The 129,712-nt window shown below is 41.9% G+C and overlaps 16 non-coding genes and 4 pseudogenes across 16 annotated transcripts; 11 read left to right on the forward strand and 9 right to left on the reverse strand.

The window, feature by feature from the left end:
- Nucleotides 1-10,524: 10,524 nt before the first annotated feature.
- Nucleotides 10,525-10,596, reverse strand: trnaw-cca (transfer RNA tryptophan (anticodon CCA)). The gene has a single exon. It is a non-coding gene; the product is annotated as a tRNA-Trp (tRNA).
- Nucleotides 10,597-19,031: 8,435 nt separating this feature from the next.
- On the forward strand, nt 19,032-19,105 carry trnan-guu (transfer RNA asparagine (anticodon GUU)). Its single transcript has one exon. It is a non-coding gene; the product is annotated as a tRNA-Asn (tRNA).
- A 1,440-nt stretch (nt 19,106-20,545) lies between these two features.
- On the forward strand, nt 20,546-20,617 carry trnaw-cca (transfer RNA tryptophan (anticodon CCA)). Its single transcript has one exon. It is a non-coding gene; the product is annotated as a tRNA-Trp (tRNA).
- Nucleotides 20,618-32,389: 11,772 nt separating this feature from the next.
- On the forward strand, nt 32,390-32,462 carry trnak-uuu (transfer RNA lysine (anticodon UUU)). The gene has a single exon. It is a non-coding gene; the product is annotated as a tRNA-Lys (tRNA).
- Nucleotides 32,463-34,876: 2,414 nt separating this feature from the next.
- On the forward strand, nt 34,877-34,948 carry trnat-cgu (transfer RNA threonine (anticodon CGU)). The gene has a single exon. It is a non-coding gene; the product is annotated as a tRNA-Thr (tRNA).
- A 13,658-nt stretch (nt 34,949-48,606) lies between these two features.
- On the forward strand, nt 48,607-48,699 carry trnar-ucu (transfer RNA arginine (anticodon UCU)). Its single transcript has 2 exons — nt 48,607-48,643; nt 48,664-48,699. It is a non-coding gene; the product is annotated as a tRNA-Arg (tRNA).
- Nucleotides 48,700-62,789: 14,090 nt separating this feature from the next.
- Nucleotides 62,790-62,862, forward strand: trnaa-cgc (transfer RNA alanine (anticodon CGC)). The gene has a single exon. It is a non-coding gene; the product is annotated as a tRNA-Ala (tRNA).
- An 8,206-nt stretch (nt 62,863-71,068) lies between these two features.
- On the reverse strand, nt 71,069-71,187 carry LOC148671524 (5S ribosomal RNA; annotated as a pseudogene).
- A 537-nt stretch (nt 71,188-71,724) lies between these two features.
- On the reverse strand, nt 71,725-71,843 carry LOC148671525 (5S ribosomal RNA; annotated as a pseudogene).
- Nucleotides 71,844-72,380: 537 nt separating this feature from the next.
- Nucleotides 72,381-72,499, reverse strand: LOC148671526 (5S ribosomal RNA). Its single transcript, XR_015938474.1, has one exon. It is a non-coding gene; the product is annotated as a 5S ribosomal RNA (ribosomal RNA).
- Nucleotides 72,500-83,031: 10,532 nt separating this feature from the next.
- trnaq-uug (transfer RNA glutamine (anticodon UUG)) lies at nt 83,032-83,104 on the reverse strand. The gene has a single exon. It is a non-coding gene; the product is annotated as a tRNA-Gln (tRNA).
- Nucleotides 83,105-86,237: 3,133 nt separating this feature from the next.
- On the reverse strand, nt 86,238-86,319 carry trnal-uag (transfer RNA leucine (anticodon UAG)). The gene has a single exon. It is a non-coding gene; the product is annotated as a tRNA-Leu (tRNA).
- Nucleotides 86,320-97,929: 11,610 nt separating this feature from the next.
- trnay-gua (transfer RNA tyrosine (anticodon GUA)) lies at nt 97,930-98,017 on the reverse strand. Its single transcript is given in 2 exon segments — nt 97,930-97,965; nt 97,981-98,017. It is a non-coding gene; the product is annotated as a tRNA-Tyr (tRNA).
- Nucleotides 98,018-101,580: 3,563 nt separating this feature from the next.
- LOC148671530 (U1 spliceosomal RNA) lies at nt 101,581-101,715 on the forward strand (annotated as a pseudogene).
- A 1,077-nt stretch (nt 101,716-102,792) lies between these two features.
- Nucleotides 102,793-102,956, forward strand: LOC148671531 (U1 spliceosomal RNA). The gene has a single exon (XR_015939096.1). It is a non-coding gene; the product is annotated as a U1 spliceosomal RNA (small nuclear RNA).
- Nucleotides 102,957-106,030: 3,074 nt separating this feature from the next.
- On the forward strand, nt 106,031-106,149 carry LOC148671532 (5S ribosomal RNA). Its single transcript, XR_015938337.1, has one exon. It is a non-coding gene; the product is annotated as a 5S ribosomal RNA (ribosomal RNA).
- Nucleotides 106,150-106,767: 618 nt separating this feature from the next.
- LOC148671533 (U1 spliceosomal RNA) lies at nt 106,768-106,929 on the reverse strand. The gene has a single exon (XR_015938769.1). It is a non-coding gene; the product is annotated as a U1 spliceosomal RNA (small nuclear RNA).
- Nucleotides 106,930-108,006: 1,077 nt separating this feature from the next.
- On the reverse strand, nt 108,007-108,142 carry LOC148671534 (U1 spliceosomal RNA; annotated as a pseudogene).
- An 11,382-nt stretch (nt 108,143-119,524) lies between these two features.
- Nucleotides 119,525-119,596, forward strand: trnaw-cca (transfer RNA tryptophan (anticodon CCA)). Its single transcript has one exon. It is a non-coding gene; the product is annotated as a tRNA-Trp (tRNA).
- Nucleotides 119,597-121,166: 1,570 nt separating this feature from the next.
- On the forward strand, nt 121,167-121,240 carry trnan-guu (transfer RNA asparagine (anticodon GUU)). The gene has a single exon. It is a non-coding gene; the product is annotated as a tRNA-Asn (tRNA).
- The last annotated feature ends 8,472 nt before the right edge of the window (nt 121,241-129,712 follow it).

Here is a 129,712-nt window from a genome sequence, read left to right on the forward strand (position 1 = left end):
GTGGGAACTTGTAAGATTATAAATTGCATGTAGCACATTAGCAACACTACAGTAATGCTAATATAACAATAGTATAAGAAAATCCTGATCCAATTCCTTTCAAATGTTGATACAAAATGTGAATGACTTCAGAAGTTCAGAAGTGGGTATTGGGTCTCCTGATGGAGATCAGAGATGAACTGAGATGTGTGGGAAGGTGTACAGAACCGTTAGACTCCCAGTTCCACATCAAGAGGCTGAGCACAATGGATGAGTTCTGTACACACGAGTGAGTCCTTGCTGCTGGTATGATATTACTGTATATTCTCTCTGGTGTAGAAAATATTCACTAGTATTCTAGGTTACAGATGGGTCATAATTTGACAGCCTACATTTGATTAATAGGATCCATCTCTGGCATACTTTCTTATTTTTAGTTTATAATGTATAATATTACTTATCTTTTAATGCCAAAATAAAGTGTTTTACATAATGTTCTATGTTCTAAAACGTTACTACAATTTAACTTTGAAATATGGTGACTTTGTATTCTAAGACTGAGCAAATACTGCAGAAAAGTGCAGTTAATATGTAAAAATGTGTTAGTTCCATTGAGTAGTCATGGGTAATGTGTATGTCTGATTAGTTGATTGATGAAGATCCAGTAGTAAAAAAACTTCTAATATTATTTCAAATATATTATTTCCAAATAAACCAACTTTGGAGAGTAGGTGGCAGTGATGTCAGAGGGAGTGTGTTCACAGTGTTGTCAAGGTATTGCTTATTGATTTTTAAGATGTTTTTACATTACATTTTTACTTTGATCAAGTTAAAATATGCACAAAATTTAGTTTATAGATACCTATGTGCTAAGCACTGAATTTGCAAGGTGTAAAGCTGCAAAACTGTCTTTTAAAGTATAAGGATTACAGTAGTACATTTGATCCTAAATATTTGAGTAAAAAAACATTGACTGGAAACTCACTTGAAAAACATCTAAGCTCAGTGAGAATTTGTTTTTCAGACAAATGACAAATGAACTGATGATGGAATTCAACTTCGCTGGCATAAACTGGAAAGATCAACGACAAAAGAGGGGCCTGGGAGAGACAAATCTTTATAGAGTAATTAAAGGTACTCTTATTTTATGTTGTACTTTCAAACTTTGGGTACTCTTTAATTAGGACAGACTATTGGTCCATTATTATGATGCAAGCTAAACTTAATACACTGATTAAGCTTTGAGCTTAGTAAACCTTAATGGTTCTTTCTTGAGATTAATCATAATTTATTTGAGTATTAATATTATAAAATTTTCTCCTAGCTGAGGTGCTGAAGTCCCACCCAACAACAACAGAAAATGAAATAAAGGAGCACAAAATGCTTTGTTTGAAGATTGCGTACGCAAGGCAGGGGGCCTGGAAGTCTGGACACTGAAAATGATAAGTTGCTGGTTCTAACTGTTAGGACAATAAGAGAGGGCTTTGCAAATGGTGAACAGTAAAAATTGGTCTTAACTTCACATTGTAATCATATTTTCTTGGAAATATAGAAGTTATACGTTTCAAAATTTACATCTGAATTGAAATGTGTTTTTGACTTAAATATTAGCATGTTCAGGTAATTAGTTTGTGTTTGTCTTTACTATATATATTGCCATGTTACAAGAATTTGTAGCTAAAGTTCACTAGTTGTGTCTTTTTATAATTAGCCTTTGTTGATTACAATATTGTATATCATGTATAATTTGAACTACATATTTTTCAGGTGTTTGATTATTCTGAAAATTAACAAATTCCTAAACTAAGTCATTGGCTTGATTTATGCCTTGATTTAAAATCTCTTTGATGTATAATAGTCCTCTAAAGTTATCTGTATAATAGAACTCCAACCATTTATATATAATGAACATATAATCATAGATGTATAATTGACGTATAACAATATACGTATATTAGAATTTCATTCTAGACAAATTACGGACCACATTTATACGTCTAAGGTATTCGTTTAATAGATTTATATTCTACATCTTTTGCCCTCTGGGCCAATTGCTGTTCATGAGCTCCTAGCTCCACTTGTTCCCAGTGGAACCAGCCTGGAGCAGCAGAACAGAGGTTTTGTTTCATTATATTGTCTGCCATTGTAAAACAAGTTATCCCTTAGGGATAAAAACTCTCTCTCGAGTCATGTGTATCTCCTGTATTTGCCCCATATTCCCAGGGCTCATCTCTCAGCTGAGTGATCAAAAGCTGAACTCCACATTGGGGTACAACAGAGCCTGCTGTGAAATTGGGCAGGGGAGGGCCGGTTGTGCTCCTGAACTAGTCCCCTCCTCTCCTACTCTCGTATTTGAATCACAGTCTATAAACTCCAGCCCTATTGCTTTTTTATTTATTTTGTTTAAAAAACAGCTCTGGTGAGTTATGTATTTAACAATAACATTTCACAAATCTATCCAAAACAATTCTGGTACAATTCTTTCTTTACTCGAAGGTCTTTAGCTTAGTGGGCAAGACCTGGGTTCGAGCCTATACAGTGAGGCACGAACTAGGGTGGGAGTGGCAGGGGTACAAGCCCTAGAAACCAAATCCCTTACAATAAGAGAAGGGCAGACAGTTAAATGGGGATAATTTCGAAGTTGCAAATATGAGATACCATAGCACGGTTTTTTTCACTCCCTGGTGAGACGGGCTTCCATAGTTATGTGTATTCTTGATATATCAGAAGGGGGCACTCTTCTCTTTACCGCACGTAGTCCCGAATACCGTATATGGAGTTTGCGTGAGTGAGGTCAGTAACGAGCTTGATCAGACCCAATCTACTGCTTTCATCCAAAACAGCCCTTTATTTGGGCTTCAAACACTTAACAACATTGACATATTTAGACAATGTCTGCCTGGAATTTCCTCCCCCTTAAACATTTGTTATATCTCTGCAGCAGAACATAGCAGGAGCCTGGTTCAGGTCTTAAATTGAAGCTAGCCCCCTTGGCTTTGAGTGTGAATAGTCAAATTTCTTAATGTGCCCACTCAGCAGACAAACATATGAAAAAAAAAACAGCTGGTGAACATGTTTTTTTGGTCTTCAGAGGTCATATTTTTCAACTATATGCATGTCAAGGGCCTGGGAATGATTTGAAAACCTTGTTCTAGGTAACTACTAGATTGGATAAAAATCTGGGACAAATTGATCAATTAGAAAAAATTCTACATCATGTTTTGTGAAGACTGGACCTGGAATGACATTAATAAATTAATACAAAATCATGAAAATGAGAATAAAAACCATTGCAATTGCTATAAAAACCTTTAGACACTGCTAGAGAGCCTTTATCTGCTGTTATGCAATGAAAACAAAACCTCAGTTAACTTCTGGTGTGGAAAAAAAGGAGCACTGATAAGAAACTGATACTGACACGCTGGGCTGGCCAGGTGTTTTTATTGGGATTCTGCTAGTTCATTAATTTATTGGTTTATTGCATAGTAGTGTCATGTCTGTGGAAACACACTTTATGGTTTTGTTGTGGTGATATTGGAGAATACGTGCATGTGAGAAAATTTGTAGAGCGGTTTCAAACAAACGTTATCTCAAAAATAAAAAGTGTCACCTGGGGAGACAGGAGTACCTCCCCCGGTGACCTCGATACGGACTACCTCCACCTGTTACCCCTCACACTCAATGTTTCAGAAAAAGGGTTTTAATTTAAGCTTTGCCCAGCAGTGTTTGAGCAGAGAAAAGAAACGGAAGCGGTATTCGCGCCGGTCTAGCACAGTAACCAGTAACCACTAACTCAAATAATAATAATAATAATAACAATTATAATACTAATAATAGCGAAAGAACACCGACTTCTTCTTAAAAAAAACTATTAACATAGTGCGTCTCCAACACTGGCTGGAGACTCTGTGTGTCCGGGCTCAGCGGTTATATAGGACAGGACTCGGCGAGCTGCAGGTGAAACTCATTGCTCTGCGCTCCCCGTGCGGAATGCGCGTCTCCTCCCTCCAGACTCGTCACACCGCCTTCATACTCTTCAGCGGGGGAAAAAAAACAACAAACTCACCTTTACTGTCTTCATACATGCCTCTTAAATCCCAGAGTCAGTACTGGGTTTCTCTGTTCGAGGTTACAAGCAGAAACAATAAAAGTGCTGAAAGCAGGAAGTTATTTTTGCTCGTAGGCATAAACGTGTAAAAATACATTTTCTGATTCCTAAAACCTAATAAAATCCACGTACAGTAAGTCTCCCTTTTGTTCCCAACGCACATAACTGAATATAAACCAGTCAAGTTCAGGTATTTTTCTGCTGAATATGAATACACTAGTTCTGGCGCAGCTGTTACAACAAAGATACTTACGAACTATTTTTTTCATACGAGCTACTGCCGTTTTTAAATGGAATATTTTTTCAATTCGCTAAATCACACGAAACACCAACAACACTCATCGTAAGCATCTGACCAATCACATTCCTGAATTTTAAAAGTATTTAGTATTTATTTTAACTTGTTTTTTAAAAAAATATACACCTGTTTTACATATTCTTGCCATTTTTGGCATATTGTAAGTGGATTGTAACTTCAAATTGATAATTCCTGATCTTTATAACTGTATCATTTCTTTTTACCTTGTTTTATTATGTTTTAATTATTTTTGCATTTTATAGAACTTTTTAATATATTGTGAGCATTTTAGCAAAATTTTTAAATAGGACTATCAATGCTCCTGACTTTTAAACCTGTATTTATTCTGACATTATTCTCTCCAACTGCAGATGAGGAGGGATGCATTTGATTTTTAAATTGGTTGATTTTGGGGGAAAATGTACATTAATTTCTTTGTACGTATCAACAGTGGGAAACTTGGCATTTTGGGATGAATTGCAATCTTTGCTGCAAGGCCCTGAGACTGATATAGAAATGATGTGAGATTTAAATGACACGTTTGATAAATCAGACAGGCACAGTACAACATCTAAAATGGCAGAACCCTCTAAAGTACTGAAATATTTTAGGCACATTCATAATCTACAAGATGTTTTGTGGTTACTGTGTCCTGCTACCCTTTCATATTTTTAAGTGTGCATGAATGTGTCCCACTTCTTTTACTAGTTTTTAAGGAAGATTCTGAAATATCTGATTACGAGATCAAGCCAGAAAAAAAATGATGACAATTAGTAGGAAGAAAGATACAATGTATTGACAATGTAATATGCTTTAAAGGATTAAAAGGAAAATAAATACTTTATCTATGCAAACTAATTCAACTGAACTCCTCTAAACACTATAGCCCGAAGAATTGCCGAAGCACAATGTATCACTTTGGGTGACACTAAAGGAAGAGGAACACAACACTCAAAACCACAAACAACTTATTTTCAACAGCAAAAATATGCTTGAAAATATTTGACAAAAAAAAGAAACCTTACACGCATGGAAACCAATATTTATCTGCTAGGGTAGAATGCAGCAGAGAACAGTAGGGCAGAAGGTTAGTGTAACTCTATAGTGCATCACAGAGGCTGGTCTCTTCCCCTCATTATGCAGGCTGACTTGTTCACAGTGAACTGTCCTCCAGCGATCCTCCTCGTCAGCTGCAATCACTGACATCAGACATGATGTTAATACTCTGACAGCACTTTGGCTGATTTAGTTAATGCGTTTTCCTATTAAACAGGAGATCTTGAGTTCAAATCCCAGTGGTGCCTCTCTTCCTGTCTTGTCTTATAGAATGTATCACTATGGATGATCACGTGCGGCTTGATTTTGTTAAATGCAAGTTTTCATTTTCTTTCTAGAACAACTTGCTTTTCATGAAATTCATACAGCTTGCGAAAGATGAAACACAGATCTTGCTTATCAGTGCAAAACAAATATTACAGGCCGGCAAGAATAAAGTCTTTTTTTTTTACCAAAAGCTTGCAAATGGAGAAAAGGGTTGCACGTGAGTCTCTGGGAGCTGTTAATTGAAAGGTTAGTGGTTCGAGCCCATTTCTCATTATTCTACTTAATTGGATTCCTTAGTAAAACCTTAACCCACTTGATATTTGCAGGAAATGCAGTTGTTTTGTGTGTCAAACTACAACAAGTAAACAAGTGAGTACATTAGTCATTATCACTGGGAATGACCAGTCATGGCCAGCATTCAAGGGAATCATATTCAGCCATGGACTTTGACCTTCAAATGGCTGGCGGGAGAATTCATTTATACTCTCGTTGCACCCTTAGTTAAAATATTTAAAATTACAATACAGATTTGTTGGAGAACTTGAAAAGCAAAAAAGACAGTTGGACAGCATGATTATGTTAGGACTGTACATTTGTATTTCAATACTTTTGTATATTTATCTTAATTTTAATATAGATGTAACCATAAATGCTGTTCTATATATATATAAAGATTGTTGTATTTTATAATATTTTAGCGGAGGGCACGAGGGGGTCTATTATACCTTGCGAAACATCCAAGACAACTATAATAGAGGCTCATATTTTTTTTAAAAAGTGCTTTAAAAGAAAACCAAAATTTGTATGATTTCATCCCTTAATACCGACGTTCAGTCGAAGGATTTGAAGAAGCAACACAGATAGGTGAGTACATTGATTTTGGACCCATGTTTGCATCTGAATAATCTTTCCTCCTGGAAAGAATTAAAAACAGGTCTGTTTTGAGTCTCATGATGAGTCTCTTCTGGATCTGAAAAAAACAGTGTAAATTTGTTTCCGATGTATTTTTCAATTTTATCAGATTTTTTCAGGTGAATGCAGTTGATACGTTCAAGTTTTTCTATGATGACAGGACCCACACTTAGGGCTCAGTACTGATAACACTGCTGATATTGATGGAGTAGAAATAAGTGATGTATTGGCAGCTTTATCTGAAACGAGAAGTCCTAGAACACCTACAAAAATGTTAGGATTCAGAGGAAGAAATATTTTTCTACCTCACCCAATCCTATTGCATTAACGAGGCTGAAGTTGGCTGCTTATTCGCCAGCTTCTTATTCGCGTTTTTCGTTCCAGTGCTGCTGCTGTGATGTTATGCCGCCTTTCGCCTGTAGATGGCTCTCTATAGTCATTTTTAAAAATACTAATCCGAGTGGATTACTGCACATATCCTCAGTAAAGGGGAATATGTAAGTAATGATTATCCAAATTGCATTTTTGTATGAAACACATTTCAGAAAATCGAAAACCAATTTTCAAAACTCACAATAACAGAAACTGGCATGTTAGACAACAAGTAAATAAGACAAAGGCAAAACGTGAATTCTCTAAGTCTTAAAATCTTGCATTTTGCAAGAAATGTTATTATAGCAGTTTACAATGGGACATTTAGAACATGGCATATGAGAATATATGGTTAACGGAGGATGAGCAAAGGGTGATGACACTTTCTGCGTATTGCTATGACCCTCCCTCCTGATTATAAAATTGTCTCACAATTCTGCCAATGAGGTGTGAGACACAATGTAACAGACTCTCAAAATCCTGAACTTCAGGAAATGTTGCTGTACCATTTTTAAGATATGACCTTCTGAATATGGCATGAGAGAATTCATAGGGAAAAGCTAATTGCTCTTTCTGTTGTATTGCGATGGCCCCTGTTTAGAAAAAAACATCTCAGAATTCTGACACAAAGGTGTGAGACACAATGTAACAAATTATGAAAATCATGAACTATAAGAAAATTTACTGTACCTTTTTTTAATATGACCCTCTGAACATGGCATGTGAGGATTTATAGTCAACAAAATAGCACCCCTTCTGCTGAATTACTTTTTCCCTCCTTCCTCATTACCAAAACACTGACACTAAGGTAAGAGAGACAAAATCACTCACCACAAACATTTGTAATGACAAAACTTCACTGTTGCATTTCTGCGTTGTGACATTCTGAACATGGCATGTTAAAGTATATAGAAAACCTAGATCAGAACAGGCTAAATGTAATTCATAGTGATTTATATTTTTTTAATTCTTTCTAAATGAAAAAATATGTTTTTCAGTGATTATGACACTTCTGTATTACATAAAATATGCTTCAATGCCAAAATGAATAATAATGGAAAAAATACCCACATTGGACATTCATAGTTGTGATTATAGGAATGTTATATATCAGGTGGGTAGCTGTGTCAGCATGCGTAGGCTGCAAAGGAAAAAGTAAAGGATTATTCCATGCTGAAAAGAGAAGAAAAGAAACATAACGTGTTGGCCGTGGAGCCTTCTTCAGGTGTGAGAAAGACAGGACAGTAAGCAAAGATAATTTCCTTTATCTTTGCTTACTGCAGTTTAAAGACGTTAGGAAGTTTTACGGCTAACAGCTCCACATCAACTTCCTTTTATAACTAACCTCATCAGATCCCTCAACTCCCAACTCTTCCAATTTCTCACTTCAGAGAAGGATAAAAAACTCAATCATCCTCTACAGAGAAAAACCATCAACACCCCTACCACCTCCACCAATCCTAACCTTGTTTTTACTATACCTTCTGACCTTTCCCTTTCACCCCTTTGCATCCTCGGCTAACTTATTTTAAAATTACAATAGACTGTATAGTATTTATGTTTAAAATTAAGGTAAATATGTCAAAATATCAAAATCCAACTGCACAGTGCTATCGTAACAATGCTTGTCAAGTTCTCAAACAAACCTGCATTGTATTTTTAAAATATTTCAGCAGAGGATTCAACTGGAGTATAAATGAAGATTCAACGATAATTTTTTTTGAGTGAATATGGTTTTCTGGGGAGTTGCAATGTTGGGCATTATTGGACATTTCCCGGTGACCCTGACACGTGTTAAACACTCGCATTTCCTGCAAATATTAAAATGGTTATGGTTTCGCCGAGAAATCCAATTGATTTCAGACAACATTTACATTGCAGAAGAATCCCATCGCTGGGTGGATTCGAACCACCAACCTTTCAGTTAACAGACGAACGCGCTAACCGATTGCGCCACAGAGACTGACTGGCGGGTTCTTCTATCGAATCACAAGTTTTCGATTAAAAAATAATAATCTTACCGTTTATTTTGCCAGCCGGTAATATTTCTTCTGCACTGATAACCAAGAATTGAATTTCATTTTTCGCAAGCTGTGTGAATTTCATCAAAAACGGAAAAAAAGTTTTCCAGAAAGAAAATGAACACCTGCATTTAACGAAATTAAGCCCTTTGTGATTGCCCGAAATGATACGTTCTGTACTACAAGATAGGAAGAAAGACACGGCTGGGATTTGAATCTCGGTTCTTTTGGTTAATAGAGAAGCGCTTTATCCAACTAGGCTACGGTGACAGGACAACCATCACCTTTTACAGCCACTTGGACACACCGCTCTGAGACATCTGCGTTCAGTAAGCGCTGAACCTGCGCTCAGAGCAAATTGCCTCTTTTACATAGCAGCCCCGACACTGAGAAACGAAGAGAACTGGCTTTTATCTGGCATTTTCATGTCCAATGCGTTTGACATCTCCCAAGGGCGACAGAGTTCTTTTGCGACACTATTTCTTCTTCTTTTTTATTTCTGTACGCTTTGATAAAAAACGAGAAATCGTGCAAGGGAAAAATGTCTTTTTTTTTCATAGAGAAAACGTGCACCAGGAAATGTTGTGTTGAGAAGAAATGATTTAACATGATACGTGACCTAATTTATCAGAGCAATTGCTCACCCAGCAAGGTCTGGAGAGGTTGGGGAGTCTGGTGGATGTGATAATTATACGGTGTTGTGGAAGAAAACAGTCTTTCTTTGAATTCTCAGTCAATCGGAATTTCAGTGCGAAACATAAACCCCTTGTCTGATTTAAAGAGATTATATTTTAAAACTCATAAAAAATCAGAAAACATGTTTCTCACTTTGAAATTTTAGACGGAGCGGTGCATTACTAGTAGAGGCGCTGAGCACACTATGGGGAAATTCAAGTCATGTGAAATGCCAGCGGTTTAATAAACAACGCGTCTGATTTCGGATCATAAGATTATAGGTTCGACTTCTACCTGGCTCGTGTAAATTTTATTATAGCTCCTCAGTAATAGATGTATATTATGTAATGAACCGCACCTGAAAGCAAACGTTGGGTCTGTTTCCTTTGTTTTCCAGCATGAAATAGCAAATCGTTACAAAAAGCACCTGCTAATGTCCAATAGCGGTTTTTTTTTTCAAATTACATTTTCAGGCTTCAGACACTTTTTAATAAAACAAAAGTGTCCGGAAACTCATTAACTTTCAGGTTTGCTTGAACCTGTATTAAAAAAAAAGTTATCTGAAACTTCTGTGATTCCATTATCTGATGTAGCTGTCTCTAAAGTTGGACGTGATGTTAAGCAGATGTGAACTGTGCCTTTTCTCTTAAAAAAAAAAAAAGTTCTTTTTTTCCTCCTCACTCCAATGCTGGAGACTGTAAGCCTGTGTGAGCTCCACACTGCGTGTCCTGTACTGCTCTATTTTGTTTAGATTATCTATGTGGTGTACAGATAGAACTCAACTGCATGACGTGAATTCCGTGTTCAGGACCAGCAGAACCTGAAAAAGTAACAGCTGACCTCGACGTGATTTGAACACGCAGCCTTCTGATCTGGAGTCAGACGCGCTACCGTTGCGCCACGAAGTCACGGCTGTCCATACCTTTGAATTCCCCAAAGGAGACAAATCAGCTTCACAAAAAAAAAAATCTCCTATGAAGAGCGCAGCTCTTCCAAAGAGAGTCTCTTCTTCCCAGACCACATTTTATTCTTCCTGCGCAGCTCTTGTGCAGGTGTTGTTCTCAATTACAGATCCAGGAACACTGATTGTTTTTTCTATTTTTTTAAATTAAGTACCCCAAGGTGCAACGGTAGCACGTCTGACTCTAAATCCCCAAGTTCATTTTCAAAGTATATCGGAGTCAACTGATACTGATCAGGTTCTGCTGCTACTGAACCCGCAGTCTTCACCTTAAAGTTCAATTCCCCAAGCTTTTTGACCTTATATGTCCATCCCGTCTCGTCAAAATTCGTATTTTCACAGGGTACCCTTCATAAATCGCAGTATAGAATGAAACAACTCCAGTAGATCTCGGCCGCTGTTGGTGATTTTCCTTTAAAAATAAATGAATCTCTGGAAATTTTACGGAGTATCACTTTCACTGAGACCGAGAAGTGTTAAGCTGTACATGCGTCTTTGTGGTTTGGTTGTTAACCAAAAGGGTGGTGGTTTGAGCCCTTCCAGGGACGATATGAGCCTTTTAATGTACACACCCTCCTCACTTCATTTCTCCACGTCCGGTCTTGTACCGCTAACAAATACAGAGCCCGTAGGAGGCAGTAAGCTCGCATATATAGCTCTCTGTGTATATAATGAAGAAGCAGAGGTTAGTTTCTCATCTGCGCGTTACAGAGCCTTACGCAACTCGTAGTGTACCACGGGGCATCAATCATTCCAGGCGGAAATGGACTCCTTTTTGTTTCTCGAGGGATCATATTAAACATTTCATTAGTATCGAGAGGAGGATCACCATGAAACACAAAAACAAACAGTTTCATTCTGTCTTTTTTAGAAAGTAGCGTTTGTGCTGCATTAATTATATTTTCGTGGAAATATAGAAGTTGTAAATGTTAAAATTTATATTTGAATCGAAATGTGGTTTTGAGTTAAATTTTAGCGGGATCATGTGATTAGTTTGTTTGTCATTACTATATATATTGCCATGTTACTAGAATTTGTAACTGAAGTTTACTAGTTGTGTTTTTATGATGATTAGCCATTTGTTGATTACAATATTGTATATAATGTATAATTTGAACTACATATTTTTCAGGTGTGAATAATTGTATATTTTAAGAATACATTTCTAAAACAAATCATTGGCTTTATTTACTAGTTTCTACACCTATAAAATATTTATTTGATGTATAATAGGCCTTTAACTATATATGTATATTAGTCCTCTAAATTTATCCGTATAATATAACTCCAGCCATTTATGTATAATAAACATATAATCATAGATGTCTAATTGACGTATAACGATATATGTATATTTGAATTTCATTCTAGACCAGTTACAGAGCACATTTATACGTCTAAAGTATGCGTTTAATAGCCATATATTCTACATCTTTTGTCCACTGGGATGTGCCGATTTTAATTTAACAAAGCTAGATACACATTTTCTAATGCAGCCTTCATTACAAGACAGTTTGTTTCTCGAAAGCGTGTTATGTAAAAAAGAGAAAAACGAAAATATATAGATGACAATCTTTCAAAGCTGAAGATTTTACTTTTGAAAAATTGACATTTTATGTATGCAGATGCATTCGCTGGTTCTAGAACTTTGCTGTGCTTCCTGAATCATTTTCAGTGTTATAAAGTGGGTGTAGAGGGAGCGATCTCTTTGTAGAGCAGTTGACAGGCTGGAGATGTTCAGACTACTCTCGTTATTTCTCAAATGCTTACATCATTTTTCTTTCACGCTAGGACGCGAGTGTGTACATGGGCTTGGTTTTCGTTTCACTGATTCTCATTGAAGATTTGGGAATTAACGACGAAAGATTCAGTTTGGCAGAAGGTTTGGTTCACAACGATCTTGAAGACACGCCATGTAAGGCAGCGTGTGATGATTTGTACTATAAAAGACGAAGTGCTCAAAGTGACGTCTGCGTTTACCATTTAGACTTTTCCATCTCGGGCACACTTTTAGAAAGCAAAGATAGAGTAGTTGTGTTGAATCACACTTAGACATCTGTTAGCAGAGTGGTGCAGCGGAACCGTGCTGGGCCCTTAATCCAGAAATCGACTGATTGAAACCATCCTCAGCTATGTACATTTTATGCACGATTGATAAGCACACCATCAGTTTAATGAAGTACATTAAAACTGATTTTTCTCTCGTGTGTGTGCAAGCTTCACACTTACAGTATTCTTTAATCTTTACCAATAGCAGATGCCCAAATGTATCTTTGGTTGTTCTGAGATCCTTGATAGTTTCCTCAAATCCTTCAAATGAACATCCATATCAAAGCAATTATGTTTAATTTTATTACAATTAAGGTACATATACAAAATATCAACACACAATTGTATAATGCTCATTTAATAATGATTGTCAAGGATTGTCAAGTTCTCCAACAAATCTGTGTTCTAATTTTAAAATATTTTTGCTAAGGATACAACGGGTGTATAAATGAATTCTCCTGACAGCCAGTTGAAGATAAAATTCCACACGTGAAAATGGTTTTCTTGGACATTGACAGGTACTTAATTGTTTACTTGTAGTTCCACACGAGTAAAATCCATATTTCCTGCAAATTTCAGGAGGGCTTGCGAAGAAATCCCATCAAGTTTTAGCAGAGGTTATGGTTACAGCGGAACAGTCTGAAGCTCGTCCCTTAGTGGGTTTGAACCACCAGCCCTTCATTTAACAGCTGCACAGAGACACACTCCCGTTGCTTTTTGCCATTCACACGTTTGTAATTAAAGAATTATAAAATACTGACATTTTCCTGCCAGCCGGCAGTATATCTTCTGCACTGACCATGAATAACCAATAACTTTATTTCATCTTTCGCAGTCTGTAATCCACAGAAAAGGAAGTGAATACTTGTATTAAGCTAAATTAAGATGACGGAGATGCACTGCCGTTGTTTTTCTCCACTTTTCGTTAAAAGGAGAAAAATCACTGATATTTTCTTGCGGTATTTCTTCTGTCCTGATTAGCAAGACTTATATTTTATCTTTCAGAAGTTGTATGAATTTCTTGAAGTTCAGAAACAACTTGTTCCACAAAGGAAATGAACACTTGGTTCAAAGTAAATCAAGACATATGTATCTCTCACCGCGTGTGCTCTTATCTGTCCATCTCTCTACTTTTCTCTCACTCTGACAGTCTGTGCAGAGTTTCTGAAGGGGATGTAACACCACTTGGCAAAGAGAAAAATTATCAGAGGCAGAATAATAAATCATTATTCTCTTCTCAGTCTGATTCACAGCTCAGAGACAATCGGACAGAAGCTCCATACTTCTTTTTATCCGTCAATCCAGAACCAGAGGACGTTCAGACAATCCTGGAACAGCCTGGACTCAGGTCACATCTCCCCATTTTCTCCTTCCTCACAGCCACTTAGAGACAGAGAAGAGCTCCTGGTTCTCCTCTCTGTGAACTGGGCTCAAGACTCACTGATCTGTCAGCTGTGGACTCTGTTCCAGGTCAGAAGCAAGAAGCTTCTATTAACCCTTTCCAGGACCTCCAGCCCTTCAGTATTACTTTCTTTACTGTATGTCAATCTCCAAACATGTTTTATAAATGTTTTCTAACACACGTGAGTGTGGAATTATCTTTTAATGTAATAAACACAAGTAGTGACACTCTGGTCAGTACACTGTATATTGATTATTAGTAGCCGATGGGCCAATGACCGTGTCTACAGTAGTGACCAGTTGACCAGTCTGTAGCTCTCAGCAGTGGGACTAAGATCACACAGAAGAAGACCTGTCTGTGTGTGATTCCACACCAGCCCAGGGAATCACCAGCTCTCATATGTCTCTCACAGGTGTCTCACAGTCTTATACATTTACAATTAGATGAATTATTGTAACAGTTATACATTTAATTTAAATAATCAGACTACCTATGGAACTGAGAGCAGGCTGGAAATAAAACCAGGATACACATTTTAACCTCCAGGATCAGGTTCCTGATCCTCCTGGCTTCTATACTCTGATGATTCGTTTAAAACATTTAAATGCACTTATTACAGGGACTTGTATTCGTTCTCTACTGCTCCACACAGGTACGCCTTGTAACACATTCATCTGCGAAGTAAACTATTTTTTTTCCTGTTTAATGAATTTCATTCCTTGGTTTGTCACTCTCCTTTTACAATTGTTATGATTTGCTTCTCTTCACAGCCCGGTGTATTCTTTTTTGGGGGGGATGTTATATCTGTAAGAAAAGCCCCCCAGGCTCCGGACAGGAGTCTCCTCCAGCGGAGACGCGCTCTGCTCTGTTAGAAAGAGCGCTGTAATGTCACAGACACCAGCCTGAGCACCTGGATCAGAGAGCAAGACCGCGGGAGGGTGCGCACGGAGGAGAGTTATTGATCATTTATCTATCGAAAACCAATTAATTCAATTGAAAAACCATAGAATAAACGATTAACTTCACCGATTGGTGAGTACTGGTTCTTTTTCTGTTTTTGATCCTGTTTTAAATATCTAGAAAACAGTCAATAAAGACTGTATCGATCAATTACCACAGTGCGTTTAGTGTAAAAAATGTTCAAACCGAAATTAAACAATGATTATTCTTATTATTATTTAGGTAACTGTATCCTAGAGCTAAAAAAATATATTCCAAGTTGATAAATGTATGTACAGTGCCTTGCGAAAGTATTCGGCCCCCTTGAACTTTTCAACCTTTTGCCACATTTCAGGCTTCAAACATAAAGATATACATTTTTTATTTTATGTGAAGAATCACCAACAAGTGGGACACAATTGTGAAGTGGAACGAAATCTATTGGATTTTTTAAACTTTTTTAACTAATAAAAAAATGAAAAGTGGGGCGTGCAAAATTATTCGGCCCCTTTACTTTCAGTGCAGCAAACTCACTCCAGAAGTTCAGCGAGGATCTCTGAATGATCCAATGTTGTCCTAAATGACTGATGGTGATAAATAGAATCCACCTGTGTGTAATCAAGTCTCTGTATAAATGCACCTGCTCTGTGATAGTCTCAAGGTTCTGTTGAAAGCGCAGAGAGCATCATGAAGACCAAGGAACACACCAGGCAGGTCCGTAATACTGTTGTGGAGAAGTTTAAAGCCGGATTTGGATACAAAAAGATTTCCCAAGCTTCAAATATCCCAAGGAGCACTGTGCAAGCGATCATCTTGAAATGGAAGGAGTATCAGACCACTGCAAATCTACCAAGACCTGGCCGTCCCTCTAAACTTTCAGCTCAGACAAGGAGAAGACTGATCAGAGATGCAGCCAAGAGGCCCATGATCACTCTGGATGAACTGCAGAGAACTACAGCTGAGGTGGGAGAGTCTGTCCATAGGACAACAATCAGTCTTACACTGCACAAATCTGGCCTTTATGGAAGAGTGGCAAGAAGAAAGCCATTTCTCAAAGATATCCATAAAAAGTCTCGTCTAAAGTTTGCCACAAGCCACCTGGGAGACACCCCAAACATGTGGAAGAAGGTGCTCTGGTCAGATGAAACCAAAATCGAACTTTTTGGCCACAATGCAAAACGATATGTTTGGCGTAAAAGCAACACAGCTCATCACCCTCAACACACCATCCCCACTGTCAAACATGGTGGTGGCAGCATCATGGTTTGGGCCTGCTTTTCTTCAGCAGGGACAGGGAAGATGGTTAAAATTGAGGGGAAGATGGATGCAGCCAAATACAGGACCATTCTGGATGAAAACCTGTTGGAGTCTGCAAAAGACCTGAAACTGGGACGGAGATTTATCTTCCAACAAGACAATGATCCCAAACATACAGCAAAATCTACAAAGGAATGGTTCACAAATAAACGTATCCAGGTGTTTGAATGGCCAAGTCAAAGTCCAGACCTGAATCCAATCGAGAATCTGTGGAAAGAGCTGAAAACTGCTGTTCACAAACGCTCTCCATCCAACCTCACTGAGCTCGAGCTGTTTTGCAAGGAAGAATGGGCAAGAATTTCAGTCTCTCGATGTGCAAAACTGATAGAGACATACCCCAAGCGACTTGCAGCTGTAATCGCAGCAAAAGGTGGCTCTACAAAGTATTAACGCAAGGGGGCCGAATAATTTTGCACGCCCCACTTTTCATTTTTTTATTAGTTAAAAAAGTTTCAAAAATCCAATAGATTTCGTTCCACTTCACAATTGTGTCCCACTTGTTGGTGATTCTTCACATAAAATAAAAAATTTATATCTTTATGTTTGAAGCCTGAAATGTGGCAAAAGGTTGAAAAGTTCAAGGGGGCCGAATACTTTCGCAAGGCACTGTAAGTAACAGTTTACATGTATTTTTTCCCGTGTTTATAAATCATAAGTATGGTAACCACGGGGACAGGCGCCACGTCACTGTGCGCGTCTAGGTGTATCTCGTTCATCACAAAGAGCGATGTAACGTCATGGGTAGCAACAAATACTAATACTAGTGTATTCATATCAATATTAATGAGAGTACAACTGGTTGTTTTAATGCTAGTGTTCATGTGAGTATTAATGATGATAGCGCTACTGATAGTTTTAGTTTTAATGTTAATATTCATGTAAATATTATTTATAATTATAGTGTTACTGTTAGAGAATTAACAGTAGTATTATTAGTTTTAATACTAGTTATTCTAGCATTACTGTTATTCTCTTTGGGGGAATTAAAAGAACTTGTCACGAGTGACGCAACGGTAGCGCGTCTGACTCCAGATCAGAAGGTTGTGTGTTCAAATCACATCGAGGTCAGCTGGTGTGTTTGCAGGTGCTGCTGGTGCTGAACCTGGAAATTATACCATGCAGTCAGGTTTTCTCTGTACACCACATAGGTAATCTGAATGAAATAACAGTGCAGTACAGAACACCCAGATAGGAGCTTATGCAGCAGGTCATCTTGAACACGACAAGAGAAAAGGTACACTGCACATCTGTGAAACATCACGTCTGGCTTTAGAGACAGTAACATCAGAGAATGGAAGTTTCAGACTGCTTTTTTGTTACAGGTTCAAGCAAACCTGAAAGTTAGGGAGTGTTTGGTCACTTTTGTATGACAAAGTGTCTGAAGCCTGTAATTATAATTTGCCCTTTTTTAATTGTGGTTGAAATCCACTCCCATGTACCAAGACCTTACAGTATATTCATGTTTACTTAAATGACTAACTTTTGGACTATTGGACATTAGTTGGTGTTTTTTTTTTGTAACGATTTGCTATTTCATGCAGGAAAGAAAGGAACCCAGACCCAACGTTTGCTTTCAGGTGCGGTTCATTTACATAACAGACATCTATTTCTGAGGAGCCTGATTTGAATCACAAAACCCCGGTAGAAGTCGAATCGACAATCTTATAAACCGAAATCAGACGCGTTATCCATTAAACCACTAGCCCATCACGTAAATTAATTGCACCATGGTGAGTTCAGTTCCGCTACTAGTAATACCCCACCCCCATCTTAAATTTCTAAGTGAGAAACGTGTTTTCTACATTTTTTTTTAGTTTTAAAAAATCATCACTTTTAAGCAGACAAAGCCTTTATGTGTCGCTCTGAATTTCTAATTGATTTAGAATTCCAAGACAAAAGCGTTTCGTTCCACAACGGCGTGAAATGATCACGTCTTTCACTCTACTTCTCTCTAGTGGTAAAGCAGATCTTGCTTGGTGAGCATTTGCTCCGGTAAATTAGGTCACTTTTCATGTTAACTCACTTCTTCTAAACACAACATTTCCCGGTGCATGTTTTCTCCATGAAAAAAGACATTTTCCCTTACATGATTTCTCGTTTGTTTCATCAAAGTGTACAGAAAGAAGAAAGAAAGGAAAAGTGTCGTTAATGAACTCTGTCCTCCTTGGGAGATGTCAAGCGCATTGGACATGAAAAGTGCCCAATAAAAGCCATTTCTCTTCATTTCTCTTACGGTCAGGACTCCTGTTCCGTGTAAAGGAGGCAGCTTGCTCAGCCAGCAGACTCAGGGCTTACTGAATGCAGATGGCTCAGAGCGGTGTGTCCAAGCGGCTATAAAAGAGGAGAATTCTGCCGGCACCGTAGCTGAGTTGGTTTAAGTACCTGTCTCGTTGACTGGAGATCCTAGCTCCACATCCCAGCTGTGCCTTTCTTCCTGTCTTTTTGTGCAGAAACTACCATCTTGGACAACCGCATAGGGCTTGATTTAGTTTAAAGCATGAATGTATTTCCTTTCTGCAACAACTTGTTTTTCAAGAAATTCATACAGCTTGTGAAAAATGAAATGTAATTCTTTGCTATCAGAGCAGTAGGAATATTGCCAACTGGCAAGAAAATGCAAGCAATGTTTATTTTTTGACCGGAAAGGTGCGAATGGAGAAAAGCTTCTCTCATCAGTCTCTGTGGCGCAATTGGCGAGCGCGTTCGGCTGTTAACTGAAAGGTTGGTGGTTTAAACCCACCCAGGGACGATCTTCTTATTATTGTCAATGTAAACACTGTCTCCGCTAAAGCTGAAACCTTAACCCTCTTTATATTTGCAGAAAATGCGAGTCTTTTGCCCGTGTCCAACAACAACACTTGAGACCGGGGAAGTCCAATAGTGATCAACACCGCAACTCCCCAGAAATCCATATTCACTCTTGGAAAAGTATCTTTGAATGGCTTGCAGGAGATATCATTTATACTCCTGTTGCGTCCTCTGCTAAAAGAGTTTAGAAATACAACGCAGATTTGTTTGAGAATTTGACAAGCACTGTTACAGTACGTTAGCACTGTGAAGTTGGATGTTGATATTTTGATATATTTACCTTAATTGTAACATAAATGTAAACATACATGCTGTACAATCTATGCTGTACAATCAAACACAGGTATATTTTGAGTCTCATGCTGATCGTCCTGTGGATCCAAAAGAAAATTTTAAAGCTGATACATTTTCGATTGGAATTTGCATCTAGCTACAACGTCCCTGGAAAAGAGATTTTATGAGTTGTGTGCAATCGGTATCTTTTACTTAATGTATGGTAGTGGAAATAGTTTTAAAAATGTTTTCTAAAGAAGATTGTATTGCCAGGACCTGCCTTTAGCGCTCAGTAGCGATGACGCTGTTGATATAGATGGAGAAGAAATGTAAGATGAATTGATGATCTAAGCTAAAATAGCCCTAACACGCCTCCTGTAACAGTGTTTGTATTCATAGCAAGAAATATTATTTTTCAAACCCGAACGTTGCTTTTGCATTAAGTGTTATGAAACCATTAGCGGTTTCAGTAGCTTCTGAAGAGCGCACTTTTCCAAACTGAAGCCTATAAGAACATTATTCAAGACACACCATGGCCCAGAATCGTGCATCGGGACAAAGATTAACATCCATTGAAAGTACTCCCAAATAAAAGATTTGACCGAAAAATTAAAAGAGTAGGCAAGTATTAAAACAAAACCATAACTTCTTGACTTCCAATCTCTTTCCTGGTTCAGGCCATGTAAAATGACATATTCAGTGGACTCATGCCGAGGTTGTGAGTTTAAGCCTCACCTGGAGCAGCCTGGTTTTCTGTCTTGACAGGTAAACAGTTTTTTGTGTTAATTGCTAAATGGAGAGAGGATTCTGTGTTAATTGTGCTCCTCCTGGGAGAGGTCAAGATGAGAAGTTCACGAGGCTGGTGGTAAATATCCTGTCCAGGAATATCGGGGCTGTAGGGGGTCAGATCTATAGATGTAGTAAACACATTAGTGGAGACAGTGTGTCTGCTCTCCGTGAGAGAGCCGGGCGGGAGGAATAATCTGTGGTCTGGGATGAAGAGACCCTCGTTGGAAGAGCGGCGCTCCTCACAGGAGAGAATGAAAACAATCTTTTTCAGGGACGCTGATATTTCTCTTTGGGTGAATTAAAAGCACATGTCGCAAGTGACCTCGTGGCGCAACGGTAGCGCGTCTGACTCCAGATCAGAAGGTCGCGTGTTCAAATCATGTCGAGGTCAGCTGATGTGTTTGCAGGTGCTGCTGGTGCTGAACCTGGAATTCACACCATGCAGTTGGGTTTTAGCTGTACACCACCTAGGTAATCTGAACAGTACAGAACACCCAGTCAGGAGCTTATGCAGCATTTCATCTTGAACACGACAAGAGAAAAGGCACACTGCACATCCGCGAAACATCACGTCCGACTTTAGAGACAGTGACATCAGAGAATGGAAGTTTCAAACCGCTTTTCTGTTACAGGTTCAAGCAAACCTGAAAGTTAGGGAGTGTTTGGTCACTTTTGTATGAAAAAGTGTCTGAAGCCTGTAATTATAATTTGCCCTTCTTTTAATTGTGGTTGAAATCCACTCCCATGTACCAAGACCTTACAGTATATTCATGTTTACTTAAATGACTAACTATTGGACTATTGGACATTAGTTGGTGTTTTTTTTTTTGTAATGATTTGCTATTTCATGCAGGAAAGAAAGGAACCCAGACCCAACGTTTGCTTTCAGGTGGGGTTCATTTACATAACAGACATCTATTTCTGAGGAGCCTGATTTGAATCACACAACCCCGGTAGAAGTCGAATCGACAATCTTATAAACCGAAATCAGACGCGTTATCCATTAAACCACTAGCCCGTCACGTAAATTAATTGCACCATGGTGAGTTCAGTGCCGTTACTAGTAATACCCCACCCCCATCTTAAATTTCTAAGTGAGAAACGTGTTTTCTACATTTTTTTTAGTTTTAAAAAATCATCACTTTTAAGCAGACAAAGCCTTTATGTGTCGCTCTGAATTTCTAATTGATTTAGAATTCCAAGACAAAAGCGTCTTTCACTCTACTTCTCTCTAGTAGTAAAGCAGATCTTGCTTGGTGAGCATTTGCTCTGGTAAATTAGGTCACTTTTCATGTTAACTCACTTCTTCTAAACACAACATTTCCCGGTGCATGTTTTCTCCATGAAAAAAGACATTTTCCCTTACATGATTTCTCGTTTTGTTTCATCAAAGTGTACAGAAAGAAGAAAGAAAGGAAAAGTGTCGTTAATGAACTCTGTCCCCCTTGGGAGATGTCAAGTGCATTGGACATGAAAAGTGCCCGATAAAAGCCATTTCTCTTCATTTCTCTTACGGTCAGGGCTCCTGTTCCGTGTAAAGGAGGCAGCTTGCTCAGCCGGCGGACTCAGTGCTTACTAAACGCAGGTGTCTCAGAGCGGTGTGTCCAAGTGGCAGTAAAAGAAGAGAGTTCTGCCGGTGTCGTGGCTTAGATGGTTAAAGCGCCTCTTTAGTAAACAGGAGATCCTGGGTTTAAATCCCAGCGGTGCCTTTCTTCCTGTCTTCTTGCATCGTTTACTGTTATAGACAACATGCTTCTGCATTAAGTTTAATGGAGGTGTTTATTTCGTTTTTGGCACAACTTGTTTTTCAAGAACTCCACACATTGCGAAAGCTAAAATGCTTATCTTTGTTATCAGTGCAAAAGAATTACTGCCAGCTGGCAAGAAAATGACAACGATTTTTTTTTACTTTAGCCAAAAATCTGTGAATGTAGAAAAATACGACATGTGTCAGTTTCTATGGCACACTCAGTCAGGGTGTGCTTCAGTTAAACACAACGTTCGTAGATCAAACGCACCCAGAGACACACTTCGAATTAATCCGATCTAAACATTACCTTCTCTAAATGTGATTGAGTTTCTTTGCACGTCCTTAGCCATCTTGATGTTTGCAGAGATTTTCAACTTTTGACACGAGTCAAACTACAAGTAAATAGTTGAGTACCTAAGTCAATATCAACGGGAATGTGAATATAAATGTAAACATCAATATTTCTGCTGTCTCCTGAGAAACACAAGTATAGAGTCAAAACACAACAAATAATGCTAAAAAAATATTCAGTTAACACCCAGATGTGACAAAACACATTTAAGACGTATATCCCCTTTAAATATGTATTTCCTTAATATCAGTTCTCTTCCCTCCCCAGGATACCTGCAAATTCACTATCGCAAAATAAAGGCTGTGTGTAAGTCTTACATGTGTTCTGTCACATCTGGGTATTAAATTAATAGATGTGTTGTGTTATTTAATATGATTTGACTCCATGCTTGTGTTTCTCAGGAGACAGCAGAAATATTGGGGATTTGCGGCTACAGAAAATAATGTGAACTTTACAGGCAAAAGTAAGGTTACCTTAAAGAAACAAAAAACGTATTGTCAACGTGATTTTTTAAGACATTTGTTCGGAATAGTGTATCTTCTCGTGTCTGTGGCTGTTGTCCTACAATAACGGTGGTGAAATAGCAGGAATGTGCGGAAAGAATCGGAGATTGAACAGAAGACTCATCCAGTCGATAGTAAGGTTGTGTAGGACCGCACACCCTACGATGTCAGTGTTGAGTAGTGTGGTTTAAAAGCTTTTTCACGAACCAGGAAGGAGTACAAACCTACAGTCTTCTGATCCGTAATCAGACACATTATCCATTGTGCCATTGGCGTTTGTATTGCATTCCCATCCAGCACCACATTGAGTTCAGAGCCGCTACTATTCATGTGTTTTGTAGGTGTGTCTAGTTACTACGTCTTTCATTATGTCTGGTTTAAAATAATGTATCGAGGGATATTGACGGTAATATCATACGGATTTTGGTTTTCTTTTGATGGAAAATTGTATTAAAATACAACCCTCTTTCACATTTGTATAATACTTTCCCTTGCATCCTCAGATAAAAATTCTAAATACCAAAAAGTTACAATATATGGAATAGCATTTATTTTAAAATGTATTTTAAAATTTGCATTTATTTAGAGCTTAGTAAAGATAACATTGCTAATATTGATGGAGTAGAAATGTAAGATGAATTGATAGCTTTTTCTGAGCTTAAAAAGTCCTACAACGCCTCCTGTAACAGATAAGGACTCATAGCAAGACAGGACATGCTATTGCATTGCGCATTTTGCAGATACGACCAGTTTCTGGTTCTGGTGAGTGCATTTTTTCCAAACTGAAATTAACAAGAACATTTTCAAGATGCGCCATGTCCCTAAATCGTTCATCAGGACTACTATTAATATCAGGTGAAAGCAGTACAAAGCATAAATTTAACCTAAATATTAAGAGACTATATCTGTCAGCTACTGCTGTTGTCACGACCACCAGGCAGTCAAGACCAAAGCGTAAGCGAGCTAATCAGCCCCAGCAGCGGGTGATTATTAACAAACACCGCCGTACGAGTTAAACCACCTGCGCACACTCACTGTGCGGTGCGCACTGCTATTTAAACCATCTTCACCTGCTTCCCTCTGCTCGGTATTGAGTCTACTCCTTGAGAGCTCTACCTGGCGTTTTTCCCCGTACCTCGTTTATTCTGGATTTTGGATTCCCCTTCTGCCTTTTCGACTTTGCACCTCGCCTCTCGCCTCGGACTGTCTGCTACCGGAGAACTTCCTGGATTACGACTTGCCTTTCGCCTTTTGACTACGACCTTGCCTCTCGTTTTGGTTTGTTCGCCTGCCTCATCTATCACCCGTGCCTGCGTCTGCACAGGATCCGTGTATCTTCCCACCAGGGATTCCTAACAGCTGTAAGCCATGTTCAGCCAATGCTAGAAATATTACTGCTCTACTACAGTAGCTAAAGAAAGCAAGTACAACTTAGAAACAGATCACAAGTCGAAGACATAAACCGACAAGGATGGGATTCGAACCCACGCGTACAAAGCACAACGGATTAGCAGTCCATCACCTTAACCACTCGGCAACCACATCATGAAAGCTGCCCCCCCCCCGGGCATGATTTTGCTCGGCGACCAGGCTCAGCACATCGACCTCAGATGTCTCAGAGCGGTGTGTCCAAGCGGCTGTATAAGAATAGGTAATAGGTTTATTCCATGCTGAAAAAAAGAAGAAAGAGAACACAACGTTTCGGCCGTGGAGCCTTCTTCAGGTGTGAGAGAGACAGGGCAGTATTCAAAGGTAAAGTAGCGGGAGAACAAAGGTTTGAGGGTGGGTACCCACCTGTATAAGAATAGTGTTCTGCCGGTGCTGTGGTAAAGCTGGTTAAAACACCTATTTCATAAAGAGGAGATCCTGGATCCGAATTCCAGCGGTACCTTTTTTTTTCCTGTCTTGTTTTACAGAACATGTAATTTGGGACACTCAAAGAGGTCTTGATTTGGTTTAATGCGTTTATTCATTTCCTTTGAAGAACAACTTGTTTTTTTTAAATCATATAGCTTGCGAAAGATGAAATGCGAGTGAATTTTTTTGTTCACCAAAAGTATGTAAATGAAAAAAATCAAGGTGTAAGCATTTCTGTGGTGCAATCGGTTAGCGTGTTTAGCTATTAACCCCAAGGTGGGTTTTTTGATCCCACCCAGGGACGCACTTCTTCCTATAGTAAACATCATCACCGCAAAAATTTAATTGTTCCGCAAAACCTGAACTATTTTGATATTTGTAGTAGTAAACAATTGAGTACCAGAGTCAACATTACCGGGAATTTCCAATAATTTCCGATATTGGCAACTTGCGAGAAAGTTAGTATTCACCCATGGAATTATATGTTCCAGTGGGTGGCGGGAGAATTCACTTATGCTCCCGTTGCATCTTCAGCTAAAGTAATTTAAAATACAACGCAAAATTGTTTGAGAACTTGACAAGCAAAAACGACAGATCGCCGAAGTTGTATTTTAATATTTTCGTATATTTACTTTAATTTGAATATAAATGTTAACATAAATGCTGTTCAATATAATGTAATTTTGTTGTACTTTTGAAATATTTTAGCTGAGGATGCGAGGGGGGCTATTACACCTTGCCAAACATCTAAATAATTGTAAAAGAGGCTGGCATTTTAATAAAACGGGCGATCAAAAGAAAGCTACAAATAGTACGGTATTATGCTCAATATCCCTCAATATTGAAGGTCAAATGAAGAACTTGAAGAAACTCTCAAAGAATCAACGGCAATAGCAGAGGATGTTGATTTTGAACCAATGTTTTCACCTCAATTATCCAGCAGTCATTGCTTGACAGACTTCCTCAAGATATTCGGTGTTCTATACAGAAAATCGAAAATTAAAGGGCTAATGTGCCAAGAGGGGTGGTCCGAGGCAAAGACTGCGTTAGAGGAAGACTAAGCTCCGCACGATAACACGTGTCTAATACTCGGCCCCTGAAAAGCATCATATTCATTGAACTGCCTACCAGCTGTGACTCTTGCACGAATTTCGCAGTACGTGGGTACGAGCTTATAATTCAGGAATAACAATGGTCAGACGTTTATGGTGGGTTTGTGTTTTGTATTATTTAATGAATGGAAAAAAACATTTTCAAAACTACAGCTCGAATGGAATAATAAAAAAAGTTTATTTGCCTGTTTGTTGTAACAGCTGTGCCATCTACAGATGCAGCCATTCAAAGTGCGCGGTACAGACACGTACTGGAGGTAATTGGCTACGGCGTCACGCATCGTGACACAAGATGACGCGGGGTACCGCGGTATGTGATTGGTTGACTGACAGGGGCACTCGTGGTCCGTTGGTCTGTCGTAGAAAGATTTACAGTAAACGTCTTTACTGTGTCCATTGTAGTATTTAATATTTATATGGAATTTTACCTCTGAAGGGAAATCTTAGTGCCTGAGCATAAAAAGAATAGGAGCATACTGCAACGCGTGTGAAGTCCATAAACGATATTAATTTTGGAACTTAAACATACAGTATATGGCTGGTCTCGGTACTTTAAAGAAAACATACACACCAGTATTCCATTTGTCCCTAAACATTTTAAGCATCGAAGACTTTAACTAACGTGATACCGGAGACAACAAGCATACTTTTAGAATTTGATTAAAAGGGAATATAATATGGAATCGCGTATCTCAAGAAATTAATAACGATATAATTATATTCATGTTGCAAAAAAACTGCAGCGGACATAAAAACTCCCTTGCTTTTAACAGAGCGTTCCATAATTTCTAATTACGAAAATGATTTAAACTGCGACACTTATCATTCACCAAGAGCTCGAAATATCACAAGGATCCTCTAGAGCACAGCAAAGACTGTATCAAAAGAATCACGTATCTCAAGAAATTAATAAGATATAATTATATTTGTGTACTGCGACAGGGCTGTGTAGGGCTGTTTCACCTCTGTCTTCATGTGACTCGATTCAAAAGCCATTTAGCAAAGAGGGGATGAGAAGAGTGACAAACTAGTATACGGTACAGTACTTCAGATCTTTTTTTCTGAACCGGGGAAAATCTGATCATGTTTCTCTATAACAATAATAAAAAAACATTGCCACACCCGGACTGTTAAACCAACGCATTAGCACGTCGAAGCCCATTGAGGAGCCGGGCGCAATAACTGTTTTGTCGTCCCCTGATTTACTTATCGGCATTAATTACAGAAATCGAGTTCCTCCTCTTTGCAGAGGAACTGGTCCTGCTGTCGCCCACAGAACAGAGGCTGGAGCAGCACTGTCAGACCTGGGCGCTGACAGTCAATCTGGACAAGACCAGAGTTATGGTTTTCCAGAAAAAAAGCCAGACCCCCATTAGTCTTCCTGAGATCGTCGGATTATGAACGAATAAAAGCATCTTATTAAAAACGCATTTGCTTTTGTCTGGGTATTTACTTTGTAATCTGTGGTTTACATCTACTGTATTATTTTGAGATGCCACTTTTAAAGGTGATATGTAAAATAAAGTTTTTTATTATTGTTATAGAGAAACATGATCAGATTTTCCCTGGTTCAGAAAAAAGACGATTAAAATCTGTAATCTTTCCAAGAAGTTTCTGCTTTGTGCTAAGACATTAACAAGTACAACCCCCCTCTCTGCGGGAGGGCTGGCTGTGATGAATTAAACCGGTTTCACAGGTATTTTCAAAGTAGGAAGTACAGTAGGACAGCACAAAAAAAACAGACATTGTGTGGTACAGCACGGAGCTCAGTCAATTCAAACAAGTTCAGTTTCAAAAGAACTGCAACGGACATAAAAACTCCCTTGCTTTTAACAGAGTGTTTCATAATTGCCAACTACAAAATTTATTTAAACTGCGACACTTATCATTCAACTAGAGCTCGACTATCACAAGGATCCTCTAGAGCACAGCAAAGACTGTATTAAAAGAATCGCGTATCTCAAGAAATTAATAAGATATAATTATATTTGTGTAATTCGCATAATTATATAATGCCAGCAAACTCTTGTTTTTATGTCCACTATAACTACGCTGGGCAAACGTTCCGAGGTCAAATTCTTCCAGCACGGGGGTACCTTTAAAGCGGAGACGACGGCACCGAAATTTTTTGGCGCGCCTTTTCTTTAAAGCCCTGGCCAAATATGAAGACAGTACGTACAGTTATAATTCAAACGGAATTAAAAACTATACATCCCAGTTACCATGGTGGTGCTTGTGATCATTGCGTTTAACCAACGAAACAGGGCGAAAAATCAGTCACATGACTTTGGGGCAGAGTTTCGAAATCTTAACCTATCAGCAACAAAGCGAAATTTACACGATAGGCTACCTCAAACTGTCAATTACACGACTGTGTATGTCGACATTATGAAAAAAATGTTTCAGGCATTGATGTGAAGGACAAGAGAGCTTTCACTGGCCGATTATCATTATTATCATTATAATCATTATTATTAATAATGATATTAATTTAAGGGTCTAAATATCTAAACATATGTATCTGTATAGCAGGTAGTATCACTGTATTCCACTTTCTTTGGAAAAACAGATTCACAACGCAAAGCTGTATTGCTGTGTAAAAAAACCCGGTTTGTAATGAGCTGCTGAGCTAAGAATAGGAATGTTCCTGCTGGCAGAGGGGGTGGAAAGTGCCTGCGGTCATTTAATTAGTATTGCAATTCGCACTGATTCCCTTGCAAAGATATGGACTTAAGAATATTCGTGCCTGGTCAAAAAATGGCATTAAGCACTTAAAATTAATATGGTTAATAATAGTAAACTGTAACATGCTGTAACAAGATCGGCTAAACTGCGAAGAAAATGCTTTCAGAGAAAATGTTTCAGGTGTGAAGAACATAGATCTCCAATGCAATTTCAACCAAACCTGTTCCCACACACCCTGCCCCCACTACCATTAGAATATACACAAAGCACTCAAATCTTTCGAGCTAATGATCAGGTGACCCGAGAGAGAGCGAGAGAAACACCAAGGGGTGCAGAACCAGGGAACTATTTACATGGAAAACGGGCGATCTCCCCAGACTGTCTGCCCGTTTCACTGTTACCTGGATACCTCTTTATTTAACTCACTAACACTGATTTTTAGTTTAGAAGGATTCAAGTAGGGTTTTAGATGAAAGGCAGCGACCTTAATCTCTGACCAAGGTAAACGTTTCATTTTTTCAAAGAAATGTTTGTTAAAAAATAAAGTCATAGTTCCAAGGGATTCAATCACAGACCATGTGACATGGGAGTCAGGAAACTAACACACAGCGCCACCGGATTTAATAACGCTATAAAAACACTATAAAATAATGTGACTAGGCACAAAACAAGTTTACAGCACAGTACAATAATAAATGCTGACCATGACTTCAGAAGCATAAATTGCCTTACACTCAATTTAAACACAAGCTGTCTTTAGCCCTCTAAGCTGGTTCATACAGAAATGTAGAGATCCAGGCTCAGAACACACAGCTTCATTAGCGAATACATATGCAGGACAACTAGAGAAGACGCTTTACAGAGGATGGATTTTTAGAAACATCCCATCAGTGACATCACTGAAGTCAACTCCTAGGTACTGTAACTGTCGTGTGGATAGTTTCACAAGAATCAGACAAAGGTTTAAGCATCGCTTGTTCTAGATAAAACTGCAAAAAAAAAAAACAACAACCCATAATGTACTTCTTTGCGGCTCTGTTTGCCCAAATCATATATTCACAACGTGAAATCTAAAATCCGCAAAATCCACAATATGGAAACAGAACCTGTGTAATTGTTGATAGATGATGTACTCGTAACATTTTTACAAGACGAACTACAACATTTAAAAAATGACTTGTATGTACTTGATATCTCTAATCAATCCACGGCGACATTGTTAAAAGCAGAGTCCCAGCACAAAACGAAACTAAAACGCATACCGTTTTGCGCTTCTTATTAGTTGCTCAAAAGTAATTTGACCGTATGAAATACATAATATAAACCTAGAAACATATACGTGAGCAGTATTTACGCACTGTAGTATCGGTGTTAAGACATACCTCTCAAATACTGTAAATCAAGTTAAAAATATCTCAAGACCGATTCTGGTCATAATGAAACCATGTTTCGTGAATGTTTTCTTTAAAGTACCGAGACCAGCCATGTACTGTATGTTTATGTTCCAAAATTAATATCGTTTATGGCCTTCACACGCGTTGCAGTATGCTCCTATTCTTTTTATGCTCAGCTACTAAGATTTCCCTTCAGTGGTAAAATTAGATATGAATATTCAATACTTAAACGGCCACAGTTAAGACATTAAATATACATATACATACTGTATACAGTACAGTTTTCATACTGTAATATGTTTACGTTCCTAAATCAATCTCTTTTATGAGCATGTGAAAGGCATGGTGAATCGGGGATTCTCAAAAATTACTGTACTTTGCATGATTGGAAACAAATGCGTGATTGCGAAATGCTGTGGTGTTACTTTTAACAAGACGGTCAATGAAAAAAAGAATGTTGACCAGGGCAATACTTTGAGTTTACACTTACAGCTTGTCCAAGGTCATTCATTATTAATACTATTAGTAATATCTTCTTTAAAGACTTTAATGGCCACAGCTCAAACATGAGAGGTTGAGCTTTATTAGCTCCACCTTGCCGAAATTCCGGATACTATTATTTTGCTTGTCATATTATAGGAGAATTTACGGTAACTCGCGGTATTTACCAGTAGCTTGCGGTAGACTGCGTACAGCGTACCGCAAAATAATGCGGTATCCCCCGCGCATTTTGAATGGCTGCATCTGTAGATGCAAGACATCTGTAAACGAAGATGTAATTACAGTCAAATTGGCAATTAACAGAAAACCACAATTGTATAATATTATTTCTCTATATCGATGATCAGTTGAAGGATTTGAAGAAACAGCAGCCATTTGTCCTCGAAAAAAGAAAAGACAGGCATGTTTTGAGTCTCATAATGGTCATCTTCTCGATCCAAAGAAACATATACCACTGAGCTACATCCCCGATGGAAAAGGTAATGGAACAGACTTGTCCAGATGCTCACTGATCACAATCCACCACTCACAAAGAATGCCTGCAGTTTCCCACTTTCGCGTTTCCTCTACTACAGAGTAAATTCATGGGAATGAAGAAATAAGGAAGGAAAAATAATCGCATTAAAGCTTCAAGAGACTGGGAACAAATTAATCTATTATTTTTGTATCCAGTCACACGTGCGACGGTGGTTAATTCCCAGACGGGGAAGTGCTTTTTTTCTACCTCCTTACTCGACTGTCTTTCAATTCTGTTTTATTTGAAAGCTTTTTGCATCTTTTAAGTGCTCTTGATTAAACTATGCATAGAAAAACAGCACTACTGATGATTTTCATGGACCGATGCACACTTGTTCTGTACAACTCGAGTGATAAAGCCCTGTCTGCAAGTAATGTAGAAGAAAATAAAAGGGTGAAACAATGCCCCAGCCACAGGAATGGTAACAGGAAGGATCGTGTTCTTATTTGATAAGTCCTTTTGAGATGTCTTGTCAATGCACACAGGCGTTAGAGCTGAATAATTTACTTTTAGTGGTGTTTTTAAACAAAGATGGAACATGTTATTTCTATACCAGGAAGAAAGGAGCAGACTTTAACTTTAAGAGGCAAAAACGACACCTTATCAAAGCTAATATTAATTAAAATGACATCACAACAAAAGTGGAGCCTTGAGTGAATAAAATTAGTTTTCATTGGACGTCTGTGTCTCCATAACTTTGTAGGTGAGAGAGAGGATTGTGATAATTTGCAGGTGCTTCTCGGAAGTGCGTTGGTGGTACAGGCGCCTTCCAAATAATTGAGTCGGGTTTGAATCCCAGCCAGTACAAACCCAAATCTTTTAAAGATAATTTGTGGTCCGCTAACACATCTTTTGAAACACTACAACAGGTAACACCCCGTGTGAAACATCATGAACATCTGTTAAAGCCTGAGTTTTACATACTCTAACGTAAATAAACGTTAGTGTCTTCCGGTGTGTGAGCCAATTTCTCCAAAAAAATATTTGTTAGTCTGCCGGGAGGCTGTGCAAGGTGTTATAAAATAGAATATCCAAAAGACAGGCTCCCTAAGCTTAACATCAAGGCAGAAAAAATGCTGTTTTCTCTACAGAAATGCTCTTTACATTTCAGCAATGTTGCAACTCCCTTTATAAACGTATACAACCAAGGCATTGAAAGTTTTTTTTTTAATTATTGTTCCAAAAAATGTTACATTTGTTTTCTTTTTAATGTTGTTGATTAAAAGATTTTATTAAATGTGAAAAAAATCTGAATGTGAAAAAAGGTCAAAATGCTATTGAAAAAAATCAGTAATGTGAGGAAAAATGGATTGTGGGAGCCCCTTAACTACCCATGTCATGCTGTATTTCTCACTCATTCTACTGGGAGTGGTGCCGTCGCTTCATGATAAAGTCTGTCAGTGGTCATTCCAGACGGGTCAGGTATGACTGCTCTTCGGCACAAGAGACACGTGACTTGCGAGGATCCCGACAGTGTCGGCGTCCTTTCAGAGCCCGGATAGCTCAGTCGGTAGAGCATCAGACTTTTAATCTGAGGGCCCAGGGTTCAAGTCCCTGTTCGGGCGGCTGTGCCGTTTTTAATTCTATTGTGAATGTCATTCTAAATAGTCTTTTATCTTTCACTCTTCTAGCTTTACTGTGGTTATTTTAAATGTCCATTACTTGTATTTACAGTAGTGTATTTAGTGTTTCATTTCACAAACCGAAAATGTTCAAGTAGATCTTGTCACTCTACTCCACGTAATCATCTAAATTAAATCACAGTAGAGCACAGAACACGCAGTGAGGAACTCACACAGTGAGTACTCTTGAATACGACAAGAGGAAAGGCACACTGCACATCTGCAGAACATCACGTCCGAGTTTACAGTGACAGCAGAGGTTGGAAGCGACGTAGTGTTTTAATACTCGCTCGCTGAACGATCTCTCAAGAAACCTCGGTGGAGATTTAACGGGTGTCTAATAATCACGTTCAAAAAGATGACGATAAGTTTTTTTTTAACTAGGTAGCCTTAATGGCAACACGGTGTGAGTAGATCTTAAAGCAGCTGCAGACAGAATACCCGTAATGGCAACACACTGCTTTGAGTTCGGCTTTTCTTATTTCTTCTGCAGAACCAGTGGTATCGGAATATACTGATCCGCATAAGAAGCGCTTTCGGTTTCTGATCATTTTTAATGAGCGCTGCTCTAAGTACCACAGGCAAGATGGCTGGTGGTCTAAGGCGTTGCGTTCAGGTCGCAGTTTACCCTGGAGACGTTTGTTAAAATCTCACTAATAATAAAGAGGTCTTTCTCGTTAGAGTAGAAACGATAGAAGCCTTTCTCGCATTTCACGTGTTTAATGTTAACTGTCTCATTGGTTGCCTCAGTGATTGATGGCTCTTCTCCCTCGCAGGGTGACGGCAAACTTCTTCAGAGAGGGAGTCTCCCACGCACGGCTTTTCTTTATCAAGAGCTGAGACAACAGAAACAGACTTCAAACTGACATGAATTACTTCTTGAGCGTTTATGACCGTCTTTAAAAGCTGAGAGCAGGTGAAAAAGTATTTGGAAATGAGGAAATGATTGCTGACAGTAAACAGAGCTGATGCTCAGCTGCAGACAAGCGCTCCTCGTTAGTATAGTGCTGAGTACCCCCGCTTGTTGCGCGGGAGACTGGGGTACGTTTCTGTGACAGGGCACTGGTTTAATTTTTTAACAACCTGAGTTCACTTAAAAAGTGTGTACTGTGTACTACGTTTCGGACTAGTTACTGCGGTAAAATATGGAGATCATCTCCAGCTTTGAGCTCAACTGCAACAAGAAGTCATGCTAAATGTAGTATAGTGAGTAGACATCGCGAGACAACAGAACGAGAGAGTAGAAGGCGGGAATATATGGTGTAAGGGCGTGATCTGTGTAGTTAACAAAATAGTTAAAATAATATAAAAACATCTCTTTATTAAGATACACAACATTTATGGCGACGAGAGATGAGTGCTTGACGGACTCAAAGCGAGCAGAACACTGCAGATTTTAGTTCTCTTGCTGGTAGAAACGAACTTCTGAATTTTCGGACTTTTCGTTTAGCTTGCGCATTGGAAGATATGGCCGCCGCGCCGAGAAGCTTTGCTTATGCCCGGCTTTTTCCACCGCTTCTACTGAACCTCGGAGCTCCGGATTTGTATACGGAATACAAGATATGGATGGAGTCGTACAGATTTTTTTTAAATAGCCGGTGGATCTACAGAAGCTGAGGATGCCGTGAGACGTGCTACATTACTGCACTGTATCGGGGCTTCCGTGCAGCGGATTTTTGCCAACCTCCCTGGAGAAAAAGACTGTAGCTGCCTTAGACGCTTCCTTTACACCGCGGAGAAATGTGGTTTTGGAACGGCATAAATTTAGGCAGAGAACTTAGTCTCAGGACGAATCTGTTGATGCTTTTGTGACTGCACTAAGAGAACTGGCTAAATCTTGTGACTTTGGAGTATTGGAAACTGACATGTTAAGAGATCAACTTGTGGAAAAATGTGCACATAAGAGACTATAAATTGCTGCAGGAGGAAGGGCTGACTTTAAAAAAGAGCTCTTACAGTCGCTAGAATTCATGAAGCAGCTCAAGCAGAATCAAGAATGCTTTCTGACCACAGTGACAAAGTGACACTGAACGGGGCGCTCGCTCAAACTTTACAAACAAAAGCCGAGCAGCAGGACACAGTCATGCTAGAGAAATAGAAGAACAGGGGACGGCTGACATTACATGTTACAGGTGCGGACTAACAACGCACAAAGCAGATGAATGCGGATCGTGAACAGCAAAATGTCTACATTGCAAGAAAACAGGACATTGTGCACATGTCTGCAGAACATCACGTCCAAGTTTAAGGACAAGTATCCTTTTTATTGTTGTTGCTGCCTCCGGTTTACATTTGGCGATGTAAACCAGATTCAGAAAAAAATAATTTGAACAACCTTATTCCCATGCTTACTCGAAGGCGCGGTGGCCAAGTGGTAAGGCGTTGGTCTCGTAAACCAAAGAGCGTGGGTTCAAACCCCACCCGTGCCTGTTTCATTTGTCACCGCTTTCCTTTAGTTTCAAAGTCTTAAAAAAACTCGCAATGTAGGGATCTCAATAGTAAGAGAACATAACTTTCGCCAGTGATTAGTATTCTTGCATATCCTGCCTTGTTTTTTAGTCGACAAAGCTTATCTCTCTTCACACCCATCTTCAAGTTCAAGTCCAAGTTTATTGTCATTATACTCATACACAGGTATATGGTATAACGAAATGCTATTTAGCTAGCTCTCGGACATAAGTAGTACAAAGAAAAAACACAACAACAATACAATTGTATAACAAAAGAAAGACAACAGCCGATGTGCAAAAAACAACAACAGGCAGTGTGCAAAACAACAAAAAGGTAACAGGTTATGTGCAAAAACATGCATCAAAAGAATTAAATAAAGGGATAGAAATGATGGGGAGTGAGCTTTTGACATGTATGGTAGAGATAGATTTTCAATGTGTGTTTGGGTTTTTGGTAAGAAAGAAGGCACTGTGAGGTTCAGATCATAGGTGAGAGGTGAGGTGAGAGTGAGAGAGGCTGGGAGTTTAACAGTTTGATAGTGCGGGGGTAAAAACTGTTTCTGAGTCTGGTAGTCCGGACCCGAATGCTCCGGTACCGTTTTCCATGTCATGCTAAACGCCATAAATTGTGTTCGTCCAGTCGTATCAATCGTTCTAAAGTTACGGAAAATCGGATGCAACTGGTGCAATCAGTACACATTTCTTCAGGATAGTCAAGCGGTTTAAAACAGCAAATTCACAGTTTCGTGTCTTTTAAGCTTTGTGTTTCGATCTCCAAATAGAGGCACGGGTTCAAATCCCACTCCCGACAATCAGGCGTTTTACCCTGACTTTTTTTACCTGCCTTTACACTGTTTCAGTCTTGTTGTGCTCTCTGACAATCACAGTACGAGGAAAATGGAGAAACTGCTTAGCAAAAACATAACGGACAGAAAAAAGCTTCGTAAACACGTGAATGTGATTAGCAGCAGGAAGGTATGCATTCAAATGTTTAAGGCTGATTTAAAAAAGCAGCAGAAGAAAGGTGCAGCACAATGCAGCACAATTTGTGAGAATTCGTGGGTTTTTATGCTGCTTGGACTTCTTTCAAGCCTATGAGGTGACCCCCGTTTTATTTTCATTTTCAAACTTCAGAACCGAATAACAAAAAGGTTTCATGTGTGACAGCATTCCATTGCAAATACCGTTTCCACGATGTATTCAAGCGACGGGAATGAAATATTTTAGTGCTGGCTCAAATGCGAGGAATTTCAGAAAAACCTGGAAAAGCAACGCTTGCAGTAAATGACAAATTTAAAGCGTGTAGTCATCATGAACAGAACAACGCAATGCTCTAGAAAATATGATCTGAAGCCGCAATTACTCTTTTATCGCGGGCAGTTCATTCCGATACGATGTTTCCGCAGAATAAATGAAATGCCGAACTCCAAACATGTTGTTGCCATTATTATTAGTCCTGCTACTGTAGTTTTAAGCTTTAATCAGAGGGTATGTAATGTTGTAAAGGGCCTGGACTACTTTGTTCAGTCCAAATTCCATTATATGAATTTATGCTTTTTTAATATAAGCATTAACAATACAATGCGTGCTCAAAAACCGTTACTTATTAGCTTAAGAAGCGGCAGTGTTTTGACAAAGTGTGGTATTCCAACAGTAAATGCTGAAGTGTTTAATACTTGCTTGTGAGCAGATCTCCCTCGATTTAGACAAACTCTTGTTCGGCCGATGATTTCAGATCAAAATCTGAATCAAGTGGAAAGAAAGCTGAATTACGCTGGGTACTGGGTATCACTGTTACGCCATCAGGTCATGCTAGAAGGATTGGGGGGATCAAATTGACACAGAGGGACCCAATGTGGGGGCTGAACCCACAATTCTGAGATTAAGAGATTCTTGCTCTATGGACTGCGCCTATATAACTCTTGTGCTACAGCAGTAATGTTTCTGGGTGTGGATGAACATGACATAATAGGCTGACAGCAGGAACACGTGGCCCACAGGCAGTGACAGTATCGCTATCACATTTGGCTGCAGTATATTGTGTTGAGAGCAGCAATAACTTTCCTGTAGAGATGGGAGTGCCTTTAATACAGCGCTTTCAATTGGACAGAGTAACAGGAACTGACCTAAAGTTTCAGCTGTGGATCCATCTCCACATAGGGGAAGGAGACAGTAAAATAGCGATGAAGAAACAGAAAGATTTGTGCTCGCTGCAAAGTAGGAAAGAGGTGGTCAGACACATAAAACAGCTTGGTGATAATTTGCAGCGACAGTTTTATGTTATTTAGTACACGGATTTCTCTTCATGTTCCTTAAGATGTGTAATTTGTATGTTGGTTGTATGAGAACAGTTTCTTCTAAAGTCCTGTCAATTGACAGTGGAGAGCTAGCTGGTGCACATCTTCAAGAAGACTCTCTTTAAGGCGATTACAAGTTTCTCGAACAAATCTGTGTCATATTTTTAAAATAGTTTAGCTAATGAGCAACGAGAGTATAAATGAATTCTCCCACCCTCCATTCGAAGATAAAACTCCATGTGCGAGTCTAAGTTTCCTTGAAGCTACTGATGTTCGTCATTATTGGACATTCCCGGTGATATTGACTAAGGAGCTCAATTTTTACTTCTTGTAGTTCAACGTGAGCAAAACATTCGTATCCCCTGCAAATATCGGCAAGGTCAGTGATATTCTCAACAATTTGTGCCATTGCAATTCGTGTAATTTGTGCCATACTTTTTCGAAATGTATTCTGACATGCCAGGATCAGAGGGTCATATTTAAAAAACTGGTGCATTAAAGTTTCTTGTACTTCAGGATTTTGATAGTCTGTAACATTGTCTTTCACACGTCGGTGTCAGAACTGTGAGACATTTTCATAATCGGGGGGAAGGCTGTAGCAATAAGCAGAAAGTGCAATCACCTTTTCCCAGTGTAAGTCCGTGTTGTGGTGAGTTTTTAAAATTGGTTTGCGATTTTCTGAAATATATTCCATACAAAAATATAATTTGGACAGTTGCTATTTATTTGGATATTCCCTTTCAGTGAAGATGTCTGCAGTATTCCAGCCGGATTAGTACTGATCGAAGAGAGCCATCTACAGGCGAAAGGCGACATAACATCACAGCAGCACCATTTAAGGTGGAACGAAAAACACGCATAAGAAGCTGGCGAATAAGAAGCTACTGTAACTTCAGCCTCGTAGCAGAACCTGGGAGGCACACTCAAAATAATCATCTTTCCCAGTACTTCAGAGTCATATTTAGATCGCTTTACTGCAATTTTATTTGATTGATGGGAGATGTGAAGCCATCGAGCCTGTACTGCGCTTTCACATTGAAATTGAAGCCATTTCTCATACTTTCTCTCAGTGTCCAGGCTGCAATTGCGTGTAAAGGAGGCGACTTGAAAATGAAACGTGTAATCACCTTACAGAGTGATTACAGAAGAAACCTATCTACAACGAAGATACAAACTGCACAGTTTAAGGCACATGAAGAGAAATCTGTTTGCTGATTGACTCAAAAAATGTCGATACAAATAATCTGCCAGGTTGATTTACTTGTCCGACCACCTCCCTCCGTCCCCCTTTGCTGTTAGCACAATTCTTTCAGTTTCTTTTCTTGTATTTTCCTTGCTATTTTAGTGTTCCCCATGTATAGATGGATCCACAACCGAAACCGTTTTCACCCTGTTCCTGCATACTTTGCACAGTTCCAGTGGCGCAATCGGTTCGCGTGCGGCACTTATACAGCAGTGCAAAGCAGAGTCATGCCGAGGTTGTGAGTTCAAGCCTCACCTAGAGTAGTGTCTTTAGCTACTGAAAGCAACTGTTAAGTTTAGATACTATCAGGTATCCGATGGAGATAAATTAACATCAAACGAAGAAGTAAAGGTTTACTTCGAGTCACAATCAAATAAGGCTCCACAGCTGAAACATTGTGTTTCCTTCTCTTTTCAGCATGGAATAAACCTTGACTTTTTCCTTTGAAGCCCATGCATGCTGACGCAGCTCCCTACTTAAATTACCATCAGCTGTGTACCTCCAGCTGACCTGTACACAAATATATGAGAGAGGTCTACTGAGACGAGAGGAGCACTGAAGACTTGAAAAAGCTCTCGCATTAGACTCTGTGTTTTTGTTGTTCCCCAGATTTGTTTTTAATGTTCTTTTTCTTTTGAAGTTGTTGCGTTTGGTTTTTTTTTCGTAGTTGTTAGACTACTACAGGGATTTACCTAGGTTCCTGGAAGACTTCTTGTTTTGTGTTTGTTGTGTTTTCAGGTTACAACAATTTTTTTTTTCTATTGATAGGACCCCACGCATTACTATGGGAGTAGTTAACATTAGTTCTTACATTGTACAGTACCTGAAATTACCACATAAACTACTACTCTGTTTCCTTTTTTTTAAAAGGCACAAGTGAAGTTTGTTTTTCCTTGCTGCTGATTGGTAGCTACAATGGGTCAATTGCAATAAACTTATATTCACAATGAATGTTATCATTACACGTATTTATTAATAAAAGTGTTATTTATTAATAATGAAGTTCCATGTATATCTTTATTAGTAGCTGTATTACAAGTAATGCATATACAGTCTTTATTATAGTTAGTTTTCAGTTATCCTGGGGAGGGAAGAGAATGGAGATTAAGGAAATAAAAATTTAAAGGGCTTTTAAGTCTTCAATGTGTTTTGTCATAGCTGTGTGTTGTCATATCTGGGTGTTAATTTAGTATATTTGTTGTATTATTTATTGTGATTTGACACTACACTTGTGTTTCTCAGGAGGAGTAATATTTTTTTTTAGTTTTTTGAGGGTACAGAAAATTGTATTGTACGGCCAAATGTAAGGTTACATTAAGAAACCCTTATTGTTACCTTTTGCAACGTTATTTATTTAAGACCGGTCTTCGGAACAGTGTCCCTTACGTATCTGTGACTGTAGTCCAACAATAACAGTGCTGAAATAGCCGGAATGTGTGGGAAGAAGATGGAGATGGAACAGGAGGCTTATTCAGTCGATAGAAAGGTTGTGTAGGACTGAACACACTACGGTTATGGTATTGGGTTTAAGAGCATTACGATCCTACAGTCTCCTGATCCGTAATCAGATGCGTTATCCAATGCACCACTGGCCCTTGTACCGCATTCCTCAAGTGCACCACTGTGAGCTTGTGCCGCTACAATAATAAATCGCCCCAGTCCAAATTTTCTCAATTAGGTGCACGTTTTCTACGTGTATTTAGTTAATAAGTCTTTCATTTTGTCTGTTTTAAAAATTGCATCTCTTTAAAACAGACAAACGAGTTTATGTCGCACTGAAATTCACACGAGGGAATTCAAATGAAAGAAATCGCAGAAAAGATATCGCGCTTAAAAAGAAATCCAGAGTGGAGACGCTGGTGATAAAAAACAGAGCTTCATATGATGCATGAGATGCTTTACCTCTGAACTAAACTCGGCTCTTTAATCGTGTTAGGAAGAGTGTATAGTCAACAGTGTACATTTTAAAAATCAAAGCAAGACAATGAGACACGAAGTGAATTCGGAACACGAGCCTCTCCTTCATTGTTTAATAAGCTTTTGATAAACATCTAAGTGAAAGACAAATTCACTATTTTCACTTTGTGATTAAAAAACACTTTTATCACATGTTAAGCACTCCTGATGGTGTCGAATAGTTCTCTTTTCTACCCTCATCATTTGAGGATCCCCAGCTAAAATATCTTTTTAAACTACAACAAAATTGCAATATTTTGAATACTATTTAAGTTTACATAGTCACATTCCCGGTGATATTGATATTGCTCAACTATTAACTTCTTGTAGTTTGACTTTAGCCAAAAGTTTGAAATCTCTGCAACTATCAGGATGCTTAAGGACATCCAAAGAAACCCCATCACATTTAGGGGAGACGGTGTTGAGGTCGGATTAATTTGAAATGCGTCTCTGGGGACTTTTGATTTACCAACGTTATGTTTAACTGAAGGATACGCTGACTGACTGTGCCATAGAAACTAACGCACATCACCTTTCTTCTACATTCACAGGTTTTTGGCTAAAGACAAAAAATCTTTTTTCGTTTCTTTGCCAGCTGGCAGTAATTCCTCTGCACTGACAAAACAGATGAGAATTTTATCTTTCGCAATTTGTATTAATTTTTTAAAAAACAAGTTGTTCCAAAAATTAAATGAACACTTCCATTAAATTTAATGTAGAAGCATGTTGCTGTCCATAATGATAAACTGTGTGGCAAGACAGGCACTCAACCCCAGGATCTCCTGTTTAATAAACAGGCACCTTAACCAACTACACCACAGCATTCTCTTAGCCTAGTGTTAATCCCGCATCAGCAGGGTCAGCTTGTCGGCACGCCCATCTCCATTTGGTGGTTTGAGCTGATGTTGCCATGACGTTGCCATTAAATGCGACCGAGAATACTCCAACCGGCGCGCCGCTACGCCTGCCGTCGGAGAACTAAGCCATGGCACTGGCATCAAATATCCCTTTTACAGCCACTTGGACACATCTCAATTGCTCTGAGACACCTGTATTCAGTGTGCGCTGAGCCTGCTCGCTGAGCAAGTGACGAGAAATGGCTTATGTCCAAGGAGCTCAATATGCTTTTTATGTTCAACGGGGTGTCCACTACAGCTAACACTGAAGCGCAGCACAGGCTCTGTGGTTTGACATCTCCCAAGGTAAATGTTGAAATTGTAGGTGGAAGAGGAAAATTACCCTTGAGTATGGGGAAAGAGGCAACTCATGTCCGGAGGGGGCTGAAGTGTGTATGGAGGTGGCCTAGTGGTTAAGGCAATCTCTTCTTAATACATGATACTCTGCACAAGTAGGTTTGAACCCCATTCTCCTCGAGGAAGGGCTTTGACACATTTTGACCTTTTTAAACTTGGTGTGCTTTCGTTTTGTTTCTTCGCTCCTGTACTACAGCAGTAATATTTCTATAGGTGTATGATCATGGTAGGCTGACAGCAGGAACACGTGGCCCACAAGCAGTGACAATATCAGATGTGTCTGCAGTGTGTTGGTTTGTAAGCAACGATAAAATAACTTGACATGGAAGCAGGTGTGCCTGCATTAATATAGCTCCATCGAGAGGAAAAAGTAACACAAGAACCGACATAAATTCAACAGCACGTTTCTGCAGCTGAAAACGGAACCTACTCCACGTGATGATTGAGCTCACAACCTCGGTATAACTCCACTATAAAAGCACTACAACCTGACCAATTGCGCTACTGGAGTAGCACAGCACAGTAGCACATTTTCCTCAGTGCACTCAAACAGTGCTTCTTCCCTAGCCTACCAGCTTCAAGACTTTTTTAAATTGATCAAAGATTCATTGGAAAAGGTTTGTCGATGGGTCAGGTGGGAATCACACCCAGATTCACTGCTTGCAAGGCAGCTATGTTCATCATTATACCCAGGACTGGCGCCAGGGGAATGATCTGTAGGGGGGGGGGGTCTGAAATCCTGAGGGGGGTAGTGATATTTCGGTTTAAACGGAGCCATTGCAACCATCCAAGTGAATTCTCGCAAGCATGCCACTGATTAGTATTTCATGTTAGAAGATAACGACAAGCAATCTGGTATTTAGTGATGAAGAACAGTTCCATGTTCATCAGAACTCACGTGATTATTTTTGCCTGGAGCATCAACCATATGTGTTCATTTTTTGCAACAACATCAATGGTAACGAGGTTCTGAATCATTAAGAAATCATTGTAAAACCAACAGAAAGTACAACCTTCTATAACTACAGTCCTAGTTATATAACGATTGTAAGTATAAGGATAAACTACTGCAAGGCATTGGTCCACCTGAGCAAATAAGGTCATAATAATGTTGACACCCCAAAACATAGACACTATGTAACGTGCTGTTCCTGGACAGATAGCCCTCCTGCACATCAAACAGTCTGATGTAGTAACTGTGAATTCGGGGTTAGTGTAGTTATCTGACCATTGACAAAGTACAACTATTTTTTACGGCTCAAGTTAAGTAAGTGAAAGTGTTCAAAAACTTTTTATCCAAACCTTTTATCCAAAACTGAGGGGGGTGGGACTGTTCAGTTGAGGGGGCGATTTTGGCATGCCAGTAACATTTTGACAAAACGTCCAAGAGTTACGAAAACACTTACTTTGTGTATAAAGTACATTGTGTACACACTGTAAGTTCAGAACGCGAGAAATACTGCTCAATATGGGATCCTGTCCAGGAATATCAGGGCTGTAAGGGGGTCAGATCTATAGATGTAGTAAACACAGTGTGTCTGCTCTCTGTGTGAGAGCCGGACAGGAAAAATAATCTGTGGTCTGGGAAGAAGAGACCCTCGTTGGAAGAGCGGCGCTTCTCACAGGAGAGAATGAAAAAAAATATTTTTCTCCTTGGGGGAATTAAAAGCACTTATGGGGAGTGGTGTGATGGTAGTGCATCTGATACCACATCAAAAGGTTGTGTGTTCAAATCATGTTGAGATCGGATGATGTATGTTCAGGTTCAGCTGGTGCCGAACCCAGGAATTAGACCATGCAGTTTGGTTTTATCTGTACACCACATAGATAATCTAAATGAAATAACAGAGCAGTACAGGACACGCATTCAGGAAATTACACAGCAAGTCATTTTGAACATGACAAGAGAAAAGGCACACCGCACATCCGTGAAACATCACATCCGACTTTAGAGACAGTTACATCACAGAATGGAAGTTTCAGGCCCCTTTTTCATTACAGGTTCAAACTAACCTGAAAGTTACAGAGTTTTAGGTCACTTTTGTATTAAAAAGTGTCTGAAGCCTATAAATATAATTTGCCCTTTTTTAAATTGTGGATGAAATCCAATCCCATGTACCAAGACCTTACAGTATATTCATGTTAATTAAAATGACTAATGCTATTGGACATTAGCTGGTGCTTTTTGTAACGATTTGCTATTTCATGCTGGAAAGAAGGAAACCCAACCAACGTTTGCTTTCAGGTGCGGTTCATTCACATAATGGACATCTATTTCTGAGTAGCCTGATTTAAAAACACACGAACCCAGTAGAAGTCGAACCTACAATCTCATGATGCAAAATCAGACGCGTTATCCATGAAACCACTGGCCAATCATGTAACTGAATTGCACCATGGTGAGTTCAGTACTGCAACTAGTAATTACTAGTAATAGTAATAATCCCATCCTAAATTTCTAAGTGAGAAACGTGTTTTCTACATTTTTATCAGTTTTAAAATATCATCTCTTTAATACAGACAAAGGGTTTGTGTGTCACTTTGAAATTCTGATTGATTTAGAATTCAAAGAAAAAGATGTTTTCTTCAACAACGCAGTGAAATTATGACATCTTTCACTCTACTTCTCTCTTGTAGTAAAGCAGACCTTGCAGTGTGAGCATTTACTCTAGTAAATTAGGTCATATATCATGTTAAATCACTTCTTCAAAACAAAACATTTCCTGGTGCACGTTTTCTCCATGAAAAAAATACATTTTTCCCTTACATGATTTCTTTTTTTTTTTCCATCAGAGTACAGAAAGAAGAAAAAAGGGAAAAGCAGTGTCGCAAAAAAACTCCATCGCCCTTGGGAGATGCCAAGCTCATCGGATATGAAAAGTGCCCACTAAAAGCAATTTCTTTTCATTTATCTTAGCGTCGGGGCTGCTATTGTGTGTAGAGGAGGCAACTTGCTCAGCCAGCAGACTCACCGCTTACTGAATACAGATATGTTTTGAGTGTCATGCTGATCGTCTTATAAATGCAAAAGAAACTTTTAAAGCTGATAAAGTTTTCCATTGTAATTTGCATGTAGCTACAACGAGAGATTTTATCAGTTGCACGTTATCAGTATTTTTTACTTTTTGTTTAGTACTGGAAATATATTTTTTTAAAATTTTTCTAAAGAAGATCTCAAGAAGTATTGCCAGGACCTACCTTTAGCACTCAATAGCGATATTAATGGAGTAGAAATGTAAGGTAAATTGGTGATCTGAGCCAAAATAGTCCTTACACGCCTCCTGGAACAGTGTTCGTATTCATAGCAAGTTATATTCTTTTTCAACCCCAAACGTTGCTATTGCATTAAGCTTTGTGTGACCATTAGAGGTTTCGATAGCTTCTGGAGAGCACACTTTTCCAAACTGAAACCTATAAGAACATTATTCAAGACGCACCATGTCCCCGAATCATTCATCGGGACTAGGATTAATATCAATGGAAAGTACTTCAAAATAAAAGATTTAACTGAAATATTAAAAGAGTAGGAAAGCATTTAAAGTAGAAAAAAATCAGTTCAGATGATATTTAATTTTTTGAGAAATGGGCACATACATCAGCTCAGTGAGCAGTGCGAGGTGCTCTTCTGGAGATGATGTTAAATTAGTTAAAATCATGTGATAGTTAAAAAAGCTTAATACTTAGTTAAACAGCCAGCACAAATGGTTGCGTTTGTGATTATGTCACTTCTCTACTACAGCAGCGTCGGTAAAAGACCCTCTGAAAGCAGTAAAGCTCTGCACAACTGAATTCGTTGCTATTTGGAGAAATCCACAAACTCGTGTTTTTCATGTGCTTTAAAAGACAGCCATACTCACCGACAAAATAAAGACACTGCTGCTGATTTTTTCCGAAGCACAGTTGACCTTTCTGAGCCAATTGATGAAGCTCACCCAATGAATACTATAGCAGAAGGTGGAGGAAAGTGCAACTTTGTAACTATCGCAACCACAGGAACAACTGCAAGAAGTAGAATCAATTTCCCATCGAATGGTGTTGTTGTCTGAGGTACGCGATGTGAACGTGTGCAGAGAATCCCACAATCTCTTCAAAACTTGGACAAAGTATTTCTGATGGAGAGCTGTGCGCAAAGATTGAATAAGCTTTGCTCCTGCCGATGATTCTGCGTGAAAAAGCACAGCATTCAAGTTTCACAGACAAATGCACCATGCCTACTGTAGCGGCAAGGCTTATTAATAAGAAAGAATTAAGTGTTCTGAGCCTTCCCAAATGAGGCCCCATTTCTCTGTTCATCTCTGTGGTGCAGCCACAGAGAAACTATTCATGCAGGCTGATTTAAGGTTCCTGATAAGGACAGCTCCCAAAGGGGGATGCACTTAGCTAAGCCTGGCTATCATGATCAATGGTCATCCATTGGTGCCTATCTGTCTAGGGAGTGCCAGTTGGACATCTGGACTGCATTCCTAAGTGTCAGGAGTAAGTGACTCATATATCACCTTGATCAACCAATCAGGGGCTGGTAGGGCCGAGTAACCCACGTGGGACTCTGATGCCCATGGAACTTTCAGCCAATCAACAAGCTCCTCCAAGTTCCTCCAGGTAAAAACAGGCAACACAGAGATTTAGGGAGATTCAGTGAGATTCAGTAAGATTCTGGAGAGGATTCTGTGGACTGTTCTTAAGGGAATTCAAAGGAGAATTCCAGGGCAGGACGGCCCAGGAGCAGAAGGCTCCCAAGGGCAGGACATTCTCGCAGCGTGCCTCCTGACCATCCTGAGACTCAGCCCGGACAACCACGGAACGGCCAGTGTGTCCGAGTGCCAGAACTTTCCTTTGTTCTAAGAGTCTAGAGTGGAGGTTGCCAGAGAGTAACCAGCAGCAGGCCTCGTGAACAGGTCGGAACTGTGGACAGCTGAATCACTATTCAGAACTAGCTCTTCATCAGGAACGAACCGGTCCTCTTCCTGACTTGCTGGGACCCACAGTCATCTTTTCTCCTGTGCACAAACTTTGCTAGTTAAAGCCAACAGTGAGCATCAGCAGTGCACCGTCACAAGCCGCACAGCACAGCCTGGCAGCGAGCCAGAGAGCGCGGATTGGACAGCAACAGCCTGCAACTGTTTCTTTGTGCCCGCAGGAGATCTGAATCCCCAGAAATTGGATGAGTATTCAACTTCACTGCATTACAGCTCGAGAATTCAATTGTTATCCAAACCAGTTGATATCAATTTAATTCCTAAGAGTTATGTACTTGTTTTGAGTATCTAATGTAGAAGTTGTAACCAAGTTCACTTTACGAAACGGTCTTAATGAATGATATACTGAACGTATGTCCTCTTGATATGTGTAACACTTTGTAACTGATTGAATATATATCTTTTGTATTCTGATAACCCTCTCGATAAGATCTGTTAGGTTTACATGCATATTCTATGTATTAATAAATGTATACTCGTGTATTAGCACCTGTGTGTGTGCGTTGTTTGAGTTATGTCGCATGGTTGGACTCTAAAGCCATCAAAAGAATCAACTTTGTGATTTACTGCTACAATTAATAATTGTCTCAGTAAATGCCCAAACCCTACAGAACTGGTGCCTTCAGAGAGCCACTACAGTTACATATTTGGCGTCCCTGAACGGCCGGTTTTTCTTACACTACAGAACCAATTTTAAAAACAATTGCGGCACACTACGATTCACACTGACTCAAAAGTGATCACGGCAGATGTTGTTCCCTGCATAATGCTGAAGCGACCAAAGAGCATTGCTGTTGGGAACACAAAATGAGGCTTTTTTATGCCTTGATGTTAAGCTGACAAAGACTATCTTGAAACACCTATTTCAGTCTCTCGACAGACTGCCAAGCAAAGCTTTTACCCATTGACGTCGCAATAGAAGGAAGGTCTTAACCCACCAACACTTAGCAGCGGCAAGATTCAAACCTAACCCATTGAAGAAAATGGAGCACAAACCCAGCACTTAGACCACCCAGCCACACTCCTTACACCTTACTCTTTTGGAGAAAGTCGGGTGGGTTCAGCTCTTGTTGTGCGACGCGTGGAAATGACTGCATCTTCGTTTTCCGAGATGTTTCCTATCACATCTTTGTCAGCTCTGAATATAGTGCTTCTTTGGAGCAGGCTTCAGACCTTTTATTTTATTTATAAAGGAGGGCCATTCAGAAACATGTAATTCCTGTTTTAGAAATGCTTTGGGCGGTGTGTTTTATATAATGCACAAACAGTATTCTGATTGTATACTGTAGACCTGTGTAGCAATCGTACTGGACGTGACTGGGATTCTGAAATGTTTCTTGAAAAGGTATTTAGGGTTGCTTGAATCTATTATAAAAAAGTGACCCGAAACTTCCAACCTTCCAATCACTGATGTCGCTCTCCCTAAACCTGTTACTGATGTTTTGCTGATGTGCAATGTGCCTTTACTCCTGTATTAAAAACGACCTCTGTTGTTGGGCGGAGTTGAAGGAGAACTAACTGCACAGAAAAAGTACGTAACGATAAAATATTTCTGCGCGTGAAACACATCAATCGTTCAGCATTTCTAAAATGTTTAATTGAATTGACAAAGAAATCCTCTCCTTAAACTTCGAAAAGGATTATCTGTTGAGCCAGCAGGCGTAACACTGCAGTTGCCCGTTTCTCACAGGTGTTTGAAGTTGTGGATAACATTTAGCAGGTTTGGCACCATGGCTTAGCTGGTTAAGCCGCCTCACTAAAAACCAGGAGACCCTGGGTGTGAATCCCAGTGGTATCTATTCGTAGACAACAGGCCACTCATTGTCAATATTTATGGAGCTTAATTTAAAGACAACGGGAGAAGCATGAGTTACAGCTTTCTGTAGCTGTTTTATAGAGCGATGTATTGGTTGGCTCTGTGGCGCAATGGAGAGCGCATTGGACTTCTAGGCTTTGATAGAATGAAGTCATTCAAAGATTGTGGGTTCGAGTCCCACCAGAGTCATGTATCATTTTGATTCAACCTTTCAAAATCCTCTAGGGATTAGTGTTGATCAAGTCAAATAAAGGACTTCTTAAGAGTCCACAGTTGAAAATGAACGAGCAGCCACAAGAAAGAAATTAGCACTGGACTGTGATCACATTACTCCTGTCCTGGACTCCTTGCACTGGCTTCTTGTCAACTTCAAAATCCTCATGCTCACCTATAAGGCTCTCCATGGCTTGACACCACAGTACCTGTCTGGGTTATCGCCCTACTCCCCACCTCACAACCTTGCTCTTCTAATTCTGGTCTCCTATCTGTCCCCCAGTCCATCTACACTCTATGGGTGACAGGGCCTTCTCCTGTTTTGCACCAAAGCTCTGGATCTTTATTCCCAAGGATATCAGAGAGTCACCTTCTCTAAACTCCTTCAAATCCAGACTCAAAACCCTCTTCTTTAGAAGAGCCTTTAATGAACTATTCTTTACCCCTCTGTTCCTACTGTATTTAATACCACCATCTATTGTCTCCTCTAACTGTGTATTCTCATCCTGCTTATCTTGTGTATTTTTTAACTTTATTGGTTTCATTCTGTAAAGCACTTTGAAAAGCCACCTTTAAAGGCACTATATAATGTATAGATTATTATTATTAATAATAATAATGAACAGCGCATTTAACACTGAGCACATGCGGTCCAAAAGGATTGCAAAGGTTGGGAATTAGCCTTTCACTCGTGTTGTTGAAGACCGTATCCTGGCTTTGTTGCAGGAAATGTCTGGATGCCATCACCGGATCAAGGAGAGGATCAGGGTTTTGGGAAGTCTTTTTGATGCCTGACACTGTGTGTTTCCTGGTTGTAACGGGTGTCATTCTGGACCTAAACAACAGAGAACACCGTTGAAAAAGCTGAACTGCCTAGCGGACACTTTGTCGCCTTCTTCTGACCTGTATTTAATGCGATTCTCTGAAAACTTGGCACGTTATATCTGTGCTACCTTTATGGAGGGCACACTCATAAGAATCATAGATTCGATCACAAGCATCTAAAAATGAGCCTGAGAAAATGACATCACGCTATGAGGCTGAATGGCACAAATTCTCCTGTTACTTCTGCAGCAAATGTGTGTTTTTTGCTTCTTAACACTGAGATAGTTGGAGATATTTGGCAGCAGTGGGATTCCAACTCACACCCCCAAAGAGACTAGAGCTTTAATCCACCTCTAAATTAAAAACTAGGTGACTTGTAATGGCTGGTAGGAGAGGAAAGGTATAAATGCTTCTTTTTTGGACAAAGTCTTTATCTTTTTTTTCACCAGTTGTTTTGATCAAATTATTGTAACGCAGTACCATATTAAGGTATAATATGTACATGAACGTCATGTCTGAGTCGATGATGGCAGCTGAGTATCGCTGGAGGACAGTTCATCATGAGTGGGTAAGCCTGCATAATGAGGGAGAAGAGATCGGCCTCTCTGACGGAGTGTCCAGTGACACTAACCTTCTGTCCTACTGTTCTCTGCTAATGTAGATGGTGAATGTTTATTTAGGTGAATGTAAGGTTTCATTCTTGTAAAATATTTCCGAGCACTTTTTTTGTTGCTGAAAATTAATCCTGTGCATTTGAATGAATTCCGATATTGTCACCTAATTCCATACATTGTTTCATCAAACTAGAACATTTAGAGGAGGTCAATTGCATTTATGAATTGCATAGTGATAGTATTTCTTTCCATTTAAATACTTCAGTCAAAAATGTAGAGAAGGTGCTCCTGTTTTCACCATTATAAGAACTGTGATGCACCAGTAATATTTACTCTCATAAAAGTATTGTAATTGTATTGTTCTGTTCTGTAACAATCTTGAGTGACACAAACCTTCTGTTTTACTGCACTACACTTCTCCAGAGGCCAGTTCAGCACACAAGGATCCTCAGTCAAACAAACACTGCAGTCGCTTGATAAACGCTATTTCTCATCCTTTCTCTTAGTGTCGGTGCTACTATTGTATGCAAAGGAGGCGACTTGACAATGAAATCTTAAAGAGAGTCTTCATGAAGGTGTGTGTCGGCAAGCTCTCCACCTGGCAATTGACTGGGCTTGTGAAGAAATCAATCTCATTCAACAACCATACAAATTGCACAGCTTAAGGCACATGAAGCGAAATCTGTGAGCTGATTGACACAAAACAATGTCACTTCACATTATCTGCAAAGTTGTTTTGCTTGTCTGACCACCTCTTCCTACTTTACAGTGAGCACATATATTTCAGTTTCTTTCCCCCATGTGGAGATGTATCCACTGCCAAAACTGCTGTCTGATTATTTAAATTATCTGTAAAACTGTTACATGACTTCATCTAATTGTAAATTTATAAGACGGTCTGTGAGACATTTGTGAGAGTAGCTGAATCCCAGGGCTGGTTTGGAATCACACAGACAGGTCTTCTGTGTGATCTGAGTCCCACTGCTCAGAGCTACAGACTGGTCAAATGGTCACTATTGTAGACACGACCATCGGACCATCGGCTACAAATAATCAATATACCGATCATAGTGTCACTACTGGTGTTTATTACATAAATACTGTATATAAATAATAAGATAATTCCACACTCATAAAACATTTATAAACATTTTGGGAGGCTGACATACGGTAAAGAAAGTAATACTGAAGGGCTGGAAGTCCTGGAAAGCGTTAATAGATCCTTCTTGCTTCCGACCTGGAACAGAGCCCACAACTGCCAGATCAGTGACCCCTGAGCCCAGTTCACAGAGAGGAGAACCAGGAGCTCTTCTATGTCTCTAAGAGGGCTGGGAGGAAAGATAAAAGGGGGAAATGTCTGATATTGTTCATGTAGCAGCACTGATTGTCTGAATATCTTCTGGTTCTGGATTGTGAGGATAGAGAGCAGTACGGAGTTGAGATCCTGTCTGAGTGTGAGTCTGAGCTGTGAATCTGACTGAGAAGAGAATAATGATTTTTTATTCTGCCTGAGAATTTTCCTGAGAATTTTTTTCTTTTCCAAGTGGTGTTACATCCCCTTCAGATACTCTGCACAGACTGCCAGAGAGAAGAGGAGAGAGAGATGGACAGATAAGAGCACACACAGCAAGAGACACCGACATCTTGGTTTACTTTGAAGCAAGTGTTAATTTCTTTTCTGGAACAAGTTGTTTCTGAACTTCAAGAAATTCATACAACTTCTGAAAGATAAAATACAAATCTTGCTTCTCAGGACAGAAGAAATGCTTCCAAAAAATGCCAGTGATTTTTTTCTCCTTTTAACGAAAAGTGGAGAAAAACAACAGCAGTGCAACTCCGTCGGCTTGATTTAGCTTAATACAAGTATTCACTTCCTTTTCTGTAGATTACAGCCTGCGAAAGATGAAATGAAGTTCTTGGTTACTCTTGGTCAGTGCAGAAGAAATACTGCCAGCTGGCAGGAAAATGACAGTATTTTATTTTCTTTAACTACAAACATGTGAGTTGTGAAAAGCAACGGGAATGTGTCCCTGTGCAGCTGTTAAACAAAGGGCTGGTGGGTCAAACGTACTCAGGGACATGCTTCAGATTGTGATGATGTAAACAAAATCTCCGCTAAAAATTGAAGGGATTTCTTCGCAAACCCTCTTGAATGTGGCAGGAAATCTTCGTGTTTTACTCGTGTGCAACTACAACAAGTAAACAAATAAGTACCTAAGTCAATGTCCAAGAAAACCATCTTCACGTGTGGAATTTTTCTTTAACTGGCTGTTGGGAGAATTCATTTATACACCAGTTGTATCCTTAGCAAAAATATTTTAAAATTAGAACACAGATTTGTTGGAGAACTTGACAATCCTTGACAATCATTATTAAATGAGCATTATACAAATGTGTGTTGATATTTTTAATATGTACCTTAATTGTAATATATATATATACATAATTGCTTTGATATGGATGTTCATTTGAAGGAATTGAGGAAACTATGAAGGATCGCAGAACAACCAAAGATACATTTGGGCATCTGCTATTGGTAAAGATGAAAGAGTACCTTAAGTGTGAAGCTTTCATACACACGAGAGAAAAAAACAGTTTTAATGCACTTCATTAAACTGATGGTATGCTTATCAATCGTGCATAAAGTGTACATAGCAGAGGATGGTTTCGATCCATCGACCTCTGGGTTATGGGCCCAGCACGCTTCCGCTCCGCCACTCTGCTGACAGCTGTTATAATGTGATTCAACACAACTGCTCTATCTTTGCTTTCTAAAAGTGCGCCCGAGATGAAAAGTCTAAACGGTAAACGCAGACGTCACTTTGAGCACTTGGTCTTTTATAGCACAAATCATCACCCGCTGCTCTACATGGGCGTGTCTTCAATATCGTTGAGAACCAAACCTTCTGCTTTCCGAGGCAACTGATTCTTTCGTCGTTAATTCCCAAATCTTCAATGAGAATCAGTGAAACGAAAATCAAACACATGTACACACTCGCGTCCTAACCTGAAAGAAAAATCTACACCCACTTTATAATACTGAAAATGATTCAGGAAGTACAGCAAAGTTCTAAAACCAGCGAATGCATCTGCATACAGTACATAAAATGTCAATTTTTCAAAAGTAAAATCTTCAGCTTTGAAAGATTACCATCCATATATTTTCGTTTTTCTCTTTTTTTACATAACACGCTTTCGAGAAACAAACTGTCTTTTAATTAAGGTTTCATTAGAAAATGTGTATCTTGGTTTGCCAAGTTAAAATCGGCACATCCCAGTGGGCAAAAGATGTAGAATATACGACTATTAAACGCATACCAGACGTGTAACTGTGCTCCGTAACTGGTCTAGAATGAAATTTTAATATACGTATATCGTTATACGTCAATTAGACATCTATGATTATATGTTTATTATACATAAATGGTTGTAGTTCTATTATACGGATAAATTTAGAAGACTACTATACATATATAGTTAAAGGTCTATTATACATCAAAGAAAGATTTTTATAGGTGTAGAAACTAGTAAATAAAGCCAATGATTTATTTTAGAAATTTATTCTTAAAATATACAATTATTCACACCTGAAAAATATGTAGTTCAAATTATACATTATATACAATATTGTAATCAACAAATGTCTAACCATCATAAAAAAACACAACTAGTAAACTTCAGTTACAAATTCTAGTAACATGGCAATATATATATATAGTAATGACAAACACAAACTAATTACATGAACACGCTAATATTTAACTCAAAACCACATTTCGAAACTTCTTTATTTCCACGAAAATATTATTAATGTAGCACAAATGCTACTTTCTAATAAAGACAGAAAGAAACTGTTTGTTTTGTGTCTCATGGTGATCCTCCTCTCGATACTAATGAAATGTTTAATATGATCCCTCGAGAAAAAAAAGGAGTCAATTTCCGCCTGGAATGATTGATGCCCCATCAAACATTTTGTAATATCCCTGGAAGTTTATACAGTAGAATCCTGGTTCGTGGCTTAAATTCAAGGTAAACAAGACTAAGGAAACGAGTTGGAAACTTGATGTCGAAGTGGGATTTAAATCACCCGGAACATTTCACTCCATTGGACAGTATGTGCCAGAGAGCCTACCGCCATCCCTTCGATAGTTCAGTTGGTCGAGCGGAGGACTGTAGTGGAATTAGCAGGGAGTCCTTAGGTCGCTGGTTTGATTCCAGCTCGAAGGAAGGTGCTTTTTGTGTACTTTAATCAAAGAGTTAAAAAAGCGAATCTGTTTCATTCAGACATTTATCAAAAGTTCAATAAACGACGAAGTAGAGGTTCCTGTTCCGAATTCAGCCCACGTCTGATTGTCTTGTTTTGGCCAAGATCCGATCTTTGAATTAAGGGACTACTCTGTCTGCTTTGTAATTCAAAAATACATACAAATGTCAAGTTTTTTGTAGATATAAAGGTGTTCTCTGTTTTCAAAGGATAGGTACTTAATTGGCATAATGATTTGGTATTGATTTTGTATCGTTGTATTATGAAGTTTGTGCTTTCTGTGTTTTTATCGTATTGTGAACTTATTTTTTAAACAAATGCTTACAAAGGCAAACACGGCACACATCTGTTTATACCAGTGGTGAATTGTACATTTGTACAAGCTACTGTGCACTTCTGGGAGTATAACAGGTTCGATATAAAGTGGCAAAAATATAAAAGGGGAAAATACCCCAGACTGCGTGTAAAGCCCTCGTTGTGACTGTTTTAGATTAAAATGGCGTACTGTGCACGAAATGTTGCAGAAACACAATCTGATATTTTAATAATTATTATTTTAATAATTTGATCAAATTGAGGCCCCGGATCCAAATCTTCAGTTCTGATTTTTTTAAGTGATATCTTTCCTTCCTGTCGTGGAAGTCACACGATGTGAGCAATTGTTTTTTTTACGTTGCGATCCAAAGATCCTCAGGCGCACTGTAACCAAACCAGGATGGATTCTGCTCGGAGCCGGACTGAGCTCATTCTCACTCCCTGTGCTAAAAACAGAATTAGCTCTTCCCCGAACATCGTCTACAGCTGCTGGATGGTGCTCTGCGTCTTACTGCTCCGGCAATTACTTTGACGAAAGACAGATCACTTGTGCGCTTTTAACCTTCTCGCAGCTACAGCTATAGCCCTGAAAAAAGCAATAGCTTTTCAGTTTTTATATTAATCTATTTTGAATCAAAGTTTGATATTTTTTTATTTTTTATTGCATTTTACATTACAATAATAATAATAATTATTATTATTATTATTATTACTGCGCACACTTATATAGCGCTGTTCTGGATACTCCACTCAATGCGCTTTACAGGTAATGGGGACTCCCCTCCACCACCACCATTCTCCTGAATGATCACAGAGGGCCTCGGTTTTACGTCTCAGCCGAAGGACGGCACCTGTTTACCGTTTAGGGTCCCCTTCATTGTACTGGGGTATTAGGACCCGCATGGACCGCAGGGTGTGCGCCCAGCGACAAAAAAACAGACGTGTGTCGGGCTCGGCTGCGAGCAGGACAATGACATCACAGGGACAAAGCAAAGGGAATCAAAACGGTTCTATAAAAGACCTGTGTAAGCTGTTGGTTTGCAGTCTGGACTCTAAATCCTCCGATCCGATTTTAAATCTCTCTAATACCTGAGCTGCGGCTTCTTCCGAGTATTTATTCGTATACTTATTATGTGTAAGTATATAGATGAAACCTTTCATATATTGTTCAGTTTAAATCAAAATGCTTTACTAATACAAGAGAGAAGTATAGTATGAAGGATGTGACAAATCTATGATTTCTTGGAACAAAACGGTTTTTATTTGCATTCGAAATGAAGCGGAATTTTAGCGCGACACACAAACCCTTTGTCTTTTTTAGAGTTTTTAGAGTGAACAGACATAAATGTAGAAAACGTGTTTTTTTAGCACTACAATAGCAGGGTCAGTGGCATAATGAATAACGCGTCAGGCCTCGCGTCAGAAAATTATAAGTTGGACTGCCGTCTGGCTTGTTGCGTTTATACCACTTACGTTCTTTTATATAAATGAACTCCACCTGAAAGCTATAGAAAACACTTTGGGTAAGTTGTCTGCAGCCTCATGCGAATTTCGACAACTTACCCAAAACACTGTACTGTCTGGAGATCAGCTCCAGCTCTGAACTCAATTGCAATGAAAAACCATGCGTAACAAAACTGGAGAACAGCTGAACTTGTGTTCAGTTCGGTGATGAGGGATCAGAACTGTCCTTGTTGTAATTAGCACGAACTGCACAGGCTCTGAATCCGACCATGTCAATTAGTCTGATCAATGTAGGACACGTTAATGTAGAGTTATTAAAAGGTTTATTAGTTAGTTAGTTCAGGTTTACCCACCTGAACTAATGTAGAATTATTACTTGGTCTGTCTCTTGTTTGTATATAAATGAATGTCTCTGACAACTTAATGTTAGTTTTACGATGTAGGTCAGGCGTTGACATATGCACGAGTATACTAAATGTCTCACTCCTGATTCAACTCATGTTCTATAGGAGATTGGCGATTCCTCCTGTTTCTCATACAACCATATCAGAACAGAAGCCCGTGTCACCCAGCTCTGATTCAAGATCGACTTGCATCTTTATCCCTTTTTTGTTCGTGATCATTATTTTCTTTAGTTATGATCAATATTGAACTTTTTCTAAATGAAATGACAATAATCAAACATGCAGGCAGATTTTTGAAAAGTATTCGGAATTGACAGGGTGCCCCTTTGGAACAATCGTCAGAAATTGTGAGAAAATGAAAGTTATGTAAGCTCTCACACAAAGCATTGAAGATTGGAATCTGAGTGTAAAAAAGCTACCCGTCTCCCAATGATAGGCAGGGATACACACCATGACTCGAATAGACTCAGCGAACTTTAACATCTATGATATTACGAGTGCTTTGTACGTGTCGAATTTCAAGAAGGAACTACTACAACAGTTGTGGACATAATTCAATACCACCGGCAAAGTCCAATTCCGGCAACATCTGAGAAAATAATGTTCACTCATGGAATTTGGTCTTTGAATGGCTGGCGGGAAAATTCATTTTTACTCCTGTTGCACCCTCAGCTGAAACATGTTAAAATAACAACGCAGATTTGTTGGAGAACCTGACAAGAATTATTGGGTTAGCACTGTATGTATTCTTGTATATTTACTTTAATTTTAATATAAATGTAAACATGCATGCTGTATAAGCTATTGTAATTTTAAAATATGTTAGCTGAGGATGCGAAGGGGGCTATTATACCTTGTGAAACACGCAAGGAACTGTAAAAAAGGCTGTTATTTGAATAAAATTGGCGATCACAAGAAAACCACAATTTATGTGGTATTATCATCAATATCCTTCAAAATCTACGTTCAAATGAAGGATTTGAAGAAACTATGAAAAAAGCAACAGTAATAGCAGAGGATTTTGATTTTTGCTCTTCAAGTCAGCAGATCACCGTAGAGTTGCACCCCTACAAACAGCACAAAGGATGAATCCCACCACCTTCATTATTGCTGTGTTTGTGCCAGTGAAAGTAGCGTTTGTGTTATTGAAAGCATCTTGGAAGATGAAGGTGCAGTCACTTCCACATGTCATGATATCATTAGATCTGACGACAAGAGCTGAAGCCCCCCCTAGTCCAAGCCGGCAATGTGAGGAAGATGGGTATGGAGGAAGGTAGCGTGGCTGAGTGGTCTAAGGTACTGGATTTAGGCTCCAGTCTCTCTGGGGGCGTGGGTTTGAATTCCACTGCTGCCAAATGTTAATGTTTTAAGACCTGCAATACAATCAGTAAAAGCGCTTTTTGTTAGGCTGCGGGAGGTGTTTAGAGATAGACTTTCTAAAAGACAGGCTTAACATCAAGGCAGAAAAAATATTTTGTTTTCTCAACAGAAATTCTCTATGGCACGTTCAGCTTTATGTAGGGAACAACGTCTGCCGAGATCACTTTTGAGGCAGTGCACATGATAGTGTACCGGCAAGTACATTTAATATTGGCTGTGGTGGTGAGCTGCTTTTGTCTGTGAAACTTTTAATTCTTCACGCCGAATCGTTGGCAGGGGTAAAGCTTATTAAATCTTTGAACATAGCGCTCCATCAGAAATACTTTGTTCGTGATCAAAAGAGATCAGAGGATTAACTTCATGGATTCACATAGCATACCTTACAGGAAAGATTTAAAAGGGGAATTGATTGTGCTTCCTGATGTTGTTCCTGTCGTTTCTTTGGATACAAAGGTGAATGTTCTTTGACGTTCTGCTAGACTATCCACTGGGTGGGCTTTATCAATCAGCTCGGAGAGGTCATCAGTGCTCTGTCTCTGGAAAATAATCAGCACTGTCGTTTTTCCCTGTGCTGTCTTTTAAAACATATAAGATCACGAGTTTACAGATTTCTCCAAATAACAACTATACATTTTAACCCAGCGGTTAGCATTCCTTCAATCCAATAGTTTTACTCCGGGTAAAAAGCAGCAAAATATATAGAGAGATTATATTCAAATATTTCAACGTTCTTATTGGATTACCTGTATGGAGATATCGCTCAGAATTCCTAATATGATTTTGAGTTCAGTTTTGCTTTACTACTTTCAGAGTCTTTTATTGACCTTGCTGAAGCAGAGAAGTGACATAATCACAAATGCGACTTACCTGTGCTGCTGTTTTTGGTTAATAATGATTATTGCGAGGAAAAAAAAACAGCTCCTTGCATTAAGAGCAAGAGCAACCAACACGCTCGCTTGTTGAGTTGGGTTTTTTTTCCGTGGTGCTCTTCCTCAGATGTAAAGTTATTTGGCGAGCAAGGACCTCTGAGAAGGAGCCTGAATCCATCAAGAACTCAGAAATTCTAATATCGCACTACTGTCTTGTGTACAGAGATCTGCTTCTTCCTTTTTGAGTGTTTTGGTGTTTAAGAGCACGCTTCCTACCTCGAATGTTAGTTTCAGGAGATGTGCTACCGGATAACAGATTATCTTGAAAAGTTTTGGGGATGCACTGGCCGGGATTAAAACCCGGCTCAATTATTTGGAAGTCACCTGTACTACCAACACACTTCTAAGAAGCACCCGCACATTTTCGCAATCCTCTCTCTCACCTACAAAGTTATGAAGACACAGACGACCAATGAAAACTAATTTGATTCACTCAAGGCTTCACTCTTCTGTTGTGATGTTGTTTTAATTAGTGTTAGCTGTGATGAGGTGTTGTTTCTGTCTCTTAAAGTTTAAGAGTCTGCTCCTTTCTTCCTGGTATAGAAAAAAACATGTTCCATCTTTGTTTACAAACACCACTGTAAATTATTTGTCCATCTCTAAAGCCTGTGTGTATTGACAAGGCAATTCAAAAGCACATATTAAATAAGAACACGATCCTTCTTGTTACCATTCCCGTGGTTGGAGCGTTGTTTCGCCCTTTAACGTTCTTCTACAATATTTACAGACAGGGCTTTATCACTGGAGTTGTGTGCATCGGTCCATGAACATCAACTGTACTGCTGTTTTTCTATGCGTAATTTAATCGCAAGCACTTAAAAGATGCAAAAAGATTTCAAAGAAAACATAATTGAAAGACAGTCGAGTAAGGAGGTAGAAAAACGCTCTCCCCCGTTGAAGAATCAACCACCGTCGCTGTGACTGGATATAAAAATAAATTATTCATTTCAATTATTCATGAAGGGTGGATTGTGGTCAGTGAACATATGCACATCTTTAAGTCAGTTCCACCATCTGTGCCATAAGGGATGTAGTTCAGTGGTAAAGTGCATGCTTTTCATGTATGAAGTTCTGAGTTCAATCCCTGGCATCACCAGATGTCTTATATTATTGTGCTCACATCGCAATCTTCTGTTGAGTGAGAACTCTTTGCTCGTGTTCATAGAGAGCCAGGTTTACACAATTAAATTCAGTCACACACGAAGTGCTACAGTGTTGCTCTGCTGTTTTAAATGTACCTCCAAAGCATTTTGTTCTGTTAACTACCAAATGATTTGAACTAATTTTACATCATATTCAGGAAATCCAGAGAAGGTCATCAGACTTTTAGTGGCTGTTGAAGAAAACACCTGTTGAATCTCACCAGGGATTTCTTGAGAGATCATTCAGCAAGCGAGTTAACAGGGGTTAACGTAGAGAGTGGCGGAGGTGGGATGTCAGGGCTTGACGTCACTGCTTTATGCAAAGAATGGAGGGGTGGTCGTCAGGGCTATATGACTGTGCTTCACGCAGAGAGTGGTGGGGGTGTGATGTCAGGGCCATACGACCGTGCTTTACACAGAGAGTGGCGGAGGTGGGATGTCAGGGCCTGACAACACAGCTTAACGCAGAGAGTGGATGGGTGGGTGTCAGGGCCATACAACACTTCTTTACGTAGAGAGTGGAGGGATTGGTGTCAGGGCCATATGACACTGCTTTACACAGAGAGTGGCGGGGGTGGGATGTCAGGGCCTGACAACACAGCTTAACGCAGAGAGTGGAGGGGTGGGTGTCAGGGCCATATGACACTTCTTTACGTAGAGAATGGCGGGGGTGGGATGTCAGGGCTTGACGACACTGCTTTATTCAAAGAGTGGAGGGGTGGGTGTCAGGGCTATATGACAGTGCTTTCCGCAGAGAGTGGTGGGGGTGGGATGTCAGGGCCATATGACACTGCTTTACACAGAGAGTGGCGGGGTCGGGATGTCAGGGCCATATGACACTGCTTTACACAGAGAATGGAGGAGGTGGGATGTCAGGGCCTGACAACACAGCTTAACGCAGAGAGTGGAGGGGTGGGCGTCAGGGCCATACGACACTTCTTTATGCAGAGAGTGGTGGGGGTGGGATGTCAGGGCCTGACGATACTGCTTTTCGCAGAGAGCGGTGGAGGTGGGATGTCATGGTTATACGACAGTGCTTTCCATTGAGAGTGGTGGGGGTGGGATGTCATGGCCATAAGACACTGCTTTATGCAGAGAGTTGAGGGATTGATGTCAGGGCCATACGACAGTGCTCCACTCAGGCCTCTGCTTGAATTTGTACTCCTCCTCTCTCCCTACCTCTACCTCTATGATATTTGCACTTTCTGGAGAGGCGATTTTCTCCACTTCAGTAGCCCGATTGCGAATATTCTTTTGTCCATATCTTCGCAACGGAAGCACAGAACGCCTTCAAACCAAATGCATTTTAAAGACCACGACATGTGGATATTTCCACAGCCTCTACATCAAAGTATCAGTGAGCTAATGATCTTTTTTTAAACCTCCGGTTTTTCATCGATGCGTAATTACGCACTAACTGGAACCCGGGGGACCGCTGTATACACAAGTTCACAACGCGACAAATACTGTTCAATACGGCTTCATGCGAAAAACTCGTATATGACCATAGGCAAAAGAATAGCGCAGTCTCCAATTACTCAGACTGTAAGCAGGGGAATAAAGCTTTGTCTGAATTCTGAAACCCTTCCTTTATGTCCTGTTTTCATTCAGGTAAGAGTCAACTATATTCACAATACTACTGACAGCAGGAATATTAAAATATTCTTTACTCAGCAGCTAATTAAAAACAGCTCCCATGATGTTCAAACCGATTTTTTACACAGAACACTGACACAGCTTTGCATTCTGAATCTCTTTTTCTCGTGCTTTTATTTAATGTGGCACAATGCACTGGGATAGGGGTATTCTGTTCACAAACCAATAGCATTTAAACCACAGCACCCACAATGCTGCAAGTAAGTGTTTTGCACACTAAGCAGAGAGCGATGTCTTCCTCGTTAGTATAGTGGCGAGTATCCCCACCTGTTACGCGGGAGACCGGGGTACATCAGGACGGCCACAACGCAAAGTACTGACCTCTATACGATCACGGCAAGTTACCGATACACACGTGGCAGGGCGGAAAAGGCTGTGCTCTCTTCGTGTGACATAATTCGGAAAAGTCCTGACGTTGCATTTCAACTGAGCCCCAGTATACATCGACCCTTCGACACTCTGAGTGACAACTCTCTTGCGTGTTTTCTCATATTTATGTAGTTTGCTTGCATGATGCCCGGAACAGCGGGGTTGTGTGCTCCCATATGGTCTAGCGGTTAGGATTCCTGGTTTTCTCCCAGGCACCCCGGGTTGAAAACTCCATACTCCCGGTATGGGAATGTGTCAGTTTTGCCTCCTGCTTTCCAAAAGATCAGCACCGTGTACGAAGGAGCCGCATTAAAACCACTCGAACGTGCAAAACGCACGAGAAGAGGAGGCGCTTGTTTCCAACAGAAGACTTCTCGCGTGTGAGACGAGCTGATCATCGCTGCAGGAGGTGGGAGGGTTACTCTGGTAGACAGGGCTGACCTTCGGCAATAGGATTTATACTCTCCAAGATGATATTTGCACTTTCTGGAGAGGCGGTTTTCTCCACTTCAGTAGCCCGATTTCGTCGATTGCGTGGAAAGGGCTGTAGAATGTGGCGCCGCCTTTCCTGCTCCATCCATGACAGGCGTGCTGGTCTCTGGAGAGAGAGCACGGTCCATCAGCGCACTCCAATAAAGGCACTGGAAGCAGCTGAAACGCATTGGCGAAGCTCAGCACTGGGCCGCTGGGCACGTCTTACCACCGTTTCTGTAGTGTAGTGGTTATCATGTTCGCCTCGCATGCGAAAGGCCCTCGGTTCGAAACCGGGCGGAAACAGACCGGCTTCTTTTGTCGCATACAAATGGGTTGAACAACTTTTAACTAGCAAATGGAAGAGGGCTGAAGTAAGAGACAAGATGTAAATAGGGTTAACTTAAGTCAGTTCTGCCTGAAAATTAGACTTCTAAGCAACAGGGGTTTATGGCAGGAAAGGGGGTTAACTGATAAGGATTCCAGATGCGAGGGGGCATAATCTTAAACTGACCATTTGGCCAGGGTCTCTTAACTGGCCAAATACCACGACCCCCCCCTTACCATAACACCGAATGACGTCTGAAGCAGCAAGGAAGGACTATATAACCTAAAAGTTTGTACCGGCACATCGAACAATACTTCGGTTTTGTTGTTTCTTGTGGGAAACAAGACTTCGGCTTTATTGTTCCTTGTGTCCGTCGTGGCAGTGAACAGGTCCTGGTTACAGGATCTCTAAAAAAGGAAATAGACTGAAATCAGATCCGACCCGCCATGCTGCCACGGTGACGGTGCACTGCCCAGTGAAAGTGGCAGCCTGTCCCTGGACTGTGGGTGGAAACTGGAGCACCTGGAGGAAACCCCCACAGACCCGGGAGAGAACATGCAAACTCCACACAGACAGCACCCACACCCCAGGTCCAGCACTGTGAAGCATGCCCGACAATGCGGAAGGGCTTTTACAAATGAGTGTGTAACTCACACTGGTGCCCAGGATGGCCTGCTATCGGAACGCAACCTAATTTTCTTAATGCAGTTTGTTCGAAGCGGTTTGCAGGAGCTGGAGGTGAGGACTGAGCTGGGGTCCAGTGTGCGAGAGTGACTACTGATGTCGTGTGTGTGTGTGTGTGTGTGTGTGTGTGTGTGTGTGTGTGTGTGTCTGGATCATTGTGAGCGCCGTCAGGTTTGTGTATTTGTTTAAACAAGAGGACGTGTCTGTGCGGGTCTGACTCTGTGTGAGGGTGCAGCTCTAACTGTGCGCGCGCGGGCGTGTCTATCTCTCTACACTGCATGAGGGGCTAAATCTGCCTCTGAGAAACTGACTTTTCAGAAGAAAAATCTATGAAAAGGCACGGCCTGGCCCTCTTCTCTTGCTCCCGACGTATAACACACTGGGGGATGAAGCTGGTGTCTTCAGCTGTAACCCTAGCTATTTATGCAAACAGCTCTTTTATGAAAAGCAGCTCTAGGCCTAGACAAGAGGAACAGATAAAACAAATCTTAGATTTATGGCTTATTCAAAGCAGACTGAGCGCTGCTATACTGTATGTAGGAGCCAGAGATGAAGAATGAGCTATTTAAGGAAATCAGGAGTGTGAGAGAGGGAGTGTGTGTTTTTCCTCCCAATAGAGAAGGCTTGTGGTTCTTTCTGCTTTTCTGCACAGGCTGCCAACGTAAGTACGTGTTGGGTTCTTGGTTTGAATGCTCGAGTTGTCAGGCTGGCGTTTTTTGTTCCTATTGGAGCCCATAATTGTGAACAAGGCGCTTGAGGACGTCTCTGTGCGGGTGTGCGTTTGTAATGACGTGTGTGCGCATCTCTGTAGCGGATGTTTCAGTAAAAAAACGCATTTAAAACATTCAACCTTTTCATGTTCCTAATATTCTTTCATTCTTCACAATAATAACTAAGGTTGCTGCTGGAAGAGGTGTTAGTGGGGCCAGCAGGGGGAACTCTCACCCTGTGGTCCATGTGGGTCCTAATGCCCCAGTATAGTGACGGGGACACTGGAAAAACTGTAAACAGGTGCCGTCCTTAAGATGAGACGTAAAACCGAGGTCCTGACTCTCTGTGGTCATTAAAAATCCCGGGGTGTTTCTCGAAAAGAGTAGGGGTTTTACCCCAGTGTCCTGGCCAAATTTCCCATTGACCCTTACCAATCATGGCCTCCTAATAACCCCCATTTATGAATTGGCTTCATTACTCTGCTCTCCTCCCCACTCATAGCTGGTGTGTGGGGAGCGTTCTGGTGCACTATGGCTGCCGTCCCATCATCCAGGTGGATGCTGCACATTGGTGGTGGTGGAGGGGAGTCCCCATGTCCTGCAAAGCGCTTTGAGTGGAGTGTCCAGAAAAGCACTATATAAGTGTAAGCAATTATTATTCATTATAATGTAATAAGTCCATTATTTCTCACCCCTCCATTGCAAGGCATACACAACACAAACACCAGGAACAATTATCTCAGAAGTGAATTGCAAATGTATTGAGTTGTGATGCAACTGTAACTTGAACCTAACATGACTGTGGCGTGCATTTTTGAAATTGCATTTTCACAGCTGAAATACAAAATGAAGCTGATCGCAGTCCAAACTCAAGGCATTGTTGTAAAACTAAATATTCAACATGTTTCTACCTGTCCCTTTTCAGCTCACTCAGAAGTCCACAGCCTGCAGCCTGGTGCCTCTCTGTCTCCCCCCTCCACACTGCTGGTCCAGTGGAGGTGCTGTTTGATCCTGCACGATCTGTCCAGAATCGTATAGTCTTACTGAGCAGCGCAGGGCTCCCTGGCCCCAGGTACGAACAGTGAGTGTCAGTGCAGAACAGCTCTCTGACACTCCGCTCCCTCACTCCAGCTGATCAGGGCAACTACACAGTGAGGGACCTTAATGGAAGCAGTATCAGCACTGTGATCGTCACTGTGGGTGGTGAGCAGGTCTACAGTAGGATCACTAGAGGGCTCTATATTCTTGACAGAGTGTGTTCTTATATCATCCTCTGTCCTGATTGTCTTTCAGCTCACAGAGACAATGTCACCCTGCAGCCTGAAGCCTCTCTGTCTGTCCCTGTGTTCACTGGAGAGCCAGTGGAGGTGCTGTTTGATCCTGCAGGAGGTGGAAACTGGACCTCAGTGTGTTCTGTCCAGAACAGCACAGCCAGCTGTGTCCCCCAGTACAGTTTTTTTTTTTTGATGATTAGCCATATGTTGATTACAATATTGTACATAATGTATAATTTGAACTCGATATTTTTCAGGAGTGAATGATTGTATATTTTCAGAATAAATTTCGAAACCAAATTATTGTCCCTGCCTCTCTGTCTCTCTCTCTTTCAGCCCCGTCTGTCAGTCTGTCTGTCCTTCTCTCTCCTTCCTCTCTCTCTCTCCTTCCGCTCTCTCTCTCGGTTTGTTTGTCCCTCAATCTCAATCTTTCTCTTTGCCTGCTGTCTTTCTGTGCCTTCATCTTTGTGTCTCTCTCTCCTTCCTTTCTGTCTGTCTCTCTGTCTGTCCTGCGTTGTCCCAGCTGGGCCTGTCTCCCCGGCTCTCTGCCTTCAACTCTGTTCGCCGATGTCCCACCAGCCCGTCTCTCTCTCAGCCTGTCTCTTGACTTGCAGGAGGAAGAGGAGGTGGAGACAGCTCCTCCGGCAGGAGAGAGGAAGAAGGTCAGTGCTGGTCCCACCCTGCCTCCTGTCCTGTCTGTGGTGGAGTTTCGCCATCTTGTCTGTCTTGTCAGCCCTGTCTGTCAGTGTCTCTCTCCTCCTCCTCTCTGTGCTGTGGTGTCCAGTCAGTGTGTCTCTCTCCTCCTCCTCTCTGTCCTGTGGTGTCCAGGCAGTGTGTCTCTCTCCTCCTCCTCTTCTCTGTCCTATGGTGTACAGTGGGTCAGTATTAGTGGGCTACACCCAGGCTCACTCACTGCGAGTGTGATCTCAGCAGAGTCTCTGTACTCTTGGGACACTTGACTCACCTGTCTCTCTCTTTCTCTCCCTGTGCTGTCCCTCTCCTGCCCCCTCTCTCCCTCCTCGGACTCCAGCTGGAGGAGGTCCAATCACCACCTCCTGTGAGACAGAAGAAAAAGAAGGTGGGTAATGCTCTGATCCTCTCTTTACTCCTGTCCAGTGTCCAGTCAGTGTGTGTGTATGAACCCCTCTCTCTCTCAGTGCAGTGTTCATGTACTGGAGTGTCCAGTCAGTGTGTGTATGAACCCCTCTCTCTCTCAGTGCAGTGTTCATGTCCTGGAGTGTCCAGTCCGACTCTTAACGTGACTCTCCTGTCTCTGCTTCAGAAGTGCTGGTGCGTCTTTTTAAAGTCCCTGAGCTGCATGTCGGTGGAGACAGATGATAAGGACGAGCCGATGGAGGCGGCGGAGACCGTGTGTCAGGAGAGGAAGAGAGAGGGAGAGGAGGAGCAGGCTGCCGGGAAGGACAAGAAGAAGAAGAGGAGGTGCAGGTGAGCAGACAGGGGGACGCCGCCCGGTCGTGTCTGTGATTCAAGGAGGAGTCTTCTCTTGCTGTTTGATGTCATGGTGATGTCTGTGTCTGTGTCCCTCACACCTGCAATAACAATATTCTTTCCAGGTTCCTTTCCTGGTTCTGTGCCAGCTAAGATCGGAGTCGCCTTCCCCACCAAGGACTGGACTGGACTGGACTGGACTGGAGCTGAGGGACACCAGACTGGACTGGACTGAAGCCAAGGGACCCCAGACTGTGCTGGACCGAAGCTGAGGGACCCCAGACTGCACTGGACCGGAGCTGAGAGACACCAGACTGGACTGGACTGGAGCTGAGGGACCCCAGACTGTGCTGGACCGAAGCTGAGGGACCCCAGTCTGTGCTGGACCGAAGCTGAGGGACCCCAGTCTGTGCTGGGCCAAAGCTGAGGGACCCCAGTCTGTGCTGGACCGAAGCTGAGGGACTCCAGACTGTGCTGGACCAAAGCTGAGGGGCCCCAGACTGGCCTGGACTGGAGCTGAGGGGCCCCAGGCTGTGCTGGACCGAAGCTGAGGGACCCCAGACTGGACTGGACCAAAGCTAAGGGACCCCAGACTGTGCTGGACTGAAGCTGAGGGACCCCAGTCTGGGCTGCACTGGAGCTGAGGGACACCAGACTGGACTGGACTGGAGCCAAGGGACCCCAGACTGTGCTGGACCGAAGCTGAGGGACCCCAGACTGCACTGGACCGGAGCTGAGGAACCCCAGACTGTGCTGGACCGAAGCTGAGGGACCCCAGTCTGTGCTGGACCGAAGCTGAGGGACCCCAGTCTGTGCTGGGCCAAAGCTGAGGGACCCCAGTCTGTGCTGGACCGAAGCTGAGGGACTCCAGACTGTGCTGGACCAAAGCTGAGGGGTCCCAGACTGGACTGGACTGGAGCTGAGGGGCCCCAGGCTGTGCTGGACCGAAGCTGAGGGACCCCAGACTGGACTGGACCAAAGCTAAGGGACCCCAGTCTGTGCTGGACCGAAGCTGAGGGACCCCAGTCTGGACTGCACTGGAGCTGAGGGACCCCAGTCTGGAATGAAGCTGAGGGACCCCAGTCTGTGCTGGGCCGAAGCTGAGGGACACCAGTCTGGACTGAAGCTGAGGGACCCCAGACTGTGCTGGACCGAAGCTGAGGGACCCCAGTCTGTGCTGGACCGAAGCTGAGGGACCCCAGACTGGACTGGACTGCACTGGAGCTGAGGGGCCCCATACTGGACTGGACCAGAGCTGAGGGGCCCCAGACTGGACTGGACCGGAGCTGAGGGACCCCAGACTGGACTGGACCGGAGCTGAGGGACCCCAGATCCCAGTCTGGACTGAAGCTGAGGGACCCCAGTCTGGACTGAAGCTGAGGGACCCCAGACTGGACTGTGGAAAACTTTCACATTATCTCCACCTGAGTCCTCAGATCGTCTGCATGACCTTGTATTATTAAGTATTATTTTAAGGTCCTGTGATGATCGTAAGATGGGGGGGGGGGGGGGGTGTCCCTTGACATTAATCTGTATTGTAATTTTTGTTCTTTTGTTAAGCATCATTAAAATGTTTTTTAAAAAAAGCTTTTGGTTTTTTCCCTCCCCCCCCCGAAACGAACGAACAGGGTCTGTCTTTCTCTTTCATCCCTGAGAGTTTGTGGTTGATGGATTGAGGCCGAGAGCCCTCGTTGTCGGCGTGCCACCAGTTAGCGGGGCTAAAGCAGGGGGGGGCATCGTGTCCAATACTCCTTGAAACGAGACAGATTTCAAGCCACCTCCGTCTGAAGAGAAGGAAGTTGACCACGAACTCCAGGGTGTCCTAGGAAGCTCTTTAGCCATCGTTTGCCCAGCAGCCATCTCACCCTGCAGCTCCCAGCTAGCAGCCCCCTCCCCACTGGAGCCCAGCAGGTAGAAGCCTGGTCAGTACCTGGAGGGGAGACTCCTGGGAAAAACTGAGGTTGCTGCTGGGAGAGGTGTGAGTGGGGCCAGCAGGGGGAACTCTCACCCTGTGGTCCATGTGGGTCCTAATGCCCCAGTATAGTGACGGGGGACACTGGACTGTAAACAGGCGCCGTCCTTCGGATAAGACGTCAAACCGAGGTCCTGACTCTCTGTGCTCATTAACAATCCCGGGGTGTTTCTGGAGAGGAGTAGGGGTGTTACCCCAGTGTCCTGGCCTGATTCCCCCCCTGGTCTTGACCCATCATGGCCTCCTTATCACCCCCCCTCTCTGAACTGGCTCCATCCCTCTGCTCTCCTCCCCACTGAGAGCTGCTGTGTGCTGAGCGGACTGGAGCATCATCCAGGTAGGGGCTGCACACTGGGGGGGCTGGAGGGGATCCCCCTGACCTGGGAAGAGCTCTGAGTGGAGAGTCCAGACTTATTAATTATTATTATTATTCGTGCTGCACTGGGCTTCAGTCCTGGTAGTGAGAGGGGGATCTGTGATCAGTACAGATACTTATGATTGTATAATAATACACGATAGAAATGGAAAACAGGGTAGCGCTGTAGTCTCTTCGAAACGTTTTGAACTGCCAGAAGAAGTTTTCACAACCCGGACTCGTGAAGGTACAGCTCTTCTCCCTTCGTCTGGAGCAAGGTGAGAGGTTATCCCCTCGGGGCGCAGTATCCCCGATGCACTCCCCCACCACCACCCAAAACGACACACACTTCTGTGACGATTGGGAGACCCCGGTTCGATCAGCCCCTGCGGTGTAGGAAACGACCAGCTGGAGAGAACACGCAGACTCCACACAGAAGGGTCACCTCGGCATTTATTCCAACAGCAAAACACCAGAGAGAAACGGGTCTCCGAAAGATGAGCGCACACCGGGAAAAACACGACGGGGTCATTACAAATGGGAATAGGAGCTCTTTTTTTCTTTTCCGGACGTCAGTTGTATCGTGTCCTGGTGATTTCTCCCGTTTCGAACGGAGTTCAATGTCACGTTTCTACTTTATTAGAGAGAGGCACTGAACTTTGGGGAACGTGACATCCACCCAGTATTACTAGTAGGTTGATAAATATAAATGTTCTTTTTCCCCCCGTATGATACCTCGCGAAATATAACGATGGCCAACTCCTTAAGTCGAAATTTAAACCCTTCTCACGCTACAAGACAGTCCATCAACATCGCCGCGGCCCGAAGCGCGACCTTCGGTATGACGTTGGCGGAAGGGGGTAGGGTAAGTACGTCACAGCCGGGGGAAGCCCCTATCACGTGAGAGGGGTGCGGCGGGCGACGAGCCCCCGGGGGCGAAGAGAAGTTGATTTGCGTGGGGTGTGGAAACACGACACGACCGGGCAAACGAGCCGTTTTTTTTTTTGTTTTGTTTTTTCAGAACATCAGAACAACCGCAGAGATGACCATCGATCCACTCCGGACGTTTCCTTTTTTGTCCTTTTTGGCCTCCAAAATAAAAAAAAAACTGGGATCCATCGTGGCGTTGCCAAATTAAAACGTCAACCACTTTTCGGGCTTTCGTGCTGTCCATGATGAAACCGTCATGGTTGTGTAAGCATACGTTACGTCACAGACCGGCGGCGCTCGGACGTGAGGAGTGTCGTTACGTTTTTGAAACGGGCACGTCAGACAAGATCTCTGACAAGATCTCTGAAAAACCCAAACCTGTAAGATTCAATTTCAATTCAGTTTTTTTTATATAGCGCCTTTCACAACAAGAATGCCCCAAGGCCCCGAACAAAGGAGTTGTTCCACACCCCCGCCACCCTCTGTGTACAGTAGAGCCCCCTGTACTGACTGGAGGAGCTCACCCAGCTGTGTCTGGAGAGAAGCCGGGGTATCGGCTTCAACCACAGGGCTGGGCGGCTTGTCTCCACAGCCGAAGCGCTGTGTCTCTTTTCAGCTGGCGATAAACCTTTCCTCGATCCTTTGCGGACTTGTAAAACTGTTCCTGATCAGAATAAAAAACGCTCACGCTAATACACAAGCACCCGTGTCTCGCCAAAGCTGACAAATAAACAGACGGACAAGCCGCACTGCACGTGTGAACAGGGGCATGAGCGAGCGAGCAGGGATAGGGCGCCTCCTGCGCTTAAAAGCTGACAGCACCTGGTATTCCCAGGCGGTCTCCCATCCAAGTACTAACCAGGCCCATCTCTGTTTAACTTCCGAGATCAAACGAGATCAGGCGTGCTCAAGGGGGTGTGGCCGTAAGCGAGAGCAAGGCTCGCTGGCACCCTTCTTATTGAGAGGACAGCTCCGTCACCTCTTTTACGACGCTGCTTTTTTTCCCTTGCGTTTTTCTCTTCTTTCCACGTTCTCTCTCTTCACTGCCTTCGTCCCCGCTCTATTTCACTTCAGCCTTTCACTCTTGCTTCCTTCCAGTGAGGACGGAGCTGCGGGAGAAAGGGCGCTATAGAGGATCGCTGTGGAGAGCTGCTGCTGTGCTTTGACATCTGAGCTCTGTGGAAAACGATCTCAATACAATTCTGAAAAACGCGACTCTCCGAACGCCAGCCGAACAAGTCTCCACAGCCGAAGCGCTGTGTCTCTTTTCAGCTGGCGATAAACCTTTCCTCGATCCTTTGCGGACGTGTAAAACTGTTCCTGATCAGAATAAAAAACGCTCACGCTAATACACAAGCACCCGTGTCTCGCCAAAGCTGACAAATAAACAGACGGACAAGCCGCACTGCACGTGTGAACAGGGGAATGAGCGAGCGAGCGGGGATAGGGCGCCTCCTGCGCTTAAAAGCTTACAGCACCTGGTATTCCCAGGCGGTCTCCCATCCAAGTACTAACTAGGCCCATCCCTGTTTAGCTTCTGAGATCAGACAAGATCAGGCGTGCTCAAGGGGGTGTGGCCGTAAGCGAGAGCAAGGCTCGCTGGCACCCTTCTTATTGAGAGGACAGCTCCGTCACCTCTTTTACGACGCTGCTTTTTTTCCCTTGCGTTTTTCTCTTCTTCCCACGTTCTCTCTCTTCACTGCCTTCGTCCCCGCTCTATTTCACTTCAGCCTTTCACTCTTGCTTCCTTCCAATGAGGACGGAGCTGCGGGAGAAAGGGCGCTATAGAGGATCGCTGTGGAGAGCTGCTGCTGTGCTTTGACATCTGAGCTCTGTGGAAAACGATCTCAATACAATTCTGAAAAACGCGACTCTCCGAACGCCAGCCGAACAAGTCTCCACAGCCGAAGCGCTGTGTCTCTATTCAGCTGGCGATAAACCTTTCCTCGATCCTTTGCGGACTTGTAAAACTGTTCCTGATCAGAATAAAAAACGCTCACGCTAATACACAAGCACCCGTGTCTCGCCAAAGCTGACAAATAAACAGACGGACAAGCCGCACTGCACGTGTGAACAGGGGAATGAGCGAGCGAGCGGGGATAGGGCGCCTCCTGCGCTTAAAAGCTTACAGCACCTGGTATTCCCAGGCGGTCTCCCATCCAAGTACTAACCAGGCCCATCCCTGTTTAACTTCCGAGATCAGACAAGATCAGGCGTGCTCAAGGGGGTGTGGCCGTAAGCGAGAGCAAGGCTCGCTGGCACCCTTCTTATTGAGAGGACAGCTCCGTCACCTCTTTTACGACGCTGCTTTGGTTCCCTACCGGGGTAAAGTTAGCTCGAAGTTCGAAAACGATTTTGGCACGCCTGTAGCGCTTTCACGAAACCTCTTAGAGTTGCGAGAATGCTTGTTTTGTGTATAAAATACATTGTGGATGCTTTCTCAGCCTTTACTTTTTCGTTTTTATGACATTTTTTTGACCAAGAACGAATATTCTTTTGTCCATATCTTCGCAATGGAAGCACAGAACGCCGTCAAACCAAATGCATTTTAAAGACCACGACTTGTGGATATTTCCACACTCTTTACATCAAACTATCAGTGAGCTAATTATCTTTTTTTAAACCTCCGGTTTTTCATCGATGCGTAATTACGCACGAACTGGAACCCGGGGGACCGCTGTGTGCACACGTTCACAACACGAGAAATACTGTTCAATACGGCTTCGTGCGAAAAACCCGTATATGACCATAGGAAGCAGAACAGCGCAGTCTCCCATTACCCAGACTGTAAGCACGGGAATAAAGCTTTGTTTGATTTCTGAAACCCTTCCTTTACGCCCTGTTTTCATTCAGGTAAGGGTCAACTATATTGAAAATACTACTGACAGCAGGAAGATTAAAATATTCTTTACTCAGCAGCTTATTAAAAACAGCTCCCATGATGTTCAAACCGATTTTTTACACAGAACACTGACACAGCTTTGCATTCTGAATCTCTTTTTCTCATGCTTTTATTTAATATGGCACAATGCACTGGGATAGGGGTATTCTGTTCACAAACCAATAGCATTTAAACCACAGCACCCACAATGCTGCAAGTGTTTTGCACACTAAGCAGGTCCTCTGACTTTTCCCAGCTTTGTTTTGGGTTGTGGAACCTTTCTTTATATTTTTTAGGATTTTCTGAAGATAACACTACAGGTAATACACTGGGACAGGTGGGTCATCTTCATGGCTCAATAGCATTTCAAATACAGCACCCACACTGCTGTACCCAAGTGTTTTACACACCAGAGAGGCCCCCGAACCTCGTACAACCTTGCTGTGGCTGTGGCCCCTTTCTTAAATTTTTTTATGATTTTCTGAAGATAACACTACAGGTAATACACTGGGACAGGTGGGTCGTCTTCATGGCTCAATAGCATTTCAAATACAGCACCCACTCTGCTGAAACCAAGTGTTTTACACACCAGGCAGGCCCCCAAACCTCATACAACCTTACTGTGGCTGTGGCCCCTTTCTTTATTTTGTAATGATTTTCTGAAGATAGCACTACAGGTAATACACTGGGACAGGTGGGTCGTCTTCATGGCTCAATAGCATTTCAAATACAGCACCCACACTGCTGTACCCAAGTGTTTTACACACCAGAGAGGCCCCCGAACCTCGTACAACCTTGCTGTGGCTGTGGCCCCTTTCTTAAATTTTTTTATGATTTTCTGAAGATAACACTACAGGTAATACACTGGGATAGGTGGGTCGTCTTCATGGCTCAATAGCATTTCAAATACAGCACCCACACTGCTGAAACCAAGTGTTTTACACACCAGACAGGCCCCCTAACTTTATATAACCTTTCTGTGGTTGTGGCCCCTTTCTTTATTTTTTTAATAAGAATTTTAGTTTTTCAATATGGCACCATTAGATAGGCGGTACATGGGGATTGGGGGGTGCTATTCATGAGTCAATAGCTCTTCAAGCACAACAGCCACAGTGCTGCAACCAGGTGTTTTACACCAGACATTTCCCCTAACCTTATACAACCTCGCTTTGAGTTGTGGAACATTTATTTATTTTTTAATTGTTTTTTTGACTGTAATCAAGTGTTGTGCTCACTAGGCAGGCCTCCTGACCTTTCACAGTCATGCTTTGTTGTGTGCAACTTTAATTATCTTTTTAGGATTTTTTGAACATGGCAACTTCCACCGAGACGGGTGGGGGGTGTGGGGGTGCTCTTCAATAGCTTTTTCATCTATACACACAAACGGATGTAACCAAGACACTCAGAACCTGTCACGCAGGGGCTGACTGCTGAGGATAGGGATCCAATGCGGTGCCCTTGGTAGGGTTGGCGCGAGACGCAGGCGTAGTCGGAGTAAACAGGCAGGGGCCCGAGTCCGGGAAGGCGTAGAAGTTGCGTCGGTAGGCAGAGGCGTAAATGAAGAGACAGGCTGGGGTCAGGATCCGAGAAAGCGTAAAACAGGCGAAGGTACAAAATCGAGTGGCTAAAGCAGTTGTCGGAAAAGTGGGGTCGAGGTCCAGGGGAGAAGTCATAGTAAGGCTCGAGGGAATGCGGGAGCGCTTGCCTGCGTGAGGGAGATTCATGACAGAACCAACAGAATCAACCTGAACTCATAGAAAAACAAGAATGCCCCCGAGACACCTGAATCCCCCTCCTGGACCACTCTGGTATCAACACCCCCAAACCCATCCATACCAGCTAACAAGATTCAGAATCGGTGCAACCCTCCAACCTGGACCAAGAGCAGGATGGGACAAGAACCTGCACCACACTACGTACACAGGTTTGTATTTTTGGCTGAAGATGAAAATGTCTAACATAGATTGTTTTGGTTCTAGCAAACAATAAAAATAGTTGTTAAAATCCAAACACACATAATGAGATCACTCTCTGTCAGTAACATTCTGGGTCTGGGCTCCTCTGTATTTGGGCTAAAGAGAGTTCAACAACATTTATTAAATGCACTGACATCATAATCTGACAAGATCCATTGTTTAGGGGAGACTTGACCACCCACTGTCCCCCTGGTATCGTGAAGCTCATTGTCCTTTAGCTTTCCAAAACCAGAATCACTTGGGACTCCGGGGGGATCGGTGTATGCAAAATATGAATTCCTTATGCAAGAAATTGTATATGGTCAATATAGCGATCATATCTTATCAGCAGATGGTAATCTCCAAGGAACAAGTAACAGGTTTATTCCACGCTGAAAAATGATCAAATGATTGATGAACCCAAGTGATTTGAAAGAAATGTTAAACAACTCAAAGCGAGGTTGTATAAGGTTAGGGGAGCTGTCTGGTGTGTAAAACACCTGGTTGCAGCACTGTGGCTGTTGTGCTTGAAGAGCTATTGACTCGTGAAGAGCACGATGTACTATCCCCATGTACCGCCTGTCTAATGGTGCCATATTGAAAAACTCATAAAAAAATGGGCCACAACCACAGCAAGGTTGTATAAGGTTCTGGGGGCTGTCTGGTGTGTAAAACACCTGGTTTCAGCAGTGTGGCTGTTGTATTTGAAATGCTATTGAGCCATGAAGACGACCCACCCGTCCCAGTGTATTACCTGTAGTGTTATCTTCAGAAAATCATAACAAAATAAAGAAAGGGGCCACAGCCACAGCAAGGTTATATAAAGTTAGGGGGCCTGTCTGGTGTGTAAAACACTTGGTTTCAGCAGTGTGGGTGCTGTATTTGAAATGCTATTGAGCCATGAAGACGACCCACCTGTCCCAGTGTATTACCTGTAGTGTTATCTTCAGAAAATCATTACAAAATAAAGAAAGGGGCCACAGCCACAGTAAGGTTGTATGAGGTTTGGGGGCCTGTCTGGTGTGTAAAACACTTGGTTTCAGCAGAGTGGGTGCTGTATTTGAAATGCTATTGAGCCATGAAGACGACCCACCCGTCCCAGTGTATTACCTGTAGTGTTATCTTCAGAAAATCATTACAAAATAAAGAAAGGGGCCACAGCCACAGTAAGGTTGTATGAGGTTCGGGGGCCTGTCTGGTGTGTAAAACACTTGGTTTCAGCAGTGTGGGTGCTGTATTTGAAATGCTATTGAGCCATGAAGACAACCCACCCATCCCACCTGTAGTGTTATCTTCAGAAAATCATAAAAAAATAAAGGTTCCATAACCCAAAACAAAGCTGGGAATAGTCAGATGACCTGCTTAGTGTGCAAAACACTTACCTGCAGCATTGTGGGTGCTGTGGTTTAAATGCTATTGGTTTGTGAACAGAATACCACTATCCCAGTGCATTGTGCCACATTAAATAAAAGCAAGAGAAAAAGAGATTCAGAACACAAAGCTGTGTCAGTGTTCTGTGTAAAAAAATCGGTTTGAACATCATGGGAGCTGTTTTTAATAAGCTGCTGAGTAAAGAATATTTTAATCTTCCTGCTGTCAGTAGTATTTTCAATATAGTTGACCCTTACCTGAATGAAAACAGGACGTAAAGGAAGGGTTTCAGAAATCAAACAAAGCTTTATTCCCGTGCTTACAGTCTGGGTAATTGGAGACCGCGCTGTTCTGCTTCCTATGGTCATATACGGGTTTTTCGCATGAAGCCGTATTGAACAGTATTTCTCGCTTTGTGAACGTGTGCACACAACGGTCCCCCGGGTTCCAGTTCGTGCGTAATTACGCATCGATGAAAAACCGGAGGTTTAAAAAAAGATAATTAGCTCACCGATAGATTGATGTAAAGGCTGTGGAAATATCCACAAGTCGTGGTCTTTAAAATGCTTTTGGTTTGAAGGCGTTCTGTGCTTCCATTGCGGAGATATGGACAAAAGAATATTCGTGCTTGGTCAAAAAAATGTCATAAAAACGAAAAAGTAAAGGCTGAGAAATCATCCACAATGTATTTTATACACAAAGCAAGTGTTTTTGTAACTCTAAGAGATTTCGTGAAAGCGCTACAGGCGTGCCAAAATCACTTTCGAACTTCAAGCTAACTTTACCCCGGTTTCCACGATGTATTCAGCGACGGGAATGAAATATTTTAGTGCTGGCTCAAATGCGAGGAATTTCAGAAAAACCCGGAAAAGCAACGCTTGCAGTAAATGACAAATTTAAAGCGTGTAGTCAGCATGAACAGAACAACGCAATGCTCTGTAAAAACGATCTGAAGTCGCAATTACTCTTTTATCTCGGGCTGTTCATTCCGATACGATGTTTCCGCAGAATAAATGAAATGCCGAACTCCAAACATGTTGTTGCCATTATTGTTACTCATGCTGCTGTAGTTTTAAGCTTTAATCAGTGGGTATGTAATGTTGTAAAGGGGCTGGACTACTTTGTTCAGTCCAAATTCCATTATGTGAATGTATGCTTTTTTATATAAGCATTAACAATACAATGCGTGCTCAAAAACCGTTACTTATTACCCAGTGGGCAAAAGACGTATAATATACGTCTATTAAACGCACACCTTAGACGTCTAAATGTGGTCTGCAATTCGTCTAAAGTTATACGTCAATTATACGTCTATGTTTAGACGTTCATTATACATAAATGGTTGGAGTTCTATTATACGGATAAATTTAGAGGACTATTATACATATATGGTTGGAGTTCCGGATAACTTTAGAGGTCTATTATACGTATATGGTTAGAGGTCTATTATACGGATAACTTTAGAGGTCTATTATACGTATATGGGTAGAGGTCTATTATACATCAAAGATAGGTTTTATAGGTGTAGAAACAAGTAAACCAAGCCAATGATTAGGTTTAGAAATGTATTCTGAAAATACACATTCACACCTGAAACATATGTATTTCAAATTATACATTGTATACAATCAATCAACAATCAACATATGGGCAATCATCATAAAAAACACAACTAGTCTTAAACTTCAGCTACAAATTCTGGTAACATGGCAATATACAGTACAGTATAGTAATGACAAACACAAACTAATTACATTAACACACTAACTCAAAACCACATTTTGATTCAAATCTACATTTTAAAATGTACAATTTCTATGAAGGACAGAGTGGCCGGGCAGTGGCATCAGGCTGCTGTCCACATTGTAAAAAATATTACAATGGAAGTTAAGACGATTTTTGTCCACTATTTGCAAACCCTGTCTAATTGTCCTAACAGTTAGAACCAAAAACCTATTATTTTCAGTGTCCAGATCTCCTGGCCCCCTGCCTTGCATATGCATTCTTCAAGTAACACATTGCGTGCTCCTTTATTTCTTTTTCTGTTGATGTAGGGTGGGACTTAAGCACCACAGCTAGGATAAAATTATATAATATTACTTCCCAAATAAATGATGATTAATATCTTCTTTAGTATAATCTAAAAAATGAACGGTTTACTAAGCTCAAAGCTGAAATAAATGTATAAAATCTGGCTTGCATCATAGCAGTTGAACAATAAAGTCTGTCCTAATTAAAGAGTACCCAAAGTTTGAAAGTACAACATAGAATAAGAATAGAGAAACGGCAAAACGATTTTGTGTCATCTTCCCCATTCACACTATTTTATATGCCATTTTTTGCTTATTCACGTACTATTTTAATCAAAATAATATTAAGAAAGATTTGTATGTATTCAGATAGTATTATAATTGTTCATACTTACTCGTCAAAACAGGATTGCTGAGATATTTGCGGATATACTTCTACATTTGAAAAACGTGTCCAAAATGGTGACCAACGAATACTAGCAATGCATTGTGGTATATAAACGGAAAATATGCTGGGTTCGATATTTTCTCAACGTATTCGTTTATTAATGTTGTCGATATGGTTGAAATTTAACATTGGTAATACATTGCGGCTATGTGCCCCCTGCTATGTGCTGATGTGTAATTTTAACGCATGCAGTTAGTAAGGATCGTACTGTTTTATGGTATTATATATAATGACATTATGGAATAGGATGGGGACAGGCCTGGCATCACGGGGGGAGGGAGGAGTGTCGCCCCTTCAGTTTTGGGCAAAAAGATTTACCTAACTTAATTTGCGCCCTAAAAAAAAGTTGTACTTTGTCAATGGTCAGACAACACTAAATGACACAAACAGTCACTCAGTCTGTTTGATTGGCAGGAGGGCTATCCGTCCAGGAACTGCACATATCAGTGTCGTTATTGAGTGTCAACATTACGATCCTGTTTGCTCAGGTGGACCGATTCCTTGCAGTAGTTTATCATTATACTTAAAATCGTTATATAACTAGGACTAGTTATAGCAGTCTGTGCTTTCTGTTGGTTTTACAACATGTTTTTCTTAACGATTCAGAACGTCCATGTAGCTGCAAAAATGAATGCTTATGGTACTTTTCGCTCCAGGCAATACAAACCGTGAGAGTGACGAAAAATGTGAAACTGAACTTCATCGCAAATACCAGATTGCTAGTCATATCTTCTATCATGAAGCACTAATCAATAGCATAGCTGCGAGATTTCATTTGGGTAGCTGCACCGTACAGCTCCGTTTCAACCGAAATATCACCCCCCCTCAGAATTTCAGACGCCCCCCTACAGATTTTTCCCCGGGCACCGCGCACTGATGGGGGACGGGGTGTCCAGGAAATGGTATCAACTTTTGTCAAGAAAATAAAAATAGAAACTCTATAGGCACTCAAACATTTTACTGTTTTTTTTCAGGCAAGTGGCAAGACCCCCTCAGCAAAACCCTTGTATGCCAAGCTGTGGGCATTGATTCGTCGAATATACGTATATTTACAGCGAAAATACGGCTATACGTATATATACGTTGCCTCGATGTATAATCAACGTCGAATTGCAACCGTAAAATCGACGACATGAATAAACGCATATATAACGTCGAAAACACATCTAACACAGTGCCTGAGGCTTTTTACTGTATGTATCGTGTGTGCCGCAACTAGGAGTATACGGCACTCTGCACAGTGTACGAAGTAAATTATTTTCGCAGTAATTAATTTATTATATTTACTATATTTATTATACACGTGTAAATTAATTACTGCGAAAATAATTTACACAGCTGATGGGAAATTAAGTAGTGACCTGCATCAGCTGCAAAGGAAAAAGTATAGGTTTATTCCATGCTGAAAAGAGAAGGAAACACAACGTGGACCCTTCTTCGGGTGTGACGTGGAATAAACCTTTACCTGTTCCTTTGATGTTAATTTAGACCGGATCTCCAACAAATACCTAACAGGCTATACATATATTCGACGAATCAATGCCCACTGGGTAAATCAAAGACACAGTGTTCAGCATATTCACATCAGGCACTCGGACAAAGATAAACCCAGAGAAAATCTTCTCACATTTTAATCTGTAACTGCAGAATTCAACAAATTAATTATTTCAACTTCACTTACAATTTTTAAACAATTTACAAAGCCCACAGTGGACAACATTTGGCTCCGGCATACAACAGTTGCTTGGAATATCATTGTAATATTTAATTTGCTTTCCCGTCACACCCTTTTTATTCATAATGAAGTTTATCAATACACGTTTATTTAAAACATGTCATTTATTATTGATACAGTTTCATTCTGTCTTTATTAGGAGCTGTATCACAGTTAATGCATGTAAAGCCTTCAGGATGCGATTGTGAGAGTTCAGTTATCCCAGGGAGTGAAGAGAACTGAAATTTAGTAAATCCATATTTTAATAGAGTGTAAATCTTCAAAGTGTTCTGTCACTTCAGAAGTAAATTATAGTAGCAGGGATTGAACCCACATAGATATTTGCCCATTGGGCCTTAAGTCCAACACCTTAACTACTCAGCCATCCTGCTCAACAGTTTCAGCTGCTCGATTGCTCAGCCATCCTGGTTTCACCTTTCCAGCTCTGTGTTACACAGTTCATTGAATATATTAATTGAATATATTTGTTATATTTTTGAATGGAGTGGGACTGTACACTGGTGGTTCCCAGGGGAAAACAGGGTTATTGAGCCATTGGGTATTCTGAGAATAAATTGGGTGGGTGAATGTAACCGTGCGGTAAAGTAAAACAGTCCTCTTAGATGAAGCCCTACAGATGCAGCCCCTGAAAGTCTATAAGACTTACATTTATAGTACTGCTGACACAAATGGAGCCTCTACATCAGACCGAAATAGCGATGTGTTTGCTTAATTGTGCGTAGGATCTCCTCATGAATCTGTCTCATTCATCAGTGGAAATAGAAGCCATTACAATACGATACATGTTCACCTTCAACCCTGCAGCTGTCGGACGTGCTTGTTTTGGGACTATTTGCAATGAGTACCAAATTAAGATTTAGGTGTCCTAACTGGTATCTTTTAATCTGTGAGGGACATTGGGTTATATACAAACGGGACAGAGACACAGTAATAATCCTATATTAACGTATCCTGCATTTTAATTTACTGATCAGATAAATTTAAATGTTCTGATTCAGAGCCCCTGCAGTTTGTACTAATTATAACCATAACAATACCCCTGAGTCCTGAGCGCCACACTGAGCACACGTTAAGCTGGGCTCTGACTTTGTTCAGCACGACTGTTTGTTGCAGTTGAGCTCAGAGCTGGAGATGATCTCCATATTCTACTGCACTAACTAGTCCGAAACTTAGTACACAGTACACACTTTCTAAATGAAGTCAGGTTGTTAAAAAATTTAACCAGCGCCCTGTCACAGAAACGTACCCGAGTCTCTCGAGCGACAAGCGGGGTTACTCACCACTGTACTAACGAGGAGTGCTTGTTCACAGCTGAGCGTGAGCTCTGTTTACTGTCAGCAGACATTTCCTCTTTTCCAAAGACGTTTTCGACTTCTCTCAGTTTTTTAAAGACGGTCATAAACGCTCATGAAGTAATTCATGTCAGTTTGAAGTCTGTCTCTGTTGCCTCGGCTCTTGATGAAGAAAAGCCGTGCGTGGGAGACTCCCTCTCTCAAGAACTTTGTCGTCACCCTGCAAGAGCGAAGAGCCATCAATCACTGAGGCAACCACTGAGACAATTAACATTAAACACGTGAAATGCGAGATGTTGTGATTTTTTTCCCACTTAAGGCTTCTATCGTTTCTACTCTAACGAGAAAAAGAGTACTCATTAGAAGTACGATTTGAACAAACGTCTCCAGAGGAAACTCCGACCTGAACGCCTTAGACCACCAGCCATCTTGCCTGTGGTTCTTATAATTAATTATATATTTTATTTCTTTCTCCTCGTTGATCATGAAATCATGTAATTAGAGAAATGTCTTTTTTAATGAGGAAAACCAGCACAAGCAAATATAAAGTTTAGAGCAGCGCGCAATAAAAACGATCAGAAACCGAAAGTGCTTATTTTGCGTATCAGTATATTCCGATACCGCTGGTTCTGCAGAAGAAATAAGAAAAGCCGGACTCCTAACACTGTGTTGCCATTAAGGCTACTTAGTTAAAATAAAAATGTATCGTCACCTTTCTGAACGTGATTATTAGACACCTGTTGAGAGATCGTTCAGCGAGCAAGTAATATCCAATCTCTGCTGTCACTGTAAACTCGGACGTGATGTTCCGCAGATGTACAGTGTGCCTTTCCTCTTGTTGTATTCAAGAGTACTCACTGTGTGAGCTCCTCACTGCGTTTCCTTTTCTTTTCCTGTGATTATCTACGTGGAGTGCGATGACAAAATAGTCTTGAACATTTTCGGTTTGTGAAAGGAAACACTAAAGAAAATACAAGTGATGATCGACAGTACAGCTAGAAGAGTGGAAGATAAAATACGATTTATAATGAAATTCATAATACACTTAAGGAAAACACAAACGCCCAAACAAGGGCTTGAACCCTGGACCCTCAGAGTCAAAGTCTGATGTTTTACCAACTGAGCTATCCAGGCCCATGTAGTCATACAGTACCTGACTCGTCTGGAATGTCTACTGACAGACTTATCCAGAAGCGACGGCACCACTCCCAGAAGAATGAGTGAGAAATACAGCATGACATGGGGAGGTAAGGGGCTCCCACAATCCATCTTTCCTCACATTACTGATTTTTTTTCAATAGCATTTTGACCTTTTTTCACATTCAGATTTTTTCGCATTTAATAAGATCTTTTAATCAACAACATTAAGAACGAAAACAAATGGAACATTTTTTGGAACAACAATTAAAAAAAACTTTCAATGCCTTCGTTGTATATGTCTGCACACCCTTTATAAAGGGAGTTGTAACTATGCTGAAATTTAAAGAGCATTTCTGTAGAGAAAAAACATTTTTTTATGCCTTGATGTTAAGCTCAGGGAGCCTGCCTTTTAGAAATTCTATCTCTAAACACCTTGGGCAGCCTCCCGAGAGACTAACAAATATTGTTTTGAGAAATTGGCTCACACACCGGAAGGCACTAACGTTTCTCTTCGTTAAAGTATGTCAGTAACTGTTTAACCCAAAATGTTTGCAATTGTGAATTTCTTAAAATTCAATAAATAGTCTATCAGCAGCAAGAAATTATTATGAAAGTAAGTTTTTTTTATATCATAAACTGTAAGACACGAAGAGAGTTTACAGGTCGTATCCTTCGCTTTGTCTTTTAAATTAAGCGTTCGGGATTCAAATCTGTGTTCGGACTGTTGTGTTTCTTGAATTTCTTGTAATCATCAAACGTCGTTGTTTGGTCCATCAGTTTTTTTCTCGGTTGTACAATGGAATTCGCGCAGTTTTCAGCTCAATGTGGAGTCCAGAGGGAGGACTCGCTCACTGAATGATCTCTCAAGAAATCCCGGGTGAGATTCAAAAGGTGTCTTTTTCAACAGCCACGACACATCTGAAGACCTCTGGATTTCCTGAATATGACATAAAATTAGTTCAAATCATTTGGTAGTTAACAGAACTAAATGCTTTAGAGGTACATTTAAAACAGCAGAGCAACACCGTAGCACTTCGAGTGTGCCTGAGTTTAATTGTGTGAACTTGGCTCTCTATGAACATGAGCAAAGAGTTCACATTCAACAGAAGATTGCAATGTGAGCACAGAAATATAAAGCACCTGGAGATGCCGGGACCTCATACATGCGAAGCATGCGCTCTACCACTGAGGTATCACTTTTGTGTTTCCTCTACTACAGAGTAAATTCATAGGAATGAAGAAATAAGGAAGGAAAAATAACCACATCGAAGCTTCCAGAGATTGGTTAAAATTAATCCGTTATTTTTATATCCAGTCACACGGGCGACGATGATTGATTTATCGACTGGGAGTGCTTTTTTACCTCCTCACTCGACTACCTTGATTAAACTACGCATAGAACAACAGCAGTACAGATGATTTTCATGGACCGACTTGTTTTGTACAACTCGAGTGATAAAGTCCTGTCTGCAAATATTGTAGAAGAACAAAAAAGGGCAAAACAACGCTCCAACCACAGGAATGGTAACAGGAAGGATCATGTTATTTAATATGTCCTTTGGAGATGCCTTGTCAACGCACACAGGCGTTAGAGCTGGACAAATAATTGATAGTGGTGTTTGTAAACAATCATGAAACATGTTATTTCTAAACCAGGAAGAAAGGAGCAGACTTAAACTTTAAGAGACAGAAACAACAACTTTTCGCAGCTAACATTAATTAAAATGACATCACAATAAAAGAACGGAGCCTTGAGTGAATCAAATTAGTTTTCATTGGACGTCTGTCTCTTCATAACTTTGTAGGTGAGAGAGAGGATTGCGGAAATGTGCCAGTGTTTCTCAGAAGTGTGTTGGTGGTATAGGTGCCTTCTAAATTATTGAGCCGGGTTTGAATCCCGGTAAGTGCATCCCCAAATCTTTTCAAGAAAATCTGTGATCCGGTAACATGTCTTTTGAAACTAGCATTCAAGGTAGGATACGTGTTCTTAAATACCAAAAAACTCTATAAGGAAAAAGCAGATCTCTGTACACAAGACGGCAGTGCGATCTTAGAATTCCTGTGTTGTTGACGGATTCAGACTCCTTCTCAGAGGTCTTTGCTCACCAAATAACTTTGCAGCTGAGGAAGAGCACCCCGGAAAATACCAAACACAACCAGCGAGCGTGTTGGTTGCTCTTGCTCTTAATGCAAGGAGCTGTTTTTTTTAATCATTACTAACCACAAACAGCAGCACAGGTAGGTCGCATTTGTGATTATGTCACTTCTTTGCTTCAGCAAGGTCAATAAAAGACTCTGAAAGTAGTAAAGCAAAACTGAACTCAAAATCATATTAGGAATTCTGAGCGATATATCCATACAGGTAATCCAATAAGAATGTTGAAATATTTGAATATCATCTCTCTATATATTTCGCTGCTTTTTACCAGGAGTAAAACTATTGGATTGAAGGAATGTTAACCGCTGGGTTAAAATGTATAGTTGTTATTTGGAGAAATCTGTAAACTCGTGATCTTATATGTTTTAAAAGACAGCACAGGAAAAAACAACAGTGCTGATTATTTTCCGGAGGCGGAGCACTGACGACCTATCCGAGCTGATTGATAAAGCCCACCCAGTGGATACTCTAGCAGAACGTCAAAGAACATTCACCTCTGTATCCAAAGAAACCACAGGAACAACATCAGGAAGCACAATTAATTCCCCTTTTAATTTTTTCCTGTAAGGTATGCTATGTGAATTCATGAAGTTAATCCTCTGATCTCTTTTGAGCACGAACAAAGTATTTCTGATGGAGCGCTCTGTTCAAAGATAAGCTATTACCCCTGCCAAAGATTCGGCGTGAAGAATTTAAAGTTTCACAGACAAAAGCAGCTCACCACCACAGCCAATATTAAATTTACTTGCCGGTACACTATCATGTGCACTGCCTCAAAAGTGATCTCGGCAGATGTTGTTCCCTACATAAAGCTGAACGTGCCAAAGAGAATTTCTGTTGAGAAAACAAAATATTTTTTCTGCCTTGATGTTAAGCCTGTCTTTTAGAAAGTCTATCTCTAAACACCTCCCGCAGCCTAACAAAAAGCGCTTTTACTGATCGTATTGCAGGTCTTAAAACACTAACATTTGGCAGCAGTGGGATTCGAACCCACGCCCCCAGAGAGACTGGAGCCTAAATCCAGCGCCTTAGACCGCTCGGCCACGCTACCTTCCTCCATACCCACCTTCCTCACATTCCTGGCTATGAAAATGCCGGGGGCTTCAGCTCTTGTCGTCGGATCTAATGATATCATGACATGTGGAAGTGACTGCACCTTCATCTTCTGAGATGCTTTCAATAGCACAAATGCTACTTTCACCGGCACAAACATAACAATAACTAAAGAGGTGGGTGTCATCCTTTGTGCTGTTTGTAGGGGTGCAACTCTACGTCGATCTACTGACTTGAAGAGCAAAAATCAAAATCCTCTGCTATTACTGTTGCTTTTTTCATAGTTTCTTCAAATCCTTCATTTGAACGTCAATTTTGAAGGATATTGATGATAATACCACATAAATTGTGGTTTTCTTGTGATCGCCAATTTTATTCAAATACCAGCCTTTTTTACAGTTCCTTGCATGTTTCACAAGGTATAATAGCCCCCCTCGCATCCTCAGCTAACATATTTTAAAATTACAATAGATTATACAGCATGCATGTTTACATTTATATTAAAATTAAAGTAAATATACCAGAATACATACAGTGCTAACCCAATAATTCTTGTCAGGTTCTCCAACAAATCTGCGTTGTTATTTTAACATGTTTCAGCTGAGGGTGCAACAGGAGTATAAATGAATTTTCCCGCCAGCCGTTCAAAGACCAAATTCCATGAGTGAACATTATTTTCTCAGAAGTTGCTGGCATTGGACTTTGCCGGTGGTAATGAATTATGTCAACAACTGTTGTAGTAGTTCCTTCTTGAAATTCGACACGTCCAAAGCACTCGTAATATCATAGGTGTTAAAGTTCGCTGAGTCTATTCGAGTCATGGTGTGTATCCCTGCCTATCATTGGGAGACGGGTAGCTTTTTTACACACAGATTCCAATCTTCAATGCTTTGTTTGAGAGCTTACATAACTTTCATATTCTCACATTTTCTGACGACTGTTCCAAAGGGGCACCCTATCAATTCCGAATACTTTTCAAAAATCTGCCTGCATGTTTGATTATTGTCATTTCATTTCGAAAAAGTTCAATATTGATCATAACTAAAGAAAATAATGATCACGAACAAAAAAGGGATAAAGATGCGAGTCGATCTTGAATCACAGCTGGGTGACACGGTCTTCTGTTCTGAAGACGAGAAACAGGAGGAATCGCCAATCTCCTATAGAACATAAGTTGAATCAGGACTGAGACATTTCGTATACTCGTGCATATGTCAACGCCTGACCTACATAGTAAAACTAACATTAAGTTGTCAGAGACATTCATTTATATACAAACAAGAGACAGACCAAGTAATAATTCTACATTAGTTCAGGTGGGTAAACCTGAACTAACTAACTAATAAACCTATTAATAATTCTACATTAACGTGTCCTACACTGATCAGACTAATTGACACGGTCTGATTCAGAGCCTGTGCAGTTCGTGCTAATTACAACAAGGACAGTTCTGAACCCTCATCACCGAACTGAGCACAAGTTCAGCTGTTCTCCAGTTTTGTTACGCATGGTTTTTCATTGCAATTGAGTTCAGAGCTGGAGCTGAACTCCAGACAGTACAGTGTTTTGGGTAAGTTGTCGAAATTCGCATGAGGCTGCAGACAACTTACCCAAAGTGTGTTCTATAGCTTTCAGGTGCAGTTCATTTATATAAAAGAATGTAAGTGGTATAAACGAAACAAGCCAGACGGCAGTCCAACCTACAGTATAATTTTCTGATGGAAAAACTCAAAACTCATATGAAAAAAAATAAAGAAAGGGGCCACAACCACAGAAAGGTTGTATAAGGTTAGAGGGCCTGTCTGGTGTGTAAAACACTTGGTTTCAGCAGTGTGGGTGCTGTATTTGAAATGCTATTGAGCCATGAAGATGACCCACCCGTCCCAGTGTATTACCCGTAGTGTTATCTTCAGAAAATCATAAAAAAATAAAGAAAGGGGCCACAGCCACAGCAAGGTTGTACGAGGTTCGGGGGCCTGCCTGGTGTGTAAAACACTTGGGTACAGCAGTGTGGGTGCTGTATTTGAAATGCTATTGAGCCATGAAGAAGACCCACCTATCCCAGTGTATTACCTGTTATCTTCAGAAAATCCTAAAAAATATAAAGAAAGGTTCCACAACCCAAAACAAAGCTGGGAAAAGTCAGAGGACCTGCTTAGTGTGCAAAACACTTGCAGCATTGTGGGTGCTGTGGTTTAAATGCTATTGGTTTGTGAACAGAATACCCCTATCCCAGTGCATAAAAGCACGAGAAAAAGAGATTCAGAACACAAAGCTGTGTCAGTGTTCTGTGTAAAACGTCGGTTTGAACATCATGGGAGCTGTTTTTAATAAGCTGCTGAGAAAAGAATATTTTAATCTTCCTGCTGTCAGTAGTATTGTGAATATAGTTGACCCTTACGTGAATGAAAACAGGATGTAAAGGAAGGGTTTCAGAAATCAAACAAAGCTTTATTCCCGTGCTTACAGTCTGGGTAATGGGAGACTGCGTTGTTCTGCTTCCTATGGTCATATACGGGTTTTTCGCACGAAGCCGTATTGAACAGTATTTCTCGCGTTGTGAACGTGTGCACACAGCGGTCCCCCGGGTTCCAGTTCGTGCGTAATTACGCATCGATGAAAAACCGGAGGTTTAAAAAAAGATAATTAGCTCACCGATAGTTTGATGTAAAGGCTGTGGAAATATCCAAAAGTCGTGGTCTTTATAATGCTTTTGGTTTGACGGCGTTCTGTGCTTCCATTGCGGAGATATGGACAAAAGAATATTTGTGCTTGGTCAAATAAATGTCATAAAAACGAAAAAGTAAAGGCTGAGAAATCATCCACAATGTATTTTATACACAAAGCAAGTGTTTTTGTAACTCTAAGAGATTTCGTGAAAGCGCTACAGGCGTGCCAAAATCGTTTTCGAACTTCAAGCTAACTTTACCCCGGTAAACCGAGGTCCTGTGATCATTCAGGAGAATGGTGGTGGTGGAGGGGAGTCCTCATTACCTGTAAAGCGCATTGAGTGGAGTATCCAGGACAGCGCTATATAAGTGTAAGCAATAATGATGATGATGATGATTATTATTATTATTATTATAATGTAAAATGCAATAAAAAAATCTAACTTTGATTCAAAATAGATTAATGTAAAAACTGATAAAGCTAATGCTTTTTTCAGAGATATATCTACTTATTTTAAAAAAAGCGAAGTCTGTCGCGATTGTGAGAGTTAGAGAATGTGTTCCAGCGGGTGCCTTCATATCATGAGCATCAGTCTCGCCCGTAGCTGCGAGAAGGTTAAAAGCGCACAAGTGATCTGTAGACGATGTTCGGGGAAGAGCTAATTCTGTTTTCAGCACAGGGAGTGAGAATGAGCTCAGCCCGGCTCCCAGCAGAATCCATTCTGGTTTGGTTACTGTTAGACTGTGCGTCTGAGGCTCTTTGGATCGCAACGTAAAAAAACAATTGCTCACATCGTGTGACTTCCACGACAGGAAGGAAAGATATCACTTTAAAAAATCAGAACTGAAGATTTGGATCCTGGGCCTCAACTTAAAAATAAACAGAGTTTAACGACAGGAAATTGATTCTAGTTGTCAGATCACGTATACGCATACCTAGCTTTGTGCAACAACCTGAAACTTTCAGGTACCATAAATAATATTATTGCTAAACATATGCCATTCTAATCTGCAAGCGACCAGAATATAGAATACGAATTTTTGTATAAAAATGCATTAAGTCCTGTTCTACACCTGCATGCTTTGGAAGCGCTGGCCTACCTGTATCAAAATATCAGATTGTGTTTCTGCAACATTTCGTGCATAGTACGCCATTTTATCTAAAACAGTCACAACGAGGGCTTTACATGCAGTCTGGGGTATGTAGTGGAAATCTAATGAGTTAATTGATTCTTAAAAATGTAGAGAGCTTTACAAAAAATATATTGGTGCTTTTAGATAATATTTCAAGGATATAACTGCTATGCTACAGTACGTGCAGAATTTTAGAAAACAGTTCGTCAACAAAGTACACTGTTTAGGTTAGTTTAGAAGACAATGTACCAAAATAATATATGCTGTCTGGGTCATTAGAATTAGCTGAAAGTAACTGATAAGCTTTGAGTAACAAATCTAGTTTTTCTTCTCTTGCTGTATGATGTAATCTGTTTTCTCTTAGAGAAAGGGGAAGTTTTAGAAGGGACCAAGTGCTGAACTTTTTTACAGCGCAACGTCTTATAAAAACCCTGTACTGCTTGTAACAAATTGAGTCTCTGGTTGCACTTGGCGAAGTGGCAGCAGGGCTCCCAATATTGCAATATTGAAATAAAGACCTTACTCAGGTGAGAACTCTCTCTTGTGGCTTCCTTGATAGTTATATTTCCATGACAGTTTGGGGGCTCGTCCGGGATCACAAACCTGAACGCGAACGGCTGCTGAAACTCCATCCGGACCCGGACAATTTTAGCAAATTGGACGAACCTCATAGGATAAACTGTTTATCCTTCCAGAGACGCGTCTGGAGAATTGGCAGCTGTCTGACGTCAGTAAGTGATCCTTAAAAATTAATAGTTTGAGAAGCGAGCCACAGGGGTGTTCTCACGCGGGTTTGATGAGTCTGGGACTCATATAAAGAACTTATCTTAACACAGACGTGTGGTTTTTGCTCTGCGGAGTAGTTGATGTGATAAGGTTCTAAGTAAGGCACCGATCAGTAAAAATGGGAAATTAAAATTCAAAGACGAAAATGGGACCGAGCAGTCCAGCAAAAGTACATGTACGACAAATTCGGAGAAACAATTATAGCCTGGGTTAGGGAAAAAAATTATGTTCCTGAACTGTAAAGCTAGGGTAATAGGTGTAAGGGAACTTGCACATAATTTATATATGATAATTAGGGGCCCATAACTATGAAGGATCTTTGTAAGTGAATCAGAATGGACAGAGGAATGTTGAATTAGGAAAAAGAAGTTTCCTGAAGAAGGGGAAACTTAGAAGAGAAGGAGAAGAAAGGAAAGAAATTGAATTGGAAAACTTATGTAATGGAAAGAGGAATCACAGAAATAATGGGAAGCTTCAAATAAGACTAGTCTTGAAACTAAAGAACAGCAAGCTGCAGCTAAAGTCATGGCCATGCATACTAAAAAGAAAAAGTCTCCACCGAAATTAGAAAGCGGTCCGGAGCCACTTGTTTGTGAAATACCAATGTGCACTTTTCCAGGTCCAGAAGGAACTCCAGCATATGTACAGTACATTGACATTGGTCTCCTAGTGAATTATTTGCATTAATTAAGTCTTTTCCTTAATTGCCTGATGATCGTAAAGAATTTAGAAGAAAGGCAAGCGCCTTGTTCTTGATTGTCTTAAGCCCAATTACAGTGACATAACCTTGTTGCTAGATCATATTGTTCCTAAAGGTTTACAACGTCCTCTAAAAAGGAGGAGGCAGATTGGCGGATACGTGACCCAAATGATGAAGAAGTATCCATCTAAATTAAACCACACGGACATGGAGAGGAAAAGTTAGGCGGCCGCTTCTAAAAAGAGGTAAGGACTCCTCTTTTCTAAAAAGTCCCTTGTCCTCTCCATGTTGCTGTGGTGGGTTCAGGGTTTTCCTGAAGCTGAAGCGAGTACAACAGAAAAATGAGTTAATGGTGTATGTGTTTTAGATGCCTGTTTTGTGAAGGTGGGGTAGAAAAGGAGGGATTGCTGAAGGAATAGCATCTCGCCCTGCCCGTGCAAAAAAATCCAGGTGTTGCATCCTGGTACACGACTGCAGTACGGCTGAAGGTAGTAACTAGAACTGAACTCGCAGAAGAGCCGAAAATGGTAACTCGATTCAACTGTGTGTTTAAAGCCAGGATTTGGAACCTGGTCCGTGTTCCCGTATTGTGATAGTTCGTCAGTTTGTCTCGACTGGGGGATTCCGCCGGGCGCGTGGGAGACGGGAAAATGGTTTGGTGTGAAGGGAAAAAAAGTTTGATTAATCCAAAGTGAAACTTAAAAGAAATATTGACTGTCAGACGGAATTTAGGCTGAACAGGAATGTAGAAAAGTGTATGAACCTTTGGATAAAAATATTTAGAGGAATATTTGAGAATTCAACAGAATATCATAGATAAGACGGAAAAATCCCTGATGGAAAAGCTAAAAGCAATGGCTGAACGAAACGAAGTTGTATATGTAGAAAAAGAAAAAGCAAAAGAAGAAATAGAACGCCTTAAGAGAGAATCTGGGAGAAGGGTGGGAATTAGTGTGGAGATTTTTGAAAGAGCATTACCCACCGAAAACTGATTAGAGAAAAGTAACAGCATGTCAGCAGAAGGAAGTGAGGATGTTTTCAGATTTTACAGAAAGGTTTATAGCTTTATGGATAGTATACTCGGGGTTAGCCGATGAAAAGGAAATGAATGAAGATACTTCCACAGTAATAAAACAAATTTACTTGAATGGGTTAAAACCTGATGTTGCCAACTATAGTGCAACTATGCTTTCCTGATATTACGAACAGAGACAGATGTGATTTAATAACTCGCGAAGCATGCATGCAGAAGTGCGAGCGCTGCAAATGGGTGGTAAAAAGACTCCCAAGGAGGAGAAAAGGGAGCCGCCAGTTTGTCGAAATTATTGTGCGACTTTAATGTTATACCGAGATATAAAACCTCAAAGACAAAACTACTAATAAGCTGGTGTGCAGTTACTAAAAAATGTGTTTTTTGGAGAAATTGGAAGAAAGAGGCTTGATTTCACAATTAAAGAACTTGTCAGAAGCTGAAACGAGAGCCGTGTGTGAACTAACAGTTTTAATCTAGTAAACCCCTCTGTAGCCTTCCTAAATTTATCTCAGGATTTAAATAAAAGTGAAATAATCTTACAGTGTGCAGTAACTGTGGGGCACAGGAGCACAGCTGTCCTGTTTTTAGACTAAAACAGCATAAAGATGTGATATAACGTTTTCTAACGGGTAACAGGAGGCTACAGGAGAAGGAGTGCAAGGGTTGTGTTTAAAGCAAATATAAGCTGTCACAGTCTGCTTGGGTAAAGATGTACAGTTTCAACTACTGATGTGGGTGGGGGACACCCCAGACCTATTGGGCTAGGATGCTCTGCAGCATTTATAAGGAATTACTGCATGAAATAGCATTTATGTAAACTAACTCAATAGAGTTATGTGATATTGTGGTTGTTTTACCTAATGAGGGAATCCATAAGGCCGGGCTACTCCAAGTATTGGATCTTGAGAGGAAAAAAAAGGAGTATAAAACCAATTACATGATACAGCCAGGGTGAATGCCTTCTCAGAACGAGCTTGTCTAGTGACGTATTGGTTTAAGGGGGGTAGTGCAGTCTAAAGACAAAATTGCCTTGACCCCTGCAGCAGAAACCGTTTTTGATGTTTTGAAACAAGCTTTCTTGCAGGCACTGGCCCTGGACTGGATTCCCTCAGACGGATCATCTGTATGTAATCTGTATGTAAGTGAAAGAAATGGGTCGTGAGCTATTGTGCTGGTGCAGGAGGCATGGAGATAGGCATCGTCTGGTGGGTTATTATTATTCAGGACCCCTTGATGCGGTGGCCAAGGGGCCGTGTTTATGTGTTGTGCAGGCTACCTGCCTGGCTGTATAAACTGTGAATAATCTGGTGTAGAACTAGCAGACCGAATGAAAAGATTTAATTGAAACTTGTAAATATGCTAAATGGAAAATTGTAGCAATTTATATAGACTGTATATATACATTTGGTGTATGCCACAATTTTGGATGGCAGTGAAGGAATAGGGATTTCCCCAACATGGCAGGGACTCCAGTTAAGAATGCTGGGTTTGTCTCTGAACTGTTAGAAGCTGTGGTAAACTGTAAATCACATAATAAAGAAACGTTTCCAGTAACTCGAGGGAACAACTTTGCAGATGTAGCTGTCAGGTGAGCAGTACTTGTAGAACAGGAGTCTGAGACCCCTGTGAGACCTCTGTTGGTGAAAAGGGGACAGCTACAGGATATTCAGGCTGAGGCCTCTAAAGCAGAGAAAAGGACATGGTTAGAAAAGAGTGTGGTGCTGCCAGCACACTGGACGCTCTGCATGCCCTCACAGCCTAATGCCCTTTGTAGCTCGACAAATGCACTCTGTCGGACACCTGGGTGGGGACCGTGTTTGAAGCAGTAGCCACTTATGTGGTATCTCAATGTGATGCTTATCAAAGGAACTCAACTACAGTTCAGGTGCAGGTGCTACAGCTCAAAAGGCCTGCTCCTGAGAAACCTTTCATGCAGTAGCAAATGTTTACAATTTACATTTGTAAAGGGAAACCTTGGCTCGTATAATCTGTTTTCCCAGTGGGTTGCTGTCACTGCCTCTGTGTCTACCAAACACTTGATGATGGAGATAAGCCCTCGGTGGGCACTGCCCTACCGCTTATATAGGGACAGGCTGTGGCTGGATTATTCGGGGTGAGATGGACTGAGATCACCCTCAGTCTGCTGGAACAGTGGAATGAAGGAACAGAACTCTAAAAGATCGACATCAGACTGAAGGAACGCCATGGAATGCGGCTGGATCAAACAGAACTGTGTAATAGAGCCTGTTTGATATCATCACAAGCCAATCAACAAAACTTCCTGGAGGGATGAATTTGGCTAATGGATTGTTTAATTTGCTAATTCTCTATTGTAGTATTGTAGGTTGTTAATTGAAGTGGTGCATGGGGCTGGTGAACAGGTGCTGGACACTTGGAGACCTCCAGTAGAGGGAAGACACGACCTGATACCTGGCGAGTGGGTGTGGTGAGGAAGATATACCCTGCCAGATGTTACAACCCTGCTGGGAAGGACCATATCAAGTGCAACTGACTACCGACTCTGCCATCTGAGTGACAGGACGAGATCGCTGGATATACGCATTGCGCCGACACCGAACCACTGCACCAGAGACTGAGTGAACATTATTATATTGTCACTGTTTCTGTGTTTGTTGAGCTTCCTGAGGGGGGGCGACAGTGTACCTGTTAAGTGTAAGGAGCTTTACTTTGGTAAAATGGGGATATTGAATCAATACTTTATCAGTCAGCCACAAATAATAATCAGAGCTCATGTTGGGATTGTATTGCTATAAAAGATGCTCATGGGAGTAATCCCCTTTGATAGAGGTGATTATTTAGGTTTATTGGCATGGGTAAATAGCCCTGCTTTTAGTATGAGTGTAACTCAGATATATTAAAATGGAAATAACTGTATGCTCCTCGCTATAATCACAGTTTTAGGCCATTCTCTATTAGGGTGATAGACAGCTGTTTAGGTGAGCAAAGACTAAACAGTACTTGTATTCTAGACAATTATTAGCAAATGAATGACTTAGCAAAGCACATCTATGATGAAGAAAAATATATATCATAATTATAATCCAGATGATTGGGGCATTGGTGCATGGCTACAGTCTGTGCTAGGAACCTGGAGAGGGTCTCTGGTTCAATACATATTTGTGTGTCTGGTATTATTCGTTATGATCATACTGTTAATATCCTGCTTGAAAAACATGTGGACTAAAGCTGCTGCTTCTGTGCTAATTGTACGCCCTGAAGGGATCATGAAGGTCAAAAAATGATTTCATGGGAAAGGTTCTCTTATCTTGTGGCAGAACCTGATGGGTAGAACAATATAGTTTTAAGGGGGGTTACCCTTGGGAGTGATTCCCATAGATGCACATTATTATTATGGTTTGTTTGTTTATAATAAGATGTTTTGCAGGAACGGACCAAAGAGAAATTTTACAACTTCAGCTAGAATTGTTCTGCAAAACGGCACAGCTGAGGCAGTGGAACAATGTGTAGATTTTTCTAAGAGTTATTACCCAGCTGTTGACCAATCTTGTAAAAAAACCCTAAGAAAAATGCTGGGCTCCAGCCCACAGGGATTTACCTGTGCTGTAAGAACTAATGCAAAATAAGGAGACTGGATTCTGGTGAAAGACAGGAAAAAGAGGTGGTGTTCGCTCAGGTGGAGGGGGCCGTGCCAGGTGCCCTGAATTCATGCTTCCCACTGTAAAAAGGTCACAAACTAACTGAGCAAAGAGCAGGAGTGATGTCTCCACAGGGATAGATGGGGATCACATGCTTGGGACTGATGTGCACAGCCTTTTTCCTTTTTATGTGGAAGCCTGTCACCACCCAGAAAGAGGAAGAATCTAAACGCGAAGCCTCTTTGTATACAAACTGGCTGAATGAAACTGATAATGAGGGGGATATGAGTAATTTGTGGTACAAATTTATAAATCATACTGTAAAGTTAAAGAAATTTAATGCATCTTGTTATGTATGTGCTTTAATGCCTCATTCTACAGCCTCACCCATTTCTCTCCTGGTTAGAATCACTGTTTGGGCCAGGGGGAATGTTTTTCTTTAAGTTACTAACACCGATTATAGTAGCTGTGATACTTGTCTTTCTGTTTTTGTGTTGCTGTACAAAATATATTATTCCAGTGCTTTGAAATATGGTAATGAATATGTTTGCGCATCAGTATGTTCTGGTAAGAACGCAAGAATCTGAAGTATGGGAGCCTCCTGGGAGACCATATGAAGAATCTAACTTTTAATCATTTTCAAGAATAAAAAGGAGGGAATTGCAGTGGAAATCTAATGAGTTAATTGATTCTTAAAAATGTAGAGAGCTTTACAAAAAAATATATTGGTGCTTTTAGATAATATTTCAAGGATATAACTGCTATGCTACAGTACGTGCAGAATTTTAGAAAACAGTTCGTCAACAAAGTACACTGTTTAGGTTAGTTTAGAAGACAATGTACCAAAATAATATATGCTGTCTGGGTCATTAGAATTAGCTGAAAGTAACTGATAAGCTTTGAATAACAAATCTAGTTTTTCTTCTCTCGCTCTATGATGTAATCTGTTTTCTCTTAGAGAAAGGGGAAGTTTTAGAAGGGACCAAGTGCTGAACTTTTTTACAGCGCAACGTCTTATAAAAACCCTGTACTGCTTGTAACAAATTGAGTCTCTGGTTGCACTTGGCGAAGTGGCAGCAGGGCTCCCAATATTGCAATATTGAAATAAAGACCTTACTCAGGTGAGAACTCTCTCTTGTGGCTTCCTTGATAGTTATATTTCCATGACAGGTATTTTCCCCTTTTATATTTTTGCCACTTTATATCGAACCTGTTATACTCCCAGAAGTGCACAGTAGCTTGTACTTAATAAAAATTTGCAATTCACCGCTGGTATAAATAGATGTGTGCCGTGTTTGCCTTTGTAAGCATTTGTTTAAAAAATAAGTTCACAATACGATAAAAACACAGAAAGCACAAACTTTATAATACAACGATACAAAATCAATACCAAATCATTATGCCAATTAAGTAACTATCCTTTGAAAACAGAGAACACCTTTATATCTACAAAAAACTTGACATTTGTATGTATTTTTGAATTACAAAGCAGACAGTGTAGTCCCTTAATTCAAAGATCAGATCTTGGCCAAAACATATGTCAACGTCAGACGTGGGCTGAATTCGGAACAGGAGCCTTTGCTTCGTCGATTATTGAGCTTTTGATCAATGTCTGAATAAAACAGATTCGCTTTTTTAACTCTTTGATTAAATTACACGAAAAGCACCTTCCTTCAAACCGGAATCAAACCAGCGACCTAAGGATTCCCTATTGACTCCACTACAGTCCTTCGCTCTACCAACTGAGCTATCGAAGGGATGCTGTAGCATTGCTCTCTGGCACATACTGCCCAATGAAGTAAAATGTGAAATGGGTGATTTAAATCCCACTTCGACATCAAGTTTCCAACTCGTTTCCTTAGTCTCATTTACCTTGAATTTAAGCCACGAACCAGGATTCTACTGTATAAACTTCCAAGGATATTACAAAATGTTTGATGGGGCATCAATCATTCCAGGCGGAAATTGATTCCTTTTTTTTCTCGAGGGATCATATTAAACATTTCATTAGTCTCGAGAGGAGGATCACCATGAGACACTAAACAAACAATTTCTTTATGTCTTTATTAGAAAGTAGCGTTTGTGCTACATTAATAATATTTTCGTGGAAATAAAGAAGTTGTAAATTTTAAAAATTTATATTTGAATCGAAATGTGGTTTTGAGTTAAATATTAGCGTGTTCATGTAATTAGTTTGTGTTTGTCATTAATATGTATATATTGCCATGTTACTATAATTTTGTAACTGAAGTTTACTAGTTGTGTTTTTTATAATGATTAGACATTTGAATACAATATTGTATATAATGTATAATTTGAACTACATATTGTTAAGGTGTGAATAATTGTATATTTCAAGTCCTCCCTCACCTCCTCCGGTACTCGTGCCTTCAGCTCCTCCAGAAAAGCATCGCCTGCCTCCACCTCCGTCTGCTTTTCTGAAAAGAGCTCCGTGTAGAAAGCGGTGGCCGCTTCTACCTTGTCGCTCTCGTCCAGCACTTCCTCTCCATCTCCCCGTCTCAGGCCGTGGATCACCCTCTTTTTCTGGGCTCCTCGGACCTGATTGTGTTTGCGGAGCCTTTCCTTCAGGTCCCGTGCCCGGGCTGAATTGAAGGCTCTTCCCCCGTTAGCCGAGCTGTACTCCTCCTCTAGTTGTCTCTGGAGTCGTGCAGCTTCCTTCCTCTCCCTGGCCGCCTTCCATCTGCAGTACGTCTGCACCAGGGTTCAGGTCCTGTCTTTCACCGACTCCCACCATTCCACCATGGAGCTGTAGCCGTCTCTCAGATCGACCCAGCTCGCGTAGTCTTTACGGAACAGTGCCCTGAAGTCGTCTTCCTCCAGTATCTCCCGGTTCAGCTTCCAGTACCCACGACCGAATGCCGGCAGGTTGGTGTTAGCCACCCCCGTCAAGCGCGCGTGGCTGGAATACCACTCCGGGGACACCGTCGCCGACTCCAGGGAGCAGGTTGTGTGCAGAAAGATGTAGTCCAGGCGGCTGCACACTCCCCCGGAGTTTTTCCATGTCGTTCCGGCATCGTTAGGGCGGCACCTTCTGAAACCGTCTACCAGGGAGAACTGCTTGAGTAGCGACTCCAGCTCTGCTGAGCTAGCGTCGCTCCCCTTCTCCCGGTCGACGTTGAAGTCCCCGCCAAGCACCACCTGTCTGTTGGTTGTGCAGCAGCTGGCCAGGTCTGCAAACACTTCCTTCAGGATAGAGGGTTCTGTTGGAGCATAGACGTTAATTGCTCTCAACTTCTGCCCCCTCCAGTCGATGTCTGCGACCAGGATCCGGCCCTGCACCACCGAGAAGGAGGAAACCAGCGTCATCTCTGGGTTTCCGAGGAGGATTCCCACTCTGGAAGAGTGGACCCCTCCTACGCTCCAGCATGATTCTCCCTTCGTCCATTCCCTGCTGAATGTCAGCTTGTCACTTTCATCCTTCAGGTGGACCTCCTGTAAGAAACAAACTGAGAAAGACTTTGAGGCCAGATCATGAAAGACTCCCCGTCTTTTCAACGGTAATTAGCCCTCTCACGTTAGTTGTTAGAAAGGTAAGTTTCACAATCATGATTAAACAAGTGAAAGTTGAACCTCCTCTCTTTGTGCTTACAGTGGAAAACTTGGGAGTCTACATCTGAGCACTGTTTAGCTTAGATGTAACTCCTCTCGTTCGGGTCCTGGGGGGGATATGCTGGGCTCCCTCCAGGTCTCGCTGGGGACTGAAAGGTAAACATGCTGGACAGGTCCAGCCCTACCATCAGTCCCGGCTCCAGAGCGGCTTCAAAGTAATCCTCGTCTTCCTTGAGGATACTCTCCACCACCACTTCGGGAAGGCTTTTTTCTTCCGTTTCTCCAGGAGTTTCGGGGACCTCCAGTTGCTCCTGGGCCTTGGGGGAGGGGGGCTCCATTTCCTAGGCTGCCTCTTCGTGTTGTTCATGGGCCTCGGGGGAGGGGGTTCCGACTTCCTGGGCTGCCTCTTCCTGTTGTCCCTGGGCCTCGGGGGAGGGGGTTACCTCTTCCTGGGCTACCTCCTCCTGTTGTCCGTGGGACTCGGGGGAGGGGTTTCTGTTTCCTGGGCTGTCACTTCCTGTCGTCTTTGGGCCTCGGGGGGGGAGGGTTTCCATTTCCTGGGGTGCCTCCTCCGGTTGTTCCTGGGCCTCGGGGGAAGAAAGTTCCTTCTTGGTTCTCCCCTTACCACTCTTTTCTTTTGTCCTTCCGAAGGTGGATCCGCCCTGAATCTCTTCTCCCGCTTTCTCTTTCCCTTCTTGCTGGGAGTTATTAGGGCCCTTTCTCCGGTCAGCCATTTTGTCCGTCGTCCTGGCAGCCATCTTGTGGCACTCGTGCGGCTGGGGGTGTGGCCTCGGCAGTTTCGGTTCTCTGCTGGGAAGGTGCGGGTTCTTTGTTCTCACCTGTCTCCCTTTGTCTTGAGACCGGTTTCTGCCGGCCGACTTCCACCACCTGCGCAAACGAAGGTTTGCTTACCATGCATTGTTGAAGGAGGTGTCCCTCGGCGCCGCATCCGTTGCACTTTTTGGCTGCCCGGCAGGTTTTTGCCAGGTGCCCCTCTTTGTTACAGTTGTGACATCTGACGATGTCACACGTGTTCTCCTTGTGGCATCCTGGGGTAGTAAAGGTACCCCTGTCGGATCCAATGTTGAAGCGGGCCGGGGGGTGCTGGAAACTGTCGACGCCCTCTGGGTCCTCTTTCAGGAGGACTCGGTACTGGCGTTTGCCGTACCAGACGCCGCATGGACTATGACCCATCTCCTGTGGTCCTGCTTTTTTACTAAGGCCTTCTGGGCACAGTTTGAAGATTGGTTGCAAGCTCTCTCGCTCCAATTTACCCTGACTGCTGCATTCGTCATATTCGACATTTCTCCTGTCAAACTTCCTCCTGACGTGTTTGACAGGATCTGGGCCGTGGGGAACACTGGGAAAGACGCCATGTGGAGAGCGAGGAACATGGGGCTGTTCAAAGGCATCGAGGTCCCAGTCAAGGCAGTAGGTAGCCTGGCCCTGTTCATCACCCGAGAGAAATATCACCTCAGAGATCTGTGGAGAGAAGAAAGGGAGGAAGCAGAATATCTGTGGGAAATAGAGAGCATAGGTCAATATCTCAAGAAACTGTGAAAAAAATTATCATGTTTAAGAATGTGATTTGCACCAGAAAAAAAGAAAATTGTTGCTATGTAACTGGTACCGTGTCAAAATGTAATGAGATGTGATCATATATACTGTTTTAAGTATGTATATTAATGTAAACCTTTCTAATTTGTGATGTCCTGTATTTTTTTGTGAAAAGAAAATAAAGTTCTTAAAAATAGAAAATCGGTTCACCCAGAGCGAGGCTCGGCCATTGCACTCCGGCTGTGCTGACCCCTGTGAATTCCCCAAATGTGGGATTCTCGACTGCATAATTTCTGGTAGTGGGGGACTGCGTTCGCGCTCTCCCCTCATGTGCTTGGTCCAATATCAGATACGGAAGAGTTACGACACCACGAGCTGCCATAGGATCCCAGTTCGAAAGGAGTCGATGCCACTGCTGGTTCCCAGTTTCTTTTAGTTAGAGGTCCGGAGAAGCATTTCAAGCTGGTTACACTACTCCTTCCGGACATTCATTCCCTTTTCAAAGTCAGTCGTTTTGCTGTAGTCTGCATTATTTATACAAGCGAAGGATTACTCGGCTCCCAGCACTTGAAAAGACCGACAAATGACTCGTTCCCGCCGGAGCTGAATGTACCTGCATTTGTCGTGTCGTCTACTTCCCCCGCCCCGCTGTGTTTGCTGTATTGTCTTTGAAGCCGGCCCCCGAGACGAGACGGGCTGTTCCTGTGCCCCAATTAACACTTTACAGGTGCCATTCCCCGGCATTGTGGCCATTGTCGGTGGTCACACGCGATAAGGTGGAGGAGAGCGGGGCATGCCCAGCGCCAGACATTCAAGGAGGGGGCTGTGCGAGGTGAGGTGAGGTGCGACACGCCGGAGCCCCGACGCTGCTAATGCGGAGCACTTGTTGAACTGGCATTGAAAGGACGTGTGCGCACGGAGCGAGCCTTCCCTGCAGCGGAGTGTGGAAACTTTCTCCCCGCGCTGCAGGAGTTGTGTGCGCTCCAGCGGTGCCGAGAGAACAGCACAGAAGGCAGCAGGCTCTGGAGAGCGGGTAAGAGACGGAGCCTTGTGGGCAGGCGAGCAGGCCCGTTTTTTGGAAATTGCTGAAAAGGCTCCGGTGTTTGTTCGGTGTGTGGCAGGTGCACGACGCGAGCTTGCGTAGCGATCTGCCGGTCTGGTGTTATACAAATGAGGCCGAATTCCATCCCGGGACATGCTGCGAATGCGCATTGGCGACTGCAGATGTGTAGGAAACGCTGCGCTCGTTTTCTCGTTTTGCCCACCCTTTTGAGTGTTAGTGTGGCGTGTGAGTTTGCGAAAGAGTGGGCCCAGCAGGAGGCGGTGGTGTGCGGAGCGAGGAGCTGGCCTAGGCTGCGCGCTTTGTGCTGTGGGTGCAGGCCGCTTGCAGGGGCTTGTACATTTCATACTTACCTGGCAGGGGAGATACCTTGATCAAGAAGGAGGTTCACCCAGAGCGAGGCTCGGCCATTGCACTCCGGCTGTGCTGACCCCTGCGAATTCCCCAAATGTGGGAATCTCGACTGCATAATTTCTGGTAGTGGGGGACTGCGTTCGCGCTCTCCCCTGATGTGCTTGGTCCAATATTGGATACGGAAGAGTTACGATACCACGAGCTGCGATAGGATCCCAGTTCGAAAGGAGTCGATGCCACTGCTGGTTCCCGGTTTCTTTTAGTTAGAGGTCCGGAGAAGCATTTCAAGCTGGTTACACTACTCCTTCCGGACATTCATTCACTTTTCAGTCAGTCGTTTTGCTGTAGTCTGAATTATTTAGGCTGATTATCGAGGTTAGCCTTTATTTGGTCATGGGGGCCTTGGTAGTGTATGCTAATTCTCAAGACAGTTTCACCCGTTTTCTGATTGCTAGGTTCTGTACCAGTCTAGACATGTCAAACAGTGAATGGCTGTACCTCTATTGTATCCGTGCTCAATGAATGAAATCAGTAATAAATGAATATATGTATAGTTATACAAAAAACAAGTGGTTTATCGACTCATCTTCATTTGCAGATTTAGAGGCGGCTTCGATATTCGTTTTACAAACATTTTTTTGAGACCCCTGCTGGCCGAGAGAGCAAAAGCTTGCAGCACCTGGTATTCCCAGGCAGTCTCCCGTCCAAGTACTAACCAGGCCCAACGCTGCTAAATGTCCCTGTTTGCCACAGGTCTTGCAGCATTTCACAGTGCAGGACGATGCCAGGTGTCCCACAGCACCACAGCGCCGACACACCTTTGGTTGTCCCACAAAAAAAAACATAGCCATTGCAGGCGCCCAGCCGGATTGTAGAGGGCAGGTGCCTTAAGCCTCCATTTACATTGTCCGGTAGCAAGCGAACCTCGAATTTCCTTGCTCCTGTTTTTATACCGTCAACATCTCTAACATCTCTAACCTCAGTTCCATGGTGGACGGTGAACCGTTTTCCTCTCTCTCTGTGTCAGAGGCTGCAAGTTGATCTTCTCAAGGGCAGGAACTTTCCCTCTTTTTGCCTCAAACACATCCACACATTGTTCAAACAGAGAATAGGTAGCAAAAACAACCTCAAATGCTTTCTGACCTGGGAGAGTGAAGATGAAATCCAAGTGCCGAGGTTCAAAGCCAAGTTCCTTCTGCAACACTTTCCTGCTGAACTGCATACGATCCATGAAGAGATCATCCAAAAGCTCAAAACGCACAGCATTCTTGCAGGATCCAAAAGTTGCCATTTCGTGATCTGAAAAACAAACACTGCTTCCACAAAACAAGAAAACAACCCAACTACTCCACCTACAGGCTGATCAAGGTATCTCCCCTGCCAGGTAAGTATGAGCTGTACATGCCCCTGCAAGCGGCCTGCACCCACAGCACAAAGCGCGCAGGCTAGGCCAGCTCCTCGCCCCGCACACCGCCGACCCCTGCTGGGCCAACTATTTCGCACACTCACACGCCACACTAACACTCAAAAGGGTGGGCACAACGAGAAAACGAGCGCGCCGTTTCCTACACATCTGCAGTCGCCAATGTGCATTCGCAGCATGTCCCGGGACGCAATTTGGCCTCATTTGCATAACACCAGACCGGCAGATCGCTACGCAAGCTCGCGTCGTGCGCCTGCCACACACCAAACAAACACCGGAGCCTTTTCATCAATTTCCAAAAAACGGGCCTGCTTGCCTGCCCACAAGGCTCCGTCTCTTACCCGCTCTCCAGAGCCTGCTGCCTTCTGTGCTGTTCTCTCGGCACCGCTGCAGCGCACACAACTCCTGCAGCGCGGGGAGAAAGTTTCCACACTCCGCTGCAGGGAAGGCTCGCTCCGTGCGCACACGTCCTTTCAATGCCAGTTCAACAAGTGCTCCGCATTAGCAGCGTCGGGGCTCCGGCGTGTCGCACCTCACCTCACCTCGCACAGCCCCCTCCTTGAATGTCTGGCGCTGGGCATGCCCCGCTCTCCTCCACCTTATCTTATCGCGTGTGACCACCGACAATGGCCACAATGCCGGGGAATGGCACCTGTAAAGTGTTAATTGGGGCACAGGAACAGCCCGTCTCGTCTCGGGGGCCGGCTTCAAAGACAATACAGCAAACACAGCGGGGCGGGGGAAGTAGACGACACGACACATGCAGGTACATTCAGCTCCGACGGGAACGAGTCATTTGTCGGTCTTTTCAAGTGCTGGGAGCCGAGTAATCCTTCGCTTGTATCGTTTCTCCCCGGTGACTAGATCTCACCCTGCGACTCTCGACTGGGCTCACCCACGGCAGCCCAGCAGGTGTGAGCCTAGCCGGCACCCGGATGGGAGATTCCCCCCGGAAAAGCTCAGGTTGCTGCTGCTCCTGCAAGAGGTCTGACTGGGACCAGTAGGGAGCGCTCACCCTGCGGTCTGTGTGGCTTTCTTATGCCCCAGCATCCTGATGGCGACACTCTGCTGCACAAACAGGCGCCGTCCTTCGGGGGAGGCGTAAAACCGAGGTCCCGACCCTCCTTGGCCATTAAGAAATCCCAGGGTGTCTCTCAAAAAGAGACGCCGGGGGTGTCACTCTGGTGTTAGTGTTCCCCTTTACCAATCAGTCGGGGTCTCCTCCTAATCCCCGTCTCATATGTAACAAGCAATGACGAGGCCCCCCTGTCCCGCGATATTGTACTCCTGGCCGCTGGCTGGCGCTGTGAGATTTAGTACTCGCGCAAGAGACCGGGGGCAGAGCGCGAACGCGGTCCCCCGCCCCCCACAAAGTGTGCGCTCCAGGTTCCCTCTCGGGGCTCTGCAACACAGCGGAAAGGCAGCGAGAAGGAGCCTCTTGCTCTGACGCCGCAAGGCCACAAGAGGGCGGAGGCGCCGCGCGCCCGGCCGACGTGTTGGACTGGTGCGCTTTATGTGCTGAAATAAACACGCGACAGCCCAGAAATGTTTTGAGTGCTGTGCACTGGAGGTTTTTGTCTTGTGAAGACTTGCCTTGTGCTCCTCCGAGCAGTTTGTTTGTTCTCCTCCAGTGCGGGACAAGCCAACACAAGGGAGCACATTCGCCAACATCCAGGTACGCAATGCGATTTGGAAAGAAGCTCCTTTCCAAAGAGTTGCACACGAACGATCCTTCAGTCCCGCTCGGGGGGCACGGAGCCCCAGCCACACACAGCTTCAAGTAGCGAGTCAGGCGCCATGGCTTTCGCTTGTGGCCACACAACCCTGAATGTGCCCGATCTGGTCTGATCTCGGAAGCTAAGCAGGGTTGGGCCTGGTTAGTACTTGGATGGGAGACCGCCTGGGAATACCAGGTGCTGCAAGCTTTGTTCTCCTGGCCAGCAGGGGTCGCCATTGGTGCCATAGGCTTTGGTAGGAAAACCTGGAGGATGGAAAGGTGATCTATAACCTCATTTCTAGAGATGTTTTGTTGCTATGGCATGTGTGTGACCCATATAAAAAAAAACGTTTGTAAAACGAATATCGAAGCCGCCTCTAAATCTGCAAATGAAGATGAGTCGATAAACCACTTGTTTTTTGTATAACTATACATATATTCATTTATTACTGATTTCATTCATTGAGCACGGATACAATAGAGGTACAGCCATTCACTGTTTGACATGTCTGCACTGGTACAGAACCTAGCAATCAGAAAACGGGTGAAACTGTCTTGAGAATTAGCATACAGTACCGAGGTCCCCAAGACCAAATAAAGGCTAACCTCGATAATCAGCCTAAATAATTCAGACTACAGCAAAACGACTGACTGAAAAGGGAATGAATGTCCGGAAGGAGTAGTGTAACCAGCTTGAAATGCTTCTCCGGACCTCTAACTAAAAGAAACCGGGAACCAGCAGTGGCATCGACTCCTTTCGAACTGGGATCCTATCGCAGCTCGTGGTGTCGTAACTCTTCCGTGTCTGATATTGGACCAAGCACATCAGAGGAGAGCGCGAACGCAGTCCCCCACTACCAGAAATTATGCAGTCGAGATTCCCACATTTAGGGAATTCGCAGGGGTCAGCACAGGGAGTGCAATGGGCGAGCCTCGCTCTGGGTGAAGCTCCTTCTTGATCAAGGTATCTCCCCTGCCAGGTAAGTATGAGCTGTACAAGACCCTGCAAGCGGCCCGCACCCACAGCACAAAGCGCGCAGCCTAGGCCAGCTCCTCGCCCCGCACACCACCGCCTCCTGCTGGGCCCACTCTTTCGCACACTCACACGCCACACTAACACTCAAAAGGGTGGGCAAAACGAGAAAACGAGCGCACCGTTTCCTACACATCTGCAGTCGCCAATGCGCATTCGCAGCATGTCCCGGGACGCAATTCGGCCTCATTTGCATAACACCAGACTAGCAGATCGCTACGCAAGCTCGCGTCGAGCACCTGCCACACACCGAACAAAGACCAGAGCCTTTTCAGCAATTTCCAAAAAACGGGCCTGCTCGCCTGCCCACAAGGCTCCATCTCTTACCCGCTCTCCAGAGCCTGCTGTCTTCTGTGCTGTTCTCTCGGCACCGCTGCAGCGCACACAACTCCTGCAGCGCGGGGAGAAGGTTTCCACGCTCCGCCTCAGGGATGGCTTGCTCCGTGCGCACACGTCCTTTCAATGCCAGTTCAACAAGTACTCCGCATTAGCAGCGTCGGGGCTCCGGCGTGTCGCACCTCACCTCACCTCGCACAGCCCCCTCCTTGAATGTCTGGCGCTGGGCATGCCCCGCTCTCCTCCACCTTATCGCGTGTGACCACCGACAATGGCCACAATGCCGGGGAATGGCACCTGTAAAGTGTTAATTGGGGCACAGGAACAGCCCGTCTCGTCTCGGGGGCCGGCTTCAAAGACAATACAGCAAACACAGTGGGGCGGGGGAAGTAGACGACACGACACATGCAGGTACATTCAGCTCCGGCGGGAACGAGTCATTTGTCGGTCTTTTCAAGTGCTGGGAGCCGAGTAATTCTTCACTTGTATACATAATGCAGACTACAGCAAAACGACTGACTTTGAAAAGGGAATGAATGTCCGGAAGGAGTAGTGTAACCAGCTTGAAATGCTTCTACGGACCTCTAACGGAAAGAAACCGGGAACCAGCAGTGGCATCGACTCCTTTCGAACTGGGATCCTATGGCAGCTCGTGGTGTCGTAACTTTTCCTTATCCGATATTGGACCAAGCACATCAGGGGAGAGCACGAACGCAGTCCCCCACTACCAGAAATTATGCAGTCGACATTTCCACATTTGGGGAATTCGCAGGGGTCAGCACAGCCGGAGTGCAATGGCCGAGCCTCACCCTGGGTGAACCGATTTAACTTATAAAGAACTTTATTTTCTTTTCACAAAAAAAAATACAGGACATCACAAATTAGGGGTCTGCCTATTATTCTGGGGTGCAACGAAATCTTCCAGTTTTTGGACGCTGACATCTCGGAGGGGAATATGGCCAATTGGGTGAGATCTTAGAAAACTTTTAACTGTCCCATAAATTGCAGGGCATGTGTCAGAGAGTGGGACATCCAGCTTGGGTCTGACACCCCACACTCTGAACAGCTCCCTACCTACCTAGAGCCTGGCAAAATAAGTCCAGGTACGCGCTTCAGGTGCTGTTGCAAAGCCTCTCAGCACAAAGGCCAGGAAAATGCACAGCAGCTTCGTACAATATGAGGGACAGACTTCCCCCCTGAGAGTAGCGGCCTGTACATTATTTCCCTTCTGAGTCTTTCCTGCTTCCCACCCCATAGAAAATGAAACATCCATCTTCTCAGCACCGCCGCAACATGGTGTGGGATTGGGAAGGTAGAAGCCAGAAAATTCAAGATAGGCAAGAGCTTGGCTTTGATGACCAACACTTCCCTGTCATTGTGAGGTCTCGGTCCTTCCATTGCATCAGTTTTTTGTTCCCATCTCTTCTCCAAAATACACCCTCAGGACCTTAATTCTCTTCTCTTGCAGCCTGAGATCATGCCCTTCTTTTGGCTCCCTCCAGTTCTGATAAAAAATCTCACTCTTAGATTTGTTAATTTTTGCAGAGGAAGCCAAAGGGAAACGATCACAGCACTGCAGAGCTCTGGTAATTGAGACATTGTCAGAGAGGAGCAGGGTGACGTCATCCATTTATAGAGATGTCTTTACCTCTCCCTCCCCCCCACTTCCAGGCACTGGTATCCCATTAAAGGCCTGATCCTGGCGCAAGGCACAGGCTAAGGGCTCCATAGCCAAAACAAATAAAAAGGGGGATAATGGGCAGCCCTGCCTCACCCCTGAACAGACTTCAAAGGGGCGTGATCTACTGCCATTAACCATTACTCTGCTGTTGCTACCTGTGTACAGCAGGTTAATTCACTTTCTCATGATGGGGCCAAACTTCATGTGCTCAAGTACCGATGTTAAGTACTGCTGGTTTAGGCGGTCAAAGGCCTTTTCTAGGTCTACACCTAAAATGCACAGAGGGAGGGAGCGGTCCTCTGAGTACAGACAGACATCCCTCAACAAAGGCCAGGTTGTCACTCATCAGGCGTCCTGCTATCCCACAAGTCTGTTCTTTCCCTACCAGTGAGGTCACTACATTTTGTAAGCACAGGAAAAGGGCTTTGGACAGGATCTTAGTGTCCACGCCTAACAGGCTGAGGGGTCTCCAGTTCTTTATGTCATTCTTTGCTCCTTTCTTAAACAAGAGAGAGATAGTGCCTTCTCTTAAGGAGTCAGGCAACAATTCTGTCTTATAGCTTTCCTCGAAAAGGAGCATTAGCGGATCCTGAAGCAGATCCCAAAAGGTGCAATAAAATTCCTTAGGGAGCCCGTCAGCACCCGGAGTTTTCCCTTTCTGTAAGCTCTCCATAGCCTCTCAGCTCTTCTACTGTCAAATCTCTCTCAAGTACTTCCCTATCTTCTTCACTCAAAACGTTTTCTAGCTTTGAGGTAAAAAAATGAATTTCTTCATCCTTTACCTCTGTACAGTCTTGAGTAGAAGGCCTCGATGCAGGAGAGGATAGCACTCGGCTCTGTTCTCTCTCTTCCCTCCTCATCAACCAAACTTTCCATGACAGACTTGGAGCCTACCACTTTCCTGAAAAAGAAGCGAGTACACTTCTCATTTTCTTCCAAGAACTGCACTCAGCTTCTTAACAGCACTCCTCGACTACTTTCTTGGGCTATGCTCCGGATGTCCTTTTTTAAAAGGGTGATACCTCGAGCACATTGAAGCCACTGTGCAGCATCGTGTAGAGACTCTGCAGCTGCCTCTGTTTCCTGGCTAGCACTCCTCTCCGTCTGGCAGCAGCCTTCCTTCCCTCAGCCATGAAAGAGGCCCTTGTCCTCACCTTCACCTCCTCCCACCACTCTCCTACTGACCCATACAGACTCTGCAAGGACAGCCACTGTGATAGTTTCTCCTTGTAGCGGGACACTACCCCGTCATTCTCTAGCAGCTTTGTGTTGAGTTTCCAGAGGCCTGGGCCAAAGACAGTCCCGCCCTGGAGTTCCACTCTACACCCTAAAGCTTGGTGATCTGAGAAGAAGACAGGCTGAAGAGTGACCCCAACAACTTTCACTCTCTCTGAGACAAAGCAATAGTCAATTCTGGAGCTGCTATTCCTTCCTGACCATGTATATCCTGCTGTTGTGGGATATATACATCTATATGTGTCTGAGAGTTTAAAGTCTTGAACTAAGTTTTGCAGGGCCAGTGAGCTGGAATCCAATTTTTTCGGCCTTTTGGCTAAGATCAAGCAACGTTCTCTCTCTCTGCTCTCTCCTCTCCCCTCCCCCTTTCTCTTGCTTCTCCTCCTTGGCCTCTTGGCTGGGAGTAGGTACTCGTGGCCTGCCCGCAGTGCTTGCTTTCTTCCTCGAGACTCAGAAGCGCTATCCGCTCCCTCTCTCTGCTTCCTTGGCCTCTTGGCAGAAGAGGAAGGACAAAAGAAAAGAGTGGTAAGGGAGAACCGTTTCCTCGTCCTAGAGGAAACGGAACTTTCTTCCCCCGAGGCCCAGGAACAACCGGAGGAGGCAGCCCAGGAAATGGAAACCCTCCTCCCGAGGCCCAAAGACGACAGGAAGTGACAGCCCAGGAAACAGAACCCCCCTCCCCCGAGTCCAACGGACAACAGGAGGAGGCAGCCCAGGAAGTCGGAACCCCCTCCCCCGAGGCCCATGAACAACACGAAGAGGCAGCCCAGGAAGTGGAGCCCCCCTCCCCCAAGGCCCAGGAGCAACTGGAGGTCCCCGAAACTCCTAGAGAAAGGGAAGAAAAAAGCCTTCCCGAAGCGGTGGTGGAGAGTATCCTCAAGGAAGACGAGGACTACTTTGAAGCTGCCCTGGAGCCGGGACTGATGGTAGAGCTGGACCTGTCCAGCATGTTTACCTTTCAGTCCCCAGCGAGACCTGGAGGGAGCCCAGCATATTCCCCCCAGGACCCGAACGAGAGGAGTTACATCTAGGCTAAACAGTGCCCAGATGTAGACTCCCAAGTTTTCCACTGTAAGCACAAAGAGAGGAGGTTCAACTATCACTTGTTTAATCATGATTGTGAAACTTACCATTCTAACAACTAACGTGAGAGGGCTAATAGACCCGTTGAAAAGACAGGGAGTCTTTCATGATCTGGCCTCAAAGTCTTTCTCAGTTTGTTTCTTACAGGAGGTCCACCTGAAGGATGAAAGTGACAAGCTGACATTCAGCAGGGAATGGACGAAGGGAGAATCATGCTGGAGCGTAGGAGGGGTCCACTCATCTGGAGTGGGAATTCTCCTCGGAGACCCAGAGATGAAGCTGGTTTCCTCCTTCTTGGTGGTGCAGGGCCGGATCCTGGTCGCAGACATCGACTGGAGGGGGCAGAAGTTGAGAGCAATTAACGTCTATGCTCTGACAGAACCCTCTATCCTGAAGGAAGTGTTTGCTGACCTGGCCAGCTGCTGCACCACCAACAGACAGGTGGTGCTTGGCGGGGACTTCAACGTCGACCGGGAGAAGGGGAGCGATGCTAGCTCGGCAGAGCTGGAGTCGCTACTCAAGCAGTTCTCCCTGGTAGACGGTTTCAGACGGTGCCGCCCTAACGACGCCAGAACAACATGGAAAAACTCCCGGGGAGTGTGCAGCCGCCTGGACTACATCTTTCTGCACACGACCTGCTCCCTGGAGTCGGCGACGGTGTCCCCGGAGTGGTATTCCAGCCACGAGCGCTTGACGGTGGTGGCTAACACCAACCTGCCGGCATTCGGTCGTGGGTACTGGAAGCTGAACCGGGAGATACTGGAGGAAGACGACTTCAAGGCACTGTTCCGTAAAGACTACGCGAGCTGGGTCGATCTGAGAGACGGCTACAGCTCCCTGGTGGAATGGTGGGAGTCGGTGACAGACAGGACCTGAACCCTGGCGCAGACGTACTGCAGACGGAAGGCGGCCAGGGAGAGGAAGGAAGCTGCACGACTCCAGAGACAACTAGAGGAGGAGTACAGCTCGGCTAACGGGGGAGGAGCCTTCAATTCAGCCCGGGCACGGGACCTGAAGGAAAGGCTCCGCAAACACAATCAGGTCAGAGGAGCCCAGAAAAAGAGGGTGATCCACGGCCTGAGACGGGGAGATGGAGAGGAAGTGCTGGACGAGAGCGACAAGGTAGAAGCGGCCACCGCTTTCTACACGGAGCTCTTTTCAGAAAAGCAGACGGAGGTGGAGTCAGGCGATGCTCAGAATACTGGGGGTTTCCTTCCAGAGCCAGGACAATGAGACCAATAACTGGACCAAGAGGATCGCCAAGATGAATGGGAAGCTGGGTCTGTGGAAAACGCGGTCGCTGTCCTACACAGGGAAAGTGATGGTGTTGAAAGCAGACATCCTGCCGGCTTTGGTTTACCTGGCGGTGGTGTACCCGCTGCCGGCCAGACTCAGACGAGCGCTGCAAGGGATGATCTTCTGCTTCGTCTGGGGAGGCAATTACGAGTACATCACGAGAAACCGGATGTGTCAGCCGGTCGAGGAAGGGGTTCGAGATGTCCCACATTTCACCCTGAAACTCAACTGCATCTTCTACTGCAACCTCTGTCGGGCGCTGCAGGAGCCCATTGGCCACAAGTACCAGTACTTTGTCAGGCTGTGGCTCTCCGTCCCGATGAGGCACTTGGTCCAGTGGTCAAACACTGGGCCCAAGGCAGAGAGGCGACCGAAGTTCTACACCCACGCTGTCAAGTGGAGCAGGAGGTACAAGGCCACGAGACAGCCAGAGCTCTGCACCAACCACAGAGCCCTGTACAAAGAGGTGAGGGGGCATTTGGTCGCTGACGAAAGGCTGCAGGTTCCCAGACAAGTCTGGGAAAGGACACAGCCCAAAGAACTTGACAACCAACTGAAGGACCTCAACTGGATGGCTGTGCACAAGAGACTGGCTACCAGAGAGTTCAGGCTTCAAACATAAAGATATAAATTTTTTATTTTATGTGAAGAATCACCAACAAGTGGGACACAATTGTGAAGTGGAACGAAATCTATTGGATTTTTGAAACTTTTTTAACTAATAAAAAAATGAAAAGTGGGGCGTGCAAAATTATTCGGCCCCCTTGCGTTAATACTTTGTAGAGCCACCTTTTGCTGCGATTACAGCTGCAAGTCGCTTGGGGTATGTCTCTATCAGTTTTGCACATCGAGAGACTGAAATTCTTGCCCATTCTTCCTTGCAAAACAGCTCGAGCTCAGTGAGGTTGGATGGAGAGCGTTTGTGAACAGCAGTTTTCAGCTCTTTCCACAGATTCTCCATTGGATTCAGGTCTGGACTTTGACTTGGCCATTCAAACACCTGGATACGTTTATTTGTGAACCATTCCTTTGTAGATTTTGCTGTATGTTTGGGATCATTGTCTTGTTGGAAGATAAATCTCCGTCCCAGTTTCAGGTCTTTTGCAGACTCCAACAGGTTTTCATCCAGAATGGTCCTGTATTTGGCTGCATCCATCTTCCCCTCAATTTTAACCATCTTCCCTGTCCCTGCTGAAGAAAAGCAGGCCCAAACCATGATGCTGCCACCACCATGTTTGACAGTGGGGATGGTGTGTTGAGGGTGATGAGCTGTGTTGCTTTTACGCCAAACATATCGTTTTGCATTGTGGCCAAAAAGTTCGATTTTGGTTTCATCTGACCAGAGCACCTTCTTCCACATGTTTGGGGTGTCTCCCAGGTGGCTTGTGGCAAACTTTAGACGAGACTTTTTATGGATATCTTTGAGAAATGGCTTTCTTCTTGCCACTCTTCCATAAAGGCCAGATTTGTGCAGTGTAAGACTGATTGTTGTCCTATGGACAGACTCTCCCACCTCAGCTGTAGTTCTCTGCAGTTCATCCAGAGTGATCATGGGCCTCTTGGCTGCATCTCTGATCAGTCTTCTCCTTGTCTGAGCTGAAAGTTTAGAGGGACGGCCAGGTCTTGGTAGATTTGCAGTGGTCTGATACTCCTTCCATTTCAAGATGATCGCTTGCACAGTGCTCCTTGGGATATTTGAAGCTTGGGAAATCTTTTTGTATCCAAATCCGGCTTTAAACTTCTCCACAACAGTATTACGGACCTGCCTGGTGTGTTCCTTGGTCTTCATGATGCTCTCTGCGCTTTCAACAGAACCTTGAGACTATCACAGAGCAGGTGCATTTATACAGAGACTTGATTACACACAGGTGGATTCTATTTATCACCATCAGTCATTTAGGACAACATTGGATCATTCAGAGATCCTCGCTGAACTTCTGGAGTGAGTTTGCTGCACTGAAAGTAAAGGGGCCGAATAATTTTGCACGCCCCACTTTTCATTTTTTTATTAGTTAAAAAAGTTTCGAAAATCCAATAGATTTCGTTCCACTTCACAATTGTGTCCCACTTGTTGGTGATTCTTCACATAAAATAAAAAAATTATATCTTTATGTTTGAAGCCTGAAATGTGGCAAAAGGTTGAAAAGTTCAAGGGGGCCGAATACTTTCGCAAGGCACTGTACATACATTTATCAACTTGGAATATATTTTTTTAGCTCTAGGATACAGTTACCTAAATAATAATAAGAATAATCATTGTTTAATTTCGGTTTGAACATTTTTTACACTAAACGCACTGTGGTAATTGATCGATACAGTCTTTATTGACTGTTTTCTAGATATTTAAAACAGGATCAAAAACAGAAAAAGAACCAGTACTCACCAATCGGTGAAGTTAATCGTTTATTCTACGGTTTTTCAATTGAATTAATTGGTTTTCGATAGATAAATGATCAATAACTCTCCTCCGTGCGCACCCTCCCGCGGTCTTGCTCTCTGATCCAGGTGCTCAGGCTGGTGTCTGTGACATTACAGCGCTCTTTCTAACAGAGCAGAGCGCGTCTCCGCTGGAGGAGACTCCTGTCCGGAGCCTGGGGGGCTTTTCTTACAGATATAACATCCCCCCCAAAAAAGAATACACCGGGCTGTGAAGAGAAGCAAATCATAACAGTTGTAAAAGGAGAGTGACAAACCAAGGAATGAAATTCATTAAACAGGAAAAAAAATAGTTTACTTCGCAGATGAATGTGTTACAAGGCGTACCTGTGTGGAGCAGTAGAGAACGAGTACAAGTCCCTGTAATAAGTGCATTTAAATGTTTTAAACGAATCATCAGAGTATAGAAGCCAGGAGGATCAGGAACCTGATCCTGGAGGTTAAAATGTGTATCCTGGTTTTATTTCCAGCCTGCTCTCAGTTCCATAGGTAGTCTGATTATTTAAATTAAATGTATAACTGTTACAATAATTCATCTAATTGTAAATTTATAAGACTGTGAGACACCTGTGAGAGACATATGAGAGCTGGTGATTCCCTGGGCTGGTGTGGAATCACACACAGACAGGTCTTCTTCTGTGTGATCTGAGTCCCACTGCTGAGAGCTACAGACTGGTCAACTGGTCACTACTGTAGACACGGTCATTGGCCCATCGGCTACTAATAATCAATATACAGTGTACTGACCAGAGTGTCACTACTTGTGTTTATTACATTAAAAGATAATTCCACACTCACGTGTGTTAGAAAACATTTATAAAACATGTTTGGAGATTGACATACAGTAAAGAAAGTAATACTGAAGGGCTGGAGGTCCTGGAAAGGGTTAATAGAAGCTTCTTGCTTCTGACCTGGAACAGAGTCCACAGCTGACAGATCAGTGAGTCTTGAGCCCAGTTCACAGAGAGGAGAACCAGGAGCTCTTCTCTGTCTCTAAGTGGCTGTGAGGAAGGAGAAAATGGGGAGATGTGACCTGAGTCCAGGCTGTTCCAGGATTGTCTGAACGTCCTCTGGTTCTGGATTGACGGATAAAAAGAAGTATGGAGCTTCTGTCCGATTGTCTCTGAGCTGTGAATCAGACTGAGAAGAGAATAATGATTTATTATTCTGCCTCTGATCATTTTTCTCTTTGCCAAGTGGTGTTACATCCCCTTCAGAAACTCTGCACAGACTGTCAGAGTGAGAGAAAAGTAGAGAGATGGACAGATAAGAGCACACGCAGCGAGAGATACATACGTCTTGATTTACTTTGAACCAAGTGTTCATTTCCTTTGTGGAACAAGTTGTTTCTGAACTTCAAGAAATTCATACAACTTCTGAAAGATAAAATATAAGTCTTGCTAATCAGGACAGAAGAAATACCGCAAGAAAATATCAGTGATTTTTCTCCTTTTAACGAAAAGTGGAGAAAAACAACGGCAGTGCATCTCCGTCATCTTAATTTAGCTTAATACAAGTATTCACTTCCTTTTCTGTGGATTACAGACTGCGAAAGATGAAATAAAGTTATTGGTTATTCATGGTCAGTGCAGAAGATATACTGCCGGCTGGCAGGAAAATGTCAGTATTTTATAATTCTTTAATTACAAACGTGTGAATGGCAAAAAGCAACGGGAGTGTGTCTCTATGCAGCTATTAAATGAAGGGCTGGTGGTTCAAACCCACTAAGGGACGAGCTTCAGACTGTTCCGCTGTAACCATAACCTCTGCTAAAACTTGATGGGATTTCTTCGCAAGCCCTCCTGAAATTTGCAGGAAATATGGATTTTACTCGTGTGGAACTACAAGTAAACAATTAAGTACCTGTCAATGTCCAAGAAAACCATTTTCACGTGTGGAATTTTATCTTCAACTGGCTGTCAGGAGAATTCATTTATACACCCGTTGTATCCTTAGCAAAAATATTTTAAAATTAGAACACAGATTTGTTGGAGAACTTGACAATCCTTGACAATCATTATTAAATGAGCATTATACAATTGTGTGTTGATATTTTGTATATGTACCTTAATTGTAATAAAATTAAACATAATTGCTTTGATATGGATGTTCATTTGAAGGATTTGAGGAAACTATCAAGGATCTCAGAACAACCAAAGATACATTTGGGCATCTGCTATTGGTAAAGATTAAAGAGTACTGTAAGTGTGAAGCTTGCACACACACGAGAGAAAAATCAGTTTTAATGTACTTCATTAAACTGATGGTGTGCTTATCAATCGTGCATAAAATGTACATAGCTGAGGATGGTTTCAATCAGTCAATTTCTGGATTAAGGGCCCAGCACGGTTCCGCTGCACCACTCTGCTAACAGATGTCTAAGTGTGATTCAACACAACTACTCTATCTTTGCTTTCTAAAAGTGTGCCCGAGATGGAAAAGTCTAAATGGTAAACGCAGACGTCACTTTGAGCACTTGGTCTTTTATAGTACAAATCATCACACGCTGCCTTACATGGCGTGTCTTCAAGATCGTTGTGAACCAAACCTTCTGCCAAACTGAATTTTTCGTCGTTAATTCCCAAATCTTCAATGTGAATCAGTGAAACGAAAACCAAGCCCATGTACACACTCGCGTCCTAGCGTGAAAGAAAAATGATGTAAGCATTTGAGAAATAACGAGAGTAGTCTGAACATCTCCAGCCTGTCAACTGCTCTACAAAGAGATCGCTCCCTCTACACCCACTTTATAACGCTGAAAATGATTCAGGAAGCACAGCAAAGTTCTAGAACCAGCGAATGCATCTGCATACATAAAATGTCAATTTTTCAAAAGTAAAATCTTCAGCTTTGAAAGATTGTCATCTATATATTTTCATTTTTCTCTTTTTTACATAACACGCTTTCGAGAAACAAACTGTCTTGTAATGAAGGCTGCATTAGAAAATGTGTATCTAGCTTTGTTAAATTAAAATCGGCACATCCCAGTGGACAAAAGATGTAGAATATATGGCTATTAAACGCATACTTTAGACGTATAAATGTGCTCTGTACCTGGTCTAGAATGAAATTCAAATATACATATATCGTTATACGTCAATTAGACATCTATGATTATATGTTTATTATACATAAATGGCTGGAGTTATATTATACGGATAAATTTAGAGGACTAATATACATATATAGTTAAAGGCCTATTATACATCAAATAAATATTTTATAGGTGTAGAAACTAGTAAATAAAGCCAATGATTTGTTTTAGAAATGTATTCTTAAAATATACAATTATTCACACCTGAAAAATATGTAGTTCAAATTATACATTATATACAATATTGTAATCAACAAATGGCTAATCATCATAAAAACACAACTAGTAAACTTCAGTTACAAATTCTAGTAACATGGCAATATATATAGTAATGACAAACAAACTAATCACATGATCCCGCTAAAATTTAACTCAAAACCACATTTCGATTCAAATATAAATTTTAACATTTACAACTTCTATATTTCCACGAAAATATAATTAATGCAGCACAAACGCTACTTTCTAAAAAAGACAGAATGAAACTGTTTGTTTTTGTGTTTCATGGTGATCCTCCTCTCGATACTAATGAAATGTTTAATATGATCCCTCGAGAAACAAAAAGGAGTCCATTTCCGCCTGGAATGATTGATGCCCCGTGGTACACTACGAGTTGCGTAAGGCTCTGTAACGCGCAGATGAGAAACTAACCTCTGCTTCTTCATTGTATACACAGAGAGCTATATATGCGAGCTTACTGCCTCCTACGGGCTCTGTATTTGTTAGCGGTACAAGACCGGACGTGGAGAAATGAAGTGAGGAGGGTGTGTACATTAAAAGGCTCATATCGTCCCTGGAAGGGCTCAAACCACCACCCTTTTGGTTAACAACCAAACCACAAAGACGCATGTACAGCTTAACACTTCTCGGTCTCAGTGAAAGTGATACTCCGTAAAATTTCCAGAGATTCATTTATTTTTAAAGGAAAATCACCAACAGCGGCCGAGATCTACTGGAGTTTTTTCATTCTATACTGCGATTTATGAAGGGTACCCTGTGAAAATACGAGTTTTGACGAGACGGGATGGACATATAAGGTCAAAAAGCTTGGGGAATTTAACTTTAAGGTGAAGACTGCGGGTTCAGTAGCAGCAGAACCTGATCAGTATCAGTTGACTCCGATATACTTTGAAAATGAACTTGGGGATTTAGAGTCAGACGTGCTACCGTTGCACCTTGGGGTACTTAATTTAAAAAAATAGAAAAAACAATCAGTGTTCCTGGATCTGTAATTGAGAACAACACCTGCACAAGAGCTGCGCAGGAAGAATAAAATGTGGTCTGGGAAGAAGAGACTCTCTTTGGAAGAGCTGCGCTCTTCATAGGAGATTTTTTTTTTGTGAAGCTGATTTGTCTCCTTTGGGGAATTCAAAGGTATGGACAGTCGTGACTTCGTGGCGCAACGGTAGCGCGTCTGACTCCAGATCAGAAGGCTGCGTGTTCAAATCACGTCGAGGTCAGCTGTTACTTTTTCAGGTTCTGCTGGTCCTGAACACGGAATTCACATCATGCAGTTGAGTTCTATCTGTACACCACATAGATAATCTAAACAAAATAGAGCAGTACAGGACACGCAGTGTGGAGCTCACACAGGCTTACAGTCTCCAGCATTGGAGTGAGGAGGAAAAAAAGAACTTTGTTTTTTTTTAAGAGAAAAGGCACAGTTCACATCTGCTTAACATCACGTCCAACTTTAGAGACAGCTACATCAGATAATGGAATCACAGAAGTTTCAGATAACTTTTTTTTTAATACAGGTTCAAGCAAACCTGAAAGTTAATGAGTTTCCGGACACTTTTGTTTTATTAAAAAGTGTCTGAAGCCTGAAAATGTAATTTGAAAAAAAAAACCGTTATTGGACATTAGCAGGTGCTTTTTGTAACGATTTGCTATTTCATGCTGGAAAACAAAGGAAACAGACCCAACGTTTGCTTTCAGGTGCGGTTCATTACATAATATACATCTATTACTGAGGAGCTATAATAAAATTTACACGAGCCAGGTAGAAGTCGAACCTATAATCTTATGATCCGAAATCAGACGCGTTGTTTATTAAACCGCTGGCATTTCACATGACTTGAATTTCCCCATAGTGTGCTCAGCGCCTCTACTAGTAATGCACCGCTCCGTCTAAAATTTCAAAGTGAGAAACATGTGTTTTCTGATTTTTTATGAGTTTTAAAATATAATCTCTTTAAATCAGACAAGGGGTTTATGTTTCGCACTGAAATTCCGATTGACTGAGAATTCAAAGAAAGACTGTTTTCTTCCACAACACCGTATAATTATCACATCCCCCAGACTCCCCAACCTCTCCAGACCTTGCTGGGTGAGCAATTGCTCTGATAAATTAGGTCACGTATCATGTTAAATCATTTCTTCTCAACACAACATTTCCTGGTGCACGTTTTCTCTATGAAAAAAAAAGACATTTTTCCCTTGCACGATTTCTCGTTTTTTATCAAAGCGTACAGAAATAAAAAAGAAGAAGAAATAGTGTCGCAAAAGAACTCTGTCGCCCTTGGGAGATGTCAAACGCATTGGACATGAAAATGCCAGATAAAAGCCAGTTCTCTTCGTTTCTCAGTGTCGGGGCTGCTATGTAAAAGAGGCAATTTGCTCTGAGCGCAGGTTCAGCGCTTACTGAACGCAGATGTCTCAGAGCGGTGTGTCCAAGTGGCTGTAAAAGGTGATGGTTGTCCTGTCACCGTAGCCTAGTTGGATAAAGCGCTTCTCTATTAACCAAAAGAACCGAGATTCAAATCCCAGCCGTGTCTTTCTTCCTATCTTGTAGTACAGAACGTATCATTTCGGGCAATCACAAAGGGCTTAATTTCGTTAAATGCAGGTGTTCATTTTCTTTCTGGAAAACTTTTTTTCCGTTTTTGATGAAATTCACACAGCTTGCGAAAAATGAAATTCAATTCTTGGTTATCAGTGCAGAAGAAATATTACCGGCTGGCAAAATAAACGGTAAGAGATTTTTTTTTAACCGAAAACCTCTGATTCGAGAAAAGAGCACACCAGTCAGTCTCTGTGGCGCAATCGGTTAGCGCGTTCGGCTGTTAACTGAAAGGTTGGTGGTTCGAGTCCACCCAGCGATGGGATTCTTCTGTAATGTAAGTGTTGTCTGAAATCAATTGGATTTCTCGGCGAAACCATAACCATTTTAATATATGCAGGAAATGCGAGTGTTTAACACGTGTCAGGGTCACCGGGAAATGTCCAATAATGCCCAACATTGCAACTCCCCAGAAAACCATATTCACTCAAAAAAAATTATCGTTGAATCTTCATTTATACTCCAGTTGAATCCTCTGCTGAAATATTTTAAAAATACAATGCAGGTTTGTTTGAGAACTTGACAAGCATTGTTACGATAGCACTGTGCAGTTGGATTTTGATATTTTGACATATTTACCTTAATTTTAAACATAAATACTATACAGTCTATTGTAATTTTAAAATAAGTTAGCCGAGGATGCAAAGGGGTGAAAGGGAAAGGTCAGAAGGTATAGTAAAAACGAGGTTAGGATTAGTGGAGGTGTTAGGGGTGTTGATGGTTTTTCTCTGTAGAGGATGATTGAGTTTTTTATCCTTCTCTGAAGTGAGAAATTGGAAGAGTTGGGAGTTGAGGGATCTGATGAGGTTAGTTATAAAAGGAAGTTGATGTGGAGCTGTTAGCCGTAAAACTTCCTAACGTCTTTAAACTGCAGTAAGCAAAGATAAAGGAAATTATCTTTGCTTACTGCCCTGTCTTTTTCACACCTGAAGAAGGCTCCACGGCCAACACGTTATGTTTCCTTTCTTCTCTTTTCAGCATGGAATAATCCTTTACTTTTTCCTTTGCAGCCTACGCATGCTGACACAGCTACCCACCTGATATATAACATTCCTATAATCACAATTATGAATGTCCAATGTGGGTATTTTTTCCATTATTATTTATTTTGGCATTGAAGCATATTTTATGTAATACAGAAGTGTCATAATCACTGAAAAACATATTTTTTCATTTAGAAAGAATTAAAAAAATATAAATCACTATGAATTACATTTAGCCTGTTCTGATCTAGGTTTTCTATATACTTTAACATGCCATGTTCAGAATGTCACAACGCAGAAATGCAACAGTGAAGTTTTGTCATTACAAATGTTCGTGGTGAGTGATTTTGTCTCTCTTACCTTAGTGTCAGTGTTTTGGTAATGAGGAAGGAGGGAAAAAGTAATTCAGCAGAAGGGGTGCTATTTTGTTGACTATAAATCCTCACATGCCATGTTCAGAGGGTCATATTAAAAAAAGGTACAGTAAATTTTCTTATAGTTCATGATTTTCATAATTTGTTACATTGTGTCTCACACCTTTGTGTCAGAATTCTGAGATGTTTTTTTCTAAACAGGGGCCATCGCAATACAACAGAAAGAGCAATTAGCTTTTCCCTATGAATTCTCTCATGCCATATTCAGAAGGTCATATCTTAAAAAATGGTACAGCAACATTTCCTGAAGTTCAGGATTTTGAGAGTCTGTTACATTGTGTCTCACACCTCATTGGCAGAATTGTGAGACAATTTTATAATCAGGAGGGAGGGTCATAGCAATACGCAGAAAGTGTCATCACCCTTTGCTCATCCTCCGTTAACCATATATTCTCATATGCCATGTTCTAAATGTCCCATTGTAAACTGCTATAATAACATTTCTTGCAAAATGCAAGATTTTAAGACTTAAAGAATTCACGTTTTGCCTTTGTCTTATTTACTTGTTGTCTAACATGCCAGTTTGTGTTATTGTGAGTTTTGAAAATTGGTTTTCGATTTTCTGAAATGTGTTTCATACAAAAATGCAATTTGGATAATCATTACTTACATATTCCCCTTTACTGAGGATATGTGCAGTAATCCACTCGGATTAGTATTTTTAAAAATGACTATAGAGAGCCATCTACAGGCGAAAGGCGGCATAACATCACAGCAGCAGCACCGGAACGAAAAACGCGAATAAGAAGCTGGCGAATAAGCAGCCAACTTCAGCCTCGTTAATGCAATAGGATTGGGTGAGGTAGAAAAATATTTCTTCCTCTGAATCCTAACATTTTTGTAGGTGTTCTAGGACTTCTCGTTTCAGATAAAGCTGCCAATACATCACTTATTTCTACTCCATCAATATCAGCAGTGTTATCAGTACTGAGCCCTAAGTGTGGGTCCTGTCATCATAGAAAAACTTGAACGTATCAACTGCATTCACCTGAAAAAATCTGATAAAATTGAAAAATACATCGGAAACAAATTTACACTGTTTTTTCAGATCCAGAAGAGACTCATCATGAGACTCAAAACAGACCTGTTTTTAATTCTTTCCAGGAGGAAAGATTATTCAGATGCAAACATGGGTCCAAAATCAATGTACTCACCTATCTGTGTTGCTTCTTCAAATCCTTCAACTGAACGTCGGTATTAAGGGATGATATCATACAAATTTTGGTTTTCTTTTAAAGCACTTTTTAAAAAAAATATGAGCCTCTATTATAGTTGTCTTGGATGTTTCACAAGGTATAATAGACCCCCTTGTGCCCTCCGCTAAAATATTATAAAATACAACAATCTTTATATATATATAGAACAGCATTTATGGTTACATCTATATTAAAATTAAGATAAATATACAAAAGTATTGAAATACAAATGTACAGTCCTAACATAATCATGCTGTCCAACTGTCTTTTTTGCTTTTCAAGTTCTCCAACAAATCTGTATTGTAATTTTAAATATTTTAACTAAGGGTGCAACGAGAGTATAAATGAATTCTCCCGCCAGCCATTTGAAGGTCAAAGTCCATGGCTGAATATGATTCCCTTGAATGCTGGCCATGACTGGTCATTCCCAGTGATAATGACTAATGTACTCACTTGTTTACTTGTTGTAGTTTGACACACAAAACAACTGCATTTCCTGCAAATATCAAGTGGGTTAAGGTTTTACTAAGGAATCCAATTAAGTAGAATAATGAGAAATGGGCTCGAACCACTAACCTTTCAATTAACAGCTCCCAGAGACTCACGTGCAACCCTTTTCTCCATTTGCAAGCTTTTGGTAAAAAAAAAAGACTTTATTCTTGCCGGCCTGTAATATTTGTTTTGCACTGATAAGCAAGATCTGTGTTTCATCTTTCGCAAGCTGTATGAATTTCATGAAAAGCAAGTTGTTCTAGAAAGAAAATGAAAACTTGCATTTAACAAAATCAAGCCGCACGTGATCATCCATAGTGATACATTCTATAAGACAAGACAGGAAGAGAGGCACCACTGGGATTTGAACTCAAGATCTCCTGTTTAATAGGAAAACGCATTAACTAAATCAGCCAAAGTGCTGTCAGAGTATTAACATCATGTCTGATGTCAGTGATTGCAGCTGACGAGGAGGATCGCTGGAGGACAGTTCACTGTGAACAAGTCAGCCTGCATAATGAGGGGAAGAGACCAGCCTCTGTGATGCACTATAGAGTTACACTAACCTTCTGCCCTACTGTTCTCTGCTGCATTCTACCCTAGCAGATAAATATTGGTTTCCATGCGTGTAAGGTTTCTTTTTTTTGTCAAATATTTTCAAGCATATTTTTGCTGTTGAAAATAAGTTGTTTGTGGTTTTGAGTGTTGTGTTCCTCTTCCTTTAGTGTCACCCAAAGTGATACATTGTGCTTCGGCAATTCTTCGGGCTATAGTGTTTAGAGGAGTTCAGTTGAATTAGTTTGCATAGATAAAGTATTTATTTTCCTTTTAATCCTTTAAAGCATATTACATTGTCAATACATTGTATCTTTCTTCCTACTAATTGTCATCATTTTTTTTCTGGCTTGATCTCGTAATCAGATATTTCAGAATCTTCCTTAAAAACTAGTAAAAGAAGTGGGACACATTCATGCACACTAAAAAATATGAAAGGGTAGCAGGACACAGTAACCACAAAACATCTTGTAGATTATGAATGTGCCTAAAATATTTCAGTACTTTAGAGGGTTCTGCCATTTTAGATGTTGTACTGTGCCTGTCTGATTTATCAAACGTGTCATTTAAATCTCACATCATTTCTATATCAGTCTCAGGGCCTTGCAGTAAAGATTGCAATTCATCCCAAAATGCCAAGTTTCCCACTGTTGATACGTACAAAGAAATTAATGTACATTTTCCCCCAAAATCAACCAATTTAAAAATCAAATGCATCCCTCCTCATCTGCAGTTGGAGAGAATAATGTCAGAATAAATACAGGTTTAAAAGTCAGGAGCATTGATAGTCCTATTTAAACATTTTGCTAAAATGCTCACAATATATTAAAAAGTTCTATAAAATGCAAAAATAATTAAAACATATTAAAACAAGGTAAAAAGAAATGATACAGTTATAAAGATCAGGAATTATCAATTTGAAGTTACAATCCACTTACAATATGCCAAAAATGGCAAGAATATGTAAAACAGGTGTATATTTTTTAAAAAAACAAGTTAAAATAAATACTAAATACTTTTAAAATTCAGGAGTGTGATTGGTCAGATGCTTACGATGAGTGTTGTTGGTGTTTCGTGTGATTTAGCGAATTGAAAAAATATTCCATTTAAAAACGGCAGTAGCTCGTATGAAAAAAATAGTTCGTAAGTATCTTTGTTGTAACAGCTGCGCCAGAACTAGTGTATTCATATTCAGCAGAAAAATACCTGAACTTGACTGGTTTATATTCAGTTATGTGCGTTGGGAACAAAAGGGAGACTTACTGTACGTGGATTTTATTAGGTTTTAGGAATCAGAAAACGTTTATGCCTACGAGCAAAAATAACTTCCTGCTTTCAGCACTTTTATTGTTTCTGCTTGTAACCTCGAACAGAGAAACCCAGTACTGACTCTGGGATTTAAGAGGCATGTATGAAGACAGTAAAGGTGAGTTTGTTGTTTTTTTTCCCCCGCTGAAGAGTATGAAGGCGGTGTGACGAGTCTGGAGGGAGGAGACGCGCATTCCGCACGGGGAGCGCAGAGCAATGAGTTTCACCTGCAGCTCGCCGAGTCCTGTCCTATATAACCGCTGAGCCCGGACACACAGAGTCTCCAGCCAGTGTTGGAGATGCACTATGTTAATAGTTTTTTTAAGAAGAAGTCGGTGTTCTTTCGCTATTATTATTGAATTATTATTATTATTATTATTGAATTATTTGAGTTAGTGGTTACTGTGCTAGACCGGCGCGAATACCGCTTCTGTTTCTTTTCTCTGCTCAAACACTGCTGGGCAAAGCTTAAATTAAAACCCTTTTTCTGAAACATTGAGTGTGAGGGGTAACAGGTGGAGGTAGTCCGTATCGAGGTCACCGGGGGAGGTACTCCTGTCTCCCCAGGTGACACTTTTTATTTTTGAGATAACGTTTGTTTGAAACCGCTCTACAAATTTTCTCACATGCACGTATTCTCCAATATCACCACAACAAAACCGTAAAGTTTGTTTCCACAGACATGACACTACTATGCAATAAACCAATAAATTAATGAACTAGCAGAATCCCAATAAAAACACCTGGCCAGCCCAGCGTGTCAGTATCAGTTTCTTATCAGTGCTCCTTTTTTTCCACACCAGAAGTTAACTGAGGTTTTTTCATTGCATAACAGCAGATAAAGGCTCTCTAGCAGTGTCTAAAGGTTTTTATAGCAATTGCAATGGTTTTTATTCTTATTTTCATGATTTTGTATTAATTTATTAATGTCATTCCAGGTCCAGTCTTCACAAAACATGATGTAGAATTTTTTCTAATTGATCAATTTGTCCCAGATTTTTATCCGATCTAGTAGTTACCTAGAACAAGGTTTTCAAATCATTCCCAGGCCCTTGACATGCATATAGTTGAAAAATATGACCTCTGAAGACCAAAAAAACATGTTCACCAGCTGTTTTTTTTTTCATATGTTTGTCTGCTGAGTGGGCACATTAAGAAATTTGACTATTCACACTCAAAGCCAAGGGGGCTAGCTTCAATTTAAGACCTGAACCAGGCTCCTGCTATGTTCTGCTGCAGAGATATAACAAATGTTTAAGGGGGAGGAAATTCCAGGCAGACATTGTCTAAATATGTCAATGTTGTTAAGTGTTTGAAGCCCAAATAAAGGGCTGTTTTGGATGAAAGCAGTAGATTGGGTCTGATCAAGCTCGTTACTGACCTCACTCACGCAAACTCCATACACGGTATTCGGGACTACGTGCGGTAAAGAGAAGAGTGCCCCCTTCTGATATATCAAGAATACACATAACTATGGAAGCCCGTCTCACCAGGGAGTGAAAAAAACCGTGCTATGGTATCTCATATTTGCAACTTCGAAATTATCCCCATTTAACTGTCTGCCCTTCTCTTATTGTAAGGGATTTGGTTTCTAGGGCTTGTACCCCTGCCACTCCCACCCTAGTTCGTGCCTCACTGTATAGGCTCGAACCCAGGTCTTGCCCACTAAGCTAAAGACCTTCGAGTAAAAAAAGAATTGTACCAGAATTGTTTTGGATAGATTTGTGAAATGTTATTGTTAAATACATAACTCACCAGAGCTGTTTTTTAAACAAAATAAATAAAAAAGCAATAGGGCTGGAGTTTATAGACTGTGATTCAAATACGAGAGTAGGAGAGGAGGGGACTAGTTCAGGAGCACAACCGGCCCTCCCCTGCCCAATTTCACAGCAGGCTCTGTTGTACCCCAATGTGGAGTTCAGCTTTTGATCACTCAGCTGAGAGATGAGCCCTGGGAATATGGGGCAAATACAGGAGATACACATGACTCGAGAGAGAGTTTTTATCCCTAAGGGATAACTTGTTTTACAATGGCAGACAATATAATGAAACAAAACCTCTGTTCTGCTGCTCCAGGCTGGTTCCACTGGGAACAAGTGGAGCTAGGAGCTCATGAACAGCAATTGGCCCAGAGGGCAAAAGATGTAGAATATAAGTCTATTAAACGAATACCTTAGACGTATAAATGTGGTCCGTAATTTGTCTAGAATGAAATTCTAATATACGTATATTGTTATACGTCAATTATACATCTATGATTATATGTTCATTATATATAAATGGTTGGAGTTCTATTATACAGATAACTTTAGAGGACTATTATACATCAAAGAGATTTTAAATCAAGGCATAAATCAAGCCAATGACTTAGTTTAGGAATTTGTTAATTTTCAGAATAATCAAACACCTGAAAAATATGTAGTTCAAATTATACATGATATACAATATTGTAATCAACAAAGGCTAATTATAAAAAGACACAACTAGTGAACTTTAGCTACAAATTCTTGTAACATGGCAATATATATAGTAAAGACAAACACAAACTAATTACCTGAACATGCTAATATTTAAGTCAAAAACACATTTCAATTCAGATGTAAATTTTGAAACGTATAACTTCTATATTTCCAAGAAAATATGATTACAATGTGAAGTTAAGACCAATTTTTACTGTTCACCATTTGCAAAGCCCTCTCTTATTGTCCTAACAGTTAGAACCAGCAACTTATCATTTTCAGTGTCCAGACTTCCAGGCCCCCTGCCTTGCGTACGCAATCTTCAAACAAAGCAATTGTGCTCCTTTATTTCATTTTCTGTTGTTGTTGGGTGGGACTTCAGCACTGCAGCTAGGAGAAAATTTTATAATATTAGTACTCAAATAAATTATGATTAATCTCAAGAAAGAACCATTAAGGTTTACTAAGCTCAAAGCTTAATCAGTGTATTAAGTTTAGCTTGCATCATAATAATGGACCAATAGTCTGTCCTAATTAAAGAGTACCCAAAGTTTGAAAGTACAACATAAAATAAGAGTACCTTTAATTACTCTATAAAGATTTGTCTCTCCCAGGCCCCTCTTTTGTCGTTGATCTTTCCAGTTTATGCCAGCGAAGTTGAATTCCATCATCAGTTCATTTGTCATTTGTCTGAAAAACAAATTCTCACTGAGCTTAGATGTTTTTCAAGTGAGTTTCCAGTCAATGTTTTTTTACTCAAATATTTAGGATCAAATGTACTACTGTAATCCTTATACTTTAAAAGACAGTTTTGCAGCTTTACACCTTGCAAATTCAGTGCTTAGCACAAAGGTATCTATAAACTAAATTTTGTGCATATTTTAACTTGATCAAAGTAAAAATGTAATGTAAAAACATCTTAAAAATCAATAAGCAATACCTTGACAACACTGTGAACACACTCCCTCTGACATCACTGCCACCTACTCTCCAAAGTTGGTTTATTTGGAAATAATATATTTGAAATAATATTAGAAGTTTTTTTACTACTGGATCTTCATCAATCAACTAATCAGACATACACATTACCCATGACTACTCAATGGAACTAACACATTTTTACATATTAACTGCACTTTTCTGCAGTATTTGCTCAGTCTTAGAATACAAAGTCACCATATTTCAAAGTTAAATTGTAGTAACGTTTTAGAACATAGAACATTATGTAAAACACTTTATTTTGGCATTAAAAGATAAGTAATATTATACATTATAAACTAAAAATAAGAAAGTATGCCAGAGTTGGA

Source organism: Lepisosteus platostomus, chromosome 5 (genome assembly GCF_059453375.1).
Source record: "Lepisosteus platostomus isolate fLepPlt1 chromosome 5, fLepPlt1.hap1, whole genome shotgun sequence".
NCBI lineage: Eukaryota > Metazoa > Chordata > Actinopteri > Semionotiformes > Lepisosteidae > Lepisosteus > Lepisosteus platostomus.